Source organism: Gopherus flavomarginatus, chromosome 1 (assembly GCF_025201925.1).
Source record: "Gopherus flavomarginatus isolate rGopFla2 chromosome 1, rGopFla2.mat.asm, whole genome shotgun sequence".
In the NCBI taxonomy this organism is placed as follows: Eukaryota; Metazoa; Chordata; order Testudines; family Testudinidae; genus Gopherus; species Gopherus flavomarginatus.
Window position 1 is genome coordinate 69377162 of NC_066617.1, and position 144179 is coordinate 69521340.

The 144179-nt window shown below is 44.7% G+C and overlaps 1 protein-coding gene and 1 long non-coding RNA gene across 3 annotated transcripts; both read right to left on the bottom strand.

Annotated features, from left to right (window-relative positions):
- Positions 1-11216: 11216 nt before the first annotated feature.
- Positions 11217-106978, bottom strand: CPM (carboxypeptidase M). The gene is made up of 9 exons (XM_050935421.1): positions 106952-106978; positions 93161-93317; positions 49438-49535; positions 31700-31872; positions 28180-28364; positions 27756-27926; positions 24200-24352; positions 13709-13857; positions 11217-11450 (listed from the first exon to the last, which is right to left on the bottom strand). Exons 1-9 carry the CDS (start codon positions 106976-106978, stop codon positions 11217-11219), a joined length of 1347 nt encoding a protein of 448 aa, XP_050791378.1.
- LOC127042718 (uncharacterized) lies at positions 65826-67649 on the bottom strand. Of its 2 annotated transcripts, none has more exons than XR_007772019.1 (3): positions 66752-67649; positions 66332-66532; positions 65826-65885 (listed from the first exon to the last, which is right to left on the bottom strand). It is a non-coding gene; the product is annotated as an uncharacterized LOC127042718 (long non-coding RNA). The 2 variants fall into 2 exon arrangements; XR_007772018.1 differs by lacking the exon at positions 65826-65885 and adding an exon at positions 65900-66108.
- Positions 106979-144179: the final 37201 nt, after the last annotated feature.

Sequence of the window (144179 nt, forward strand, 5' to 3'; positions counted from 1 at the left end):
TTTTTAACTTTGGAGCAGGTCACTGCAATGTTATACAGTGTAGAATCTTACAACTTTACATACAATGTTACCACACGCATTTTACCAGGACAATAATGTTCAGCAGATTATGTCCAAATATCTCACTTTTTTTACCAAATGTATCCTATTCTTTTAAAAAGGATGAACATGGGGGTAGAGTCTGTCACTCTGCTATACTGCTTTCACATGTAGGCACACTCAGACTATCCCACCAGGCCAAATGTTTTAATACATAGACTCATGAGACAAGGTGAGGGGTATTCTTGCTACTACTTACACCAATCTGCATGTTGTTATCAAAAGGATCTATATATATATATATGTATGTATATATATATATATATGTATGTATATATATATATATATGTATGTATATATATATATATATGTATGTATATATATATATATATATGTATGTATATATATATATATATATGTATGTATATATATATATATATATGTATGTTTGAATAAATGACTGTGTACTCATGACAGTAAATGTTTATAACTGCATGTGTGATATTTAGTACACTTTTTTGTGATCCTTCACCTCATCTGGTGCAGAATGATACAAGGTGTGGATATTTGGATGATCACATGGTGAATTATAACTGCAGGGATATTTGTGTATTTATGTAAACAGAAAATACTGCATGTCTTTATGCAACGATTCCAAACCTCGTTCATTCCCTGATTTGGAGAGAGAGACACTTTCCTCATTGGCAGTTGTCTATTTGTGCTTAGAAGGATTGATTTAACACAGCTCACCAGAAATAAAGCCCCCAGTCCACAACACTCCTGAAGCTAAAATCTTGGATGTTTAAAAATTGTGGCAAAGAAAGGATATATTTTTTTTAAATGAAAATCCCAGAGATTTTGCTGATCTCTTCATAACTGAGTAACAAATATATAGTTATATAGAAAAATTGGAGAGGGGGGGCAACCTGTCTACTCAGTTACTACTTCTAAGTGTATACTGTTTTACTTTAATAGCACTGACGCTATAAAAATTCCAAGTGATTGAATTTTTGTAGTATATTGTAAATGTTAATATTTATTAACAGTACTTTAGAAATCTGGTATATTTACCCTTGGTCTTTGTAAATATTGCCCTTACCTTAAAAAGTGGTTTTGGTTTTGGTTTGGTTTTAAGGACAACTTTGTTTGCAAACTGAATTATATCTGGTGGATTAAATAAATCCTGAAAATATTTGCTCAATCCTGCAGTTTTTCTGCATGCAGAATTCCTTTGGTCTTTGAGAATGTATATGGATTACAGGATTGGGCCCTTGCTCATTCAAAATAAGACCACACTGCATTGTAGTGATTTCAAACAGCTCTGCAATATTGACACCACTCATAGGTTCATCAATATTTTAATGGCTCAAAATATTAAAATATTTTGAGAGGATTTGTAATAGCAAATATTAATAGTATCTGTCAGTGGCCATTAAATTAAATAGCATTTAAAAAGTGCACGTACCTTTTAAAAGAAACAAATCTTTTCAATGCTGGAAAAAATATGTAGGATATATTTGAATTATTTTAGTGTCCTTTGTATGAAATCACAACTCTCAAGGAACTTAAGGTTTTATTTTCTGTTTATAAAATAGAGCAAATGTAATAAAGAATCATTTGAAATCCCTCCTGACATTTGTTGTCTTTTAATTTTTTTCTTCTTGACTGTATTAATCAAAATGATTTGAAGGATTCAAGGTCAGTATTTTCTTTGTTAGAGAATGAGATCTGTGTTTCCTCATTGCCAGCATATATTTTCTTTTTTCTTAAATTAACTTTTTGTAAATCCATGTATATGCAGCCTTGATCCAAAGTCATTTGAAGTCAGTGGGAAGCTCTTAAGGCTCCTTATTGACTTCAGTGGGCTTTGGACATGTACTACTTATGCCAACTTAGGTGAAAACAATCAGAACTTAATGTCTATGAATACTGCTAACTAAAAGGTTCTGAGCTCCTGCTGCATTACAGATTTGTGGTTTCATACAGTCAGTGATCTTGCTCTGTGTTTACTGGTTTGTAACTCATCTTTCTGTTCTTACACTACCTCAGTCCCTACTATAACATAGAAAAAAAATAATAAATACCTCCTATAGAGAAGCTAACAAATACAGGAAAATTCTTATGGTTAACTTTCAAAGAAGCAAAACTCAGTGAATTGTAATTTGCATGTGCAGAGATATTGTTGTGAATCTCTGTTGTTCTTGACAGTCTTTTTTAATTCACCTTGTAAACTAGATGTGTTTCTAAGTCACTAAAGAATGAGGGAGGTTTTGTGCAGCTCATTTAACACGTGTAGTTTCCTATAGATTGAAAGAAATTGTATAGCATAGTGGATAAAGTGTTTGAAAATGCAATGGTAGTTTGCACTAAGGCTGTACTTTTATTAATATTGTAGTTGGAATTGCATTATTTTTATAACAAATTATATATATCTGTACCTATAATAAACCTGATACAAAACATATCACGAAAAATGTTCTTGTGATTTGATCATTCAAAAGGCCGGTATTCGAGGGGATAAAGACACCTCTGTAAGATCTGAGGGAGATCCATGAGAGAAATCATTACTCAAAAACTTTCTGATTTTGCTGTAGAAAAGGGATGTCTAACAGAACTGGAAGAAAGGAGAGAAGTCGAAGCTATTTAAGAGAATTATTTTAGAGAGAGTATTACTGACATGGGACTATTTCTACCATCTACATGAGAACCATACAGTTAAAACTTTACAGTAGTTGTCTTTAACCATACTGTATTGAAATGTCTGCATTCTGATTTGTTAATGCTTTGCTGTCAGTTCACCTCCGGTGTAAATAACAAACATGGTTGTCCAGCTTCCCATTTTCCCCTAGCTAAAAACATGTTTGATTAAAAATGTTGTTAATAGCTAACTTCTGTGTTTTAAAAAAAAAAAAATTGTGTGCTGATTGATGCCAAAGGCTGAGGGGGGTTAGAGTTTATTCAGCCCAAAATAAAGTGAAACAGAATGTTCTAAAAGTGGACATGGAAATAACCTGATGATTGACATTTTGTGTGCTGAGCACCGATATCCATTATGTATGCAATCCGAAATACAGTAACATTGCTAAGGAATAGTGTAGTAGATAGTGTTTCTGAACTTTATAGAAGGACTTGTGTTGCACTCTATTATGCCACACCCATATAATATATATATAAATAAACCAGTAGAGTGTCTGTGCTGTAGGATATGTTGTGAAATAAACAGCTGTATTATAAGATTGATTATGAATAGTAAAGACATAAAATATGCTCAAAATCAAAGGATCTATTGGAGAGATAACTAAAATCATTACTCACCTTGGAAAAGTTTGATACGCAATAGTAATACTATATACAACATTAGCAAAACATTAAATATTCAGTGGACTAAATGAGCTTTACAATGCTGCAAAATTATTCCATTTCTACAGAACAGAGGAATAAGAAATCAATTCCTAGAGGAATCACATTTTCAGAAAATCGGATTATTGCCTTCTGTCTTCTCAGTGAGCGTGGATTATTTCAGCAGCTTTCTGAAAATAGGAGTTAAGAATTTTTCACTGCCTCCCAGTTTCCTCACATACATTCTTGTTACCGCTTGCCATTCTACTACTGGTTCTTCACGTGCTGGGCCCTGTATGTATTCCATTGTAGGTATGCATGGGCTCCATGCGCCTGAGACCAGGAGAGTCGCTGGGAGTGTCCATTGGTCTGTGCCTGTGCTCTTCCCCTCCTCATGCTCTGAACTAAATGTGTAAGGGGTGTGTGTGTACCAATTGCCTCTACTGTTCCTCTTATCACTGCATGGTTTGAGATGGAACAATCCAGTGTCCTCCAAGTTCTTCCTTGGACTTTACATAGTGTACATACAGTGCTTATTACAGAGTTTTATTTAGTACAGCGAGGCACTGAGGAGTCATATATCCCCTTTGGGGACTCCTTGCCTGTGTCCTGTTGTGGACATTGAATTATGCCCAAGGATACAGGATTCAAAAACTATGTTTCCTGCCTTCAGGCCTTCCCAGTCAGCAACAACCTTCAGAAGTGATGGTACTGCCTTGGAAAAGCACACATCACCAGATGCAGATACTGCTCCTTGCCCAGACACACCCAGCAGGCATGGGAGTTGAGGATCAGAAATCATCTTATGGAGCAGGTGAGACTTCAGTCTGATCTAGGCTGGGCGACTCACCTATACATCAGTCAGAGGTGTTGAGAAGCATGCCTCCTAGCACCGTGGCTTCTTTAACAAGGGTGAGTAGCAAGTAGAGTTGAAGACTCCTGAACACAAGGAAAGCGCACTCTAAAATCTAGAGAGGTCTCCCTTCAAACCCTCCTCTAAGATGAAGATTTCCTCTCCAACTCTCTCTGAGTTGGCTGAATTGTTGCACTCTGGTCACAGATCCCAAAAGAGTCGTGGTGCCAAGTTTCAGGCATGGAAGGCTAAGATTTTGGTTCCAGGACCAGCTTCTACTGCTTCACCATCGGTACAGAGCAAGGAGAAACACTGTGGCTTCCACTACCCTCCGTACCAAAGAAGACAACATTACAAAGAGCCATTTGCACCGGTGGTACTGACATGCTCACATATATAAGCTATGACTTCCAAGACACTTCCTATACCAGCTCCATCAGTACAGGAGACAATCTTCATTCCCTGTCCAGGGAGAGGTATACTACCAGTGAGGATATCATTCTCCTCCCTGATCCATGCACTTCTCATTCTTTTGGAATCTGTTCTCTGTTGGGAGATTTTGATACCATTTGGTACAGAAATACTACTAAGAAAGTAATTGTTCTCCACTGCCATCCAGCACTAGGGATGCTATGACATTGATGGCACCGAGGGTGTCGCCATGAGAACTGGACTCTGTTTTCATCTGAAGCATCTGACATTGAGGAAGGACTATCATTGGTCCCCACCAAGGGAAGTTAGCCTGGCTGCAGGATCCAGAAACTCCTGGCCCCTCCATAACCCTATAGGGTGGCATACCATTGGTACCCTATGCTCTGGGGACCCCCTCAATGGTGTTAAACCCCCAGTAGGTTGGAAGAGAAGCCAGGAAGTAATTTCCCCTCCCTCCTTCCTATAGGTACCCTTGATCTGTATCTGATCACGGGTAGCAATCCCCTTCTCTCATCCCCAAAGGAAGGAAAAAGCACTAGGCAAGTAATGAGTACTAACAACAATATGATTTATTAAAATAACATAGTTAATGCACAAATTGGCATAATGCTAGGACCTCAAAACTATAAGTGGGTCAACAAGATAAACAGATAAAACAGTACATCACCATTTCACAGGGATACCCGGAGGGGAACAGGGATGTCACAACAGGATCGGGACCATGGCTGGTAGAAGAACAGACAAGGACAGTAACCAGGAACAGCGTGGACTGGACAAGGATCAGGAGCACTCTTGGGAACAGGTGAGTTGCTCTTCCTTGATGTTGTTCTGCAGACATTGAGCTGCCTGTGGGACAGACAGCATGCTTCACAGGGTGTTCCAGGCTTTTGTGCTCTCCTGTTACTAGGCAGGCTATTCCCAAGTCACATGACACAATTTTCCCGCTCTTACTGAAAAAGGGCAGCAACTGATGAAGAAGAAGGGGGTCAAACATGGAAGCAAACAACCACTTAAACAAAATGGAAAAACCCCAAAACAAGCCTTACAATGGACCCTTCTCACTGGCCATATTGAGGACCATGGGATCTTTATACACATTAGCCAGAATTGGTACAGTCCTGTATAGAATTACACTATATCCCTCTTCTTCAAGAGAGCAAGCTGAGCTCTCCCAGAGCCCAAGGAAGAGGAGGAATGAGGATTGGATCTATCATCATCATCTCCTGAGAAGGCAGTTGTGCCTAATAATCACAAACCATTCCAGCAGCTATTAAGGAGCATTGATAAGGTGCTTCAGATCCCTGTGGACAAGGTCCAGGAATCGCCACACAATGCCTGGACAGTCTACAGAGTGCAGGGCTAGTAGGGTGGTGCTCTTAGTGTAGTGAATGAGGTTCTCCTAGTACCGGCTAAGATGGCGTGGCACACTCCAGCACCATGTGCACCTACTTCTAAAAGTAGTGAAAGATATATATTTTCTTAGCTAAGGGAGCAGAGTTTTCTGTTCACTCATCCTGTCCCAAACTCCTTCGTGGTGCAAACTGGTGGTAAAAGTGGAGACAACTGCATAGCTGATTTACCCCTTTGGATAAAGAAGCTAACCACCTGGATCTTCTGGGAAGAAAGGTATTCACAATCAACCAGCTTGCAATTCCAAATTTAGTCAATTATCAAGCATTACTGGCAAAGTAGAATTTTGTCAACTATTCCAAGTTTTCAGATTTTTGAGAGATGCTTCCACGGGAAGACACACTTCCAGGCCCTTACTGAAGAAGGTAGGCTGGTGGCCAGATCACCTCCAGGCTGTAGTAGACATGGCCAATGCAGCCTCTAGACTGATGGCAACAAGAATCCTGGCTTCACTTTTCAGGGTTCCCTGTGGAGGTACAGGTCACTGCTGAAGATTTACCCTTTCAAGGGGCAACCTGTTCAGCCAAAAGACTGAATTATTGCATATGTTAAGACTCAAGGTCAAACTTCTGCGCTCAGGGAATATCCCTGAAGTGTTGCTGACCTCTTCACAATTGACTAACAGATATATTTATATGAAGAAGAAAATAAAGCCTAATGTTGTTATTTCTAAGTAAAGCTATGTTTTAATCAAGGGTATTCTTAGTAAAAGTCATGGACAGGTCACAAGCAGTAAACTAAAATTCATGACCCATGACCTGTACTGCACACCCACTTGGATGCTCTGGGGTGGGAGGTGGCCCAGGGGTGCCGCAGGTACTGTGGCTGGGGGGGCAGCCTGAAACCCCCATTGGTGCTGGGAGAGGGCGGTGGCAGTGCACAACCCAGGACCCCACTAGTGCTGGGGAGGAAAGGTGGCTGACAGCTTCGCATGGCTTCCCAAAGCAGCTGGCCTGTCCCGGCAGCCCCTAGGTGGGTGCACTTGGGACTACCACCATTGTAGAACTAGATGTGATCAAGTTCTACTGAACCATACTCTTTCAAAGGCCTTCAGTTTCCAAGGTGGATTGGTTAGGATGGTATGGCCAGTCTGCAGTTCCACATTGGTGGACAGAAAGAAATTGGTCCATATATTTACCTTTGTCCAGAAAAGACAGCTCGCAGGACAATCCCAAAGCATATGGTGTAAGTTGAGTACCTGCTGCATTGCAGCGCCAGCATTTGTCAAACCTGGGTACTCTGGACTTGAAAAGTCTATATGGAATCTAGTGCATTCTCCAAGAAATTTTCTATTGGACCTATCTTAACACTGCTTGCTAGATTTGGGGTTGTATAGTGGAAGAAATCTGATTCCACTCAATGTTGATAAGGGAAACTAATCACTCATCTTCCCATTTCTTTCTAACATTGTCCGTGCTGATTGCCAGTTTGCCTGATAGTTTGGAATACAGACTAGACAATGACTTAAGTAGACAGTGTAACTTTTTCAGGAAGCTCCAAAGTTAAGGATTCTGGGGCTGCAAAGCCATCTGAACCAAATTGGTGTTGCAGAGCATGAAATTATTGCCATTCCTTCTTTGGGTCCAGTTGGAATTTCTTCCTAAGACGAGGAAGGAGCATGAAGGAATCATTTTCAATTATGTGATTAATGCTCAAAATGTCTTTTTTTTTAAATTCAATCAGGCCATAGAGTGCGTCTACATGCAATTAAAATTTTTGAATGACTCCAAACTGAAGTCTCTGAATGTAATAAGGAATGATATTTAAACTGAGGCACAACCAGATACCAAGCTTTCCAAGATGTCAGAATTGTGACCGATTTCTTCTTCGGAAAATTGTAGAAGTCTGATTTTAGAATTTATTCTAGCGGTGGTGGGGCTACAGTTCCTTCCTACATGTACAGCCAGCCTGGAGAGCCTGAGCATTGAAGGGCCAATCATTATGCCATTTGTCTCAAGATTCAGGCTAATATAGTAAAGCCTAAAGTTGGGTAGACTCAAAGCCTCCTGATTTGATAGGCAGTTGCAGTTTTTCCTCAAAGGATATTCTGGGCTTGTTGCCCACACCCCACAAGAAGATCTTACAAATGTTAATTCTGAAAAAAAAAATAGCAGAAGGGTAATTATAAACTGACAAGGAGCTAAGCATAAATAGAAGCATTAGGAGGACATTCATCTTTAATATATTAATCTCTACCCCAAAGGGATAGAGGGAGGGAGGGCCTGCCATCTATGTATATCCAAAACTACTGGTGTGGTAAGAAGATCAAAATTAATTTTGACTCTCTCTTTTATATTACTAGAAAAGCAGACTCCTAAGCCACTGGCTGATTTCCTCCTGTTGCCAGCGAAAAGTTTTGTCTAAGAGGGTGACATTATGCACTTTCTGAGAGATACTGACAGCTTCCAACTTGTGCCAATTAATTTTGTGCCCTGGTGATGAATAAAAGTATATCATCATATTTTTGTCTGTTAGGACCCTATGTCTAATACCTTGGATCCCCTACCGTGCTCTGATTTGTATTGCATGCAGCTCCAAGGCCAAATCAAATAGGAGAGGAGGCGGGGACAACCCTCTCTATTACTGCAGGACTAGAGACTGAAAAGGGGAAATGTAGTTATTGGTTGTAACCTGGGATTGGAGCATGGAAGTCTAACCTAGGAAATGAAAGAGGGACAAAGTCCATATTTTTATAGGATGAAGAAAAAATACCTCCGATTTGCTCTATTGAAAGCTTTTTCCACATCCACCAACAGAACAGCCATCAGTTTTAAGGCATTTTGATAGTAGGACAGCACATCAAGTTGAGTGTCTTCTGACCCTTGTGTCTCTTGTATAAAACCCACCTGGTCCAGGTGTATTATGCTCATTACTTTTTCTAATCATCCAACTAGGATTCTAGACAATATTTTAATATCAGTTGATTATGGATATTAGTAAATAGTTAGCATGTTCATAGGCATCTTTGTCAGGCTTAAAACTGACAGAGATTAGGGCTTCATTCATTGAAGAGAGCAGAGTGCCTCTACCAAAAAGCCTCAGTGTATACTTTGGCCAGTCTGGAAGTCAGAGTGTCTTTGAACTGGGCATAAAATTCACCAGGAAAGCCTTCGAGGCTGGGGCCTTACCCAATTTCATGTTGCACAGGACAGCTATGCGCTCAGAAGTTTGTAAAGGGGAATCAAGCAAAATTTTTTTGTTCTTCTGTTAGCTGGGGGAGTTGCAGGGTTTTTTTTTGGTGTATTCCTCAAGTAATTAATCGTTAGGGGAATTTTCATTTAAATATGAGCATTGGTAGAATTTAGAGAATTGTTCATTAATACTTTTTTGATTGGTGAGTATCTGCCTCTGACGAGTGAACTGAGAGGATGTTAGCTTTCAGTGAATTAGTTTCTCAGTTTTGTTGCTAAATTCCTAGTATGTCTCTCTCACTCTAAACAAAGCAAATTCAGCCTGACATTAACCTTGGCTATTAATTTCATATCTGAGATGGGTCATCTTGGAGTTTATCAGAAGAGGGAGAATCAGCCTGCTTGAGCCTTTACATTACATTCACCAGCTCACCCTGCTTAGCTCTCTCTTTATGAGAGAAGTAGGATATTATTCTTCCCCTTAAGTATGCCTTGAAAGTGTCCAGTGAGATTGCTTAGGAGATCAAATGGTTGTCATTGGTCTCAAAGAAAAATTGTGTTTCTTTTCCACAAAGTTTTTTTTTTTAAATTGTGTCTCTAATAATAAAGAGGAGTTTAACCTTCATCTTCCAGTAGCCCCTATATTTCAGGAGATGAGTAGCCACACCACAGGTGCATGACCAAAGATCATAATAGGTGTTATTTCACTGTTAATGAAATACAAAGCCACCTGATACCAAACAGAATTCACTCTGTGATTATAGAGAATGCAAGGGTGAGAAAAAGGTGTTGTTTCTACCTCTAGGGTTCTGCCGCCTCCATGTGTCCTTTAAGCCCCATTCTTTCGTCTGGGCAATAATGGTCTGCCTCACAGAGGATTAGGAATTGTGGAGTCTGCTCGATCTGTCCAAAAGCAGGTCTAACATTTTGCTGAAGTCCTTTGATATAATCAGATTTCCTAGGGAGGAGTCAATCTCAAAATAATTGATTGAAAAATGAGGAATCATCTTTGTTGTAACACACTTTTTTGTTAACTTTTATGTAACATGGGAGATGCCAGCGTTGTTAATTAAGAGCCTTCCTTCCATGTCTTTATCGGTTGATAGGATTTATGGGTTCAATTTTTTTATTGAACTGAATTAACACCTGCCTAGACTTGGCTGGGTAATTACTAAAAAAGCCTCAGGCTCATTGAGGTGGGGTTCCTGGAGGACTGTTAGATCAGCTTTCAACTTGAAGTGACACTTGTTTTGTTTTTGTTTTGTTTTATAGGGTTATAGTGACCCAAGGACAGAAAGGCACATATGGATTCGGGGATCCCCAGGGTTTACCAAAAAGGGATCATGAAAGGTCTCTACTGAAAGCCTGTTTCACACTGGTCATCGTGATTGTGAGATGTCCGTACAGAGAATATCTGAGGGGTTATGTATCCATGCTGAAAATTATTCTAACTAGGCCTTGTAGTCAAAGGCAGGTCACTCAAAGATAGTGTGCCTTGAGTCATACTTCTCCAGACAGGGAGGTGGGAGACACTTATAACCCTGGTGGACCATTGTGTGTCTTACAACAGAAATCTATAAGCATACTGAGTCAAGTGTTAATGAAGAGCTTACCTGGACTTCAGAAGGCAATTAATGGGAAGAGTTACACTGTGTGGGGGATGACCCTGTTTTCAGGTGAAGATCAAAGGTCTTGGTCTGGTATATCTGGGGTGCAGACAGACACCTGAGCTACCTTCAACTTGTGAAGACAAACCTGCTGCAAGCTTGATCTTGTGAAAGGGGGATGGATTTCAGCATTATTCTGGTATATTTAAACAGTCAAAACATTTATTGATTGTCCAGCCAACATTTTAAAAATATAGTAAACTTGGTTAAAAAAAATCTTAGGTTTCAATTATATAATAATATACACTCTTTTGCAAATACAACTTTTAGCTCTTAAAAAAACACATTTGTGCATTGATGTGCTAGAGATAATGTCTTCAAGTCTCACCTAATTCATTCTTGGCTTTATTTGAAAACTGTATACAAAACAGTCATTAAAGCCAAGAAATGTAAAGTAGGTTTTACTGCTGCTGAAATGCTTTCAAAATCCTGATAAAGAGGTTTGGTAGGGCATGAAGCATCTCCTGCTAGGGTGGAGATCTCTGAGAAAACAAAGTCATATTTCAAAGCACTGAAGTTTTCAGGACCATTTGGTACTAGCAGTGTCTTTAATATTGATCCAGATCCAGGTGCTGTAGCCTAAGGACAAACAGGAAAATGTTCTTACTAGCTTGTTTAACATGTTAGCTCTTGTCATTTTAGTTCAAAATATGTGTAAAGTAAATTATGTGAGTGCTTCTTTGCATCTAATGCAGAGATTGGATGTTGTGCTCCTCCTGTATAAATTAGTTAGGTAGATTGTGAAAGTAAAGATATAGAATGAACATTAAATGAGAAGAGTGAGAAATATTTTACACAAGTTTAAGTCTATTTGCAATAACATTGCCGATAACAGAGGAGAAAACATACTAGGTATCTCTTGGCAATTTTTTCACAGAGAACAAACGGGATTTAGTTAATTTTGCTTTAGCTGGTTTATTGGCTAATGATGAATGAACAATTAACTATTGGATGAGACAAATTATCAAAGCAAAAGAAATGAAGTCTGCATTGAGTGAGCCGAAGTAAGAATATTTTGTTTGATTAAGATGCTAAGGACAAGAATAAGTGCTGGGTAGAACTCAGAATGTGTTTGTCCATATTGGATGGAAATAACCACAGGCAATAATAAATATTACCATGAACTCTGACCACTCAGGATTTCTCCTTGCTGTTTGTTGCATGTATTAACAGTTAGATGGGAGTCTCTGCCTTGCATAGGCCAAACAACTAGAGTCAACAACTGTCATTCACTTTGCTGGCTGTAGGTTGGGAAGTGTATTTATTTCTTTTTTTTAAAATGATATTCTATTCTTCTGAAAAGTGACTGTATAAAAATGGCAGCTTCTTACTCAGTCAGTTCCCTCACAAGGTTTAGAGTCATATCTGTTAACTTAAGTGATATGTTTACTCTTGTAACTCTGCGGAGTCAACACAGCTAAGACTGAGTGAGCAGTGGATTTTATTCTGTCTTGTAACTTAATACACATTTCTGTTAATTTACAATTAGTTAAATCTATGAAACTCTTTTGAAGAGCTGAGTGATGCAGTCAGAGGTCTCAGCTGGCCTGCAAAACCTATCAGTTGTGGTGATGCATTAGAAGGAAAAATCCAGCTTCACTTTCAGATCCCCAATATAAGTTTACAGGGCTGGTTGGTAGAAAAAAAATCTCGTCACTTGTAAACAAACATCTGATGCGAAAATCCACTGAAGCAATAAGTAAGGTTATGACTTAGTCACGGATGTCATGGAATCCATGACTTCTAGTGCCCTCCATGCCTTCAACCTGCAGTGGCTGGGCGCTGCTGAAGGCCTGTCATGTTACTGCCTAGATATTAGGCTTTAGAAAATGCTGATAGTTTGTCCAACTTTGCATTCCTTTTAGAAAATAGGATTTTCTGTACTGATTTTTCTCATTCAAATGTGCAAATATGGCTCTGCATACACAATGAGAAGGTGCCATTTTTTTACAGTCACTTTTCAGAGCAGCACCATGCCTCAACTGGAAACATTGGAAATAGGCAGGTGTAGCTGCATTTTTAAATATTTTTGATGGATACTATTGATGGTTTTTTTTTAATCTTTTTTTTTTTTTTTAGATTTGACAAATTGTCAACCTGTCAAAACACAGAAAGTAAATATCCTTAAATCAAGCTCTAATAATTTTTTAAGCAACATTTTTCTTTCTCTGCCTCTAATTTTGATGATCATTAATGGAAATAGTTTTGTTGGGGTTGTATGTGTATGATGAAATCAACATTTATTGACAACCAATAAAAATCTAGCAAAGAATCCTGTGGCACCTTATAGACTAACAGACGTTTGGAGCATGAGCTTTCGTGAGTGAATACCCACTTCGTCAGATGCATGGCTATAAGGTGCCACAGGATTCTTTGCTGCTTTTACAGATCCAGACTAACACGGCTACCCCTCTGATACTCAATAAAAATCTAATCCTGCTCACCCTAGAAATATGCAACTACTATTTAAAAGGCCTCTGAATGAAAGAGATTTTGTTCTGTCATGCCAGTCCTTGCCATTCCCCCTCCCCTTGTACTGTGTCCACATGAGGCTTTTTGTACTTCTCACCTGCTCACTTTTCAATAAGTAATGGATATTGCTAAATGCGAAATTGATGAATAGTGATTTGATGATATTACCAAGAGGAGAATGGCTGGCTGTTTTCAGCAATTAGGGGAACCCCCTGCCCTGTGTAGACACTGTACATTTATTTTATTAAAACAAAACAAAAATCCAAATCCCAACACCTTAATTTTATAGGATCCTGTCTCTGGCAATTTCAAGAACTCTCTGAACATAATTTAGAAATGAAGGCTTAGCAGAGTAGTCATCTTACATTAAGCACATAGCTTCCAGGCAGGAGGAGAAGATAATATTCTCCATGTTGATTGGTTCTATAAGGACAGATATGTTCCCTTCCTTTGGCTTCAACTATTACATTTGGTATAGGCTGTCCATGCCTGTCAAGAACTTGACCTTTGACACCTATGAGGCAGGGAGAGAGTATGTAAATGTGATTGTTGGTTTCACTTTCCGGTCTGGAAAAGCCAGTTTTTTTGTCATTCATTGCAGCATATGCTTGTTTCATTCATTTTCCTCCCAAAACTAGACACAGAATTCTTAATCATTTACCTTCCATCAAGTTAAAATGCAGCAGTGTCAGCTTTTCCATTTCATTCTCTAAAGATACAATTTCATAGTTTACACTGATGGTGCTGCACCTGTTCTCTACAGAAAAACTTGCTTAAATCTCTTTTATGCCCTTGAATTTATTTACCTAGCTTGAAACAAAACAAAAAAAATTCATTTACCCTGTTAGTGTGGTCAAACATTGCTTCTTGACTAGTGTTTCAAAAAGGCAGAGTAGTATTGTATATTTACTTATATTTTAGTCTTCCCAAATCTTCTAACACACCAGATTTCCAAGAATGAGCAGTTTTGTTAACTGACTTGTCTGCAGCAGTTAGTTGAGACAATATTGATGAAATGTTTTAGCTCAGTTTCTGCTATTTTAGTCAATATATTTAATTAAAAAGGTATAATTTTGGCTCAGTAGCAACCTTGTCACTGTGTAAAGGTTGTGGGTTCAGATCCACTCACCCAACCCCATGTTATTGGTGATTTGTTTTTTACTTATCTTGTTCAATGAAACCCACAGGTTGAGCAATCTTACTCTAAGGTTTAAACAGTGCTGTATTAAATCCAGATTTCATTGTATGTGTGTGTCTTCCAAAAGAATATCTATCTGTTAAAATTAATGAGTAAAGTCTAGCCTATCAACCACCTTTCAATAATCAAGGACCATGGGCAAAAGGCTAATGGGTATCTCTTGCTCCAAATTACTGCAACAATAAATAACATTACCACCATCTGTTACAATAAAAACAACAAAGCCCCAATACAGCAAAGGCTCAGTTTTCCCTTTTGATGTTACATTTTTTTCCTTCTTAGTTACAGGTTAATTTTGATGTTGATCACCTCGGAGTTAGATTTATTGCAATTTCCTTTTATTCTGCTTTAGGACCCATGCAGGCAGCTTCTGCCTCAACCATCCCACTCCTCCCCTGCATCTACCACCACACACACACACACTTCCACTAAAAAACACAACACTGTCATCTGGGACAGATGTTCAATATGAACACTTCTGAAAAATTTGGTTGCCATGAGTCGCTTCCCACCACTCTCTGTTGCTAAGCTCATGCAGATAAATGTATAACCAGTGTTTACCTAGTTTATAAAGCCTTTCCGACATTCATTTTGCCTCCTTGCAAGCTCTAAAGATTATTTTGCCAATAGGGTAACAAGAAGCAGTCAGTCTGTTAAAAGTGCCAAAGAAAAGGCACATAAGTCAGTTCAGAATGCAGAGAATGTGCTATGACAATTAAAGAAAAGGAGACATTAAGTTTTAAAACTGAGAGTTAGAAAATGAACCAAATTTAGCAGTGACATTAGGAATGTAAGCAGGAAAGTATGGTAGCTGACACTGATTTGACAATGTGTGTATAAAATTAATAATTGATACTGATCGTGTATTTTCTAAGGACCAGATTCATTCCAAGTGTAAGCAGGTACATTCCTCTCATTCCCCATATGCAAGTGGAGGAAAGCTATACAGGCATAAGGCACCTTTATAACGTATTCACACTAGGGGTTGTACTGGTATAACTCTTTCAGTAAAATATCATACTCCTAGCCGATTCAGAATCTTAGAAATGCAGGGCTAGAAGGGACCTCGAGAAGTCACCGAGTCCAGCCCCCTGCATTGTGGCAGGACTAAGTAAACCTACACTATCCCTGACAGGTGTTTATCCAAAACCTTCAGGGATGGGGATGTCACAGCCTCCCTTGGAAGCCTATTCCAGAACTTAACTACCCTTATAATTAGGCAAAACTTTCTAATATCTAACCTAAATCTCTCTTGCTGTGAATTAAACCAGTTACTTCCTGGCCTACCTCCAGTGGACACAGAGGATTGATCCCTGGTCTCCATATAGCAGGTCTTAACTTACTTGAAGATCCTTATCATGTTCCCACCTCAGTCATCTCTTTTTAAGACTAAACTTCCCCAAGTTTTTTTAACCTTCCCTCATAGGTCAAGTTTTCAAAACCTTTTATAATTGTTGCTGCTCTCATCTGGACTCTCTTCAGTTTGTCCACATCTTTCCTAAATTGTGGTGTCCAGAACTGGACACACTATTCCAACTGAGGCCTCACCAGTGCCAAGTAGAGTGGGACAATTATGGCCCATGTCTGACATACAACACTCCTGTTAATACCCCCCTAGAATTATATTAATACTTTTTGCAGCTGCATTACATTGTTGACTCATATTCAATTTGTGATCCACCATATCCCCTCGATCTTTTTCAGCAATACAACTGCCTAGTCAGTTATTCCCTATTTTGTAGTTGTGCATTTTTTCTTAAGTGTTGTAATTTGCATTTGTCTTTAATCTTGTTGATTTCAGAGCAATTTTCCAGTTTGTCAAGGTTGTTGTGAATTCTAATCCTGTCCTCCAAAGTGCTTGCAACCCCTCTCAGCTTGGAGCCATCAACACATTTATAAGCATGTTCTCCACGTCATTCATGACAATATTGAATAGTATCTGACAAGGACTGCACCCCGTGGCCTGGGGGCACCCCGTGGCCTATTAGATGGCCTGGATCTTCCCTTTTCCAGTCCCCCAAGTGGGCTGCCCAGCTTCCAGGGACCTGACCTCGGCCACCCGTTACTCCCCCTTGTCTTTGTCCTGCTTCCCAGGCAAAAGGTGTCACCTGGTCGCACTTCGCTCCTGGGTCTCAGGTTATATTTGCGTGGACAGCTGGGCAGCCTCACCTGCCCCGAGGGCCTGAGCAAAAATCACACTCCCAATTCCCACCACCGAAATATTGATGCAGTACACAGGGAAAAGGCAGTACACATAGTATTAGTATAGGACACGTCACACTTTGTAACCCTGTTATCCTCTCGGTGCTTACAAAGTAGTTTAATAATTTGTTCCAATATCTTCCCAGCTATCAAAATTAGGCAGACTGGTCTATAATTTCCTGGGTTCTCTTTGTTGCCCTTTCTAAAGATAGGTACTATGTTTGCCCTTCTCCAGTCCTCCATGAGCTCTTAACAATAATTGTTAATGGTCTGAACTTGCTTCAGCTCAGTCCTTAATTACTCTAGGATGAATTTCATCGAGCTCTGCCAATTTGAATACATCTAATTCATCTAAATATTCTTTAACCTGCTGTTTCCCTATTTTGGCTTGCATGTCCTTCCCCCCCACCAGTATTGTTAATAGTAATTTGTTCAGGGCTGCCCAGAGGATTCTGGGGGCCTGGGGCCCTCAGCAGCGGGCGGCTCCGGTGGACCTCCCGCAGGTGTGCCTGCAGAGGGTCCGCTGGTCCCGCGGCTCCAGCGGAGCATCCGCAGGCACGCCTGCGGGAGGTCCACCGGAGCTGCGGGACCAGTGGACCCTCCGCAGCCACACCTGTGGGAGGTCCACCGGAGCCGCGGGACCGGCAAGCAGCAGGGTACCCCCCGCATGGTGAAATTTCTAGAGCCGGCCCTGTTTGGCGGCGGGGGTCCCTTCTGTTCCGGGACCTGCCGCTGAAGTGCCCCGAAGACCCGCGGTGGGGTCCCCCACCGGCAAATTACCACCGAAGCGGGACCCGCCGCCGAAGTGCAGCTGGCTCTTTGGCAGTAATTCGGTGGCGGGGGCTCCCGCCGCGGGTCTTTGGGGCACTTTGGTGGCGGGTCCCGGAACGGAAGGGTCCCCTGCCACCGAATTACTACCGAAGACCGGGCTGCACTTCGGCGGTGGGTCTTGCTTCGGCGGTAATTCGCTGGCAGAGGGTCCTTCCGCCCCAGAGCAGAAGGACCCCCCGCCGGCGAAGACCGGGAGCGGAAAAAGCTCTGGGACCCGGCCCCGCAAGAGTTTTCCAGGTCCCCCGGAGCGAGTGAAGGACCCTGCTCCCGGGGCCCCGAAAAACTCTTGTGGGGGCCCCTGCGGAGCCTGGGGCCTGCCTTGCCCTCTGGGCGGCCCTGATTGTGTTCAATATCTGGTCACCATTAACCTTCCTAGTGAAGACTGAGTGAAGCATAATAGTCATTAAACAGCTTTCCTGATGTCATCAGTTATTAGCAGGCCTTCCTCACTAAGTAGAGGAGCTACACTTTCCTTTTTCTTTCTCTTGCTCCTACTGTATTTAAAGAACCTCTTCTTATTGCCTTTAATGTTGCTTGCTAGGTGTAATTCGTTTTGTACCTTAGCTTTTCTGATTTTCTCCCTATATACCTATGCTATTCTGTTGTACTGTCCTTTAGCAATTCATCCATGTCTCCACTTTTGCAGGATTCCTTTTTGATTTTCAGGTCATTAAAGAGCTTCTGATAAAGCCATATTGGCCTCTTACTGTTTTATCTGTCCTTCACATGGGGATAGTTTGCAGCTGGGCATTTAATATTGTGTTCTTGAGAAACTACCAGCTGTCCTGAACTCCCCTTTCTCCCTTAGATTTTCTTCCTGTGGGACTTTACCTACCAGTTTTTGAAGTCTGCTTTTTTGAAGTCCGTTCTCATTCTGCTGCTCTCAGTCCTTCCTTGCCTTAGAATTGTGAAATCTGTCATCTCATGATCACTTTCACCCAAATGGCCTTCCCTTTTCAGATTTACAACCAATTCTTCCCTGTTGGCAGGGCCGACGCTACCATTTAGGCGACCTAGGCAATGGCCTAGGGCGCCAGAATTTTGGGGAGGGCGCTATTTTGCCGGGGGGGGGGGCGGTACGCGGGTCCGGTGGACTTACCGCAGTCATGCCTGCGGCAGGTCCACCGGAGCCTTTAGACCAGCGGACCGCCTGCCGGCATCACTGTGGCAGCTCCACTGGAGCCTTTCCAGCAGCGGACTGTCCGCCGGCATGACTGCGGTAGGTCCACTGGACCTGCGGGGGGCGGCAAAATGGCCGTCTGCCTAGGGCGTCAGAAACCCTGGCGCCGCTCCTGCCTGTTGGTCAGTGTAAAATGGCTACCCCCTGGTTACTTCCTCCACTTTCTGAAACAAAAAGTTGTCCCCAATACATTCCAAGAACTTACTGTAAATTTTGTGGTTTGCTGTATTAATTTTCCAACAGATATCTGGGAAGTTAGTCCCCCATTACTACTCCATCTTGTGTTTTGTGTATTTCTGTTATTTGTTCTAGAAATACCTCCTCATCTTGATTTGGTGCTCTATAGTAGACCCCTACCATGACGTAATGCCCATTTTTTCACTTTTTTCTTTACCCAAAGACTTTCAACTGGTCTGACTCTTCCCTCCTTCTGGTCCCCAGAACAGTTATACCAATTGTAATTATGTATGTAGAGTCCCATTTCAGACAGAGATGCAGTATAAAGTAGGGCCATCCAAACTTTTACTCAGCTGAGGGACCATAATAAGAATGGCTGCAGCATTCAATTAGGCAAATTTCAGGCTCTTTCACCTTTAATATGAAAAGCATGGCCAGTGGATAGAACATAAGAACAGCCCTACTAGGTCAGACCAAAGGGCCATCTAGCCCAGTATCCTGTCTTCCAACAGGGGCAGGTGCCCCAAGGGGAATGAACAGAAGAGGTAATCATCAAGTGTCGCACATTCCCAGCTTCTGGCAAACAGAGGCTAGGGACACCATTCCTGCCCATCCTGGCTAGTAGCCATTGATGGACTTATCCTCCATGAATTTATCTTAGTTCTTTTTTGAATCCTGTTATAGTCTGGCATCCTCTGGCAAAGAGTTCCACAGGTTGACTGTGTGCTGTGTGAAGAAATACTTCCTTTTGTTTGTTTTAAACCTGCTCCCTATTAATTTCATTTGGTGCCCCCTAGTTCTTGTGTTATTTACTCATTTACTTTCTCCACACCAGTCATGATTTTATAGCCCTTTACCATGTCCCCCCTTAGTCATCTCTTTTCCAAGATGAAAAGTCCCAGTCTTATTAATCTCTCCTCTTATGGAAGGCGTTCCATACCCCTAATAATTTTTGTTGCCCTTTTCTGAACCTTTTCCAGTTCCAACTGATATTACAAGTCCTAGCCTGCAATGCTTTATTAGCATCTAAAGGCACATCTACATGGCGTTTTTTTGGGAATATGATTTTGCATATAAACTTTGGCAGAATAACAAATCCAAAATAAGCACTTATGCTGAGACTGCTAGTTGCTGCAAGGTATTCTTGCATATAAAATATTCCGACACTGTAGAACCCTATGGGCTTCCCCTCATGTGCCACTGATAAATTATGTAAGGGAAGAAAACCCATTTTGGCCATCTACTACACTGCTTATGTTTTTCCTTGAAAGCAAAATATCTGTAAGCATCTAACTTTTTTTTAAAACTATTCAGAAAGAGAGGATTATTTAGGCTTGTGCTTCTCAATCTTTTTGATACCAGGGAGTGACTTGCTGCCTTCCTAAGCCATATTAGGGCAATCTCAGGGACTGGTGCTGGTCCATAGACCGGTCGTTGAGTAACAATGACTTAGACTATGTCTATACTATGAGCGAGAGGAGTGATTCCCAGCGGGCCTGTGTACACATACTCACACTAGCTTTCATCTGTGTATGTGTACATGAGCAGGGAATCGCACTCCTAGGTCACAGTGTAGATATAGTCTTAGAGTGCAAGGTCTTTGGGGCAGGAACAGTTTTTTGTGTTTATACAATGCCTACCACAATGGGGTCTTGGGCCGTGACTGGGGCTCTAAGGATCTATGACAAGTTTAAAGAGTAGGGTGTATTTCTGCCTGTGAATCCTGACCATTCCCTGCCCTCAGGTTTTCTTTATAACAAATTTTATAAACACGCTAATTCCATAATATGCTATAAAATACATAAGTATGCTTACTAGAAATGTGCACCTACGTTTTCCTTCCAGGATATGGAATCGGGGCCCATATGAGCAGGCTCCTATTTAAGCACTGTATGCCTATGCATTAACCCCTATAAGAAAACTTGAAACAAACTGTTGCACAGGGAAATGTCTCGTGTGTGCGCTGTGGGTTGGTCTCTGTTAAATCACTGCTCGCTTCTGACCTCTTCCATTTAAAAGTTGCTGCCCTCTAGCACTGCCAGCCTTTGCCCACATGGGGGCAGAGTTGCTACATTTCACTTAAAAAAAATCTAATTCCTTCTTCCCCATGCTGCATTTCTCTGAAGTGAAACCCTATAACTGTCTTTAATTACTGAACATCCCAATAGAAACTGCCATCTCTAATCACACACAGCCCACTGTAAATTACCCAGGATTGCCTCATCCTTTGAAGTGTGGGCGTCACTTTTAGGTGCACCACACTGTGCAGAAAACTCATACTAAACCACAGGTCGTAGGTTTAGAAAGAAGTTTAATGAGGGTGAGTTCAGTGACTTCTGTCTTATTCCTGGCTGAGGGAGGGACTGGGAGGGTTCCATTATGGTGACATGAGGCAATACTCCTTGAGTGACGAAGGCTTCTGCTCAGTTAGGGTGACCAGATGTCCTAATTTTATAGGGACAGTCTCAATATTTGAGGCTTTTTCTTATACAGAAGCCTATTACCCCCCACCCCTGTCCCGATTTTTCACGATTGCTGTCTGGTCACCCTATGTTCAGTCCTTGCTGGGCAAGCAGGGCAAATGTTCCTCTCTCTCCCCTTCATACTAGGGAGCATATGAGGAGCATAGGTGGACAGTTTCCTCAAGGGCTAATATCATAAGGCTGAAGTCTGTTGCAATGTTATCAAATCTTGCAATACTTGACATCTTTCTTAGAGACACAGCTTCAAAATTAATGTTTTGTTTTGTTTTTAAATGAAAAGTAAGATTGTAGCCCACATGATTGTGGAGAAAAGCTTGAAAACGTGACCTCAGTACATCCCACTTGCTTAGAAACCAGAAGGCAAAGAAAGAGAATCCAAATTATTATTTTTTTTAAATCTTACTGCATTTAAGCTAATATCTTGGGATTTGGGGGGGGGGAGGGAGGAGATGGGGCATGACTAACGAATAAGGATAAGATTGTTACGGAGGTCACGGAAGTCATGGATTCCATGACTTTCAGAGATCTCGATGACATTTTCTGCTTCAGCCATGGGGTACAGGAGCTGAAGCTGTCAGCCAGTGGGGACCCAGAGCCTTGAGCTGGCTTGGACAGTGGGGGAACCTGGAGCTCCCAGCCGCTGTGAGTGGCGGGGGACACAGAGCTGCCGTTGTGGCAGTGACTGCTGAACCCCTTTTCCCCCCTCACAGCAGGGCTCGGGTGTCATCATCCCCCATCAGCCTCTCCCCTGCCAATTATTTTTAGTAAAAGTAACAGACAGGTCTTGGACTTCTGTGAATTTTTGTTTACTGCTTGTGACCTGTCTGCGGCTTTTACTAAAAACAACCATGGCAACTTCTTAACCTTACTAATGAGTTTTGGCAATACTAGTTGCCAGCTGCTTCTAACTGGCTCCTAGTTCTGACACCTCAGTAAAGCCACAGAGGAGTGGGAGAAGCCATTAATTTCCTAAGTAGTTGAGCCGTGCTCCTTCACCTGTGTGTGTGTTCTCTCCCTGCACCTAGCTACTATAGATTCTAATCTCTTATGCCCAGTATTGGCTGTATGCCCCTCTCCCCCTCAGCATGTGTCTACATCAGAGCTGGACTCCTGTAGATTTTAGATCCCAGCATCTCTCTAACTCCTTTTGCCTCCTGAGCCTGGAGGATGGAGGCAGAGGCTAGGATATTTGTCTGACTCCTCAGAGGACCCTGTTTTGAACACTGCCCACTGGTGTCCACTTCCCAGAGACTGGTTGAACAAAAGTCTCTATTTTAGGTGACTTCAGTTTTGTAGCTGCTCTGCATATAGGAGCACCATAGAGATCAATGGGAAGATCTGTGCAGAGAACAGCTGCAAAAATGGGCCCTCTGTGTGGTCACGGGCTTATGAAGTTTTAATCGATACGTTGAAACCTGGACGGCTGTCAGGCATGAAGAAGGCAGATGAATTCTGCTCTTAATAGCTCCAGGAACCTAAATGAAGCAAACCCACAAAAAGTAAGCCCCACCCTTTTCCCATTTGACACAAATGATATGTTTTGTCAGTCCATTTAAAAAAGCTTTTTCATAAATGTCTCTTAGAATGGCTGCATCTTTCCACAGATTTCTATTTTAATCAATGCTAGTCATTGCTCACTGCCCCAATAGGTGTGAAAGCTGGATGTATGTGCTTTGACTGCTATGTGTCACTACTGTGACCATATCTATCCAACTTGAATAAAGCTAGATACAGTAAAAGCTTTGTTATCCAACAGGTTGGGGGAATCGGGGGTGCTGGTTAGTCAAAAATTCCGGTTAACTGAGTTATACTTACCAATGGAGGGAGGGAGTTTGGGTGCAGGAGAGGTTGTGGGACACAGGCTCTGGGAGAGAGTTTGGGTGTGGGTGAGGCTTGGGGCAGGGGGTTGGGGCATGGGAGGGGTTTTTGGGTATCAGATTCCGGCTGCACTCACCTTGGGCAGCTCCCTGCAAGTGGTGACATGTCCTTGCTGCTCCTAGGTGGAGGTAGGACCAGGGGGCTCTGGGTGCAGGCATTACCTCCGCTGCTCCCATTGGCCATGGCTTCTGGCCAATGGGAGCTGCGGAGCCAGTGCTCGGGGTGAGGCAGGGACAGCACACAGAGACCCCATAGCCATTCCTCTGCCTAGGAGCAGCAGGGACATGTCGCTGCTTCTGGGGAGCCACGCAGAGCCAGGTAGGGAGCCTGGCATCCCTACTGAAGATTTGAACTTGGAGATATCAGAAATGCCAGTTTCTAAAGCTTTCTGTTTGGTAAAGTGCCAGATAACACAGCTTTGACTGTAAATGGGTCTGTTCGCATACACTTAGTTTGGAGATTTCCTCTTTTTTCTCAAACCCCAATCTCAGGTTAAATGGGGTTCACCTACATCACTCAGTTTTTTAAAAAATGTTTGCATTTTTCTTCAGAACCATCTATGAATGAATGCATTCACAATCTAATATTCCAGATGTCCCAGTTGCTTCTGAGCAACATTCTCTGTCTCACTATCCTCCCTTAGCCACCATCATGCTCACAAGATTGTTTCTAAAATGAGGATGGCGCACACAGCTCTCTGCTACATCCGTCTCTTAATTCAGCAAGAATCAAGAAAAAACGGATTTCATATTGAAAGGCAAAGTCCCTTATAGAAGTAGTTCTTTTGGTTCTAGCCTGTTGCTGGAGAGCCTGTTACATGTCCACGTCCATGTTGTTACTGCAGCTGACCCTACAAGCTGTATTGGAAGTTGAGCAGATGAAATTCAAAATACAAAAGCCTACCCACCGAGATGAACTTGTTTAATGTATTCAATCAAAGCAGCTTTGTTGTCATTCCAGAAGTCCTGAAGTTGACTTGCTGGTGGATATTTACAGCATGACAACTCCAATGTAATTTCAAAACATTGTCCCCAGATGTAGTTGTAATCCTGCATCCCACCTAAGAAAAAAAAATTCTTTGATTATTACAGCAAGAGCCACTGAGTAAGACCTAGAAATGGACTAGGAGACTTGCAACTTTTTCTAAACTCTAGCCTTCTTGAAGCATTTCCTTCATTTCCATGATGCAAGGGCAATTCAGTTAGACAAATTACCACAAATTGGGAAGTACAATTGTTTTTTAATCCCATAGTCAGTTAGATTTATGATCCCCCGTGGAAAACCTGCTTACTTAAAAAAGCAACCATCCCAAAGTGCGGTAGAATTACTAGAATGAGGCTATAATAATGGTTGAAAAAGGGCACCCTTTGATTCAAAACCTCTCTTCAACTACTTGTATCTATAAGGGAGACACAAAATTATATTTTGGCACTAAGTTTGTCATGCTCAGTTGTGCCTCAAAATCCTTTTAGTCATTTGAATTATGAATGTGGGGAAAATGTGATTTTTTTTTTACAAGAAAAAAATTGTTCAGGTGTGGGTTTTTTTGGCATGCCGAGAACCAAAGTGAATTGATTTAAACAGGGAGGATACACTATCTTACACATATTTATCTAAGCAATGATTTAGCTTAAAATACATTTATTCAGCATTTTAGTTTTTACACATTTTATTATGTTAGAAAATGGCAAATGATATCTTATTTATTAGATTTATTTATTTTTTGTGTGTGTCAAATTATTTGGATTGAAATGGAATTAAATTAGAAATTCACGAAAACAGCATTTAGATGTTTTTATTAGTTAAATAAAACTTACTGTAAACGTGCTGGACACAAAAGGAAAATATGTATTTTTATCAAAGCATGTTCTGCATTTAAAACTGATTTATTAAACAAAGGAAGTATTATCTGTAGTTCATGAATTGAACTGATTTTTTCTAGTCACTATGTCCTTCAAGATTTTAGAACTAGAAGATCTCACTCTCTCACACTGAATTTTTATTCATAGATTGGAAGAGGAAAATAAGCTTCCATGTTTTTTCAACTCCTAATTGATTTCTTAACTTTGAATTAACTAGCTAATGAACTGAAATACATGAATAAACTGAAATGAAGAAAATATTCTCTACAACTTCAGAAGAGGTTACTGCTGGACTAGCACTACAACAATCTCTGGTTCCAGGTGCTAAGCCAATGGCTTCCACCACTTCAGTGGTTTGACTTTCTTTAAAACTTTGTCAGTAAACAGGTTTGAATATATTTTTTATTTAAATGCTTTAAATAGGTTATAGTAAGTTTGGACTAAACATAGGTTGTCATAATTTCAAATTTAATTTTGTGTGTTTATTTTTAAAAATAAAAGGTATTTAATTTAAATAAAATTCCATTATATATATTTTAATATAATGATTTTTATCCACCTGCTGTAGTACTTTGGTTTTAAAAACCTGGATGTGGCATTTGCAGTATGGAGAACTCTGGGAGGAATGTAGGCTTTGACAAGCTTGGGAGAAGACTGGTTGAGTAGTTGAAAATAGTTTACTAAATACGTGTATAGTGTCACTTTTCGTAATGATTCTAGTACATAGAATGTGGTTATTCAGGTGTGTATATCTGGTTATTTACACATGGATATAAATAGGGGTGTTTTTGTTTCAGTGATTAGACATGAAGATATGTTACGTAAATGTGAAACTGGTTCTTTCATTTTTAAACAAAAGGAGAGAGATTTTTTTATCTCAGCTACACCAGATGAACTCTACCGATAACTGGAGTTACACGTGATTTACACAAGCATAGCACAGATAAGAATTTGGCACAGAGTTCATCATATATGTATGTGCATCTATGTTAATGCATAAAAATTAACCTCTTCCCTCTCATTTTGTGTATTGTAGGGGCGGGGGTGATGGAGCAAGTGCAAATGAAGGAGATGGACTTGTGGTGTTATTTGAATGAGGAAAAGCTGGCCTGACAGCAGAAGGGGAGGGGAAACCTTCGTGGATGCTTGCCAATAGACAGATAGCTGTGCCAGGTGGTTAAGGAGGAGCTCTGAAGAGATGTGACAGATTGACAATGTTCTGCACAAACTTAATTTCATAAAGATAAACTTTACTGCATTAAGTATAATACCTTTCGGTCCACTGTATTAAAAATGCACCTTTATGTACTATTGTGGAATTGTATGGAACTTTGTTAGCCAGAAGACACAATTAATGCAATCTGCATTTAATTGCAATTAATGTAATATGAGGAACTTCAAAGGACCTTTTGGAACAATGCATGCAAAGTGGATTTCCTAGGAAATACCTGGGAGTAAGGGGAATGCAAATGACCCATTGGAATCCATCCCTTTGAATTTATGCCCTTGGCAGAGAAACCAAGTGTCTGCTGATTACCTGCTCCCGGAAACTCCAGATCAAAGATCCCTGAACTGTATAAGGGCTGGCCTAACCGAGTCATGAGTGTGCTTGTTCTGAGCTGAAACTGTGATGAACTTGAAACCGTCAGGAAATCCCTTGGGTGGGGTTCTGAAGGATTGCTCCTGCCAGAGCTCATGGTAGGGTTGAGGTGAACTCTAGTTAATAAATTAGTATGCGTGTAGGTTCTTTTATTGTTTTTGATGTTTTCTCTGTAGTGCTTTTATCTTAATAATAAAATAGGAAGTGCTAGGTGGTTAACTTACAATTGTTACTGATCCCTGTTAGTCTCTGAAGAGAGGCCAAGAGAAGCTTGCTCTGAGTGCTTGTCTTTTACTGATAACAACATGGGAGGGATAGCTCAGTGGTTTGAGCATTGGCCTGCTAAACCCAGGGTTGCGAGTTCAATCCTTGAGGGGGCCATTTAGGGATCTGGGGCAAAAATCTGTCTGGGGATTGGTCCTGCTTTGAGCAGGGGGATGGACTAGATGACCTCCTGAGGTCCCTTCCAACCCTATGATTCTAAGGCAGAGAACTGTTCAGCCTGGAGATTACTTGGTCAGAAGAGAGAGAGATGCACCCGAGAGAGATGCACCCAAGAGAGGTAACAGCCAGGGGAGATGGAAGCCAGAGAGCTGATGTCCTTGCTGGACCACAGACGGGGAGTACGGGTGCAATTGCCCTGAACTGTGACAGGTGCTATGCTGGCTGATGGAGCAGTAAAAGAGCCTGGCTTAAGGGCAGGGAGGAGCTGAAGACCCAGCCAGTGGAAGCTGGCCCATTAACTTGGGTTAGCTAACGTACTGGTACATGCTGGATGATCCACAAAAGCTTGAGTCCTGAAGTGCCCAGATTAGTATGTGCAAACACAATGGATAGCTCAAGTTAATTAACAATCAGCTCACTTGAGTAAAACTTGTGTGGACAAGTCACAGAACTTTCGCTGTCAAGGAATGCAAAGGTGTGTTTTAGCAAGTACATGTTGGAGAATCAAATAAAAGCAGTAGAGATCAGAGAAAATTGGAAAACACTGAAATTTTTACCTTGCAGTTGGTACCAGGCATACCCATTAGTAATGCCATATGGAAAGACTGGTTTATTCCCACATTCATTCCCTTTGTACATGCTGGCATGGTTGGAGGAGTAGGTTTTTGCAAGGTGTATGAAAACATCATCATCTCGTGATCTGCTATAGCCTTGTAAAGAGCCAGTAGCTGTATAATAGAGATGACCACAGTACAAGCCAAGTTAATGTTAAAACACACAAAATATTGTCTTACATAAAAAATATGAAGCCCCCAAACCTACACATCAGTTTGTGTGATCCAGTGAAACTGTACTATCAGTGTATCAGTGAGCTTGTGTAAGTCTGGTGCTTCTCTTCAACACATGAGGCATTTTGTTTTGCTCATACTGAAGCAGGCAGAAAAAACTGGACCCAAATAAGAGACACAGATATTAGCTTACCTGGGTTACCGTTATCAAATGTATAACTGGCAACCAGTGCTCCACCATGCAAGTTAGCTGAAAGAACAAATGTCTCATTTTGTATCCAATTTATCACTGCTTGAGTCTCTGGCTGGATTGTGACATTGTTACTGTTGAAAACATCAGGGAAATTCCTATTCAGATCTTCCCCATTCTTATTGAACCTGTGAAAGAGAAAATACAGTTCTATATTTGTTAATCTGTTGAATCTGAGTAGATTCACAATGCTTTGGATCTGTGTTAGTGACTGTTGGGAACAGAGTTACTGGAACGGTACATGGAAAGAATGAGCATCACAAACTGTGTTTTCACAAATCACGAAATAGTGACTTTATTCTGCATTGTGTATGCTACTAGCCTCTGCCCACAATGGGCAGATTACTGTAGAGTAATTAATATATTTCCAAGTGGAGACATTGGGAGTGATGCTTGAAACATCACACAAAACATAGTAAAATGTAACATTGCATAAGCAAATAAGGGAGTGTATGAAATAAAAGGGTGTGTTTTCCACTTGTTTAGAAAGAAACCATGACTCACACATGACTGCCAGTCATAATGCAGTCATTCCAAGCATGTGGCTACAAAAACTTTATAGATATTCAAAGCATTTTTTCCTCTGACGGTGTTTGAAATTCCAACCTGTGTTCAAGTGCTTATTTCTGCCTTTCTTTTCTCCACTAGGAGGACAGTCTACCCATCTGATTAATATTGAGCTTTGGGTGTTAATTTTTAAAAGTCTCTGTCATGGTACAATTCCCCACTCTAAACCTTAGCGTTCAAAAGATAGAGGAATTCATGCCTGGTACCCTAAGCTAATTACCAGCTTAGAACCTGTAGCGCTGCCACCAACCAGGAATTCCAGTGCCTGGTACACTCTTGTCCCCTCAAAACCTTGCCCGGGGACCCCCAAGATCCAGACCCTCTGGATCTTAACACAAGGAAAGAAAACCCTTTCCCTCACCGTTGCCTCTCCCAGGCTTCCCCTCCCTGGGTTACTCTGGAAGATCACTGTGATTCAAACTCCTTGAATCTTAAACAGAGAGGAAAATGCACCTTTCCCCCTCCTTCTCTCTCTCCCTCCCAGATTCTCCCTGAGACAGAAAGTAATACTGACACAGAGAGAAATTAACCTCTCTCTCCCCCTTCCCTCCTTTCTCCCCACTAATTCCCTGGTGGATCTAGACCCAGGCTCCTGGGGTCTCACCAGAATAAAAAAACAATCAGGTTCTTAAACAAGAAAAGCTTTTAATTAAAGAAGGAAAAACAGTAAAAATTATCTTTGTAAATTTAAAATGGAATAGGTACAGGGTCTTTCAGCTATAGACACTGGGAATACTCTCCCAGCCTAAGTATACAAGTACAAATTAAAATCTTTTCAGCAAAATACCAATTTGAACTCCTTTCAGCCAAATGCACATTTGAACTCCTTCCAACCAAATACACATTTGCTAATAAAGAAAACAAACATAAGCCTAACTCGCTTTATCTACCTTGTACTCACTATTCTGGATCTATAAGAACCTGTATCAGGGAGATTGGAGAGAAACCTGGTTGCACATCTGGTCCCTCTGAGCCCCCCGAGTGAACAACAACCAAAACTAACAGCACAACACAAAAACTTCCCTCCCTCAAGATTTGAAAGTATCCTGTCCTCTGATTGGTCCTCTGGTCAGGTGACAGCCAGGCTTACTGAACTTGTTAACCCTTTACAGTCAAAGAGATATAAAGTACTTCTGTGCTATTAACTTTTCTCATCTGTTTATGACAGTTTCATTAGCTTAGCATCAATCCTTTGGATGCTTCACCCAATGGGAAAAAAAACCCCATCCTCCATTTAAAGATTCTTAGCCCACTTGTTTCAGGAATAAATATCTACCTTATCCAAAAGCAGGGCTTACTCTAGTTCGATAAAGCGCCAAATCCCCTAGGTTGCCAAAGTGACTATGATAGCCACGGCAAAAGACCCAAGAGAACCCAATTCTTAGTTACACAAGTAGTCCTAGTACAATCAGCACAACTACTTGCATGAATATGCAGGATTGAGCACTTTGTTCTTCTCTACCTTCCCAACTTTGTTAATTTGTTCTCTGCCACTTAGCATTTCTCTTCCTTATACTTTTCCATTCTGTCTCTTTTTCCTCTGGCTTTTTAAAATTGTCTACCTTTTTTAGTCTCTGCAGGGTCACCAGCAATAACACTAGAACATATAGGGGTTTGCAAAAGTGGCACAGCGTTTATGTTTTCTTTGGCATCAAATATTTTGCACACACAGAGCCAGCTGCCATTAGTGCAATATCCCTTGAAGCCAGGACCATTTGCACAACCTCATCCACATTACTGAGACTGCTTTTTAATACTGTTTTGTAATTCTGCCTTTTGTTAGCATAGATGGGGCCTAGGGCTTTGTCTTCATTGGGAACTTGACAGTTCTCCTGCCAATGGTCTAGTACCACTGCAGCTATTGTGAACATGGCTGCTAATATTTTTACCCTGTCTTAACTGGATAAAAGCAATATGGACAATGTACAAATGTAAAAATGCTGCGGGCAGTCTATGCTAGCAACATTGGAGCTAGACCAACCGTCAGAGAATTGACAAAAATTCTCAGTGGAGATGTGCTGTAAGAATACAGCCATCATTGCTTTAGAGGAAGCACTACACAGCACCTCCCCACCGATGCAGAGTTCTCTATAGCTGTCTGTTCCATCTTTGCCTAAAATTGGCCCAGAGTAGAAATCAACTGAGACACCGTAAGTGTTCTGCTGTAGGGGTGGGTGGAATAACATGTGCTTTTGTAGTGCATAAAATGTCTAGTTTTAATGTGAATTCTTAAATTTTCTTTCTTGGTGGGGCAGGTGAGAAGTGGAGGCTTCGCCCAGTTTGGCATTTGTATTGTTAAACACTGTATTCATTTATGTCTTCCCCCACCCCCAGCAAACAGATTCATTTTAAGATTTCCATCTTCCACCTCATCTCAAAGAAGGGTTGGGGGCAGAGGGCATTCCGCCTGCCCCTGATTCTGAAAATTTGAGATTCTCAGTTGAAGTTAAGTCCTTGTGACTGTTCTTATTTTTTGGCATCTTGGGGATCCCGAGAAGATGTACTTTGAGTCAGAATCCAGAACAACCCAAGCTTAAAACCACTTAAAACCGATGATCATTCCTCTCTAGTTCAGAGCTGGCATTCTCTCTCTCCTCCCTGTACCCCTAGATCTCCAAGGGCACATGCATGCACATGCTTTCTCTCTCGCACACCCAGTGTCTGACAGCTTTCTTCAAAGCAAAGCCCTGTGTCCCATTTCTTCAAAGCAAAGCCCTGTGGTCTTCTAAAGACTGTGGCCCAAAACATATCCCGAGTGTAGCTTCTAGGCTATTCTATCCACCAAGTATGACCCAGCTGCTTGGCTATCTCTAAATGTTAACAAAACAAACAACAACCTCCCTATTTACTGTCTCCTCTGCCCCCTACTCTACCCTGAAAAAACACATATCCTTACCTTCCTTCTGAGTAATAACAATCATGCGTTGTTGTAGCTTCAAATCCATCCGGGTTCATTGATGGCATGATATGAATCCGTGTGCTATTGATTAGCCTTGTAACAACTGGATCACTCTTATCATTGGTCACCAGGAAGTCTATCAAATGGAGCAGCAGCTCCCTGCCAACTGTCTGTATTGAGAAGAACAGTTTTTATTTTTCAAGTCCACTGTGAAGAAAGGAAGACACTCAACACAGTGCTTATTTGATCTGACAAAGATAATACTGTATGATATAAACATGACACAAAACTATAATTATAAAAGAAATGCACTGTGGTCAACATTATTTTGTTACAATTCTTGGCCTCTAAAAAATTAAATGTAATTTAATAGAAGAGAAAGAAATGAATGTGCAGGGGTCACTTCTAACAAGTGATTTTAAATTCGGATTGACTGGGGTTTCTTCTGTAGTGGGAACTGAACTGTGCCAGCTACAATGATGTTTAAGTAGTATACAGATAGGGATTGTTTGTTTGAGACCCATCTTAGAACTATGCATTGTTGGCACGTTAGAATATTAAAACCATCCTATCAATGCAGGGTTGTCTGTACTAGGGAATTGCACTGTTGCATGGGGCAATATCTTCTTACTAGCCATCTTGTTTGGTTGCACAGCGTGCACCATATCTACACACAACACACTATTCAACCACTGGTGGGCCTGTGGATTTTTGCACTGATCCCACAATCCCTTGGACCTTCCTGGGGCAGGTGCATAATGCCCTTGTCCAGGGGCCCGTTAATTCTGTCGGCAGCGCTGCCTATGGATCTTTGCACTGGGCCCTGTTTATTCTACCACAGAACACTGCTCACCCATATGGATACATAGCTTCCACGCATCACTTGTCGGCTTTCAGCACTGCTACTCGCACATTACAGGCACAGAAAAATCACCACCACAACTGTGGCTTCCAATAGTGGTGTACAGACTTATGTCATACATCAGCATTTGTAAAACTGTCAACATAACAATTTACAATAACTGCTACAGTTCTTACTTAGTCACAAACTTCTACGGAATAAAGGATTCTGGTTTGGGCTAGTTCCTAACCAGCATTTTACACGGGATTTAGAACTATTCATTATGGGATTCTTGAAATATGATGTGATCTTTGCAGCAGTTCATGTATTGCTAGGCATCAAAACACCTAACTTAACTAGTCCCACAAGAGAGGATTTCTTCTAAAAAATAACATGAATGTTAAATATTTTTTTAAAATTCATTTCTTTTACACTTAATCTCTTTAAAAACATAGAGGACCCCAGTAATAGTCACTCATGAGTTTGCCGATTTGTCTTAAACTGTTGGTAATTATCTTCCTTGTCTGGTATATAAACAAAAAACTCTGTTTTATGAATCCAGAAATTAGTAATAACTAAGGCCCTGACCCTGCAACAAACTCCTTAGGGGGAACGCCCAAAATAAGCCAACAGGGCTTTGTTTTGGTGCAGACCTCCATTCTCACAGACAGGGGTGAAAGTAACTTAACGGGGTTGTGTTGCAGGGCGGCCGGGGTCCTGGGCAAGGTGGGGGGTGGTGGCTCTGGGCTCCCAGAAGAGGCGGGGCCTGGGGTGGAAGGGGCAGGGCTGGGGCCAGACTCCCCCAGCTAGCCCTTCAGTGCTGCCTGGCCCGGGGCTCAGATGGTGATTTAAAGGGCCACGGGCAGACGCTCCTGGCACCCCACATCCCATCAGTGGCCCTGCCAGTACAGACGACTGTGTACCGGTGCCCTCTTTCTTAGTGGTACGCTGTACCAGACCAGCTTACTTTCACCTCTGCTCACAGAGCTCATAGCAGGATGAAAGCCAAAAAAGAGAAGAAGGTAAATGCACTTTGTCACATTCCCCTACCCCCTATTCCACAAAATCAACAGTACTTAATAGCCCTCAGTTTTTGTGCAAATTATTTTATTACATGGCTCTGACGTGTAGGAGTAGAATTTAAAAATAAGTTTATCGAAGAAGAGGAAAGTAGATGCTGAATGCTGAGTATTTAACAAAGAGTGGACTTCAAAATACTTTTTTACTGATGTGGCAGGGAAAGCTGTGTGCTTACATTGCAAAGAAAGTGTGGCACTATTCAAAGACTACAACTTAAAACCGGCATTTTGAGAGCAAACATGCATCTACATATAAGAACATGTCTGCCGAAGAGAAAGAAAAGCGCATTAGATGGTTACTCGAATGCAAAAGAGCAAAGTTTTTTCACAAAACTGTCCGCAGCACAAGATGGAATTAGAAGAATGAGCTACATGATTGCACACAATCTCCAAAAACAGCAAACCATTCTCCGAGGGAGAATTTATCAAGGAATGTTTGGTTGACTCTGCTGCGATATTGTGCCCAGACAAGAAAAAGCACTTCGAAAACATTTCATTGTCAAGGTGAACAGTGGTGAGACATAGAAGAAAACTCTGAGAACCTGGACCAACAGTTGAAAAACCAAGGTAAATGATTTCTCATACTTAGCACCAGCACTCAACAAAAGTTATGACATTAGAGACACAGCCCAGTTGTTGATTTTCATTCAAGGTATTACTGCAAATTTTGGACTTACAGAAGAACTAGCATCGATGCAGTCAATGAAAAATATGACCACTGGAAAAGATCTACTGGAGGCAGTAAATAACAGTGTCTCAAAATTGGGATTGGAGCGGAAGAAATTGGTGTGTGACCACTGATGGAAGCCCTAATATGACAGGCAAAAATGTTGAATTGTTGAAAATAATACAAGACCAAGTGACAAAAACAAACTCAGAGCAGAAAATAATTTTTCTACATTGTATTATTCACCAAGAGGTCCTCTGTAAAAGTGTTCTGAAGTTAAGCAAGGTCATGGATACAGTTACAAAATTGGTCAACTTTATTGGAGCATGAACATTAAACCACAGGCAATTTGTCTCTCTGCTAGAAGAGTCCGAGTCAGAGCTCAGGGATGTTCAGTACCATACAAATGTTAGATGGCTTAGGTTGGGGGAAGTTCTGAAAAGAGTGTGGAGTCTGAGAGCAGAGATTGATTTGTTTTTGAAAACGAAAGGCCAAGATGTGGATTTCCTTCAACTGAACGATGTGAACTGGCTCTCTGATTTTGCATTTGCCACTGATGTTATGGGTGACATGAACAAACTGAACTAGAAACTTTAAGGTAAGGGGATTTTTGTTCATGACATGTATTCCCTTGTCAAGTCTTTCATGAAAAAGTTGCTCCTGTTCCCATCAGATTGGAAAAGATGGTTACTCACCTTTGTAACTGTTGTTCTTCGAGATATGTTGCTCATATTCATTCCAATTAGGTGTGCGCGCATCACGTGCACGTTCGTCGGAAGATTTTTACCCTAGCAACACTCAGTGGGTCAGCTGGGTCGCCTCCTGGAGTGGCGCCGTTATGGCGCCGGATATATACCCCTGCCGACCCAATGGCCCTTCAGTTCCTTCTTGCCAGCTACTCCAACAGAGGGGAAGGAGGGCGGGTTTGGAATGGATATGAGCAACACATCTCGAAGAACAACAGTTACAAAGATGAGTAACGTCTTTTCTTCTTCGACTGCTTGCTCATATCGATTCCAATTAGGTGATTCCCAAGCCTTACCTAGGCGGTGGGGTCGGAGATGTTGCAGAATGCAAAACTGCTGAGCCAAATGCTGCATCATCTCTGGACTGTTGAACTAATGCGTAATGTGAGGTAAAGGTGTGAATCGATGACCAGGTAGCTGCTCGACATATTTCCTGGATAGTAACATGGGCCAGGAAGGCTGCAGATGAAGCTTGAGCCCGAGAGGAATGGTCGGTGAGGTGGCTAGCCGGAACATGAGCCAAACCATAGCATGTACGGATGCAGGATGTTACTCAAGATGAAATTCATTGGGATGAGACCGGTAGGCCTTTCATCTAGTCTGCCACAGCTACAAAGAGCTGAGGTGACCTTCGGAAGGGTTTTGTTCTCTCGATATAAAAGGCGAGAGCCCTGCGAATGTCTCGGGTGTGCGGCTGTTGTTCTCGAAGCGATGGGTGCGGCTTCAGGAAAAAGACTGGGAGGAAGATGTTTTGATTGACATGAAAGGCGGACACCACCTTAGGGAGTAAGGAGGGGTGTGGTCGCAGCTCTACCTTGTCCTTATGGATTACCATACACGGGGGGTCCGCAGTCAAGGCCCGAAGCTCAGATACTCGTCTCGCTGAAGTAATAGCGATGAGGAAGGCTGTCTTCCAGGAAAGGTACAACAGCGAGCAGGTGGCCAGTGGTTCGAAAGGAGCACCCATAAGCTTGGCTAGCACCAGGTTGAGATCCCAGGTAGAGGTCGGGCATCTGACTTGAGGGTACGAACTTTCCAATCCCTTGAAGAACCTTGAAACTACGGGGTGAGAGAAGATTGATTGGCCATTTTCCCCTGGGTGGAAGGCGGAGATGGCTGCCAGATGCAGCTTTATGGAAGAGACCGCTAGGCCCTGTTCTTTCAGAGATCAGAGGTAGTCCAGGACAGTAGGAACAGACACCTCCCTGGGGAATGAGCTACACTGAGCACACCAGCAGGAGAAATGCTTCCACTTGGCCAGATATGTCATCCTAGTGGAAGGCTTACTACTGCCCAAGAGCACCTGTTGGACGGAGGCAGAACAACGCAACTCAGACTGGCTCAACCATGCAGCAACCATGCTGTGAGATGAAGAAACTGCAGGTCCGGATGGTGAAGCCTGCCAAATTCCTGTGTTATGAGATCCGGCCAGAGTGGCAGGGGAATCGGGTCTGCCACTGAGAGGTCGAACAACATGGTGTACCAGTGCTGCCTCGGCCACGCTGGAGCAATCAGGATCAGGTGGGCACTGTCCCTGCAGAGCTTGAGTAGGACTCTGTGGACGAGCGGAAATAGTGGGAAGGCATAGAGCAGGTGCCTCTTCCACGGGATCAGGAATGTGTCTGAGACGGAGCCCAGGGAGCATCTCTGGAAGGAGCAGAACACCTGGCATTTCCTGTTCTCTCAGGAGCCAAAGAGGATGTGGGGAAACCCCCATCTCTGGAAAACAGAATGGATGACGTCCGGATGAACTGACCACTTGTGAGATAGGAAGAATCTTCTAAGGTGATCCGCCAGAGTGTTCTGGACTCCTGGGAGAAAAGACGCTACCAAATCGATCGAGTGGGCTATGTAAAAGTCCCAGAGGTGGAAGGCTTCTTGACAGAGGAGGGAGGAGCGTGCTCTGCCCTGCTTGTTTATGTAAAACATGGCCGTTGTGTTGTCCATTAACACTGATACATTACGGCCTTGGAGATGGTCTCCACACCTGGCATGCTAGACGGACCGCTCTCAGCTCCCGCACATTGATGTGTAAGGCCAGCTCTTGAGGCGACCAGAGGCCTTGAATGCAGAGGCCCTCGAGGTGGGCACCCCAACGCAGAGATGATGAGTCCGTGATTAGGGCCATCGAGGGTTGCGGTGGGTGGAATGGCATCCCTGCACAGACTAGAGTGGAGTTTAGCCGCCAGGTTAGGGAGCCCAAAACCTTCCAGGGAATAGTGAGCACCGAGTCCAGGCTGTCTCTGTGTGGTTGGTATATTGATGCAAGCCAGGTTTGAAAGGGATGGAGGCATAGCCTCGTGTGCTTGGTCACAAAGGTGCAGGAGGCCATGTGACCTACTAGGCTGAGGCAAGTGCGCATAGCCATTGTCGGGAAGGTTTGAAGACCTCGAATAATTGAAGCCATTGCTTGAAAACGCGACTGCGGGAGGCAGGCTCTGGCCAGATTGAAGTCCAGAACCGCTCCGATGAAGTCTATTCTCTGCATGGGTGTCAGAGTAGACTTCTCTGTGTTGATCATCAGGCCTAGGCTCCCAAAGAGCTCTTTGATGATGCACAGGTGCTGCGACACTTGTAACTGGGAAGTCCCTCGAATGAGCCAATTGTCGAGATACGGGTAGACGTGTACCCGATGATGCCAGAGGGAGGCGGCGACTACAGCCATGCATTTTGTGAACACACGCAGAGCCGTAGAAAGGCCAAACGGAAGTACAGTGAACTGAAAGTGTTGATGGTTGACCACAAAACGGAGGTACCGTCTGTGTGGTGGGTAAATTGCGATGTGGAAGTATGCATCCTTCATATCGAGGGCGGCATACCGGTCTCCCGGATCCAGGGACAGGATAATGGTCCCCAGGGTTATCATGCGGAACTTCAGCTTTATCATGAAGTTGTTGAGTTCTCGCAGGTCTAGGATCGGTCGTAGACCTCCCTTTGCCTTGAGGATTAGGAAGTAGCGGGAATAAAACCCCTTGCCCCTCATGTCTTTTGGCACCTCCTGTATGGCTCCAAAAGCTAGGAGTGACTGGACCTCTTGTAAGAGGAATTGCTCATGAGAAGGGTTCCTGAAGAAGGATGGGGAGGGAGGTTGGGAAGGCGGGGTTGAAACAAACGAGGTGGTATCCCACTTCCACGGTGCGCAGGACTCAACGATCTTAAGTTAGCTGGGACCAGGCAGGGAGGAATTGGGAGAGGTGGTTGAAAAAGGGAGGAGAAGGATCCGGTAGAGCAACTGGTGGGTCGCTCTCGGGCATCCCATCAAAAGTTCTGCTTGGGCCCTGCTGGTGGTTTAGGGGGCGCCTGATTTTGACTTCCTTGAGGGCCAGACTGTCTCCAACGATTCCCTGTACCACGCCTTCTGCTAAAGTCCTGACGTGGCCTAGGCAGGGCATAAGGGCGGTATGGCTGGGGCCGGAAGGTCCTGCGTTGGGTCACTGGTGTGTGCATACCCAGCGAGCGCATTATAACGCAATTGTCCTTCAGACTTTGCTATCTGGGGTCAGTCTTATCTGAGAACAGGCCCTGGCCTTCGAAGGGCAAATACTGAATAGTTTCTTGTAATTCAGGGGGAAGGCCTGTTACCTGGAGCCAGGAGATACGCCTCATCGTCACTCCTGATACCAGAGTTCTGGCTGCAGAGTCCGCTCCATCCAGAGAGGCCTGGAGGGAGGTTCTTGCTACCTTTTTACCTTCTTCAAGTAGGGCCGTAAATTCTTGATGGGACTCCTGGGGAAGAAGCTCCGTAAACTTCCCCAAGGACACCCACGTGTTAAAGATAATCGACTTAGGAGGGCTTTTTGGTTTGCCACCCTAAATTGAAGGCCCCCGCCGAGTATATTTTGCGGCCTAGGAGGTCCATACGTCTAGCCTCCTGTGACTTAGGAGCCGGGGCTTGCTGGCCATGACGCTCCCTCTCGTTCACCGATTGCATCACTAAAGAGCAAGGAGGTGGGTGAATGCAGAGATATTCATATCCCTTTGAGGGGACCATATATTTTCTCTCTACTACCCTTGCTGTAGGTGGAATCGAGGCTGGGGATTGCCAAATGGTGTCCGCATTAGCCTGTATGGTACAGATAAACGGAAGTGCCACTCTAGTAGGTGCATCAGCTGATAGGATGTCCACGACAGGGTCCTCTATTTCAGGGACCTCCTCCACCTGTAAGTTCATATTCTGAGCCACTCGTCTCAAAAGGTCTTGATGGGCCCTGAGATCAATTAGTGGATGGTCTGAGGAGGGTGTTCCCGCCACCGCCTCGTCAGGTGAGGAGGAGAGGAGGAGAGGCCCAGGACCAGGGGGTCCTGTGGAGGCTCCTGTACTTCAGGAGCGTCATCTGCGTCAGCTGGAACCTGTGTGTCTGCAGATGGTATCGGAGCCTCATCCGTGCCCTTGGGGGGAGGTGGCTTACTGTCCCCTGTGGTACCCGGTGTTCTGACGGGGCCGATCATGGAGCCACTGATGGAGCACCTTGGGCTTGGTGGTATGCCCACGGTGTCCAGAAGGACCAGTGATGAGGCCCTTGCTCGTGGCTCTGGCTCTCTGGAAATATATGGCTGGGGACGTCAGAGTCACACTCCTGAGGAAAGGATGTGCTACCAGCCTGTGATGACACCGATGTGTGTCTCGATGGCCACGGCGGTGCCAATAGGCCTTGGGAGGGAACCACTGTTCTGGATGCTCGATCCCGGGGCAGTACTGGGGAGTGGTACCGGGAGCTATAACGGTACCATGAGCGAGACCGGGACCTTCTACCGTAGCGGTGCCTGGAGGTCGACCGGGATCTCGAGTCCCTTCGTCTGGAGCGACTGCAGGATACACGGTGCCGAGAGCAGTGCCGTGGGTCGGGTCAGTACCGGAAGCATCTGGCTGGCGAACGAGATGTCTAATAGTGCCGCAAGCACGACCGGTACTGCGATGGAGAGCGGTGCTGAGACTGCAAGCGGCGCCGGGAGCGGGAACGGCGTGATAGAGAGCGTCTGTGAGACCGTGATCTTGAACGACGTCTCTCTGTTGGACCAACGGAAGGTGGCCTTACTTGGGCCGGTTTCCTGATGGATTGTATGACTCGCACTGGCGGTGCCTGGGGTTGAGACCATGTTGGCTCCATCATGGTGATGAGCTCTCTTACCGTGCAGAAGGTCTCCGGTGTAGAAGAGACGGCAAGCTCAACCACAGCATGAGCCAGGGAGCTGTCAGGCAACAGACTCAATGGCCCTTGTGGGACCGGAATCGATGGTGCTGCGCTCGGTGGAGCCGCAATCGGCGGTGCCACAGTCGACGGTGCCATGGCAGATGACGGTGCTGGACGAACCGTCTTCGAAGAGCGCTCCTTCTGTGGAGCTGAAGCAGCTGGAGTGCTATGTTTCTCCCTGGGTCTCGGGGACAGGGAGCAGTGCCAAACAGATGTCGGTACCGGTAAGAGTCGGTGCCGGGGCACCTTCTCAGTACCGGAGCGGTCCGGGGTCGAAGGGGCGCTCCTTACAGAAGCAGTCTGTTGGGCGCTCGGTACAGACACTGCAGGATTAAGTGCCGACTCCATGAGGAGCTGTTTCAATCGAAAGTCCCGCTCCTTCTTCGTCCTTGGTTTAAACGACTTGCAGATGCGGCACTTATCGGTAAGGTGGGATTCCCCAAGGCACTTGAGGCAAAAGTCGCGGGGATCCCCTATTGGCATCGGCTTTTGGCATACCGACCACAGTTTGAATCCCGGTGTCTTGGGCATGGGCCCGTACCGGGGTGGAGGAAAGGGGCTAATCTCCAATCCCCCCTTAAACTATATACACTAACTATAAATATAACAACTAATACTAACTATAACTACAAGAACTCGAACTATACACACAATAAACAGCAAAGAACTACAAGTAGCTAGGGACGTGGAGATCAGCAAAGCCGCGCTCCACAGTTCCAACGACCGTCACGGGCGGTAAGAAGGAACTGAAGGGTCGTTGGGTAGGCAGGGGTATATATCCGGCGCCATAATGGCGCCACTCCAGGGGGCGACCCAGCTCACCCACCGAGTGTTGCTAGGGTAAAAATCTTCCAATGAACGTGCACGCGGCGTGCGCACACCTAATTGGAATTGTTATGAGCAAGCACTCGAAGAAGAAACAAGCAGTTCACACACTTCCCCACTTTGCAACGGATTACAATATCTGACCAGAACCTGGAAATAATTTGTTACTGATATGCATGCTGAATTTTCTTGCCACTTTGAGGATTTTAGAATGATAGAAAATGACATGGCTTTGATCTCCTCCCCTTTCACATGTAATATGGTCCGTGGACAACACTCCAAGTGACCTCCAACTTGAGCTTATTGACTTGCAGTGTGATGCATTGCTTGCGGAGCAACTTAACTAGTGTCACTTCCGAGGTTTTACACATCTCTCAATGAACAGAACTTTCTGAAGATCAAGGCTCATCAAAAGATGTTTATACTGTTCGGATCAATTTGTGTCTCCGAGCAGACATTTTCTGTGATGAAATTCAATAAATCAAAGAACAGATCTTGGATCAATTATGACCACCTTGCAGCAGTGCTCCGCATTGCAACAACAGAAATGACATCTGACAACCTCCCTTGTTAATGCCCAGAGACTTTCTTTTTCACACTGAGTTTAATTTCTTCTTTTACACTTAATTTTAATAATGAACATAAGTTGTAAGTAAAAGCTTAGTGTTAGTGTTATTACAAATTTTACAAGTGTTCACAAAACAGTTTGCAATATAAATTGCCTTCTAAGATAAGTTTTGGATAATCATATATTCAGTTAATTGTTATTAAGTGTAATTACTTTGTGTAAACAATATAACGGAGGTCTTTTTACAATAGATGGTAAGGTAATTTCATTCATAGGAAATGTGCAGTCTGTGACGACTTACCAAAATTTGTGGAGTGGGCCCCCTGCGAAAATCATTGCCCTCCCCTGATCTAGAGACTAAGACCAAAGAAATGGTTCCCGCCTCTATAGATGTGCAGGTCCGATGCAAAGAGGCATGTCTGGAAACCCATGATAAGACGCTGAGCATGGAAAGAGAGTACCAGGAGGCTTATGTGGATACCAGTGCGTTAGCTGATGAGCTAGACATGCAGAAAGACCCCCCAAAAGGAGCAGGTAGCAGTCTGATAAAGAAGCGGGTGTTCTGCGGCATGAACACTAAGATCCCATGCACAACAGAGGCTGCAATAATGGCAGTAGCCCCCTCATCTACAGAGTAAACCTCGACAATAAGGGACTGGGGCAAGCTAGAAGAGAAAGCTGCTACTGCTGATCGGAACCAGGCTGAAATCCTGGAATTATGGACACAGGTCACGCAATACTGGCAGAAGCTGGAAGATATCTGCTCTTTATGGGACAGGATTGTAGGGCAAGCAGTAAAACAGGAGTAAGGCTGACCTGCCTCACAGTGGAGAAGGAGACAGGGGAACAGCAGTGCTTTCTGCTGCAAAAGGAACTTACTAAGCTCCAGAACCTGCTCAAGGTCCAGCCAGGATCAAAGTCCAACTCGGCTAAGGAGAAAGAGCTGGAGTTGTGTGGACCAAGGCCACTGCAGAAGGAAGATGATTTGGACAAGGACATATATCTGCCTGCTGAAGCAGAGAGCTGCCAGACTATGGCTCTAAAACCCTAGGATCTTGATGAGGCAGCAGAGCAAGGCCAAAACCAGAAAATCAAAGAACTATACTAAAAAGAAGAGCTCTTCTCAGAGGAAAAAGGAAGCTAAAAATAGTCCTAACATGCTGAATGTTGTCCACACAATAGTGTGGGTATGGAAAGAACTGTTGCTAAGCCAGGTATTAAAAGCAGTGGGCAAAACAATACAGTCCCTGGTCTTTGGAAAACCTGGAAGGGATCTGAACCTGGATAGAGAGATCTTTAACTCTGAAGGATGTACATGCAGATGCATCCAGAAGGACTCCTCTCCAGATCTGGAGGCCACAGTAGAAGAGTTTATTTCTTGGGAAATCCCAGCTTTGTTGATCTGAATGCCTCGCATGTGGTAAATTATGACATGCCACTGAATATGGACAGGGCAACGAGTTGTATGGGCCTGTGGTGCCCGTGCTCCACCAATATGAGAGCACGGCGGACTGGTTCCACCAAAGTTCGGGACCAGGTCTCTCCCCCGGCCCTACATGCTGCCCCCATATGCCTCCCCCAGAGCGTCCCTTCCGGCCTGCCACCCTTGGGAAATTTAAAAGGGCCCCGGGCCCCCGCCGCCACTACTGACAGCGCAGCAGAGCTAAGGTGGCTTCCTGCCCGCCACTCCACTTCCGGGAGCAGCCAGCACGTCCCTGCGGCCCCTGGGGCGGGGAGTGGGCATTTCCATGCACTGCCCCTGCCCCAAGTGCCGATTCTGCCAACTGCGGCCAATGGGAGCTGCAGTGGCCCAAGCAGCGGTGCGCGGAGACCCGTCTGGCCCCACCGTCTGCAGCTGCTGCCAGAGGGGGGTGCGGTAAGCACTGCACCTAAACTTTCTCCCAGAGCCTGCCCCCGCACCTCCTCTTGCACGCCAATCCCCTGGCCCAGCCCAGAGCCCACACCTACTCTGGCACCCCAACCCCCTGCCCCAACCCAGAGCCCACACCCAAACTCCCTCCCAGAGCCCGAACCCACCCTCTCCCACACCCAAACTCCCTCCCAGAGCCTTAGGCAGGTGGAGGGGGGCAAGACTTGGACCTATTCTGGGCACCACCAAAAATTATACAAACCTGCCACTCCTGAATATGGAGGGTTATGTGCAACATACGGGCTACCTACAGAAAGGAGGACCCAGGCTGTGGTAAACTTCATATTTCTCTGAGAGAGATAAGAGTATTGCCCAGGACCTGGTGGACTTCCTAATGTTAGCCAAACAAGATGTTCCCCCTTGGCTGAAGAATATGGCTAAAGAGTAACTAATTCAAACTGGATTCTCCAGAGACCGACAGACAAAGAAACAGCCAACAAGACTGATGGGTGATTTCTGGTAAGCTTTTAGCCTGCATCTAGAAACGTTTATGATTTGTTTTCTCTGTAGAGCTTTTACTTTAAGAATAAATGTGCTTGCTTACAGAGAGCTGTGTGGTACTCATAACTGCTGGCAATGACGCTACCTTAGCCTTTACGGAGAAAATAAAGTGCAGACTTTAGCCTGTTTAGGCAGTCTGGCTTGCTGGGAATATCAGTGTACGCAGGGACCTGCGCTGTCTGCGGGGGAAAAAAACCCAGTCCGGAAGGAGAGAGACTTGTGTCTTCACTCAACAGAGGTAATGGCTGAAGAACCAGGAACCTAGAGTGGGTGTGCTTGGTGTACCACAGACGAGGAATACATGTGCAGTTGCCCTGAACTACAATACCAAGCACTAAATGCTCCAGGTATACTCCACTTCGTTTGCTGAGTTTATACTTGAATGAGCCAGAGCCGGTTTAAAACTTGTATTTGTACAAATACATTTCCTTATTGGATGGTATCCAGCTGTATCTGTGCCAACCTGTTGATATTTGGCACTTGTAACAAAACAGGAGAACTACTGAATATCATGAGCATGCGGTGTCTTCCTCCCTTTTGCCACTGAATGAAATGTCAAAGCCTGTTTCAGAGCTAGTAAGTGCACTAGGTGTTACCAATTAGACCTGTTCTATCCCACACAGTCTCTAGTTATCTTATGAGATGGTTTAGAAGAAGAATAGAGGGAGCTGGGGTGAGAGGAGGAAAGGAGTGGGGAAGTAACTTGAGATTGGTTTAAAGCACTATGTATGTTGTGGAAGAATGTTAATCCTTTGCCTTTTTAAAAATGTCATGTTCTGGTGAATGGACTTCAGAGATTTCCAAAGACAAAAACAATCATAGTGCTACTGACCTTGTTTTTTAGTTACAGTATAAACACTTGTGTGTTATGCTGCTTATTGGCAAAACACATCACATCCAAGTTATTTAACTTAGGCTAGAGTTGAAAGACAGGAATCTAGCAGAAAAGAGTACAGTCCACTCTATAATCAAACACATTCTTTGCAAGCTCTTTTCTCAGCATCTTCCACTTTTTTTCTTTTTTTCATGCAATGGTGCACAGCAGAGACAATCTGCTAGTCAGTTTTCATATGGTTCCTTGAAGCAGTTTCTTGGGGTTTTGTTTTTTCCTGGTGCTCAGCAGGTCACCTTTAGCCAGACTCTTCCTGGGAATTTTGAAGATCTAGATGTGGTTTTCACTTATTTCTATTGTCTAGAGTTAGGAGGCTTCTTAAAATCCCTGGGAAACATCCACATATATAAAGAAGACACTTGTCTAAAAGAAAATCTTGGGACACAAAACACAGGAACTGCAGAGGCAGCTAGACGGAAAGGTTTGCTTTGGCAAGTCTTTTACCTCAATAATACTTGATATTTGAACACAAACAACCAAAATGCAACCCACTTATCCACCAGATTATCTACCTCCTACCTAGAAGCCTTTCTTTAATAATAATTCTTTTCATTACATGGAGGTTAATGTTTTGTGATGTCACAAGAAGCCAACATTATAGATACATTCTTTCACTTAGGCTAGTTCAACACTGATCATGGGCCCAGTTTCTTGCAACAGAAAAAAGATAAAAGATAGCTGTAATTAAAGGAAAAACTATTGTGAGTTGTAATAAGATAATAGGGCAGTGGGAGCTTTCTTCTGAGGCCCAGACAACTTGATAGCTGTAACAAAGTTAGGGGAGCCAACTGTTCAGATTAACTGGTGAATGGGATAGAAATGTCCAAGTAGGTAATACTTAGAAGTTTTAATGAAACTATGGGGGAAGGTGCATACCGCGGTGTAACTGGGATCTCTAGTTTAGTTGTGCAAATGGGGCTTACATCATTAGAGCTGGCTGGAGAACAGCAATTCCACTGCACAGCAATGGTTGAGGTTTCAAAATTTGTTTTTATTCTGCATTGCAACAAAAACAAATCTTTTCAAAGGTGGGAGAGACTCGTGTTCCAGTCCCTGCTTTTCAATGCACTTTTCATTCCAGATCACTCTGGATCAGGCAAAGCAGGACCTTGAATCTGGGCCTCCCACATCCCAGGCCAATACCCTATCACCAACCAGAGAATGAGTCTCTGGCTACGTCTTCACTACCCGCCGTATCGGCAGGTAGCAATCGATTGCTCGGGGATCGATATATCGCGTCTCATCTAGACACGATATATCGATCCCCGAATGCGCTTATATCGATTCCGGAACTCCACCAACCCCAACGGAGTTGCGGAGTCGACATGGGGAGCCGCGGACATCGATCCTGTGCCGTGAGGACGGTAATTCGATCTTAGATACTTTGACTTCAGCTACGTTATTCACGTAGCTGAAGTTGCGTATCTGAGATCGATTTTCCCCCGTAGTGTAGACCAGCCCTCTTACTTAACTTCCTGATGAAAACTTCATAGAAACAGACCAGTCTCCACACAACCTTTTGGCTTTTAAACAGTATATTTTGTCAGAACTTCATTTAATCAAAAATGTTCTGATCAGTTCTAATCTGACCTGAGCTGACAGTGATAAAAAACAATAACTTTAACATTGTTGATCTGAGCTCCATTCAGGCCCAGGGACATGGAGCTATGCCAAATAGAATGAAAATTTGTTCTGGTCTCTAGACACACCAGAGTGGAGAGTATAAAACAAACTATTAGCATGACTTGGTTATGTCTCTATTAAAATAATTTAACCTATTCTAAAAATAACTTTAATGTTCTGATTCTGAAAAACAAACAAATCTATCTGCTCTCCAAAACAGAGGCCACAACATTAAAATGTCAACTCCTCTGTTGGCAACCTTCCAAAACCACAGCATGTTGTGTTTTTCTTCCAGCTGCAGATATGCATGGACTGCACACAACTCAAACACATCACAGATCATTCTTATGAGCAGGGTCTCCACTGTAATACCCAACATTCCAAACAAAATAAGTAGGTCCAATTTTAGCTTTACCTGTCTGAACACTGTCCTTCTAAAACTCTTTGTTGTTGACAACTGGCTCCTCAGGGGGATATACAATACATACCAGGTATGCTATACAGCGGGCAAATGATGAACATACAGCTTCATTGTAATAGTTGCTAGCCTAAATAAATCAAGTCAATGCATGCTGTACATGTAACACAACACTTATTGGCTTTATACATTAAAGGGGAGGTTGAATACCGCACCAGGGGACCAGCTCAGCAGAATTTTAGATTATGTGAATGAACATTCAAAGTCCCTCATGTTTTGCTCTATAGGACTTAGCTTCCTGTACTATAAAATCTGTTTATGGCCAGAGAGGAAAACTAAATGTCAACTTTACACATGTTAATTCCATACACAGAACATGGATCTAAAGGTGATTATGTGTCCCTGGAAAGCAGGAACAGCCCTGTTTCCAGGATCTCTCCCAGCTTCCCAATTGTTTTTTACATATGCACCAGAGTGCTGTTACAGCGTCTTGAGGATTTGATTGAAACTGGTTGTTAGAAGGAGCTGATGGGCAACTGAGCTAATGAACTGTGCAGGTCAAGGACTACTCCCCCACAAACAAGCCTGTCTTAGTATCACTGTTTATCTCTGTCTACTCAGTCAAATGCACATAGTGAGATTCTGAGCAATGCATTGAGCTTAGCTACCCAGTGCCCAAAGAACAAAGTCTGTGCATTCTAACAAGCAATGCAAGAAACTAGTTTAATTAGGGGACATTTGTCATAGGTCAGTGCTGTAATTACCTCCGTAAGCGTTTGGGGGCATTGACTGTTTTTGTTCTCTGTTTGTATGGCACCTAGCACAATGGGGCCTGGTCCGTGATGAGGTCACCTGGCGCTACAATAAATTAATCCACAATATTGTTCTAGCATAGTTTGTGCTATTCTTTAGGAGTAGAAAGCCTGTGCTATATAATCTATATTTCTTTCTAGATTTCAAGAATGTATAACATGGAATTTTGCTGCTATCCTACAGAATTATTGCCAAGAACTCCCTCTCAGATTGGGAGTCTATATCAGTCAGATGTAGTCGATTTTGAGGTAAAATTTAAGGCATCTTTTACATGCCTATTAAATGTAGCTATAGCTTTTGTTTTAAAAAGGGACTTGAGTAAGATATAGATGAAATATTTGAAGAAAGGAGAAATCAGAAAAGTGAAAAAATGAAATCTGTGCTCACAGGTACAGTGGATATTGTACAATGGGATTACAGTAGTAGCCAAAGCAGCAAAGAGTCCTGTGGCACCTTATAGACTAACAGACGTATTGGAGCATGAGCTTTCGTAGGTGAATACCCACTTCGTCGGATGCATGAGTAGTAGCCAATGTATCTTCAATAAAGACATTCTTTCTACAATGCCCTGATGTCTGCAAGTTTCTGTTTTGTATTCATAAACTGTTATCAGCCACATTAGGTGAGGCATTTTAGTGATGGGTACCAATGCAGAGTCTGTCTTCAAAAGTAAGCCAGCTGGCACTAGATAAGGCAATTATCACTCATTTTTGGACTCACTGGGTTGTACTTAATATTACCGATAAGGCTGTAGTACTTTCCTAGAAAGGCTCTTACATTTGAGACTCATTCCAAGTTATGCTAGAGTCTCAGGGCATTATCCAGAAAGGGGACATGTAAAGTTTACTCCATGTCTGCCATCTCAAACAGGTATCAATTGATGCAAGAGGAAGTCTAATGTGCTCTGTGTAAAGTGCTGAACTCTACAACCTTACATTTAGCTTCTGTGGACATTCTGCATGAGGTCCATATACCATACATTGAATGTTTAATGTGCTTTCTCTCTAGCGGACCTTAGAGGTGATCTGTAATGGAGAAAAGAGAATGCTTGTTCTCTTTTTGATATATGAAGGAAGCCTAAATGATTTGTTTTTCCTCAAAAAATAAATGCTTATTTACATTAGAAATTCAGGTATTGTCTGGGGTGGAAAAAGACAGGTGAACTAATGAAAATGGCAGTATCACAGATCCAAGGGAGGGAAAGTTGTGCTATTAAAAGGGAAAGATTTTTAATCTGACTGTTTAAAAGCTTTTTTGGAAGTTTTGTTGACAAATTTTGGAGAAAGGAAGTCTTCTTGTTAAAAATTAATACACATTCCTTCAATTAACTTAAGAGCTCACACAAACACCTGAGACCTTCCAGAGTTCCTCCACCAAACCCAGGAAAGATCAGACTTGAGATTTCTTAGATTGAAGAAAAACAAATAAAATGTAAACATTTCAGGCTTTTTCAAATAGGCACAAAGAGCATAAGCCCATTTCAAGTCCTTTGTAGGTCATCTTTTAGAATTTGGGAGAAACTGGAGGGGTACAGTAAACCCCAATAATTAGTAATATGAGCATAAGCAAAATTCCTTTTAAGACCCCTGGTAAATGTTTTGCTACAAATTACATTGCAAAAATTGAAATTGTAGACGTACCTCATCCCCATGCATATTAGCAATATACTTGAATTCTGGTATGCCAATGGTATGTTGGGTTGGAAACCTTCCCAGAACAAGAACCCACAGGTCTCTACCTTTAAGAAGGGAAGGGAAAAGAAATTTTAAGTGTCAAATGAAAAACTTTTTTTTACAAGCCTACCCTCCGTATAGCATAATATAGTAGTTTTTTTTTAAATAAACTTCAGAACTGTATTTTGTCTTCAAAGCCCAAATTAAAAATGTACGGAAGTATTTTTGTATAATATTCCAGTCTTCAAGCTAGACAGTTATCTAAGATATTCATCTGTGGGGGGAGGGACCCACAAACACACAAGTCTGCTACTAAGCGACAGGAAAACAAAAGAAAACAGCTTCCTCAAGAACAGGCAAAATATTTCAACACCAAGTAAAGTAGGAGCATCAACTTGCAAAATAAAATACAGTAATGAATTGTTGGTGAGACATCTGGAGACACTGGAATAACTATAACAACGTTTCTCTGAGGTAAACAGGGATAAGAAATGAGTCATAAAAATAAAGTTAAACTATAACATATTATCTATAGCAATAGTTTTTGTTGTTGTTGGGTACTGGTCTTGCCACCTTTCCTCATGGGAGGAAATTGCAGGATTAGGCCCTTGATTATCAAATTTAAATTGGCTGCCAAAATGTGATCAGATTTAGGAAGTGAAGTAAGATACTCTGCCACTATTCAAAGCTACCATCTTATCTTTCATTGAAAGGGGAGAGTTAAAGGGAAAAATAGATTTGCTGAAATTAATATTCTGCCTAGCGGACCCTGGAACTACCCACAACCAAAGCACTCATTACTCTGTGTAAAATAAGCTAACGGATGGAGACAAAACTTGTCTTGTACATGAAAATAAATGGACCTAGTAGGTGTCTGTTCTTATTAGCAGCATGCCAAAATTATAAATGTTAAAGAAAAACAGGAAGCCTATACCTACTTTTTAAAAGGATAATATATTGAAACATTACTAATCCGTAGCTATTCCATACAAAGGATTGCACTACAGCAAAAATAAAGGTACATACTAACAGAAAACACTGCCTTATTGGGTGACCAGATGTCCTGATTTTGGAGGCTTTTTCTTATATACGCACCTATTACCCCCCACTCCGTCTCGATTTTTTATACTTGCTATCTGGTCACCTTTCTGCCTTACCTAGTGGATCTGTGGGCCTGCTTTTTCCAATCTTTTTTTAAGCTTGTCAATTTTTTTTAAACCAAAAGCAGACCACATGTAATGGACCACTCTGATGCACATACACATTTAGCCCTAAATCTAACTTCTTCAAAGTGGATTGCATTCAGATATTCGATCAACAAATATTTTTGTGACTAGTAGAGCTTCTGTTTTACCATATTAGAGCCATTTTACATTTGTGAATCTTCAAAACTGGTCTGCATGATTCGTCTGAAGAAATCAAATAAGTTTATTCCATACTTTAAATACTTGGCTGATCAGTCTGTGAGTTCTAATACCAAATACTCTGAGCCAACCATGGGTGATATTCACTTAATACCAAACTGCTTTGCAAACAAAAAGGCTTTGGCAATATTTCAGTATACAATCTCCCCCACTCTCCTCTCCTCTCACTCTCCCCCAAAAAAACCCTCCCCAGCGCAATAAAAAACAAACTAGAATTCACCAAAATTTTTATTTGGCTAGTATCATTCAGCCAGATCTATTTAAGCCCAGTATGTGCCACCCTTACTCGCAGTTAGCAATAATACCTTACCATACAAGTAGTCCCACTGAAGTCAGTGGAACTACCCTCAGAATAAGTAACTAAATGTGAGGAAGAATAGCAGAATCTGATGATTCTTGATAAGAAAGAAAAGAGATAGTAACAGCATGCAAATCTATTATCTATCTGAGGGTTTTATACTGCTGCCCACCATCATAGCACTTGCAGAGTGCTCTGAGACTGACTCCTGATGGTCAGCGCAGGTGACCAAGACTGGCTAGATCTGCCTCTCACTCTAGTCAAGTTCTCAGAAGCCCTCTGCCACATGCCCACCAATAAATTATAGTATCTCAGTGCCTTCTGTGTAAAATCTATAGCAATAGTGAAGTCCCTAGTGGACTTAATGGAGTTTCCAGCACATATCCCTTTTTGTCAAACTCTGCTTGGGGTAGGATGTTTGTTGGGGGAAAGAGAGAAGGGGAGTTAGTAGGGGGTTGGAAATAAAAGTGATGTTTAGATTGTCAGAACCATTTATGATGGAAGGCTTTTGCAAAGAGGAAGGTTTTGCAACATTTCTTAAAGATAGGCAGACTCTGGACTCACTGGATCACCTCTGGAAGACTGTTTCACAGCTGGATCCCCTTGCCAGAGAATGCCTTCTCCTCATCTCTCACATCTTTGTGATCTGCATTGTTCCAGGGAAGCACAGCCCTCATGGTGGTTCATAGTCAAAATTTACCCTTTGATGTAGCTAGGGCTTGACCCATTATTACTCAGCCTAAAATCTAGAAAATCATTATTTGCTATAGGATGCAAAATAAACTTTACATAGCTTTGACACATCCACTTCTGTTCCATACAAAAGTTATTAATGAAACTGTTTATGTTAAAAGGTCACAGGCAGGTTCCACAAGGGAGAAACCCAAAATATGAAATAACTAAACTTTTAAAGCACATCCACTCTCCCAAAACACAAGACAAACTTGCTGTAGTAGAAAGTCTCAAGCCTGGAAACATCATCTCCTGCAAAGGTGCTACTTTTATTCCAAGGTGAAATCCTGGTGCGGAGCAGCATGCAGTCCAGATAACAGGACTAAGCATTCAGCCATGTGCACATGGGACCAAATAATACTTTGAGTGCACAGCGTCAAGGTATTACGGAGTTCTTGACTGGGAACAGCGTAAATTAACAAGCTCATCAAGGCAGGGACTATTCTTTAACAATTGTTGTACAGCATCTAGTACCTGGTAGAGGCCTATAGGAACTACTGTAATCCAAATATTGTTAAACTCTTGGGATTTTTGGTGTTTTCATTAAAATTACAGTGCTTAGAGTTGTGCAATTATGTTAGAATGAGGTTTTTTTTTTAAGTTTATAGCACTCATGATTGTAAAGAATCTAGAAAATGTGAACACCCAAAGGCACAAAAGGCAAAATAAGACCCCACATGTTTTAAAATCTTGTGATTTTAAAGCCAGATTTAGTTCTGTGCATTTGGGATTGGCAATACTGTATTTTCTTATAGCTCTTCATTAAACATTTGTGTTTCCACTACCAAATACAAAGGACTTTGAATTTATCTAAATAATTCCGCTTTGAAATAGGACAGTATTTAAACAGAGACTCATTAGGCTGTTTCAGTAGGAAAAAGGCAAGTGCCTCTTCTGGAGAAGTAGCACCAAATCATTAACTTCACTGAATTTTTGCTTGAATAAAGACTGAAGGATTTTGGTTCTTCATGATTAGTGAAGGGTATGAAAAAAATGGTTACTCAACTTGGTAACTTGTTCTTCGAGATGTGTTGCTCATATCCATTCCAGTTAGGTGTGCGCGCACTATGTGCATGTTCGTCGGAAGATTTTTATGCTAGCAACACTCGGTGGGTCGGCTGGGTCGGCCCCTAAAGTGGCATAGTTATGGCGCCGGATATATACCCCTGCCGACCCAATGGCCCTTCAGTTCCTTCTTGCCGGCTACTCCAACAGAGGGGAAAGAGGGCGGGTTTGGAATGGATATGAGCAACACATCTCGAAGAACAACAGTTACAAAGATGAGTAACCATCTTTTCTTCTTCGACTGCTTGCTCATATCGATTCCAATTAGTTGATTCCCAAGCCTTATCTAGGCGGTGGGGTTGGAGTGAGATGCTGCAGAATGCAAAACTGCTGAGCCAAATGCTGCATCATCTCTGGACTGTTGAACCAATGCGTAATGTGAGGCAAAGGTGTGAATCGATGACCAGATAGCTGCCCGACATATTTCCTGGATGGGAATATGGGCCAGGAAGGCGGCAGATGAAGCTTGAGCCCAAGTAGAATGGGCAGTGAGGTGGCTAGCCGGAACGTGAGCCAAATCATAGCATATACGGATGCAGGATGTTACCCAAGATGAAATTCGTTGGAATGAGACCGGTAGGCTTTTCATCCGGTCTGCCACAGAGCTGAGGTGACCTTCGGAAGGGTTTTGTTCTCTCGATATAAAAGGCGAGAGCCCTGCGAAAGTCTAGGCTGTGCAGCTATTGTTCTCGACACGATGGGTGCGGCTTCGGGACAAAAACTGGGAGGAAGATGTCTTGATTGACATGAAAGGCGGACACCACCTTAGGGAGTAAGGAGGGGTCTGGTTGCAGCTGTATCTTGTCCTTATGGAATACCGTATACAGGGGGTCCGCTGTCAAGGCCCAAAGTAATAGCGACGAGGAAGGCTGTCTTCCAGGAAAGGTACAGCAGCGAGCAGGTGGCCAGTGGTTCGAAAGGAACACCCATAAGCTTGGCTAGCACCAGGTTGAGATCCCAGGTAGGGGTCCGGAGTCTGACTTGAGGGTACAAACATTCCAATCCCTTGAGGAACCTTGAAACTATGGGGTGAGATAAGATTGATTGGCCATTTTCCCTTGGGTGGAAGGCGGAGATGGCTGCCAGATGCAGCTTTATGGAAGAGACTGCTAGGCCCTGTTCTTTCAGGGACCAAAGGTAGTCCAGGACAGTAGGAACGGACACCTGCCTGGGGACTGAGCTACGCTGAGCGCATCAGCAGGGGAAACGCTTCCACTTGGCCAGATATGTCATCCTAGTGGAAGGCTTCCTACTGCCCAGGAGCACCTGTTGGACGGAGGCAGAGCAACGCAACTCAGACTGGCTCAACCATGCAGCAACCATGCTGTGAGATGAAGAGACTGCAGGTCTGGATGGTGAAGCCTGCCAAATTCCTGTGTTATGAGATCCGGCCAGAGTGGCAGGGGAATCGGGTCTGCCACTGAGAGGTCAAACAACATGGTGTACCAGTGCTGCCTCGGCCACACTGGAGCAATCAGGATCAGGTGGGCGCTGTGCCTGCGGAGCTTGAGTAAGACTCTATAGACGAGCGGAAACGGTGGGAAGGCATAGAGTAGGTGCCTCTTCCATGGGATCAGGAATGCATCTGAGAGGGAGCCCAGGGAGCGTCCCTGGAAGGAGCAGAACATCTGGCATTTCCTGTTCTTTCAGGAGGCCAAGGGGTCTATGTGGGGAAACACCCACCTCTGGAAAACAGAATGGATGACGTCTGGATGAATCGACCACTTGTGAGACAGGAAAGATCTGCTGAGGTGATCCGCCAGAGTGTTCTGGACTCCTGGGAGAAAAGACGCTACCAAATCGATCGAGTGGGCTATGCAAAAGTCCCAGAGGTGGAAGGCTTCTTGACAAAGGAGGGAGGAGCGTGCTTCGCCCTGCTTGTTTATGTAAAACATGGCCGTTGTGTTGTCCATGAACACTGATACACTACGGCCTTGGAGATGGTCTCAAAACACCTGGCATGCTAGATAGACCGCTCTCAGCTCTCACACATTGATGTGTAAGGCCAGCTCTGAGGTGACCAGAGGCCTTGACTGCGAAGGCCCTCGAGGTGGGCACTCCAACCCAGAGATGACACGTCCATGGTTAGGCCATCGAGGGTTGCGGTGGGTGGAATGGCATCCGTGCACAGACTAGAGTGGGGTTTAGCCACCAGGTAGGGAGCCCAGAACCTTCCGGGGAATAGTGAGCACTGAGTCCAGGCTGTCTCTGTGTGGTTGGTATACTGAAGCAAGCCAAGTTTGAAAGGGACGGAGGCATAGCCTCGCGTGCTTGGTCACGAAGGTGCAGGAGGCCATGTGACCTATTAGGCTGAGGCAGGTGCACACCAATGTTGTTGGGAAAGACCTTGAATAATTGAAGCCATTGCTTGAAAACGCGACTGCGGGAGGCAGGCTCTGGCCAGATTGGAGTCCAGAACCGCTCCGATGAAGTCTATTCTTTGTGTGGGTGTCAGAGTAGACTTCTCTGTGTTGATCATCAGGCCTAGGCTCCCAAAGAGGCCTTTGATGATGCGCAGCTGCTGCGACACTTGGTATCCCACTTCCACCGTGCGCAGGACCCAACGATCTGAAGTTAGCTGGGACCAGGCAGGGAGGAATTGGGAGAGGCGGTTGAAAAAGGGAGGAGAAGGATCCGGTAGAGCAACTGGTGGGTCGCCCTTGGGCGTCCCATCAAAAGTTCTGCTTGGGCCCTGCTGTTCAGGGGGCACCTGATTTTGACTTCCTTGAGGGCCAGACTGTCTTCAACGATTCCCTCTACCACACCTTCTGTTAAAGTCCTGATGCGGCCTAGGCAGGGAGTAAGGGCAGCGTGGCTGGGGCCGGAAGGACCTGCATTGGGTCACTGGTATGTGCACACTCAGCGAGCGCATTATAACACAATTGTCCTTCAGACTTTGCAATCTAGGGTCAGTCTAATCTGAGAACAGGTCCTGGTCTTCGAAGGGCAAATCCTGAATAGTTTCTTGTAATTCAGGGGGAAGGCTTGATACCTGGAGCCAGGAGATACGCCTCATCGTCACTCCTGAAGCCAGAGTTCTGGCTGCAGAATCTGCTGCATCCAGAGAGGCTTGGAGGGAGGTTCTTGCTACCTTTTTACCTTCCTCAAGTAGGGCCGTAAATTCTTGACAGGACTCCTGGGGAAGAAGCTCCGTAAACTTCCCCAAGGACACCCACATGTTAAAGTTATATCTACTTAGGAGGGCTTGTTGGTTTGCCACCCTAAGTTGAAGGCACCCGGCCAAGTATATTTTGCGGCCTAAGAGGTCCATGCGCCTAGCCTCCTGTGACTTAGGAGCCGGGGCTTGCTGGCCATGACGCTCCCTCTCGTTCACTGATTGCACCACTAAAGAGCAAGGAGGTGGGTGAATGTAGAGATATTCATACCCCTTTGAGGGGACCATATATTTTCTCTCTACTATCCTTGCTGTAGGTGGAATCGAGGCTGGGGATTGCCAAATGGTGTCCGTGTTAGCTTGTATGGTGCGGATAAACGGAAGTGCCACTCTAGTAAGTGCATCAGCCGATAGGATGTCCATGACAGGGTCCTCTATTTCAGGGACCTCCTCCACCTGTAAGTTCATATTCTGAGCCACTCGTCTCAAAAGGTCTTGATAGGCCCTGAGATCAATTGGTGGAGGGCCTGAAGAGGATGTTCCCGCCAGGCGAGGAGGAGGAGAGGCCTGGGACCAGGGGATCCTGTGGAGGCTCCTGTACTTCAGGAGTGTCATCTGCATCAGCTGGAACCTGGGTGTCTGCAGATGGTATCGGAACCTCATCCGTGCCCGTGCGGGGGGCCAGCTTACTGTTACCTCTGGTACCCAGTGTTCTGACGGGGCCGACCGTGGAGCCACTGATGGAGCACCTTGGGCTTGGTGGTATGCCCACGGTGTCCAGAAGGACCAGTGATGAGGTCCTTGCTCGTGGCTCTGGCTCTCTGGAAATATATGGCTGTTGATGTCAGAGTCACGCTCCTGAGGATAGGATGCACTACCAGCCTGTGATGACACCGATGTGTGTCTCGATGGCCACGGCGGTGCCAATAGGCCCTGAGAGGACGCCACAGTTCTGGATGCTCGATCCCGGGGCGGTATTGGGGAGTGGTACCGGGAGCTATAACGGTACCGTGAGCGAGACTGGGACCTTCTATCCTAGCGGTGCCGAGAGGTTGACCGGGATCCCGAGTCCCTTTGTCTGGAGAGACTGCAGGATACACGGTGCCGAGAGCGGTGTCGTGAGTCAGATCGGTACCAGGAGCATCTGGCCGGCGAACGAGATGTCGAATGGTGCCGCGAGTGCGACCAGTACTGCGGTGGAGAGCGGTGCCGGGACTGCAAGCGGCGCCGGGAGTGAGAACAGTGTGATCGAGAGCGTCTGTGAGACCGTGATCTTGAACGACATCTCTCTGTTGGACCAATGGAAGGTGGCCTTTCTCGGGCCGGTTTCCCAATGGATTGTATGATCCGCACCGGCGGTGCCGGGGGTTGAAGCCGGGTCGACTCTGTCATGGCGATGAGCTCCCTTGCCGTGGCGGTCTCCAGTGTAGAAGGGAGGGCAAGCTCAACCACAGCATGAGCCAGGGAGCTGTCAGGCATCAGACTCAACAGCCCTTGTGGAACCGGAATCGACGGTGCCGCGCTCGATGGAGCCGCAATCAGCGGTGCCACAGTCGACGGTGCCGTGGCAGAAGACGGTGCTGGACGAACCATCTTCGAAGAGAGCTCCTTTTGTGGAGCTGAAGCAGCTGGAGTGCTATGTTGCTTCCTGGGTCTCGGGGACAGGGAGTGATGCCGAGCAGATGTCAGTGCTGAGGCTCCCTCTTGGTACCAGAGCGGTCTGGGGCTGACGGGGCGCTCCTTACAGAAGCAGTCTGTTGGGCGCTCGGTATAGATGCTGCAGGATTAAGTGCCGACTCCATGAGGAGCTGTTTCAATTGAAAGTCCCGCTCCTTCTTCGTCCTTGGTTTAAACAACTTGCAGATGCGGCACTTATCGGTAAGGTGGGATCCCCCTAGGCACTTGAGGCAAGAGTCGCCGGGATCCCCTATTGGCATTAGCTTTTGGCATGCCGAGCACGGTGTGAATCCCGGTGCCTTGGGCATGGGCCCGTACCAGGTGGAGGAAAGGGGCTAATCCCGATCCCCCCTTAAACTATATACACTAACTATAAATACAACAACTAATACTAACTACAAGAACTCGAACTATACACACAATAAACAGCAAAGAACTACGAGTAGCTAGGGACGTGGAGATCAGCAAAGCCGCGCTCCACAGTTCCAACGACCGTCATGGGCGGCAAGAGGGAACTGAAGGGCCATTGGTTAGGCAAGGGTATATATCCGGCACCATAATGGCGCCACTCCAGGGGGCGACCCAGCTGACCCACCGAGTGTTGCTAGGGTAAAAATCTTCCAACCAACGTGCACACGGCGCACGCACACCTAATTGGAATCGATATGAGCAAGCACTCGAAGAAGAAGTTTCTTTTGGGAGAGTACTGAAGGGGGAAATTTTTTTTTCCCTCACGTCCATCCTCAAGTTTAAATAAAAACTAAGAAGATGATCTCTTATGGGTATCCATGAGTCTATCTACTCTGAGAGAGAGTTCAGTTGTAAATCCCAAATAGAGGGAGGCCCTTACTCCACACAGCCAAGAGTTAGGAAACTAAAAAGGTATGTCTGCACTACTACAGCACTGCTGCAGCTGTAGTTTAGATGATTCCTACATCAATAGAAGGGATTTTCCCCATTGCTGTAGTTAATCCATCTCAAGGGGTGGTAGTTAGGTTAATGGAAGAACTCTTTATCAACCTAGCTGCACCTACAGTGGGGGTTAAGTCAACCTAACTGTCACACTGGGCATGAAATTTTTCACACCTCTAAGGGATGTAGCTAGGTCATCTAATGTTTAGGTGTAGATGAGGCCTAACTCCCTGAGATAGGTGGGACTTAAGCTCCACCCCTCTCCTCAGCATGTCTTACTGGCTAGCTTCGGCACTAGTGTTTCCCCCCAGGAATTGAAATTAGGGGGAGTGTTTGAATTTATGGGGGGTCAGAGCCGACGAGCGGTGAGACCGTGAGGGTGAAGGTGGGCTCTATGGTACCACAGTAAAAAATGGAAAATGTTTCATGGCCATTTTATTAGATTTAAACTCATGTTTTAAAATCATCACACAAATTAAAGTTGGCTGCTCAAGCCTTCTATGAAGCACCACATTTACAGCCTTTTTGGTTTCTTGTTTTAATTTTGCACAACTCTGTTAATGAACTTCTTGAATGCAGTGCGTTCATCTTTGGTGGCTTCTCGTGTGTCCGGTACTTCCATTCTGTCAACTGATATGCTCATTAGATCATTCACATGATCAGGCAGAAGGCAATTTCTTTCAGAACACAAAATTCAATGAGGCAAACGAACACTCAATTGTAGCTGTTGTGACTGAGAGTAGCAAGAGATGAATTCCTACTTCTTTCATCCCAGGAAACATAGCATAAAGATCAGGTCTAGCCACTAGTGATGATAAAAAAGAAGTTGAAGTCAAATCTTCATTCATTCATCATATGATATTCCACTCTGTGTTCAAATTCTCTATTCTGTCCTGAGCACATGGCAGCCCATTGCTGGTAGTGCCTTACTCCACTCAACCGCCGGTGTTTTATAGGACAGGGACCTATAGAAGCTATGTAGAGGTTGAGCAGAAGCTATAAGTCACCGTTGTAGATTTTTAAGAATCAAGTCTGTGTACTTTTTCAGTTGCCTTAACAAACACTTCTTGTCCTCTTTATTTAAGGATTCAATATAAATGCCTTCATTAATCAACTTCTGGACTGAAGTCTTTGCTTCTACCAGTACTTTTTCAATGGATAGCTCTCTGATCCAAACGTAGCTTCTATTGCTGGATAAAGATCTACTAATGTTGTAGCAGATGCCTGGATGGCATTGTTTAATGACCCAAGTGGTTTCAACAGTAGACTTACAAGAGAGAGAATGGCAATAGTCTTCTGTGAATGTAGTAGCAAAAGTAATCCACCAGCCTCACTACATAGATCCATCCCATCTTGGAAGATACTTTCCAAAGCCAGTAATAATGGCTGGAGTAATTTCAGGACAACAGCCAAGGATTGCTCATGAGAAAGCCAGCGGGTTTTCCCAGGTTGGACTAATTTGAACTTCAGTCCCAGTGTATCTTCTATGTTTTTCAAGATATTCAGTCTTTTTGGACTCTTGCTGAAAAAAGAATATAATGAAGACATTGCATTTATAGCTTTTTTTTTCCAAATGTCTTTTGAAGAGTCTGCAGCTCATACTAGCGCTAGTTGCAGTAGATGGCCTCTGCAGTGTGTATAGGAGAGATAAGGGTTACACTTTTCTCTGAGCAAAGCTTGTACTCCACCATGTCTTCTAGTGAAGTTTGCAGCTCCATCAAATTCACAAGCTGCCATTTATCTGGAGTTCCATTGACAAGAATTTAACTCTAAGATATGGGTTGTCACAGATGCAGCCAATGGGTCTTCTATTACTTGAACATCTAGAAATGCACCTACTGGACTACCACTGACATCAAGATAATGTACACAATGACTTAATACTTGATGCCCATTTGCATCAGTGCATTCATCAGCCATGTATGCATTTCTTTTTTGTGGTGAGAGAGTTCTTCACTTTTTCAGCTGTTGAGTCTTTCACTGTTGCACTGCATGCTTCTAACTGACTGGTTTCTTGCAGAAAGATAGTTTCTTGCAGAAAGATAGCGAGCATTTGCTGGTCTTGTTCGGAACCAGTGTTCAACTTCAGGATGAACAAGTGACAATGCACTTAACATTGGCCTGGAGTTTGTAGTGTGTGTGGTCTCTCTCTTGCTTAAATAGAAAGTATGATGCCACAGCCATGTTTGTTCGCATGAACTTTGTGTCTCCAGCATTCTTAACAGCCTCATTAATGCTTACCAGTGTTGTCCTTGGTCAGTGGAGACTCAGAGTTCAGAGGTCCTTTCACATGAGTTCACCTCCCAGGTGGGGAGCAAGAAGGCACCCTGCTCATTCCTCCAGCTGCTCACTGTTCACTCTGGCCACTGTTGTTCATTGTGCCATGGTTCACTCCATTGTTCTGTTGCCAATGGCCCTGCACAGTCACCTTCTGCTGCCACCTGTCACTGTGACCTCTGCTAGGTGGTCTCATAGACTCATAGGTCAGAAGGGACCAATCTGATCATCTAGTCTGACCTCCTGCACAAGGCAGGCCACAGAACCCCACCCATCCAATTTTATACAACCCCTATCCCAGGACCGAGTTTTTGAAATCCTCAAAAATGGTTTGAAGACCTCAAGCTGCAGAGACACCACCAGCAAGCGACCCGTGCCCCACGCTGCAGGGGAAGGCGAAAAACCTCCAGGGCACCTGCCAATCCGCCCTGGAGGAAAATTCCTTCCCGACCCCAAATATGGCGATCAGCTAAACCCTGAGCATGTGGGCAAGAGTCACCAGCCAGCACCCAAGAAGGAGTTCTCCGCAGCAACTCAGTACCCATCGCATGCAACATCTCCCCGCAGACCATTGGGCAGACCTGTCTGGTGGTAATTCAAGATCAATTGCCCAAATTAACGATCCTATCATAACATCCCCTCCATATACTTATCAAGCTTTGTCTTAAAGCCAGGAAAGTCTTTTGCCCCTACTACTTCTCTCGGAAGGCTATTCCAGAACTTCACTCCCCTAATGGTCAGAAACCTTCGTCTAATTTCAAGCCTAAACTTCCTAATATCCAGTTTATACCCATTCGTCCTCGTGGTTACATTAGTACTAAACTTAAATAATTCCTCTCCCTCCCTAACATTAACCCCCTTGATATATTTATATAGGGCGAGCATATCCCCCCTCAGCCTTCTTTTGGCCAGGCTAAACAAGCCAAGCTCTTTGAGTCTCCTTTCATAAGGCAGTTTTTCCATTCCAAGGATCATCCTCGTAGCCCGTCTCTGAACCTGTTCCAGTTTGAATTCATCCTTCTTGAACATGGGACACCAGAACTGCACACAGTATTCCAGATGGGGTCTCACCAACGCCGTATACAACGGTACTAACACCTCCTTATCCTTGCAGGAAATACCCCGCCTGATGCATCCCAAAATCGCATTTGCTTTTTTAACAGCCGTATCACATTGGCGACTCATAGTCATCCTGCTATCAACCAGTACCCCAAGGTCCTTCTCTTCCTCTGTCGCTTCCAACTGATGCGCCCCCAACGTATATCCAAAATTCTTATTATTAGTTCCTAAATGCATGACCTTACACTTTTCACTATTGTATTTCATCCTATTTCTATTACTCCAGTTTACAAGGTGGTTCAGATCTTCTTGAATAGCATCCCTGTCCTTCTCCGTGTTAGCAATACCCCCCAGCTTCGTGTCATCCGCAAACTTTATTAGCACATTCCCGCTCTTTGTGCCAAGGTCAGTAATAAAAAGGTTAAATAAGATCGGTCCCAAAACCGATCCTTGAGGGACTCCACTGGTGACCTCCTTCCAGTCCGACAGTTCACCTTTCAATACGACCCTCTGGAGTCTCCCCTTTAACCAGTTCCTTATCCACCTTACAACTTTCATATTCACTCCCAGCTTTTCCAATTTAACTAACAGCTCCCCGTGCGGAACCGTGTCGAACGCCTTACTGAAATCTAGGTAAATTATATCTACCGCATTTCCTTTATCTAAGTAATCCGTCACCTTCTCAAAGAAGGAGATCAGATTGGTTTGGCACGATCTACCTTTAGTAAATCCGTGTTGCAATTCGTCACAATTACCATTGACCTCTATGTCCCTAACTACTTTCTCTCTTAAAATTTTTTCCAAGACCTTACATACTACAGACGTCAAGCTAACAGGCCTATAATTACCCGGATCACTCTTTTTCCCTTTCTTAAAAATAGGAACTACATTAGCAATCCTCCAGTCATACGGCACAACACCCGAGATTATCGATCGCTTAAAAATTCTCGCTAACGGACTCGCAATTTCACGCGCCAGTTCCTTTAATATCCTCGGGTGGAGATTGTCCGGGCCCTCCGACTTCGACCCATCGAGCTGTTCAAGTACGGCCTCTACCTCAGTTGCAGTAATATCCACTTCCATATCCACATTCCCGTTTATCATCCCTCCATCATCGCAAGGTTCCTCACTAGTCTTATTAAAAACCGAGGCAAAGTACTTGTTTAGATGTTGGGCCATGCCTAGGTTATCCTTAACCTCCATTCCATCCTCAGTGTATAGCGGCCCCACTTCTTCTTTCTTTGTTTTCTTCTTATTTATGTGGCTGTAGAACCTTTTACTATTGGTTTTGATTCCCTTTGCAAGTTCCAGTTCAATGCGGCTTTTAGCCTTCCTCACTTTATCCCTACATGTTCTGACCTCAGCAAGGTAGCTTTCTTTACTGATCCTGCCTTCCTTCCACTCCCTGTAAGCTTTCCGCTTTTGTCTAATCCCCTCTCTGAGTTGCTTGCTCATCCAGTTTGGCCTGCAACTCCTGCCCATGGTTCTTTTCCCCTTTCTCGGGATGCAGGCTTCCGACAGTCTCCGCAGCTGCGACTTAAAGTAATTCCAGGCCTCCTCCACATTTAAATCCACTAATTCCTCCGTCCAATCCACTTCCCTAACTAATTTCCTTAACTCTTTAAAATTAGCCCTTGAGAAGTCAAAAACCCTAATCGCAGATCTACATTTGTTTATCCTTCCATCTAGTTTGAACTGAATCAGCTCATGATCACTCGAACCAAGGTTGTCCCCTACCACCATTTCTTCTACAAGGTCCTCACTGCTCACCAACACCAAGTCTAAAATGGCATCCCCTCTCGTAGGTGCTTCAACTACTTGATGAAGAAATCCATCCGCTATCACATCCAGAAAAATCTGACCCCTATTATTCGTGCAAGTACTCGTCCTCCAGTCTATATCCGGGAAGTTGAAGTCCCCCATAATCACACATTTCCCCTTTGTGTTTACTTCATTAAAGACATTAAAGAGGTCTCTATCCATATCCCAATCCGATCCTGGCGGTCTGTAGCACACCCCAAGCACTATCTCAGGGGACGCTCTAGTTGCTTTTTTACCCAGCGTGATTTTTGCCCAGACGGACTCCGTCTTATCCATTCCATCGCATCTTATTTCGCTACATTTAATTTCATCATTGATGTACAAGGCTACTCCCCCACCTTTGCCTTTCTTCCTGTCTTTTCTGAACAGCACATAGCCTTCAATACCCGTGCTCCAGTCATGAGTACTATTCCACCAGGTTTCGGTAATCCCTATAATATCCGGCTTCACTTCCTGCACGAGTAACTCCAGTTCCTCCATCTTGTTACCTAGGCTCCTCGCGTTAGTGTACAAACCTTTTAATTTTCGGCATTTGGCGTCAGTGACATTCTTTCCCCCGTCGTGCACAAACTGTCTGCCACCAGCATCACCCGTTACTCTGGTTTCTACTCCACTATTCCTCCTTGGATCAAATCTTGGGGCCGCAAGGGTATCCCCGCTCACTTTGTTTACTTCCCTCTCCAGGTTATGTTCTGGCGTGGAGATCTCCCGAACATTTCCCAACCATCTCCCCCAACTTTCTAGTTTAAAGCCCTCTTGATGAGGTCGGCGAGCCTCCATCCTAGAATCCTATTTCCCTCCTTGCTGAGATGAAGTCCATCCTGAGCAAACAGTCGTCTATCCGTAAACGCGTCCCAGTGACCGTACATCCCAAAGCCGTCCTTATAACACCACTCCCTGAGCCATCTGTTGATCGCCATAATCTTGTCCCTCCTTCGTCGCCCCGCTCTAGGAACCGGCAGAATCCCACTGAAGATCACCTGAGCCTCGATGTCTTTAAGCCTCTTCCCCAGTCTGAAATAGTCCTCCTTGATACAGTCCAGTGAGTAACTAGCCGTATCGTTCGTTCCCACATGAAGGATAATCAACGGATTTTTTCCCGCTCCCGCTAAGATCGTATTCAGGCTCAAGTCCACATCCTGTATCTTAGCCCCCGGCAGACAGCACACTCTTCTGTTCTCCCGATCCGGTCTAGTTACAGGCCTGTCTACTCTTCTCAGTAGAGAGTCTCCAATCACGTAGACTTGCCTTTTCCTGGTGACAATGCGATTCTCCGGTCTATCCCCCACAGCAGCTGGCCGTGATTCCTCCTGATTTGTATTCGACCTCACAATCCTCCTAGGGCTCGTACTTGATGTCGCCTCCACTGACTGCTCCCCTCCATCTGCAGGACTAGCTGCTTGCCTCTTCTTCCTTGCCGTTACTCCTTCAGCAGCCCGCTGTGTTCCATCTTCATTTCCCAACTCAGCAAACCTATTCCTGAGTTCTATTTGTCCATCGCTGGCCCGTCTTATCCTCTGTCTGGTTCTCCTAGTGACATGCTTCCACCGTCCACTTTCCTCACCCAACAGTCCCTCCTCAGAGTCCTTAGGTCCTGCTTCTGTCCGCTCGCCTGAGCTTGTCCCCTGTGCCTCATCATGTCTGTGTTCCATGATCTGCTCAAATCCCCTTCTAAACTCAGCCAGAGTTTCCACTTGCATCTCCAGTCCCCTTACCTTTTCCTCCAGCAGCTCTATCAGACGACACTTCATGCAGATGAAACTCCTTTCAGGTGCTCCCTCTAGGACCATGTACATGCCGCAGCTGCCGCACCCAGTCATCCTCAGTGTGTCTGCACCTGCTGCCTCTGCCTCCATCGTAGCGCTGCAACTCTGTGCCTGGCAATCCACAGCTCACACCGCACCGCAGGCCACCGACCAGCACAGGGCTGCCTCTTCCCTGGTCTGCCTTCCCGGTTCCTCTTCCTTGGTCTGCCCTGCAACCTCCCCCTGGAAACTCCCACTGAAACTCCCCTGTTAGCCGCTCTGTTCGCCGCCTCCTGTGCCGCTGCCTGAGTGCCTGGCTCCTTATATAGGACCCCTAATCAGGTAAGCCCCGCCCCCAACTCAGGGCTCAGCCTCGCTCTCAGCACACAGCCCCTAGCAGCCTGCACACACACTCACTCACACACAAACACCACAAACTACAAAAACCACAAAAACCTGCTCCTCCAACAGCACTACCACTGAAACTCCCCTGTTAGCCGCTCTGTTCGCCGCCTCCTGTGCCGCTGCCTGAGTGCCTGGCTCCTTATATAGGACCCCTAATCAGGTAAGCCCCGCCCCCAACTCAGGGCTCAGCCTCGCTCTCAGCACACAGCCCCTAGCAGCCTGCACACACACTCACTCACACACAAACACCACAAACTACAAAAACCACAAAAACCTGCTCCTCCAACAGCACTCCCACTGAAACTCCCCTGTTAGCCGCTCTGTTCGCCACCTCCTGCGCCGCTGCAGCTGACTGTGCCGCTGCCTGAGTGCCTGGCTCCTTATATAGGACCCCTAATCAGGTAAGCCCCGCCCCCAACTCAGGGCTCAGCCTCGCTCTCAGCACACAGCCCCTAGCAGCCTGCACACACACTCACTCACACACAAACACCACAAACTACAAAAACCACAAAAACCTGCTCCTCCAACAGCACTCCCACTGAAACTCCCCTGTTAGCCGCTCTGTTCGCCGCCTCCTGTGCCGCTGCCTGAGTGCCTGGCTCCTTATATAGGACCCCTAATCAGGTAAGCCCCGCCCCCAACTCAGGGCTCAGCCTCGCTCTCAGCACACAGCCCCTAGCAGCCTGCACACACACTCACTCACACACAAACACCACAAACTACAAAAACCACAAAAACCTGCTCCTCCAACAGCACTCCCACTGAAACTCCCCTGTTAGCCGCTCTGTTCGCCGCCTCCTGCGCCGCTGCAGCTGACTGTGCCGCTGCCTGAGTGCCTGGCTCCTTATATAGGACCCCTAATCAGGTAAGCCCCGCCCCCAACTCAGGGCTCAGCCTCGCTCTCAGCACACAGCCCCTAGCAGCCTGCACACACACTCACTCACACACAAACACCACAAACTACAAAAACCACAAAAACCTGCTCCTCCAACAGCACTCCCACTGAAACTCCCCTGTTAGCCGCTCTGTTCGCCACCTCCTGTGCCGCTGCAGCTGACTGTGCCGCTGCCTGAGTGCCTGGCTCCTTATATAGGACCCCTAATCAGGTAAGCCCCGCCCCCAACTCAGGGCTCAGCCTCGCTCTCAGCACACAGCCCCTAGCAGCCTGCACACACACTCACTCACACACAAACACCACAAACTACAAAAACCACAAAAACCTGCTCCTCCAACAGCACTCCCACTGAAACTCCCCTGTTAGCCGCTCTGTTCGCCGCCTCCTGTGCCGCTGCCTGAGTGCCTGGCTCCTTATATAGGACCCCTAATCAGGTAAGCCCCGCCCCCAACTCAGGGCTCAGCCTCGCTCTCAGCACACAGCCCCTAGCAGCCTGCACACACACTCACTCACACACAACCACCACAAACTACAAAAACCACAAAAACCTGCTCCTCCAACAGCACTCCCACTGAAACTCCCCTGTTAGCCGCTCTGTTCGCCGCCTCCTGTGCCGCTGCAGCTGACTGTGCCGCTGCCTGAGTGCCTGGCTCCTTATATAGGACCCCTAATCAGGTAAGCCCCGCCCCCAACTCAGGGCTCAGCCTCGCTCTCAGCACACAGCCCCTAGCAGCCTGCACACACACTCACTCACACACAACCACCACAAACTACAAAAACCACAAAAACCTGCTCCTCCAACAGCACTCCCACTGAAACTCCCCTGTTAGCCGCTCTGTTCGCCGCCTCCTGTGCCGCTGCCTGAGTGCCTGGCTCCTTATATAGGACCCCTAATCAGGTAAGCCCCGCCCCCAACTCAGGGCTCAGCCTCGCTCTCAGCACACAGCCCCTAGCAGCCTGCACACACACTCACTCACACACAACCACCACAAACTACAAAAACCACAAAAACCTGCTCCTCCAACAGCACTCCCACTGAAACTCCCCTGTTAGCCGCTCTGTTCGCCGCCTCCTGTGCCGCTGCCTGAGTGCCTGGCTCCTTATATAGGACCCCTAATCAGGTAAGCCCCGCCCCCAACTCAGGGCTCAGCCTCGCTCTCAGCACACAGCCCCTAGCTGGGTGGAACCTCTCCTGAGGTTCCACCCAGCTCTCAGTGATTTCAGCTGAGCTCTCAGTGGGAGAACCTTGCTGCTAGTGCAGACTGGGCTGTTTCTTCCACAGAAACACTGTCCCACAGCAGGTCTAAGCACTTAGACCTGATTTCAGCTGCAGTGGTCACTTAACAAAACAAAAGACTATCTATGGAGCCTAATCAGCTCTGTCTTTAAACAGTGGAGAGGGGCAGGTCAAATAGTACTTGTGACTCAGGCAGACCATCAAGCAAAACACCTGTCCCCACCCTCTCTTGATGCCCTCAATCAGCACAGGCTAAGTACAGTTCTACTGCCCTTTACTCATACAATAAGAACAACATTACATTACATTACCCCCTGCCCCACATTAAAGTGATTTGTAACTCAACCCCAGCCAAAATCTATGACTTGGGCAACGCAGGTCTGTTTGCTGGATACCTAGGTAGATTAGGTGTGAATGTAAATACAGTCTGGTCCTGAAGTCTTTTTCCCATAACTCATCACTAGCTGTCAGGGAGAGCTCATTTAGACTTCGCTTCAATAATTTGAAATTATTAGGTTGGACAATCTCCCCAGAATGAATGCTCTGACATTGTCATAAAAAACAGCTGTATAAAGAAGCTAGTCTATATTTATACTTTTCAAATCTATTGTACTTTTTCAGATACACATATTTTATCATACACTGTATATGCTTTTAAAGTGTGTATTAATGTTTCAATTTCAATTCAAATTTGCAAACAATCACTAAACTGGCAACACTGCATATAACTAGTTCACAAAACTAGGGTGGGGGTGGTACGGGCTGGTGTAGGCAAATCCCTGTTCGGCACCTACGCTATTGGCATAGCTGAAGTCAAAGTATCTTAGTTCGACTTGCCACCGTGAGGACGGCCAGGAGAGTGGACCGCGGTGGCTCCCATGTCGACTCTGCTTACTCCTCCTGCTGAGGTGGAGTACAGGCATTGATTCAGGGATCAATTTATCCCGTCTAGATGAGAAGCATTAAATCAATCCCTGATACATCGAACACTACCTGCTGATCCAGTGGGTAGTATAGACGTACCCTAAGAGATCCCAAAAGCTTAGGTTTAGTTCGTCTAAGTCTCAGTCTTTGATCACCAAATCTATACAGTTTGCTGAGTCTAAAACAATATCTTCCCTCCACTTACTTGTAGGAATCTTCAGTTGGAATCCATGCAAACTCTTCCTCTGCTGAAATCACTGCTAGCCAGTCAGCTAACTGATTAACCAATCACTCAGTTAAGTCACACGTGTATAGATGTAAAGAAAACCCTGCTGCAAAATGCTTCAGAATTAGGGACAACAGCTTGTTTTCTGCTCCTGGGCTCAGCTTCTCCCAGCTCACAGGACACGTGGCCCTTGGTAAAGCAGCTGCTCTGACTGCATGTCCTCATGGAGTCTGACCTCAGCAACAAGGAACATACAGTAACTCCTCACTTAAAGTCATCTCGGTTAATGTTGTTTTGTTGTTACATTGCTGATCAATTAGGGAACATGCTCATTTAAAGTTGATCAATGCTCCCTTCTAACATCTTTGTCCACTGCTTGCAGGAAGAGCAGCCCATTGCAGCTAGCTTGGAACCAGGGTGGAACAGTAGCCTCCCCACTAGCCTCCCCATCAGCTTCCAGCTCCCCTAACTTCCCTGTGCTGCAGCCACCCAGCAGGCTATCAATCAGCAGTTCAGCTATCCCTCCCCCCATGCCATGTGCTGCTACTGCCCTCTGCCTTGGAGTTGCTCCCAGAGACTCCTGCTTGTAGGGAAGGAAGGGGGCTAATGTCAGGGTGTCCCCCTCCCACCTACTCCTGCACCTCACTTACCCCTTCTCCATATAGAGCAGGGAAGGGACACAGATGGAGAGAGACAGAGGCCTTGGCTACACTGGTGCTTTACAGCGCTGCAACTTTCTCGCTTAGGGGTGTGAAAAAACACCCTACTGAACAGAGCAAGTTACAGCGCTGTAAAGCGCCAGTGTAAACAGTGCCCCAGCATTGGGAGTGCGGCTCCCAGTGCTGTAAGCTAATCCCCACGGGGAAGTGGAGTACCTGCAGCGCTGGGAGAGCTCTCTCCCAGTGCTGGCACTGCGACCACACTCGCACTTCAAAGCGCTGCCACAGGAACGTTCCCGTGCAGTGCTTTGAAGTTGCAAGTGTATCCATACCCAGAGAGAGCTTGGGGCAGCAGCTGCTGTCTCAACTTCCTGATCCACTTAAAAAGACAATGCACTTAAGAGTGGGTCAGCTTACTTAAAGGGGCAGTGTGCATCTCTCTCTCACTCTCCCACACATAAGATGAGTGTCTGTCTCTGTCTGCTATGCGGTCTTCCCTCCCTCCTGTTTGTGCTGCCTTGATGAAAGGCTACATTAATAAGGTGTTCACTCTTGAGGGCTCAGCCTCAGAGGCTGACATCAAAGGAACTCCCACAAAAGAAGCTGAGGTGCTACAGTCGCTTTGAGGCGGTCACCCCCCCGCCAGATGCTTCAGTTTTAATAGGCCATGAAGGATTATTTGAGGATTTAAGGTGGAGTACTATTAGTAGTAGATAGCAAAGTTGTTATCAAGGAGAAGTTAGGAAAGAATTGCTAAAATGCCTGCATCAGTCATCCAAGATTTCAGAAGTATTAGAGAGAGAGAGAGAGAGAGAGAGCCCACTACAAGATGAATGAGGTAATACCTTTTATTGGACCAACTTCTGTGAAAATGAACTTCTGTGAACTCTTCTTCAGCTAGAGCTGTGATGTATTGACCAGGTACATCACATGACATTCAGAATGCAATACAGATGTGCTTGAATACAGTGACCAGAAAGATCCCATGAAGAAACGTAAGACTTTTAGATCAGCCATCAGATAAAAAAAAAGACATGGGTTTTATTTTTTGTTTCAAGGGAAAAATTTCTTAGTAGTTGTTCACTGTTGTTCTAAACAGCCTGTAGTATTCAGAGAAAATGAGAAGACAGACTAAAAACAGCATTTTCTGACAGACCATTGGAACGTAAGGACCATGTTCTGTTGCCCGTCATATTGGACTTTGCAAAGCATCTGGGAATATATTCGTCACATTCAAGGGCTAGATATCAACAGTGAAAGGGCATGGCAATAGAGGATAAATGACAGTTAAAGTCATGATTTATAAGGTAGTAGAACTGGGGTCGGCAACCTTTGAGAAGTGGTGTGCCAAGTCTTCATTTATTTACTATAATTTAAGTTTTCGTATGTCAGTTATACATTTTACGTTTACAGGGGCTGGCAGATGGAACCCCAGACTGGCAGTGAGGGTGGCAGATGGAACCCCAGGTCGGCAGTGGGCTGAGCCGCTCAGCCCACTGCCAGTCTGGGCTTCTGTCCCCTGGCCTCTGCCAGCCGGGGTCCCAGCCGCCAGCCCCACTCAACCCGCTGCTGGTCTGGGGTTCCGTCCACCCAGGCAGGCAGCAGACTGAGCAGGGCCGGCGGCTGGGATCCCGGCTGGCAGAAGAGTGCCACTTAAATTAGCTGGCGTGTCTTTGGCACGTGTGCCGCAGGTTGCCGACCCTTGTAGTAGAGGCATGCAACAATCTCCATTTTGCTCTGACTTGTATGTTATTCTTTTGCACAGTTGTTTTTAGAAGTGTACTTACTGGCTTCCATTACAGCAAGGAGATATTACAGCTATTCTTGGTTTTGCTGTACTAATTAAATATGAAACAAGTAGCACCACAGAGGCAAAGACAAGTTCCAATATTCAGAGTGTGGCAACAACTCATCTGACAGGAAATTTCAAACAGTTTAATGCATCAGAATTGGTGATACAACCAGATCTCAATAGGTTTATGTTATTTCAAAATAGACCAACACACTTTTGAGTGAAAATTGCTTGCTCTGAGCAGAAAAAGGTTGTTGAAAGGTAAAGACATCGAGACTAGTTGGAAGTCCTATCACCTTTGCAGTCCATAAAACGCTTTGTACAAAACATAGAAGTTCACAGATATGTGCTATAGCTTTGAGATAGTGTCTATCTATGGTTCCCAGATGCAGACAACTTGTTTTATGTCTTATGATGTAAAGAGACTAAACATCTCAGTGACTGATATGCTGCAAATGCCTGTAATAACTGCCACAGTTAAAAGGATAACTGCACCTCTGACCCCTCCTGATCATGAGTGCCCCCCTTCTCAGGTATCAGGCCTCCAGCAGTCATCTTGCTCCAGGTGGAATCATTTGATTCTTCACTCTCAGATGGGGTCTCAGGCTGCAGTCCTCTGGTGCTAATTAGGACTACCTCGCAAGCCTGAGTTATGGTTGGTACCTGCAGTTCTACTCCTTGAGAGCAATGACCAGCAGCCTTCACTGATCAGCAGTGCCGTCCCTACCTATACACAAAGTATGCAGCTGTGTAGGGCACCAGGAAATGTGGGGCACCAAATTTCCTGGTGCCCTGCACAGCTGCATGCTGCTCCAGCCCCAACCCCTGCCCCATGGTCCCTAACCCAGCCACGCCCCGCCCCCACTCCCCTAAGGACTGAAGCAGGGCTGGGCCTGCACTCATGCGTAGCAGGAAGTGCAGCAACCCAGCTCCATCAGTGCTGCTGGTGAGTGCTGGGGGCAGGAGCGGCGCCAGGGTTTTTGGCGCCCTAGGCGGGGGTCCTTCCGCGCTCCGGTCGTTGGCGGTAATTCTGCGGTGGGGGGGTGTCCTTCCGTGCTCCCGGTCTTCGGGGCACTTCGGCGGCGGGTCCCGGAGCAAGTGAAGGACCTGCCGCAGAATTGCCGCTGCTGACCCAGAGTGCGGAAGGACTCCCCGCCGCTGAATTGCCGCCAAGGTCGGCAAAATGCCACCCTCCCAAATCCTGGCGCCCTAGGCGACTGCCTAGGTCGCCTAAATGGAAGCGCCGGCCCTGGCTGGGGGGGGCGGTTCCCCCCTGTCCTCCAAGTCAGCCAGCCCCCCTTGTAGAGGCCTGCTTCTCCCCCCTACACCCCCCCGCATAGAGCCCCAGAAAAGCTAAGGACAGCCCTGCTGATCAGATAGCCTTTCAAAACACAGTACTATTTATTTAGAACCAAAGCATTCCAGATAAAAAGATCTTAAAATATTAAAACTTATGTCTTCTTTAAGGCTTACCATCCCCTGGCAGCGACAACTGCTTCAGATACTCCTGCAGGGGATGTCTGTTCTTGTCAGTGGGTTCTCTGAATGAACAGCTCATCCTTCACTCTCTCCAGAGTTTCTTTTTAACCATTTAGCAACCCTTTATTCTCTTGGTCCCAGTCTTGGCAAGACAGCGTGTGTAACTTTGGCTGGACCTGATTTTATAAGGACAGTCCCGATTTTTGGGTCTTTTTCTTATATAAGCTCCTATTACCCCCCATCCCTTGCCCTGGTTTTTCAGATTTGCTGTCTGGACACCCTACCACTAATAGGTCAGCCATTGTTTTGTAATCACCACCAAGTATGTTTGAGATGCTGCTTATCTAACTTGTGTTGCCTTCCTGCTTGTTTTTCCAACAGCCCCCTATTAAACTAAATACACTCACTGGGGAAACTCCACTAGTTACTGTATATCTATACTGGACTTAAGTCATACAGCATTCATTAAATTATTACACAGCAGCTCCACGTCCACCAGAGTAACATCTTAGGGCTGTCCATTAGGACTCCAAGTAGAGGCAGTCATGTGCTTCAGGGCTACGGTGCATGTCTCAAAGTTCTAAATAGTTTTATGTATTGTATCCTCTGTTTAATTATGAGGTGCCCAGGCCCAGAGTAATCCTGCTCCTTTAGAGTCAGGAATAGCACTGTAAACCCTCAAATATCCACATAGCCAACTTGAATGTTGGCACAAAAGTCAGTTACTATACCTGTACCAAGTATGTCCTTCAAGGCATAAAAGCAGTAAAAATTGCTTGCATCTAGTACAATCTCTGCAATATGATTTTTTTTGTTTCAGATGTATTTTATAACACAACTATCATGTAATACTCCATTCCATCACTAAAAACTGGTTGGTGATAGGAACAGAACACCATAGATACATAGAAAAGGAAAGTTAAGGCTGAACGGGATCTTGTTATGTACAACAAAAAGCCTTGTATCTCTACTGTAATCAGTTTGTTTACTTAGTTCTATTTCTGGGATTGCAAGTTGCTAAGAAAAACCAACAACATACTTTTTACGAGTGAAGAGCTCTTAAATGTACATGTGATGCATCTAACAATACATAGTAGGAGTTCTAATCTATTGCCCTTTTTTGTGAGAAGTGTGAAATTGCTGTGTGATTAGTACAGAAAAATTGCTAAGGGCAAGAGTTACCACCATCTTAATTTTTTTTAATTTACACAGGTTTGTAATTAACTGATCAAATGCTGCCAAGCGAAGACTCATTATATTACAAACAAACGAGTTTTTGGCGTGATCTACACTGGCCAGGGCAACAGGATTAGAATGAGTTTGAGCATAGCACTGCATAATGAGAATTAACAAACAGATTAACATGAAGTTTAATGTTACTTCATGGGTAACACAGGCATGCATCAGCACTGCACTGCACGTCCTGGAATTCTTGGAGCTAAATGAACTAAAACTACAGGTGCCTCAAACATCACAGATCCATGTCAGACAATTTCAGTGCCCTAATGAATAATTAACAAAGCTCTCTGGGAAAGACACTCTTTATTGCCTGTATACAGCCATGCTGTTGGCACTCAACAATATCTAGAACAACCTGTTTTGTTAAAACAGGAAGCACTAAGTTCAAGATATCATCGCGAGTATGTTGGTGTTATGAATTCAGTCACTGTTTAGCCTTATTTAGCAGAATTTTGTGAAAATGACAAGAGATGTTTTTAAATTGGAATTTAAAAAGTCTGATCCATACAAACATAGTCCTAAATAATTAAATGAACCAGAAACAACAACATTTTAATTTGAACAGCTGCTCTCAGATTCTGTCATTGAAATGGGAAACAAGATCTCATATCCTTTAAGGAGTATTCATGACAGTCTTTTAGCAAAGACAACTTGTCTTTAACAATTTCTACAGTAACTAAATTCTAAGCACTATGGCTGCCTATAACAAATGGTATAACACAGCTCTTTGTCACACTCAGAGACACATTCTAGTGTCCTTCGTTTCCCCTTGGTTTTGAGATATCAGTCTGAAGTTAGTGTGTATCAAAGCGAGCTCTGTACTTTAACCTAGTTTTGTGCTGCCAGGATTGGAAAGCACAACTGGCAAAATACTACCACATCCAGTCAATTCTTTATGAATATACAATCTATTGTGGTCTGAACTTGTACCAGGAGTATCCCTGTGACTAGATGAGAGCACATGTGAAAGAATCCATTAGCCATGCTTGAAGTTCCTAGGTGTGTTACCCTAGGATTACCTTATTCAAGTAGATCAATCTCTCTAGACACCCACAGACAAACTAACAGTCATGAATGAATACACAAGTCCTTCAAGGCCCAGTGGGCTGGTGTGGAGGGTTGATGAAAGGATTAGTGAATGACACTATAGCCCAGATTTCTAGAACAGTCGTTCTCAACCAGGGTGTGCATACCCCTGGGGATACGTAGTGGTCTTCCAGGGGGTAAATCAACTCATCTGGATATTTGCCTAGTTTTACAACAGGCTACATAAAAAGTACTAGCTAAATCAGTACAAACTAAAATTTCATACAGACAATGACTTGTTTATATGGCTCTTTATACTATACACTGAAATGTAAGTACAATATTTATATTCCAATTGATTTATAATGATATGGTAAAAATGAGAAAGTCAGCAATTTTTTGGTAGTAGTGTGCTGTGACACTTTTGTATTTTTGTGTCTGATTTGCAAGCAAGTTGTTTTTAAGTGAGGTGAAGCTTGGGGTATGCAAGACAAATCACACTCCTGAAAGGGGTACACTAGGCTGGAAAGGTTGAGAGCCACTGATCTAGAGGCACTGCAACCTGATCTCCCTTTTCAGGAAGGTGATTTTCTCTTCAAAATAACTTCTGGTGCAAATATTTGTGTCCATTACAGACCTGGTTGAGTTCTCCCTGATGGATATTCACCAGGCTGCTCTGGCTGTATCCAAACACTGGATCTACGTGCTTCCACAATCCCCGTAGACCTCAGAAGGCTTCAGCCACAGCCTGTGGCCTCTCAGGCACATGCTCTGTCTGATACCACTTCCAGGGAATGGCACTCCACAGTTCAACTGCCCTAAGCCTCCAAAGACACCCCTCAAGTCACTCAAGAACAAGAACACCATTTCCAGAGCTTGATCCTCACGGGTATTCTGCTTTATAGTTTAACACTTCTTCAGGGATGCGTAGTTGAAGCAAGAACCCAGAGATTTTGCAAAAAGAATTCTAAACCAATCACACTTTACTCATAGAAAAGCCAAGGAACTATATATGGGAAGACAACAAAACCTGCACACAAATCCCTGCCTCAGTTCCCTAACCACTCCCACAGTCCTTTGGGATTTGGTCAGTGTCTGTTCAGAGACTGCAAGATTCTGCCCTGCCATACCCATTCCTCCTGTTCAATCCTGTCTTCTTGTTCTGGTCATTGAGAGACCTTGTCCTTTTATAGTTTCTAGTCCTCTCTGCCAAGTGATATGCCTGGTCAGTCTCAGTTCCTCCATCAGGTGATCTATTGCTTTGTTACAGCCCACTTGGAAGAGCTGGTTTCCTTTGGCAGTGGCCAGCTCTTCTGTCTAGATCAAAGGTAGCATTTAGGGAGGTTTGGGGGGGTTGCAGGGAAGGAGGGGAACTGTTGTCCTCCCTCTCATAAATTTTCTACCATATATGGGTGAAGTTTGCAGCAGGAGGGAAGATGCAGCCATGTTCTGCTGCCATCTGCATCCACTGCCCCGCCCCTACCCCACCCCCACCATGGAGTGCCGCTTGGGACTGAGAGCCTGATCTGCTGTGCAGAGCTGGGCAGGGGCTGATGTCAGAGTGTCCCCCTCACCCCACCCCTTGTGTCCTTGGGTGGGCAGAGCACGCCCCTTGCCCCAGCTCCCAGAGTAGGGTTGCCACGCATCCGGTTTTCAGCCGGAATACCCAGTTAAAAAGGGACCCTGGCAGTTCTGGTCAGCAGTGCTGACTGGGTCGCTAAAAGTCTGGTCAGTGGTGCAGCAGGGCTAAGGCAGGCTCCCTGCCTTCTCTGGCTCCACGCAGCTCCCCAGAAGCAGCCGAATGTCCAGTTCCTAGGTGCAGGGGCAGCCTGAGTGCCGGCTCTGCAGATCCCATTGGCCCAGCCAATGGGAGCTCCAGGGGCGGCACCTGTAAGCATGGGCAATGCACAGATCCCCCTGGCCTCTCAGCCTAAGAGCCGTACATGATGGCCACTTCCAGGAGCCCGTAAGCTCTGACCGGTCAGAGCCTGGACCCCCACCCCCCGCCCCAGCACTGAGCCCCCTTCTGCACCCAAACTCCTTCCCAGAACCTGCACCCCCTCTCACACTCCAAATCCCTCAGTCCCAGCCCTAAGCCCCCTCCTGCACCCCAAGCCCCTCATCCCTGGCCCCACCCCAGAATCTGCACCCCCAACTGGAGTCCTCACCTCCTCACACACCCCAACCCTCTGCCCCAGCCCAGATCCCCCTCATGCACCCTGAATCCCTCATTTCTGACCCCACCCCAGCACCTGCACCCCCAGGCAGAGCCCTCTCCCCAACGCCCTGCCCCAGCCCAGTGAAGATGAGCAAGTGAGCAAGGGACGGGAGGGACTGAGTGAACAGGGGTGGGGCAAGGGTGTTCAGTTTTCTGCAATCAGAAAGTTGGCAACCCTACCTCAGAGCTGCCCTCACTGTGTCACTGAGAGACTGAGTGCATGGTTGGTCCCTCAGCAGCAGCATCCCCGCAGACACAGCCCCACCCTGCATCCTGAGCTATGCCCCTCCTGAGTCCCAGCACACAGGCCCTAGCTACCCCTGCCTGGACACTGGGCTACACCCCTCTCCGGACAGTCCCTCTCTGCAGCCTGAGCTACCCACCCTGCCTGCACCCTGAGTGGGTTTCAAACTTTTTGAGCTGAACTCCCCCTTTGCATTATAATTTTTGTTTGTGCCCCACCCCCCATCTTCAAAAAAAAACTAGTTTTCAGGTGCCTAAATAGCCCCTGGAATCACAGTTAAAGTTGCCTCCCCCAAGTTTGAAATGGCACCCCTGCTTGAATCCACAAAGGGACTTAGGCATTGTGATGCTCAGTGTTGCAACACCTAACTTTTAGGCACTTAGAAAGTAACAGGAAAATCACTGTGATCCACAATACTGGAGGTTAGGTGCCTAGGCTCCACACACAATGAATGGGGAGAGATAGGCACTCTCACACAGAGAGGTGCCTAAGAGTATGTCTCCACTGCAAACAAAGACCTGCCGCAAGAGTCTCAGAGCCCAGGTCAACTGACTCAGGCTTGCGCTATGGGGCTAAAAATAGCAGTGTAGATATTTGGGCTCAGGCTTCCTGGATTTTAGAGCCCAGTCCCACTTGTCTACCCTGCTATTTTTAGCCCCAAAGTGAAAGCCTGAGTCAGTTGACTCACCTAAGCAGTTTCTTGCAGGAATGAGTTAGGCCCCTGCCTCATTCAACACAAAACAGCTGAGGGAGAAGGAAACGGTACCCACCTTATAACTTGTAGCCCAGTGGCTAGAGCATTCAACTGGGAGGTGGAAGACCCAGGTTCAATTTCCCCCCGCCTGAAGAGAAGAAAAGTGGTGAGAGATCCATGTTCAAATCCCTTCTCCCCCTCTGGCACATCCCAGGTGAGTGCTCTAGCCATTGGGCTAAAAAGTTATAAGGTTGGCAGCACAGCCACCTCCTCTTCCTCTGGCCAGATTTTGAATGGACTGTAATCCACCAGGCAGCCTCCGAGCACACCTAATGATCAGGTGTCGCAGGTGAGATAGCCAGTGTTCATCTGCCTATCTCCTGTTAATTGGTGGCTCACTCTGGGGCTTAGGTAGGACACAGGCATCCAGATACTTAGAGACAGCAACAATGTGCAAGCCCAGAATCAGAAACTTAGGAGCTGAGAGAAATTTTACCCTGAAAACTTAGGCAACAAGTGAGCTTGGCCTCTGCAGGGATTGGGGGGAGTTTTGAGCATCGCAGTGAAGCCTAAAACTGGCATTTAGGCCCCCCAAGTACTTTTGTGGATCATAGCTTTTGTCCAAGGGTCAGCCACTCTCCACTGTTAGCCCTCTGCTAGGTCCAATATTTCTCCTGACACTCCCTGTGTGTTTCAGGTGGCTACAATGCCCAGGTGAAGGCACAGAACAGGTTTACAATCAAATTATCCCTCACAAAACAACATAGAGTTTGAAGACAAGCATAGGTACATGCAGACGTACTAATCCATCACAGTTAGCATTTGTATAGATAATCACTCTATTTCCACCCACAAAAAGGAAACTAGCCTTTTGAAAAAATCTAGGCCTCTACTCTGCAGTGACTTGTCAACTTCTGACTCGTGTTACCAAGAATAGCCACCTCAGGAGCATTTGTATTGAGACAGGCAAGATGTGAACGCCCCAGGGCAGCTCCAGGCACCAGAGTAGGAAGCTGGTGCTTGGGGCGGCCAATTCAAAGGGCGGCACTCCGTCTGGTATCGGGGCAGCATGTCCAGGTCTTCAGCAGGAATTTGGCGGCAGGTCCCTCATTCCCTCTCTTCCTTCTTGAGCTGCTGCCGAATTGCTGCCAAAGAGGAAGAGAGGGAGGACCCACCACCAAAGAAGCGGCATGATTGAGCTGCCACCAAAGTGCCACCGCTCGTCTTTTCTTTTTTTTTTTTTTGCCGCTTGGGGCAGCAGAAAAGCTGGAGCCAGCCCTGGAGCTCTCAGGAGAATAGTACAAATTGTAACTATATGTGATGTAATATAATAAAATGGATTCAATTCATGCTCACTGAAAGAGAGACACACATGAATACAGATCTCAGTGGCCTAAACACAGAGCTGGGAATTAACAAGGGAATCCACCTGGAGCAACAGCTTCACTTTTAGCATTCCATAGAGGGAAAACCCTTGTGGCTTTGTGAGCAGTCCAGAGATGGACAGAGGCTTCCGGCAGTGGTCTAGAAAATGCAGCTGTTTTCTTACTCCCATTGCTTGACTGGGTGAGAGAAAGCAGCTGTTCTAGCCATTTGGAGCAGGCACCTCATCGCCCTGATCACTGACTATAAAAACATTGCTCTCCTCTTAAAGGCAAGAGAAATGAAGACAAACAGGAGGATCTGAGACAAAACAATGTGTAGGTACAGATTCTAATTTAGTTTCTGCTCACATACTTTATGTGTCTAAATGGGTGCATGTACATGCTTTATAAAAACCTAATATACAAATAAGATCACTGTCATACAAACAGCTTTTAAAAAAGTGACTACATATTGCTTTCATCCCATTTCCTTCCAGGTATGAAAACAACAACAACAACAAACAGATGGACCTTGTTGTGACCTGAAGGTCAACAAATCTAGGCTCTGGCAGTGTGATGGCTGAAGCTAATTTCACAGTGGAGGACCCTTCACTGAAAACTTCTTCATGATTAAACCAGAGTGTATGTGTTTGTTTTATCTTTGGTGTCTCAGCTGATCTCACATGCTGTGGTGTTGCACAGGGAGAGAGCCAGTCTGAGATAACCAGAACATGATTTTTCTTATAAAGCCCTGCAAAAGTTAACACCATAAATTTCCCATGGATATGAGTTTAAAGGCAGAGCAGATCATGGAGCACTGACCTAATGTGCCCCCAGTGAGGAGTAACACTATCTCATTCTACTCTCACTGAATTATCAGTGTACTTGCTAGGTGTAAGAAGAAGAAATATTGTTCGATGACAGACTTTTTATTTAAGTCAATAGGAACTCCACTATAGCACTCCAGGAAGTGGCACTTTATAAGAGAAAAAGAATTGCCGTGGCCTGTTTGTTCCATGTTGTTAAACCCCAGTTCTTTTACAGACATTACATATTTACTTTCTAGCATCAGTTAAGGATGTTGGCACAAATAAAAATGCATGATACAATAAAAATTATTGGTTTTGAGTTTCACAAGACTTTTGGGGTTGTTAATTTCACCAGCTGTGTTTTGGTTCACAGGTAAGAATTGTACTATCCACTTGCTTTGCCTGCTCATTCTTATCAGCAAACAAGACATAAAAAGCTGTAAGGATCTTGCTTATGGGGGAAAAAGGGCTTTTGTAAGTTTAAAATCCATGGCTTCTCCCAAGCACAGCAGACAGAAGGGGTGGCCTGTCATGCCTGTACATGGATGTAGTTAGGAGATCCACTCCAGGCTTGTTTCTATCTCAAAAAGGGATAATGGGATTTTTCCATATGCTAGTTTTGAATGACTCCATTTTCATGATCTGGATGATTTTTCTTTTTTTTTTAAAGAGCTTGAACTGGTTCAGTCTTGGTCATTTAAAAACTGATAACCTAAATATTTCTATAATAGATGCTGGTTCTACACAAATAGAAGGGTATGGTTTGTTTTTGCCAGGTTAGTTTTTTTCTCTCCCTCATGCTTGAGTGAACAATATTGCTTTTCTATGTTACTATAACAGATGGGCAAAGTGCAGTTTGTGGGCTAAATGCAGATTAGGGAGTACTATATGGCCTGTAGTCACCCTTATCTTCAATACAAAAGGGTGGCTCACCGAGGCTGATTTTGTTTGGATAAAGATAGGCAAGCTGCACCTCCATATTTAGAAGGGAACAATTACAGTCTCCTCTTGTAAGTACCATTTTAAGAGGACATGCTTCCCATTGTAACATTCTAGATAAAGTCATTATCCAGTTTAGATTCACAACTGGAACTGTATGAAAATCTTCCACCAACATTTTAAATTGAAAATGGATTTTTTGGGGGAAAAAACAACAAATGTTGTGGAAAAAAATCCATTTGTCAACAGCCCCCCCAAATCATTTTTTAAAGCTTTCTACACCCTCCCCCCCCATACAAAATGAAAACAAAACTGTTTTACATTTGGGGGAAGAGGAGAGGAATTTCCTAACAAGCTTTACTCATTATGATCACAGGGGACACAAACAACAAAATATAACCTTTATAAATCATGCACATAAAAATTGCAGTCATATTGATAGGCTACAAAGGCCTATAAAACATCATGAAACAATTACAGCCAGGTAACACCCTGTATTTCTCACAATCTGTTATCCTTAGCAGTCCTCAAGTGTCTGAGTCAAGTTATCACAGTCACTGAAATGATTACCAGAGGTAAACTGCTGTATTTTTTCTTCCTACAAATAGGTATAGTAGATATGCATAGGCCCTAGAAAACTACAGATTTCAAATGTAAGATTCAGTCTAATGAAATCCCTCAGTACATTTCAATATTGGTCTAAAAGGTGTATTTTAAAATGTATTCGCTAAAATGTTTTAGCTAACATGTCATAAGAGTCTGGTGAAGACAGGATAAGTTGTGTTTCAACATGGCTTGTAGAGGTGAATTCCAGCCTAGAGCCAATGGTTTTAAAGAGCTAATAAATATATTTAAAAAAAGAACCCAAAACAATCCACCTTTTAGTCTAGTCTAGACAAGCCTTAAAGGTCTTTTTCCTCTGTTTTTAGCTCCTTTCCCCTTCTGCCACACACTGAATACATCACGACAAGATTTCATAAGGCTGTTAATATGTCAAACTCACCTACCCATTTGGTTTTAAAATTAACATTTATGCCTTATCTGGAATCTTGTTAACGTGCACTTTAATGCCACATGCACTGACAAAGACCAGAGCAATGCTAGCTGGGAGGGGAGATAAAGCTAGAGGGAAAGAGGCAGGAAAAAGGGGAAGTACCAGGAGAGCCACTATCCTCAGGGAGAGTGGGCAAAAGTTCAACTAAAACATCATAACAATTTTTAGAATGCTCCACTTTTATGAGGGCCTGATTCAGAGCCCACTGATGTGTAAAATGTTCCATTTAGAACGAACACTGAAAACCTGAATAACTACGTTATCCATGCATCTTGTGTCATGTCTAATTAGTTCTGCGAAATACCAGTTTAAGATCAATTTGGGGGGAAATGTGCTATCAAGGACCAGTAACAGGAGAGAAAAGCCATGTCTGTATTAAGCAGTCAAATGAAACAAGAGAAGATAAGATTCTAATATACAGGAATGTGATTCATACCACGTATCCAAGGGGAAAGATTTGCATCATTTTCTCAGTAGGCATTGTTCCCTGTGGATTTTTTCTTTAAAAAAAAACAAACAAACAAACAGAAAAAACCCCATAAGTCAGTCATAAACTCACTAACAAACTGATCAGTCTTAAAGTTAAAGAGCTGCTTTTATGGGGTACACACATACGGGTAATAGTTGAGATGGCTGTGTGATGAGGAGCTTTCACCAGACACAGCATTTAGCTACTTTTAATAATGGGTGCTATAGAGAAACATTTTTTTGGTTCTGTGTTTGTACAGTGCCTAGCACACTAAGGTCTCGTTCTATGAGTACATCTACACAGCAGCTGCGAGGTGTAATTCCCATCTTGGGTAGATATACACATGTGAGCCTGTGCCTAAAAACAGCAGTGTGGCCACTGTGGCATGGGCAGTGGCTTGGGTTAGCCACCCAAACATATAATCAGGAGGTTGGGCGGGATTGTACTCAAACCACTAGCCTGAGCCACCGCGGCCGGCCATGTAGCTATTTTTATGAGCTAGCTTGAGCAGAAGTAGCGTCCGTTCATCCATTCAAGATGAGAATTACATCTCCCAGCTGCTGTGCAATGTACTTTCAGATTAGGATTCCTAGGTGATACTGTAATACAAATAACTAGACTCTTGTGTCCTGTTTTTTTCTCCTGTTTGATCACTTACTCATTAGATTCAAATACAGTACAGATACAGATGCAATGCTGCAGCTATGCCACTGCACTGTAGTGTAGACACTTGCTACAGAGACCCTCCATCTCTCCCCTCAAAAAGCAGTAGCTAAGTTGATGGAAGAATACTTCCACTGACCTATTAGTGTCTATTACTGGGGCTTCAGTTGACTTAACTACTTCTCTCAGGGGTATTGCAATTTTGTTCATCTTAACTATATTCATACAAAGATTATTTACCTATTATCAAGACCTTGTAAGATCCACAAGTTTGCAACATTTTTAGAGTGATGGCAAAGTAACAATACTAAGGAAAGATATAGGGTTATGCCATTATGATATGTTACCAGGAAAGAAATAAGTTTGTGTTACTTACTACAAACTACTGAACAAACTGGAATATTTTCCCCTCAACATTGGGCCTCAGTTACACTCTGAAAGTCTTCCAAATCTTGTGACTCTGACATAAATTCAGAGTACCTCTATTAAAGTCAAAATGTTACACAGCTGAAACAGATTGACAAGGCCTTGCCATTTGCTCTACTGAGTGGTGGTTACACAAGTCTATAAACTAAGGGCAGTGTCTGGGCCACCTTATTTTTGAAGTGTGAATGATTTCTCTCTTAACAAACTCTCTACTCAAAGAGGCAATTAAAGCAGCGTGGCACTGGAGAGCTACAGGCGCACTCCGCTTTGCAGGAAGTAGAAAGTAACATGGGAACCAACTACAGATTTGGTTTTAATTAAGAAATTATCTTTTTTGTTATATTTATTTATGGAGGTGAATAAAGCAGCAATTACTCTGATTCGCCACTAATAATACGATGCATAATGCAGTAGTGCCTAGGAGCCCCAGTCATGGAACAGGAGCCCATTGTGCTAGACAGTGGACAAATGCATAACAAAAACACTAAACTCTTAGGGTGAGGGACTTAGGCTGTGTCTATACTATGCAGCTTTAGCGACACAGCTGTGCCACTACAGCCAGGCTGCTAAAAGGCACACGGTGAAGCCATTATTTGTTGTCAGGAGAAAGCTCTGATGCCAACAAAAAACTTCCACCCCCAATGAGTGGCATTAGCTTTGTCAGCAGGAGAGTATTCCTGCCGACAAAGTGCTGTTCACACTGGTGCTTGTTGGCAAAACTTGTGTCTTTTGGGACTGTGTGTGTGGGTTTTGTTTTGTTTTTTAAAAACACCTCCGAATAACAAGTTTGTCTTTCACTTGCCAGTGTAGACAAAGCCTAAGTCTCAATCAAGAAACAACAGGCAGAGGAGGGAAGGATAGCTCAGTGGTTTGAGCATTGGCCTGCTAAACCCAGGGTTCTGAGCTCAATCCTTGAGGGGGCCACTTAGGGATCTGGGGCAAAAACTGGTCCTGCTAGTGAAGGCAGGGGGCTGGACTCAATGACCTTTCAAGGTCCCTTCCAGTTTTAGAAGATTGGTATATCTCCATTTATAGATATAATACACATTAGGGGCACCACAATGAAACAGTGTTTTGTTTCTGACTACTTTATATTGCAATCTACAAATGTGTTTAGGTGCTTTTCAAACAAACAAATAGGAAAACACAGTCCCTGCCAAACTACATACACCAAACAATAAATACTACATGTTTCTCAATATTCCTGTCTCATATGAACTTCAGGAGGAAATAAGCTTCCCATCATGCAATGTCTGTCAACTTGTGTCCCCCTTCATGGCTGGCTTAAAAATTAAGTAGAGAAACTGTAGGTCTATTATTGGTGGAGACAGTCAACACTCTCTCAGGTAAAGAATGGTACCAGTATCTCTTAAACAAGCAATTGCATAAGAAGTGAAATCTTGACATAGGTCATCTCTCCAGTCACCACCCTATTCTAACCCATTTTTTTCTGGAAGGTCGTTGATAAAGCAGAGGTAAATCAGTTCCACAAACACCTGCATTCCTGAGATCTACAGCATTTTAAATCTAGAATTAGACCTGGCTATGGCATAAAGACAACCTAAGTCTCATTGGTTGATTTTCTCCTTTTGGTGATGGGTAGGCATCAAGTACCCATGCCAATTTATTTGAATCTATTGGCTACCTTTGATACCATTGATCAAGAGGTTGATGTGTTTTGTTGATGTGTTTGCTGACACTGACAAGGTTAGATAGAGTGGTTCTTTTCTGTTTGACAACACAGACTAGCGTTGGTCCACCACTCTTCTGGCTGCACAGCCTGTATGTGGGATGATAAGTTCTGTCCCGTCAAATCGCTACTGGATGTATGTAAAGCCATTGGCGGGGGGGGGGAGAGAAAATGAGACTACTTGGGCTCTTAGACCATCAATATGCAAAAAGCACTCAGCTTTGTTTCCTTTACATTAGATCCAGATGGTGAAGTATTTTAGCTTTCTAAGTACTTAACTGGGGATTGGGGTTATATGACCAACTCGACAAAATTCATGTTTTCCCCACCTGCTCTGGGTATCTGCTTATTCAACATAATGAGTTTGTCTGCATTGTTAGTAAGGTGAGTTATCTAGGACGCCTACTAGATCCTTAGTTACTTTGTTGGCTCATAAGAAGAAACTGTGGCCAGCCACAGACATGCATACTCTTGATTAAGAGATTATGACCTTTCTTCTCTGATGTGGGTCTTGCCACAGTTATCCATACCTGTGTCACTTTCAGACTGGATTAATGCAATGCACTCTGCTTGGAGAGCTACACTTGAGGACCACACTGAAGTTGCAACCCGTACAGAATATGACTGCCTACTCCTTTATAAGTGTTTCTTGCATGACACTAGTGTACTATAATCTCCACTGACTTCCTGTTCATGTCCAGATGCAATTAATGTTGGTGTTTCCACTATGTACATCTTCTTTAGATCCCACCTCTCCTTGTTTCATGTTGACAGCATATCAGCTGAGATGCCCAACCCTCATATTTAAATGTCTAGGGACTGGGAACAGGGCATTCTCAACCCAGAATTCATTCTTCCCACTGGTCTGTCAGAGCTGCTGTTAGAGATGGGGTAAATGAGGAAGTATCTTTTATTGGACCAACTTCTGTTGGCAGGGAGGTACAAGCTGAAGAAGAGTTCTGTTAGCTCAAAAGCTTGTACCTTCAACCAACAGAAGTTGGTCCAATAAAAGATATTACTTGACCAACCTTGTCTCTCTCATATCGGGGACCAACACAGCTACAACAATATTGCAAAAGAGCTGGTGTTGACTTTTAGGACATGCAGTGAGTCTGCTCTGCTTGCAGAGGGAGGGAATGGGAATTTCATCAATTTCTTTAATTCGGTAGTGTCCTTGATATTGGGACAACTGTTTGATTATCTCTTTAGTGTGGAGGGTTTTTTGTACATATGCTTAGAAGTATATTTTGCAAGTTTAAGATACAATATCTACTTTGGCCATATTATGCATATGAAATGCAGTATTACTGCTTTACACATCTATTTTAAAGAACTGTAATGTGTAACCTTACTAATCAGTCCCTACAGAGAAGATACATTGCTTGTTTAGTCATTATGACCGCAATCATGCGATGATCTCAGTGAGGATGGACACTTCCATCATGTGGAGCTCATTACACAGTGAGGCCTTCATGGGCTGATCAATATTCTGTTTAAGAATGGTGCCTCAATTACAGTTAAATATCCTTCAAATTCCAATAAAAGCTGCAGTACATAATCTTAGGATAAAAGCTATAACTTTGGCTTCTCTCTCTTCAGTCATCCCACCTATACACTAAATCCTTTGTTACCATTCAAGAAAGAGATCTTGGAGTCATTGTGGATAGTTCTCTGAAAACATCCACTCAATGTGCAGCGGCAGTCAAAAAAGTGAACAGAATGCTGGGCATAATTAAGAGGGATAGATAATAAGGCAGAAAATATCATATTGCCTCTATATAAATCCATGGTATGCCCACATCTTGAATACTCTGTGCAGATGTGGCCACCCCATCTCATAAAAAATATATTGGACTTGGAAAAGGTTCAGAAAAGGGCAACAAAAGTGATTAGGGGTATGGAATGGCTGCCATATGAGGAGAGATTTATAAGACTGGGACCTTTCAGCTTGGAAAAGAGACAACTAAGGGGAGCTATGATAGAGGTCTATAAAATCATGACTAGTGTGGAGAAAGTAAATAAGGAAGTGTTATTACTCCTTATCATAACACATGAACTAGAGGACACTAAATGAAATTAATAGAACTCCTTGCCAGAGGATATTGTGAAGGCCAAGACTATAACAGGATGAAAAAAAGAACTAGATAAATTCAGCCAGGATGGGCAGGGATGGTGTCCTTAACCTCTGTTTGCCAGAAGCTGGGAATGGGCAACAGGGGATGGATCACTTGAAATGAACAGAACAGATAATTATCCTCTGGGGCACCTGGCATTGGCCACTGTCAGAAGACAGGATACTGGGCTAAATGGACCTTTGGTCTGACCCAGTATGGCCGTTCTTATGTTCTATATTCTTATCTAAGGATCATATAAGAATATTAATTCAGTGCAACAGTAAGATGGCATAAGTACTGGGTTTCTAAAAATAAATTGTGTAACTATTCAATAAATAAATTCCAGTTAGTAGAAAATATTATCCTGAAAATGAAATGGTGAAGTTATGTATTGATGACTGCCATATACACCTCTACCTCGATATAACGCTGTAATCGGGAGCCAAAAAATCTTACTGCGTTATAGGTGAAACCGCGTAATATTGAACTTGATTTGATCCGCTGGAGCGCACAGCCCCTCCCCTCCAAAGAACTGCTTTACTACATTATATCTGAATTTGTGTTATATCGGGTCGCGTTATATCGGAGTAGAGATGTAATTTGTCAGACAGAATTTTTCCAGTTGCAAGCACTGGAAAATCAGCCTGGGATTTAAAATAACAAACTCTGTTCTTTCTCATTGCCAGTAAAAAAAATTCTGCAATTAGAATTTAGCTGATAAATTTTGTTGATCCAAGAGGCAGAATAGAACCTAGTACTACATAACTTTGGAAAAGTGAGCTAAGTGTGGCAGAAGAATTTGTTTTATTTAAAGTAAACAGACACCAAAGATAATGGGTTAAATTCTCCCCCGAGTTACACCAGTTCCTATTATTAATGGTATTGTAAGTGCAGAAAGAATTTGGCCCATAGAGCAATTAAAATTAGGAAGCTGTCACTTTACAGTCAGAAAGTCATCTGTGTAAATCTTAAGGCCTGATTTTCAGAAGCTCAGCATTCCAAAAATAAGGTCCTCACTGTCCCTATGCATGTATGCATTAAAATAGGGTAATAATAATAAAGTTACATATTCAAACATCATGTCTAAAATAATGCAAAATGCCACATGTGGATCTAAAAATCATAACATCAAGACCAAATTCTCCCCTAACTTAAACCTCATGCAAACCTACTGACGAACACGGCTCCTACTCTGAAAACTGAAGGAAGTGTAAACCAGGGTAGATTTTGCACAGAAGAAGGTAGAATTAACAGTGACTCATGCAGTCTGTGCACCTTCAAAAGATGTTAAATTTATCTAGCCCAGGATCTGAAAGACAGCATGAAAATTATTCCCTTTTCCTCCTCCTCCTATTACCTCAACTCATTTTCCTATTTTTTACTAGATTGGTATAAGGTCTTATTATACATCATTGTACAGAGCTACAAGTTTAGATAGAACTATTAGTAGAGTCCTGCAAATCCATGGATATCCACTTCATATCTGCAGACCATTTTTGCAGATAATGTATTGGATGTGGATACAACCATGCAGGGCTCTGCTCACCAGTAGCACTTGGCCCATGGTGTCCGGCTCGGGCAGCTGGAGGAGCACAGTGTGCTCAGGGACAGCAGCCAGTGGTTGGGCCTTGGTGGAGGCCGGAATTGGGGATTTCCAGCCCCCACTCAACGCACCACTTCCTGTCCAGCAGCTCGGGCCCCTTGGGCTATGCCAGCATCCCCAGCGACCATGGCCTGGTCGGGTGCACTGGCTTCACTCCCGGTCCGCTGACTCCTGGTCAGCAGGGCCCCCCCAGCTGCAGGGATTGGAGCAGGCAGAGCCCCAGCACTCCACCCCTCAGCCCCGCTGTGATGGAACACACACTGCTGCTGCTGTCACTTGTGAGCCCCCAGGGGCAACACCCAATGCAACAACCCTTTTCCCCCTAGCCCTTTTCTCCTTGAGACCCCACCCTTGTGCCACCTCTTATCCTCAATCCTCACCCTTATGCCGCCTCCTCCCTGCAAGACCCACCCTCTGCTCACTCATCTCCGCTCTCCCACTACCTTCGCTAGCCCTTGTGAGATGCCTTGCTGCTGTGGATACACATAAAAGACACCTAGCAGATCATGGGTCAGATGCATATTAATTCTGACAGATGCGGATCCACATTTTTGAATCTGTGCAGGGCTCTATTAGTCATAAGAACGGCCATACTGGGTCAGACCAATGGTCCATCTAGCCCAGTATTCTGTCTTCCGACAGTGGCCAAAGCCAAGTGCTGTTTGTTCCCTCTGAAGAACAGGCAATCAAGTGATCCATCCCCTATTGTCCACTCCCAGTTTCTGGTAAACAGGGATTGTATTGAGCATCTGCGTGAAATCGCACTAGCTCAAGTGGTGAGTAGAAGTAAAGATACAGATAAGATAATTGATAAGAAATGGCACGTAGTAACACTGTTCCTTTAAGTGTAGCTACTGCTCGGGATAGTATCTTTATAATACCAATTCTTCTATTAGTCTTCCATGGACCTTAATGTTACCATAAGTATCTCTTGACCGTTTTCCTTGGGGAAGAGGATTGATGTTTAGTTTTTAAGTTTTCCTCAGGATCCTGGCAGGGATATAATGGGTGATATATATATGTTCCATCTCCCTTGAGAAAAGCTTGAGAAAACTGTATGCCAGAATCCAATGTTGATCCCAGTGATGTTGGGAAAGGGTTAAAGTAAGCTCTAGTTTCATCATTCTGGAAGCCAGTTATCTCTGCTAGTGGTCATGTGGGAAGGTTTCTAACGTTGTTACTGGAAGTGGGATGAGATCCTCTGCTGGCTGCTGAGAATGAAAGGACCTTCTTGCTTTCTCTCCACCCAAATCCCAGATACCACTTCCCCCGACTCCTCCAAATACTTCTGGTAGATGAAAAATGCAATACTGATGTCTTCTCCTGCAGGGTTCCCTATCATCTTCATTTGTCTGCCCCACCCTGCTTTATATGGTATTAATACATTGTTCAGTGCCTATCTACTATTTTCACTGCTCTGCTTAAAGTGCTTCTCTTATCACTTCGCATGATGCAAGTTTAGCAGGCAGAGCAGGGGGCGCTCCTGAGACAACACTTTTGGCTTCCACTTTTCCCATGTGCTTAAGCAAAGCGGGGAAAGGGATGCCAAAATCCTTGGTAATCTTTACTCACTGACAAAGGATCAGTTTGGGGTTTTAAGTCAGTGGGAGCTGTGGGTGATCAGTTCTTCTAAATGAAGGGGTCTGATTTTTCAGATGCCTAAATATTTATTTAGGGGCCATACTTTAGGAACTTAATTTAGAAAAGTTTAGTCTTATGAGTCCAAATTCAACTTCAGTTTTGCCACATAGAAGCCTGTGTGGTCCTGGGATGGCAATGAAGGCAGGATTGGCCCTATAGTTAACAGTGAAGGTCCCTCAAGATAAAAATATTAAAAGTGTATTAACATTACTTGCTGATCAGTTATTTCCTTAAATCAAGAGTGAGTGAGTGGTCTGGCAGTTGCTTTCACAGTTAATACCAATGGTGATTGAGATCTAGCCAAAACAGAAGAGCCTGAACTTTAAAAATCAAATTCTCTTCCAGACAAGTACTGTTTCAGTCAGAAAATGTGAAGGCATACATTTACTTTTATTTTTAACCATACATGAAAGAGCAACTCTAGCTACTATAATTCTTCATGCTAATCTGCCAACAATGATGCAGCTTTATCTAGAACATAATCATAGATTTGATCATTGCTACAATTGCTCTTGCTTAAGCAAAAACAGATTAATCAGGATTATGTGAACAGATGTTTCTCAAGAATGTAATTCCTCATCTCTAACTTTATACCGTATTTCTTAGAATAATTTCATTGTTCCTTGATCAAATGAAAACTACTGTACATAAACTTCTTTTTCAGAACACTTGAGAAGATGTGCATAAATGGACATGCGTGCTAATGTCCTTATTAAACTGAGTTTTTAAATTTCTTTAAATAAAAAAATCCCAGGCACAGCTATGTGTATTTTAGACAGTGCTGAAATCTAAAAAATAAATCAAGCTAATCTATCTACATAAAGCCAGAAGCCTCAGCTGTAACTGGTTATATTTTCCCAAAGAGTTCCAGAGTTGGAGTTAAATGAGGAACACAATAGCGTTGATTTCAGCACCTAAGTACTTTTTACAGTCAGTCTTGTATTTGTTGGACTAGTGGGTGAATCCAGGAAGACTATATATCCTTTAAAGTATCAGAGGGGTATTAGTCTGGATTTGTAAAAGCAGCAAAGAGTCCTGTGGCACCTTATAGACTAACAGACGTATTGAAGCATGAGCTTTTGTGGGTGAATACCCACTTAGTCGGATGCATGGGTATTCATAAATTAGAAAATACACATTACAATATCATTGTTGTAGCTCTGACTGGCTTGGACTTTTAGTAAGTTAGACATCTTACACCCATTTTAAAAATACTGGGATCAGCTCTATTTTTGAAGTTGTAGCCCAGTAACTGTCTAACTTCAGAGCAGTATTTCAAAGGAGAAATTACATCGTGGTTTAATATACACTGTACTAAATGCTGCATTGAGGAAGTTTGCGTCTCTCAAGCTGTAGTAACAATCTACATTTAAACACACACAAATCCCTGAAGGTGCAGATTTAAGTAGACCGATGCTAGGAACTACAGAAATAGAGCAGTCGCCAAGCCCTTTACTTGTATCGCAATCAACTACCTGAGTATGTCAAATATCAAAGCATCTGCTCCCGGGCACAAACTACGGAGTTGAGAATTGTTTAGTGTTTGGCTAGAAGTCAGAAGTCAAGGCGCAGTTAGATCAGGCGTGGGTTGCCCCACTAGCCATTCGTCATAGGTTAATGAATTAACATACGGATAAACATCTTTACACCGTCTGACTTTTTATTCTGGCTGCTCTTCACATACTGTATAAGAGACAGACAGACACACACACACGGGTCTCACTCTGCTCCGGAGCTCGCCCAGCAGCAGCCTACCTGCCACGGACCGCCCGATGCTGCGCAGGGCGGTGATGGAGGGGTGCTGCCAGTGCACCTCCTTCAGGAAGGTCTCCAGCTGCTCGCTGTGGTGATAGCTGAAGTCCAAGCCGGCCACCACCGGGAGCAGGAGCGCCAGGCACAGGCTGCCCGCCCCCTGGAAGCAAACAGAGACTCCGTGTGACACGGGGCACGGAGCCCCGCTCGCCACGGCCCGTGGGCTCCAGGGGCTCAGCGCCTCCTTGTCCCACCGCCCCTCCCACTGCGCCGGGCTGAAGCCGGCCGGTCCCCGTTAGCCCGCCGGGGCCAGGCAAAGCTGGGGAAGGGGCGCAGGGGCTGCCCCGCCCGGGCTGAGAGAGGCGTGTCCCCCCGTTCCCGGCAGCAGCATCCCGGGGGCCGCGCGCCTACCCGCATGGCTCTGGCTCGGAGCAGCGGCGGCGCCCGCACCTCCCGGCGCAAGCTCTGCAGCCTGGGCAGGAGGCGGTGTAACCCCCTCAGGGACCCTGCCCTGCCCGCTGACTGACGCAGGAGCCGTCCAGTCAGGTCCCCGAGGCCCGCCCATCGGGGGGGCGGGGGTGAGAAGGGCTCGGGTCTGTCTGCCCCTCTCCCGCTCTCACTAGCCCCGGGGAAGCCTGAGGCTCTGCGGGAGGCAGCCGGGGGCGTGGACGGTCCCACCTGCTCCAGGAAAGGGGGCGGGGAGCTGAGTCCTCAGCAGAAAGGGTCCCTGCCGTGGCCGCCAGCCTGAAATGCTGAGCGGGGTAATGGGAGGCTCCGGAGCTGGAAACATCCCGCTGATTGCAACGTTCTGACAAGCCCGTGGCTGAGCCTTTTCACGCCAGGGAGCGATCCCCACTAAGTCCCTCTGGGGCGGGAAGGGGGCTGGTGAGAGACACACGAGGTAGAGGGGCAATCGGGGGTGGCTGCTGCCTCAGTTTCTCCAGCTGCAGAAGGTGGATAATACACCTTACTCTGTGACACAGGTGTTTAATATACTTAAAAATATGCAAGGATTTAGTTAAACAGCAAAAAATAATGAAGAGGATTTTTAATGGAAAAATGTGAATGTTGAGGGGGTGAATATAAACCATAAAACTTTAAAATAGAATGTGTATGTGTGTGTGGTGCGTGTACACAAAGTTTTATTACAAGTTACATCTATGAGAAAATAAAAGCGAACACTTGCTAGCTAGTGTAGATAGACACGTCTTACGTATTACTGCATGCATTTTAAAATGTCCTTGAGTCAACATTTGTGTGATGTCAGGTTCTCCTCTTCCCCTTTTGCTTCCCTCTCCCGTAAGAAGCCCTTTTAAAAAGTTACTTGTTTAAGTTTTAACAGTTTATAGATGATCAACCTAGGGATATCTGAAATACAATATTAGCCCGTAGTCCTGCAAAGACTTAAACCTTTAACTTTATACACTGTGAATAGTTCCATTAAACGTGTGTATTTGCCGACTAAAGATAAAATGGCAGGATATTTTTCATTTAAGCCCCTGTTCTGGTGTGGAAGTAGAGAAAGAACTGACAGGGATTTGGGGTTGAACTTGTCCAGGTCCATGTTTGAGATCTACCTAAATGTGCTTTGTTGTTTGTTTAAATTTGAGCAAATTCTTTTCAGCAATTTGAGTTATGTAAGAATGAAAAGTAAACACCATTCTCATTTAAAAAAAAACAAAAACCCATACATCCAGAAACAGAGCTACAGTAAAAATAATTGATGTTTAAAACCTCCAGCTTGATATGGACAAATCCTTCACTGAAGCCTAATTTTGGTGGTAATCATTTATAAAGTTCTGTAAATGTCCAGGGCATTGTACAGCTGTAGGTCAGGGTCCTGCCTGATTCTTTTACAATATAAAGACACAAGTGAAGGAGCGAGGAGAGAACAGAGTATTTGCTGTATGCCAACCCCAACTCTGCAATTACATGGAACAGGCATTCCCATAGGAAGACTTTAAAATACTCTGGTTCACTGGGAGAAGCACTCACACTCCCCATAGCCTGCCAGAATCTTTCCCCCCTTCCCCCCCAAAAAGTGAATTGTGCTCATCATCACTAATCCCAATCATAAAGGAGCACACACATACACAATATCTGGGTGTGGACAAAGGACTGGCCAGTGTGTATGCACACAAAATTCAATTATCAGCTACTGTACATGCTTGCATGGGGGCAAGATGCTGTGCTATAAAAGTCAAGCCAGTGTGCTGCAAGCTATTGTCTGGAAAAATCTCCTTAACAAGTAGCAATAAAAAGTTTATAGTGTACCTAACTCTCATATTGTGTTTCTGAAATACCTTTTTAAAAAAACTGCTTCCGAATTAAACTAAAAATCTAATTAATTAACTTTCCCCCTTCTTGCCTTCCCTCATCCCTTCAATCTTGCAATCAGATTTTTGAAGGCACAGGGGCCATCCAAACAGAATTGAATATAGGAGCAGGGCTGCCTCGCCTTCTAAAGTCAAGCTGCCTTGGTTACCTCTGTCCAGCTCAAGTTGCAATTTACCACTGTTGCTTCCCAGAGGATCTGGTTCATCTGAGATTACTGGAATGGCAAAGGTAGTCAGGGACACCCTGGGGGTTCAGTTTGTTATCTATTTATTATTGTTAACAGTAAATAAAGCCCAGGTACTGGAATACATATTCCTTATGTATATGCCTATGTTTGTAATTTTTGGCTAAAAATTTAGCCCCTTTTAAAATTAATTCATACATCATGTCAGCATGGTCCAGGGATAGGGCACTGTACTAAGTCAGGAATCCTGGGTTTTGTCCCTGACTCTGTCACTGACCTCGGGCCTCTCTTTTCATCTCTCAGTTCTCCATCTATAAAATGGGGATAACATTTGCCCTGTGTACCTTGATTTCAGGGGGAATTAGATGCCTAAATACTTTGGAGGATCTAGGCCGTTAAGCACTACTGATGAAAAGCACTATGTAAGTTTTATATTCTGAAATCTCCTAAATTTTAATTGCAGGGACTACAATTGACTTTAGTTAGCAATATAAAGTTTTACTGCCAATTTTTAATCTGCAGAATGAACCAAACAGTCATGCAAATAACTGGGTTATTACAAGATGACAACGATGACTTGATGCTTCTGATTTCATCTTTAAAATGTTTTTACAAATATTCTACAATTAAGGGACTGATCCTTCGTTCCATCCACTGAAGTCAGTGTGAGTTTTAACATGCCACTTTTAAATGCACAACAAATGCAGGCTCTAACTGCTTTGTTAGACAAATGTAAGTCACATTTTAAGGCCCATTGTATGTTAACAGTGATCAATATAGCCCTGTAAAATATACATATTTTTCCTGTAGGAGTAACAGCATTTCCAACTAAGTGTTTAAAAATCATAAGTCTGATCCCCAAAATCACAGTATTAGCTTTAAAATAATAAGATTTGTTTAATGTTTTTATTTCTCATATGATTTCTGAGCCTTTAGGGTGCACTTGAATCATATTTTCATTTCAGGCTTTTTGCCACAACCATGAGGACTAGAAATGTACTATTTTTTAAATAAAAAAATGAAAACAGATTCTCAACCAATCACATCTCCCCAAGAGCTGGGACTTTAAGAAAAATAGCAAATATTGAAAGATTTACAATAAAATTGCAAGAAATGGCAACAGTGAAAACCAACCCTCAATCTCTCCACGCTGGTGTCAGCAGAGGGAATATGCACAGCACAAGAAACACAGTCTCCCTGCTTTCACTTCCTGTGCCTGGGGCCACTGCAGCCCTCAGGAGCTGGAAGAAGCAATTACAGGGAAAGTCCTGCTCAGCCTCTGCATTCCTGGGATGGACCATGTTCAGCGCATACAGAAAAATCCTCAAAGAATTTGGCTGCCCAACTCCAACAAATCTCTGCTGAACATTTGTTATCTGAGACTTTCCAAAAACTCATCATTTACCCAAATTTGAGTGAATTTTCTCAAGGCACCAGTGTGATTTCTTTTTCCTCTCCACCACCACAACGTCCAGCTAAATTTCAAGTCCCTGCTCCGAAAGCATTGAGGAGCTAGAGCTTCTCGACATGGCAGTTGAAATAATATTTGTTAAAATGGGCAAAACAGTGTATTTCTCCCCCCCCCATTTTCATTCTTGGAAACAAATGACCTATTTTAGCTGAAAATTCTAAACAAACAAAACTAAACTAAACTAAACAAAAAACAGCCTATGGCAGACACCCAGCATGGAAACTTTCAGCCCAAGCACTTAAAGTTTGGCAAAGCTACGAGCAAGTGAAAATGGGATCTTATAGTGGAAAGTATCAGGCAACTTCAACTATATTCAGTGCTACCAACTCTGGCTATAAAACTGAAAAGGACTGAATTGTTTCTACAGAATGAAATACTTTTCCTGTTTGGGACCAAGTGTAATTTGTTTGATTTAGAGAGATGTCGGCCTTAAGATCTATTGCCCCAATATTTTCCACACCTTTTTTAATGATTGTTAAAAGTCTGAGGTTGAAAGAGCCTGACACAGGAAAGTCAACGAACTTGCCAAGAAAAAATTAGGATAGCATCAAGATTTCTTTTAAAACATGCTTCAGAAATTGGGATATGCCAATTGTTTCTTTTAAAAGGCCTCTATCTCGTGACACCTTCCAATGAAAGTAAAATGGCAGTAGCGTAAACCTATCTTTTGTAATTGCCCACTGCCCTGTTCTTGCCAGAATCTGTTTTGCACCAACTTCTGAAGTATCGTGTACTGGTCACTGTCAGAGACCTGATACTAGATTAAATGGACCATTGGTCTGCTCTAGAATGGCAATTCCTACATTTCTATCAGCAGAAAATTCTCTGCTTTGATTAAATAAAAAGCTGTCAAATCTTATAAAAATCATTTTAAACAAGTATTTGTATTGTGCAAATTAGTTTGTTATCAAACATTTAAATTTAAAAAATGAAGATGTAAGACAGCAAAGTTTCTAGTTTCAGGACTGCTTGAAAGATTATCCTAATGGCATGATTCGAGTGAGTGAGGGAGGAAGGCAAATTTCTTCACCCTGTAATGAGTCTAGCTCACAGTAGGTCATAGTTCTATTGACAGTCATAAAAAAAAATAAATCAAAGTACATGATTGAGGTAGAGCACAGATGTAATTACTTAACTTGATTGGAACGATTAAAATCATGTCTGATGTCATGCAGTTGTAACCTTTGGGTAGGCTAGAGTTCACTTCAGTTCCTGTCTCCAAGTGCCTTAAAAATAAAAACAAACCAAAAAAATCCCATAGAAAGTAGCTGGAGACCCAGAGTTCAGTCTCTAAGGATTTTCAGCAAGGATTGCACAGGGTCAACCTCTCCACATTCAAGTCCCAAAAGGAATTTTAAAAAATGAATTTAATTAAATAACTTTATAAAATTTTATGATAAAACAAATGTAATTTTTACAGCATGACATGGCTATTTTATAATCTGCACGTTACCTTCAGTTATACAGAAATAAAAATAATTAAAAACTGAACAGTCCAGTCCCCACAGAAACACAGTGAGAAGAAACAAAGTTCCCAAAAGCTTAGGTTTAGTTCATCTAAGTCTCAGTTTAGAGTCTTTGATCACCAAATCTACACAATCTGCTGAGTCTAAAACATCGTCCCTCCACTTGCTTGTAGGAATCTTCAGTTGGAATCCATGAAGACTCTTCCTCTGCTGAAATCACTGCTAGCCAATCAGCTAACTGATTAACCAATGAGTTAAGTATATAGATTTAAAGAAAACTCTGTTACAAGAAAATACAAAACTGAGAATAGCAAAATATAATGACTCTTTCTCCACTACTACATTTAAAGAAAAGTTGGTGAATCAGACTAGTTGAGACAATTAGACTAGAACAGTTTAGCTAACATCAAAACATTCAAAGCATACAATTAAAATAGAAGTTATTTTTTCCTCCCATGCTTCCCTGTTAAAGTGTTAACAATATCAATAGCCTGCTGCAAAATGTTTCAGAGTTAAGTACAACAATCTGCTTTCTGCGCCTGGGCTCAGCTTCTCCCAACTCACACAGGACACATGGCCTTCTGGAAAGCAGCTGTCCTGGCTCCAGCAACAGAGAACCTATTGGAGAAGACCCAAAACTACCACACCCAATTCCAGAAGCTTCTGCATGTGGAGTGTTTAATCCACCCAACAACAAAGAGCTTCCAGGTCCTGTGGGTCCTCCCCTTAGGCTGGGGGAGTTGAGGAGGAAGAATCCTTCAGCAGTGGGTGGGCTTTTGCCCGCCCACTTCCTGGATCCTAATAGGATCACTCTCCTGTAGCCTTCTGGCTCGACCCTGTCACTATATATATATATATATATATACACAGTACAAAGAGAATAGTGAGTTTTTAAAAGGAATTCTAATCAAAATCGTTAATTTTTCTGAAGGATTGCAGTTATATGGATCACATTAATATAGCGGCACTAATCACATGGCTTTTCTAAATACCATAAACAGTATTTACATAACATTCTTCTCCCTTTGTTTTCCTTAATGCTATGTAATTCTGCAGTCCTGGTGTATGCCAAATTGCCACTGAATTCAATGAGAATTGCATGCATCTAAGAGTTGTATGATTGGACCTTTTCACAAACAAAATATAAATTTTAATACATATTTTTGATTAACAGTTTGTCCCATTACAAATAAACAAATGTAAGAGAATGTAAAGAAAACAACAAAACAAAACAAAATCAATGAGCCAGAAAAAGCTCACTCCTACCTCCCCAGCCACCCCAGTAGGTCTCTTAAAGAGATATCTCCCTATTAGGCACATGTGTTACACAATCCTAGCCTTCTCACCTTTTGAGATTATGCAATCCTTTCATTCACAATTGTGGTACAAGTCATTATTAAGGGCCAGATACTATCTCCACTGTAGTCCATAGATTTTATTGGGAACTAATTTCAGCATTATCACCAGCATTGTAACAGACAATGCATCCTTTATGAAAAAAGCATAAACAGAAAAATTCAGGTGGATACCATGTAGCATTAACAATCATTTGCTGGCATTTGGTGTGTTAAGAGTCCACACAAGGACAAATCTAAGCCTCAGTGAAGACAGCATTTTAGTGTGGGTCTTGCAGGAAGGAAATATTTATGGACTGTGGACCCCCAAAGAGAGAGCAAAACATGTTGTGATATAACAGAATGGGGTGGGCAAACTTTTTGGCCTGAGGGCCTTATCTGGGTATAGAAATTGTATGGTGGGCCATGAGTGATCACAAAATTGGAGGTTGGGGTGCAGGGAGGGGTGAAGGCGCTAGCTGAGGGTGCAGGCTCTGGGGTGGGGCTGGGGATGAGGGGTTTGGGGTATAGGACGGTGCTCCAGGCTGGGACCAAGGGGATCAGAGAGTGGGAGGGGGATCAGGGTGCAGGCAAGGATTTGAGGTGCAGGGGAGGGGTTCAGGGGTGCAGGCTCCGGAGGGTGCTTACCTCAAGTAGCTCTTCGAAGCAGTGGCATGTCTTCACTTTGGCTCCTAAGTGGAGGCATTGCACCAGCCAGGTGGCTCTGTGCACTGCTCCATGCACAGGCGCTGCCCCTGCAGCTGCCATTAGCCATGATTCCCAGCCAACGGGAGCTGTGGGGGCTGCGCTTGGGGCGGGGGCAGCGTGAAGAGCACCCTGGCTGACCCTGCGCATAGGAGACGGAGAAGACACATACCACTGTTTCCGGAAGCTGTGCAGAAAGCCCCTGACCCCATTCCCCAGCTGGAATGCTAGAGCAGGGCGAGCCCCCAACCCCGCTTCTTGTGGGGAGATTGAGGGCCAGATTAAAAGTTCTGAGGGGCCAGAGTTTGCCCACTCCTGTAATAGAGCATTCATGGAAGTGACTATGTTGCCCTTTAGTGACTTATTGTAGCTTACAGAGATAATGAAAATCCTACTGTGATTGACAAGTATTGGATATTCTCCTTCACTAATAATTACTTATATTTCACCACAGGTGACACTTTGCAGACATATAGAAAAGATAGGTCCCTGCACATGAGGCCTAGTCTACACTAAAAAATTAGAGTGGCCCAACTACATTGCTCAGGGGATTGAAAAATCCACACCCCTGAACATATTGACCAGTCTAGACAGCGCTAAATCAAGGGAAGCATTTTTCCGTCTACCTTTCTGCCTTTCAGGGAGATGGATTAACTACAGCCATGGGAGAACCCTTCTCGTCACTGTAAGTGAGTGTCTAGACAGAAGTGTTACAACAGTGCAGCTGCAGCACTGCAAGTGAAGACATAGCTTGTGACTTATTGGATGATTATTCTTTCACTGCAGCAAATGAAGAGCCACTTACAAAGCTCACCTTGAATTTGAAAATTTCCTCTGTCTTGCAATCTTCCCTACAAGACTGTCATGTGATGCATCTCCTGCACCGATCAAAAGCAAGTGAGAAAAAAGTGCAATGACTCATAATGAAGAATTCAAATATTTTCAGTAAAACAAATGATAAACTGTAACAATATTGCACTCCAAGAGAGTGAGGGACAGGCTGTGGGAGAAAATAGTTTTCCGAAGCTGTGGTCCAATTTTTGAAGGATGTCTTTGTACCAGCTTTAGCAGTAAAACTTTCAAATGGATTCATATAATTAATGATATTACAATTGGGAATAATGCTGTATGCTCACAGGCTGCAACTTTCAAGTTCTGTGCATCTGCATGTAACATCAAAGACATGACAACTGGAGTTTTGGTGCGATGAAGAGTCGTGACACAGCTTTCCTAAACTTATAGCTGTTTCAAAGTATGTCTGTGGGTATATCTTCACTGCAAATTAACTTGGGCTCTGATGCATGCATTGCCCCAGCTCCTTTCTTGTACGCACATAAATCCCTCTCACCTGAGTTTAGTGGCTCTTTCAACCCCAGGCTAATTCGTCTGGAGATGTAGGCTACAATTTGAGTGAGGCTTTCACTCAGGGAAGTAACCTGTCATTTTGCAGTGAGGATGTAGGCTAAATCACTCAAGTCCTAATAGTCCTCCAGAGTCTTCCCACAGTTCCCCCTGGATGCCCAGAAGAATTGACAAGTTCACAAACAATTCACTGGGAAAGAATTTTAGAAGCTCAGCTTACTGCAGCACAAAGTATCATGAGATATGCCCCTAGAAGTCCTAGTGATGTAGGTGGGTACGTACAGCACTAGTGAGGACATAGTAACTCTAGTGTCGCTTTGTGGTGTGTCTGCTCACGCCTGCACCATGGCTAACCCAGGTGCTCAGAATTGGGTGTTTATCAATGCAGAGTTAACTCAGATGAAGACATACCAGTAGCATAACTAGGAGGGAAGCAGGGGGAGCAACCGCTTCCCACCAAGCACATTCCCCAAAAGTGGTGCCTTTTTAATTTTTACACTTACCCCAGCCACACCAGGTCTTCGGCAGCAATTTGGCGGTGGGTCCTTCAGCCGCGCTGGGTCCTCGGTGGCAAGACTTGGGTTTTTGTTTTTTTTTTCCCGCTGCTTCAGCGCCTTTTTTGGGAGGTGGGAGCAATCATCATTGAATGAGTGTGTTTCCAGTTGGGTCCCACAGGGATTGGTTCTTGGCCCAATGCTATTTAACATTTTTATCAATGACCTGGAAGAAATCATCATTTGTACAGTTTTCAGCTTACACATAAATATGGGGATTGCTAAATAATGAAGAGGACAGGTCACTGATTAAAGTTATTTGGATTGTTTAGTAAACTGAGTGCAAGCAAACAATATATATTTTAATATGGCTAAATGTAAACATCTAAGAACAAAAAATGTAGGATATGCTTTTAGGATGGTGGACCCTATCCTGGGGAAGCAGTGACTTTGAAAAAGATTTGGGAGTTGTGGTGGATAATCAGTTAAACATGACCTCTGAGTGTGATGCTATAGCCAAAAGAACTAGTGCAATCTTGGGATGCATAAACAGGGGAATCTCAAGTTGAAATAGAGAGGTTATTTTACCTCTGTATTTGACACTCGCGTGGCTACTGCGGGAATACTGTGTCTAGTTCTGGTGCCCAGAATCCAAGAAGGATGTTGATAAAATTGAAGAGGGTTCAGATAAAAGCCATAAGAATGATTAAAGGATTAGAAAACCTGCCTTATAGTGATAGACTTCTCTTTATTAAGCTCAGTAGATAGACTCAAAAAGTTCAATGTGGTGGCTTGATTACAGTCTGTAAGTATCTACATGGGAACAAGATTTAATAATGTACCCTTCAATCTAGAAGACAAAGTCAAAATAACACATTCCAATGGCTGAAAATTAAAGTTAGACAAATTCAGCATGGAAATAAGGTGTACATTTTTTATAGTGAGGGTAACTAACTATTGGAACAATTTACCAAGGGCTATGGTGGATTCTCCATCATAGACCATTTTAAAATCAAGATTGGATTTTTTTTAAAAGATATGCTCTAGAAAGTTCTATGACAGATGTTATACAAGAGGTCAGACTAGATCAGAGGTGGCCAACCTGTGGCTCCGGAGCTGCACGTGGCTCTTCAGAGGTTAATATGCGGCTCCTTGTATAGGCACCGACTCCAGGGGTGAAGCTACAGGTGTCAACTTTCCAGTGCTCACTGTTCAATCCCTGCCTCTGCCACAGGCCCTGCCCCCACTTCACAGCTTACCCCAAGGCCCTGTCCCTTCCTGCCCCCTTCCCCTAGCCTGCCGCACCCTCACTCGTCTCCTCACTCCCCAGAGACTCCTGCGTGAGGCACAGGGAAGGAGAGGAGGCAGTGATGGGTGGGGCAGCTGGCAGGCACGGCAGAGGAGCTGATGGGGGCTGCTGACATAATACTGTGTCTCTTTGGCAATGTACACTGGCAAATTTTGGCTTCTTCTCAGGCACAGGTTGGCCAGCCTTGGACTAGATAAACACAATGGTCTCTTGTAGCCTTGGGATCTAAAATAGTAATGACATAGTGAGAGCCGTTTTTTTGATATGACCAAGTGTTCACAAAGCAGCACAAAAGAATAAAAGAAGGGATAACAGGCTAGATTCTCTGATGCATTCAGGGAGCATAAGGATGCTTGCAATTGGCCAAAACTCACCAGCTGAGACTTCTCTGGCATGAGGGAGTTCTCAGTTGGTGTTATGACACCCTCTCCCCACATCCCAGCATAGGGAACATGCCAGGAGCAGAAGGGGATGTGGTCAGATCACTGTTATTCTCTAGTAATCCCCAGCTACTGGATGGCCTCAAGGTTCTTTACCAGCTGGCACAGTTTAGAGCAGTGGTTTTCAAACTGTGGGTCATGACCCAGTACTGGGTCGTGGAATGTAAGGCACTGGTCTTGGCAGCTCTGGTCAGCACTACTGACTAGGCCATTAAAAGTCCCATCAGTGGTGCTGCCCAGCTAAGGCAGGGTGGTTCCTATCTGTTCGAACACTGTGCTGCACCCTGGAAGTGGCCAGCAGCAGGTCCGGCTCCTAGGTGGGGGGGGCCATGCTACCCCTGCCCCAAGAACTGACTCTGCACTCCCATTGGCTGGAAACTGGCCAATGGGAGATGGGAGGGTGGTGCCTGCAGGTGAGAGCCGCGTGGAGCAGTTTGCGCGCCTCTGCCTAGGAGCCAGACCTGCTGCTGGCCGCTTCCAGGGTGTAGTGCTGTCCGCAGTGCCAGGACAGGCAGAAAGCCTGCCTTAGCACCCCTGCTACACTGTTGATTGGGAGTCACCTGAGGTAAACTTGTGCCCCAATCTCCTGCTCCAGCCCCAAGTCCCCCAAACCTGGAGCTCCCTCCTACACCCAAACCCTCATTCCCAGCCCCACCCCAGAGCCCTGACCCCATCCTGCACCCCAACCCTCTGCCCCAGCTCAGAGCTCCCTCCCACACTCTGAACCCCTTATTCCTGGCCCCACCCCACAGCCCTCACCCCAAGCCTCTGCCCCAGCCCTGAGCCCCTCCCACACCCTAAATCCCTTATCCCCAGCTCTGTTGGGTCACGAGCATCAACAAGTTTCTTCAACTGGGTTGCCAGAAAAAAGTTTGAAAACCACTGGTTTAGAGCAGTCAGGGCTAGAGTTGACTTGGCCCGATTCTGACAAACCTGCCATCTAGCGAACCCTGCATGCAGCAAAAACTGCATACAGTAGAGAAGCTGGGCCGATAAATGGCAATGCTTCACTTAAATTTTATTCTGGAATTGGTTTATGCTGTTCTCTGCAGTGGATTGGTGTATTAATTTGTATTTAGATACTGGTATTCACAGAAGTGTGTTTTAGTTGTTCTCCAAATGTCTTTAAGATAGTATGGTGGCTGCAGTAATGGAATTGCACAGTATTTTATATTTGAATTCTGTTAATTGAATTGGTACATATGCTGAAACACTCATAAATATAGTCTCTCTTGTTTGTGCTGGTCTCCAGCTGTGATGACTATTTAAACTCTTTCAGTATTTAAAAAAACCAAACAAACCTTGAGATCCTCACCTCTTAGTTTGATTGTGCCTCCTCTTTGTTAGCTAGCAGCATTATTGAATGCTAAAAGTGGTGCCTGTATTTCAAAGTAGAACTGTTGAGAAAAATCACTTTTCAATATTTTTGGTTTAAATTTTACAATACAGTTTTTTTTTCTGAGTGGTAGCTGTGTTAGACTGTATCACCAAAAAGAACAAGGAGTACTTGTGGCACCTTAGAGACTAACACATTTATTTGAGCATAAGCTTTCGTGGGCTAAAACCCACTTAATCGGATGTATGCAGTGGAAAATACAGTAGGAAGATATCTAATCTATCTATCTATCTAAGAGAGGTTAACATAAATAGAAAGTGTTAAATAAAATAATGACCAATGCCAGGAGCAACGAATTTATATTTATATAACTATATTTATGAGTGCTTCAGCATATGTACCAATTCAATTAATAGAATTCAAATATAAAATACTGTGCAATTCCATTACTGCAGCCACTATACTATCTTAAAGACATTTGGAGAACAACTAGAACACATTTCTGTGAATACCAATATCTAAATACAAATTAATACACCAATCCACTGCAGAGAACAGCATAAACCAATTCCAGAACAAAATATATATATACACACGCATATGTTTTTTTTCTAGTACTCATAGAAATGGTCAGTAATATTATTTTGTGACTTTCTTGTATTGCACTTAAGTCCTAGCACTTCACTCTTATAAGTATACTCTTGGTCCCTTGAATCATTTTGGGAGTTTTGCCGTGCTTTAAGTAGTTGCTTACCTATAATCAGCTTTTATTTCTTTTTCAGCTACATGGACCAGAAGAAATGTTTTTGTGGGTTGGAATTAGAAGGTTGAATCACATATGGAATTTTTTGAGGTGTAGTAGTTTGATTTATGATGTACAGCAGTGTTTCCCACACTTGGGACGCCACGTGTGTAGGGAAAGCCCCTGGCGGGCGAGGCCCTGTCTGCATGTTCCGCTGATCACAGCTCCCACAGGCCACAATTCGCTGCTCCAGGCCAATGGGAGCTGCTGGAAGCGGCGCAGGCCGAGTCGCTGCTTCCAGCAGCTCCCAATGGCCGGGAGCAACGAATTGTGGCCAGTGGGAGCCTCGATTGGTGGAACCTGAGGATGGGGCAGGTAAACAAATCGGCCCGGCCCGCCAGGGGCTTTCCCTACACAAGTGGCATCCCAAGTTTGGGAAACACTGATGTATAGAATTGCAGGAAAAGATTACCAAATTTTTTTAATAGCTAGATTTGTTGATGCATGAAAGAGAGGTTAACATAAATAGAAAGTGTTAAATAAAATAATGAGCTTCTGGATCAACCACTGGAGTCTGATGGTTAGCTTTTCTGTTGATTAAATTCATAACTTACCTTAGTGCAAATGACAGGTAGCGGCATCTATTAACACTAGATGTATCTTTAAGGGAAGATGTTTCAGACCGTTGGAAAAAGTTGAGAGGAAAGAGGAATCTCAGTGCGCAGTCAGTCCGCTGCTCCTGAACAAATTTTCTCTGACCAAGTCTGCTTTCTTGCCTTTTATTTTCAAGGAAGTTTGCCATTTTTTAATTTTCCTTGGCTTTCTATTGCCAGCTGCACATCAGTATAATTTATTTTGCCTGATTGGGTTTTCTTTAGGGTATTGTGGCCCTAAGAGAAAGAGGGAAAGATGACTGAGAACATTAAAGACTCACTGGACATCAGGCAAGTACCTTTGGTCAGGGCCTTGTGATATGGAGGAAGGAAATCTCAGCTGGGCCTCTGCTGAGGCTGTCTTTACTCTTCCACAGACAGCAAATAAAATAGGGGAGACTCAGAGTACTAGTGAAACTAGTTTGACTGGGCTGGAGATAACTTTGCAAGCTGTGGTTTCCTCAGCAAAAGCCCAGACCCTCTATACTGCAGCTTTTGGAAAATGTTATGATCACACACCCTTACAGTATGAGCTTACTAAAATAGACCTGAAAGTGTTTGGTCTTCATCACTGGCATTGCAGGAAATATAAATTTACGTAAAAAAGTGGAAACTTTACAAAGCAAACTCTGATGCTGCATTTAGTTTGTGGAATTCCACGCAGGATTATAAAACACTGTCCTCCTACAGCATTACGCAGTGAGGGTAGGTGACTCACTTTCTGAAGGTTCCGCATTTGCTTTTTGTTCCATTGTCTCTAACTTCTCGTGTAGACAGTGCTCTCACCAGCTCTTCCATGGGTATGGATTCTTTTATGCTGACATTGTACCATTGATGTTCTTTTTAGGCATTCAGTAAACAAAACAAATAATTTGTGATATCTTTCTGGAACTCTGACAGATTTTTGTGCTCTGGCTCTAAGTACTCAGTGTCATAATTGTTTCTGTCTTCTTCCACTTCACAGACCATCAAGCTTAAGTTCTGTCACAGTTGTTTCTTTTGTTTCAGTAAACAAAACTAATAATTTTGTGATCTCTTTCTGGAACTCTGACAGAACCATCTAGTCACTTGTGCATTCCTCTCCTTGTTTGTGTGCATCCACTGGAGTGGGGCGTTGTCCGTCACAAGGGTGAACCACCGCCCAAGTAGGTAATACTGTAGAATCTCCATGGCCCATTTAACCACTAGGCATTCCTTTTCTACTATGGCATATTGTTGCTCCTTGGGAAGGCACTTCCGACTGGGGTAAAGGATTGGGTGCTTCTCATCCCCCACCATCTGTGAAAAGCATCTGTTTGTAGAATGTATTACGTCTTGAAATCTGGGGCTTTGAGCACTGGATGACTGCAAAGGCTGTCCTCAGGTCTGTGAAAGCTTTTTCCACTGCCTTGGTCCACTTAACTATATCTGGTCCCCGAGCTCTTTTTGGGTCCATCAGAGGCGCTGCCCTCGTCATGAAGTGATGAGTAACTACCCTACTATCCCTAAGAACAGTCTGACCTGCTTTTTGTGGATTGGTCAGGGCTATTCCTGTATTGCCTTAACTTTGTTCCATTGGGGTTTCACCAGGCCCCTTCCAAGTACATACCTGAGGTATCTGGCCTCCGCTAGCCCCATTGCACATTTGGATGGGTTAGCGGTGACGACGGCATGTCTAAGAGCATGTAGTACCGCTTCCACTTTCCCCAGGTGTGTCTCCCAGTCAGGGCTATGAATTACTATGTCATCTAAATAGGCAGCAGCATGCTTGGCATGGGGTTGAAGTATTCTGTCCATCAACCACTGGAAAGTCGCGGTGGCCCCATGGAGCCTGAAAAGGAGGACAGTATATTGGAAGAGGTGGTCAGGTGTAGAGAAAGTGTTTTTTTCCTTGGCGTCCTGAGCCGGGGGATCTGCCAGTAGCCCTTTGTCAGTCCAAGGTGGTCAAGCATTGGACCTTGCCTAACTGATCCACCAGCTCATCAATATGTGATTGGGTAGGCATCGAATTGGGATACCTTGTTTAACTTCTGGAATTCATTACAAAACCTCAGGGTGCCGTCAGGCTTGAGGACCAAGACAATAGGGCTGGACCACTGGCTTCTGGATTCTTCAATCATCCTGAGTTCCAGCATCTTCTTTATTTCCACCCTAATTTCTTCGCTTTTTGCCTCTGGTATGCAATATGGTTTTATTGTCACCCTTGCTCCAGGACAGGTGATGATGTGGTGTTGGATAGCGGCGTATGGCCTCGTTGTGTGGAGAACATGTCATGGTTACACTGGATCATCTCAACAACTTCTGTTGGTTGTTCTGGGGCTAATTTGGGGGATATCCTTACTGACCTCGTGGGTCATCTGCCTGGGGTAGAGCCAGCAGGATGGTCAGGCATGTCTCCCAGTCGAGCCAGGGTTTCAGTAAGTTCACGTGAGATCTGTTCTGGCCTTCGGCAGCCTGGCTGCTTCACCTTATAATTCACCTCCCCTATGGCTTCCACAATCTCATAGGGTCCACACCAGCTGGCCAGGAGCTTGCTTTGGGTTGTTGGTACCAGCATCAGCTTCCGTTCTCCTGGTTGAAGTTTCTATGTTTTTGCCCAAGGGTTGTAGTAGGTTTGCTGGGCCTCTTGTGCTTTATCCAAATGTTTTTGTACTATGAGGGTCACTTGGGCTATTTGTTCTCTCATCTGGGCCACGTGTGCGATGATGTTCTTCCTCAGTTGGGTTGTTCCTCCCATTCCTCCTTGACGATGTCTAATATGCCACGTGGGTAGTGTCTGTACAGTAGGTCAAAGGGGGAAAATTCACTAGATGCCTGGGGAACTTCTCGTATTGCAAACATCAGGTATGGGAGGAGGGTACACCAGTCTTTTCTGTCTTCATCCACCACCTTTTTGATCATGCTCTTGAGAATGCAGTTAAACCACTCGACTAGACCATCTGTTTGGGGACGATAGACCAAGGTCCGCAAAGCTTGGATGTGGAGCAGGGTACGTAAGTCTTTCATTACTCTTGACATGAAGAGAGTCTCTTGGTCTCTCAGGATCTGCTCTTGGGGTGCAGAGGGCCCCACTAGTTGCCCGGGAAGGTGGTAGAGGAGGGAAGCGGGGAAGGGGTCTGGGTTTGCTCCTCACTCTGAGCCCAGCCCCTTTCAACCCCCTTTATGGCTTCCCAGGGCCTTGTGCCCCCTCACCCCCGCTGTGGCTGTGGCTTGGCAGGGGCTGCAGTGGGAGCCGTGCTCCCTTGTCCCACAGCTGGGTCAACTCTTGAGCAGGGGCTGTGTGCCCCCCAGGGCTGTGCCCCCTGCTGCAGCCACTGGAGTTGGACTGTGCCCTCCTCCATAGCAGGGGACTGGTCCTGTCAGTCTCCCCCTGCCATAAGACTCCATTACTCCCTCCTACCTAGCCCTGCCCCTGGAAAAATTAGTTGTGTAATCCAAAGAAAAACTTGCTGTGAAGTTCCACCAAATTATGCATGATAGGCCTTTTTGCAGACAACTGAGCAAACAGTGTTCTTAGGAAAGTCCTGTCAATGAGCAGTGTACATCACTCTAGGATGGTGCTATAAAGTGAACTCTCTCATTTTGGGAGGGAAATAGAGGAAGAGCATTTGAAACATAGAAATCTATTCATTTGCCAGTCAGTAGTCTGGAAGCAAATATTTAGCACTGAAGTAAAGCAGTATGTGGCTTATTTCACCTCATAAGGTGGTGATATCTTTGGCCTGGTCTACACTACGCGTTTATACCGAATTTAGCAGCGTTAAACCGATTTAACACTGCACCTGTCCACACAACAAAGTCCTTTATATCGATATAAAGGGCTCTTAAAACCAATTTCTGTATTCCTCCCCGACAAGGGGAGTAGCACTGAAATCGGTATTGCCATGTCAGATTAGGGTTAGTGTGGCCGCAATTCGATGGTATTGTCCTCCGGGAGCTATCCCACAGTGCACCATTGTGACCGCTCTGGAAAGCCATCTGAACTTGGATGCACTGGCCAGGTAGACAGGAAAAGCACTGCGAACTTTTGAATTTCATTTCCTGTTTGGCCAGCGTGGAGAGCTCACCAGCACAGGTGACCACGCAGAGCTCATCAGCACAGGTAACAATGCAGTCTCCTGAGAATTGAAAAAGAGCTCCAGCATGGACTGCACGGGAGGTACTGGATCTGATCGCTGTATGCGGAGAGGATTCTGTGCTTACAAAACTCCGTTCCAAAAGACGAAATGAAAAAACATTTGAAAAAATTTCCAAGGCCATAATGCAGAGAGGCCACACCAGGGACTCAATACAATCCCGTGTGAAAGTTAAGGAGCTCAGACAAGCCTACCAGAAAACCAAAAAAGCAAACGGAAGGCCTGATGCAGGGCCAAAAACATGCCGCTTCTACGCTGAGCTGCATGCAATTCTAGGGGGGTCCACCACCACTACCCCACCCCTGTCCGTGGATTCCGAGGTGGGGGTGGTAATCTCAGCCATGCCTGAGGATTCTGCGGACGGGGAAGATGAGGAGGAGAAAGAGGAGAACGAGCTTGTAGAGAGCACACAGCACTCCAATCTCCCCAACAGCCAGGAGCTTTTTCTCACCCTGACTGAATTACCCTCCCAGCCCTCCCAAGCCACTATCCCACACAATGAAGCCATGGAAGGGACCTCTGGTGAGTGTGCCTTTGTAGATATAAAATATGGCTTAAAAGCAAGCGTTTTTTAATGATTAATTTGCCCTGAGGACTTGGCATGCATTCGCGGCCAGTAAAGTTACTGGAAAAGTCTGTTAACATGTCTGGGGATGGAGCGGAAATCCTCCAGGGACATCTCCATGAAGCTCTCCTTGAGGTACACCAAAAGCCTTTGCAGGTTTCTGGGCAGGGCACCCTTATTCCGTCCTCCATTGTCATAAACAGATAGTTAAGGGTTAATGCCTCTTTTACCTGTAAAGGGTTAACAAGCTCAGTAAACCTGGCTGACACCTGACCAGAAGACCAATAAGGGGACAAGATACTTTCAGATCTTGGTGGAGGGAAGTCTTTGTTTGTGCTCTTTGTTTTGGGTGTTGTCCGCTCTTGGGACTAAGAGGGACCAGATGTCAGTCCAGGCTCTCTAAATCTTTCTGAATCAGTCTCTCATGTTTCAAAATTGTAAGTAACAGCCAGGCAAGGCGGATTAGTTTTATTTTTGTTTTCTCAACTTGTAAATGTCCCTTATTTGCTGAGATGATTTTACCTCTGCTTGCTATAACTTTGAACCTAAGGCTAGAGGGGGTTCCTCTGGGCTATATGAATCTGATTACCCTGTAAAGTATTTTCCATACTGATTTTACAGAGATGATTTTTTAACTTTTCTTTCTTTAATTAAAAGCTTTCTTTTTAAGAACCTGATTGATTTTTCCTTGTTTTAAGATCCAAGGGGATTGGATCTGGACTCACCAGGGATTGGTGGGGGGAAAGGAGGGGGGATGGTTAATTTCTCCTTGTTTTAAGATCCAAGGGGTTTGGATCTGTGTTCACCAGGGAATTGGTGAAGCCTCTCAAGGCTGCCCAGGGAGGGAAAGGTTTTTTGGGTGGGGGGGACAAGAAGTGCTCCAGACACTAAAATTTCTGGATAGTGGCAGAGTTACCAGATCTAAGCCAGTAATTAAGCTTAGAGGTGTCCATGCAGGTCCCCACATTTGTACCCTAAAGTTCAGAGTGGGGAAGGAACCTTGACATCCATGGTAGGACACTTGACCACGCCATGCATGTAGCAAGTAATCTGGTATCATTGCATGACAAAGCCTAGCTGCGTATGGTCTAGTGTTTGCTGGCATTCAAGCAACATCCGTTCTTTATCTCACTGTGTCATCCTCAGGAGAGTGATATCGTTCATGGTAACCTGGTTGAAATTCAGGAATTTAATTAAGGGTACAGAGATGGTTGGGCTGTTTGCCTGTGGCTTAAAAGAAATCCTTCCCTACATTTAGCCAAGCGGGGGGTGGGGGAGTGGGGGGAGAGGTGACTGTCACTGAGATTTTTTGTGTTTGGCTAGCTGGGATCTTCCCTGCTACCAGCCACACAGTGGAGGGTGTCTAGCAGCGATCTTCCATGATACCAGACACGCGGTGGGAGCAAGGGTAAAGCGATCATCCCAGAGAATTGAATGGGGTCAGTTCTGGTGCTGCACATTAACAAGAAAGAAGCAACACTCAATGGGCTTTGCTTGCTATTTGGGAAAGGAGGGCGCTGGATATATGAAGGCTGCAGAAGCCGAAAGACAATGGCTTACCATGGCCGCATGCAAGCCGAATTCTGCTGCCCAAACCTGTGTCTGTGATCTCTAACACTCAATATTAAGATGCAAAATGTGACCTTGTAGCGAGATCACATGTGCTATGTAAGGTGAATAGTATTGTTCACCGTGAAAGAGTTTAACCATTGTTCTGTAAAATGTATCTTTTTAAACACTTCTCTCCCTTTTTTCCCTCCTTCCTGCAGCTGCAAATTTTTCAAGTCGCCCTCCTCCGTCTCAAAGGCTATCTCAGATAAGGCGGCAGAAAAAAAAGTCGCGAGATAAATGTTCTCGGAAATCATGGAAGTGACCCACAATGAAAGAGCTCATCTGAATGATTGGAAGGACGTGGTATCAAAGTACAGGAAAGATGCCAGTGAACATGAGGAGAGGAGGGACCAATGTGAGGAGAGGAGGAACGCTCGAGATGAGAGGTGGCGGTAGGAAGATCAGAGGAGGCATGATGCAATGCTGGGGCTGCTGCGTGATCAAATGGACATGCTCTGGCATCTTGCGGAGCTTCAGGAACAGCTGCAGGATCACAGAGTGCCACTGCAGCCCCTGTATAACCACCCTCCCCCCTCACCATGTTCCTTAGCCTCCTCACCCACCAGACGACTAAGAACGCGTGGGGGGAGGCTCCGTGCACCCTCCCATTCCACCCCAGTGGACAGCCCAACCCAAAGGCTGTCATTATTTTGAAATTTTTTTAGTGGCCTTTTCCTTCCCTCCTATTCTCCTCCCAAACTGCACCTGGGCTACCTGGTCAGTTCTCTCCCTCTTTTTATAACTAATTAATAAAGAATACATCTTTTTAAAAGAAAGTAACTTTATTTCCTTAGGAAGCAAGCGGTAATTGGGTGGCTTACAGGGAATGAGTCAGTCAAGGGGGGGGGGAGTGTTTCATCAAGGAGAAGCAAACACAACAGTCACACCGTACCCTGGCCCATGATGAAACTGGTTTTCAAAGCTTCTCTGATGCGCACCACTTCCTGGTGTGCTCTTCTAATTGCCCTGGTGTCTGGCTGCACGTAATCAGCGGCCAGGTGATTTGCCTCAGCCTCCCACCCCGCCATAAAGGTCTCCCCCTTACTCTCACGGAGATTGTGGAGCACACAGCAAGCATCAATAACAATGGGGACATTGGTTTGACTGAGGTCTGAGTGAGTCAGTAATGTGCACCAGCGCGCCTTTAAACGGCCAAATGTACATTCTACCACCATTCTGCACTTGCTCAGCCTATAGTTGAACAACTCCTGACTATTGTCCAGGCTGCCTGTGTATGGCTTCATGAGCCATGGCATCAAGGGGTAGGCTGGGTCCCCCAGGATAACTACAGGCATTTCAACATCCCCAACTGTTATTTTCTGGTCTGGGAAGTAATTCCCTTGCTGCAGCCGTTTAAACAGAGACACTAGCATTGTGAACCCTTCTTGGCCATCCCACGTGGATGTTGGTGAAACATCCCTTGTGATCCACCAGTGCTTGCAGCACCGTGGAAAAGTACCCCTTCTAGTTTATGTACTGGGTGCCCTGGTGCTCCGGTGCTAAGATAGGGATATGTGTTCCATCTATCACCCCACTACAGTTAGGGAATCCCATTGCAGCAAAGCCATCCCCTATGACCTGCACATTTCCCAGAGTCACAACCTTTCGTAGCAGCAGCTTAGTGATTGCTTTGGCTACTTGCATCACAGCAGCCCCCACAGTAGATTTGCCCACTCCAACTGACTGATTCCCAACTGACCGGTACCTGTCTGGCGTTGCAAGCGTCCAGAGGGCTATCGCCACTCATTTCTCCACTGTGAGGGCTGCTCTCATCTTGGTATTCTGGTGTTTCAGGGCAGGGGAAAGCAAGTCACAAAGTTCCATGAAAGTGCCCTTACGCATGCGAAAGTTCTCAGCCACTGGGAATAGTCCCACACCTGAACACTATGCGGTCCCACCAGTCTGTGCTTGTTTCCCGGGCCCATAATCGGCGTTCAATGGCTAGAACCTGCCCCATTACCAGCATGATCTCCAAAGCGCAGGGGCCCGCGGTTTGAGAGAATTCTGTGTCCATGTCCTCATCACTCTCATCGCCGCGCTGCCATAGTTGCCTTCTCCTCGACTGGTTTTGCAGGTCCTAGTTCAACACTGACTGCACGAGAATGCGCCAGGTGTTTACAACATCCATGATTGCTGTCTTGAGCTGAACAGGGTCCATGCTCGCTATGCTATAGCGTCTGCACAGTTCACCCAGGGAAAAAGGTGCGAAACGGTTGTCTGCTACTTGTATAGAGGGAGGGGTGAGGCTGTACCCAGAACCACCCGCAACAATGTTTTTTGCCCCATCAGGCACTGGGATCTCAACCCAGAATTCCAATGGGCAGGAGAGACTGCGGGAACTATGGGATAGCTACCCATAGTGCAATGCTCCGGAAATCGACACTAGACTCGATACATGGACGCACACCACTGAATTAATGTGCTTAGTGTGGCCATAGGCACCGTACTTTATACAATCTGTTTTAAAAAACCGGTTTCTGTAAAATTGGAATAATCCCCTAGTTTAGTCATACCCTTTGATTAGATAGTTTGCACTGTATAATTTATAGCCTCTCTTTATCTAAATCATATGGCCACGTCAGCGGTGAGTAGATCCAAGTACGTGGGCTTCAGCTACATTATTCATGTAGCTGACGTTGCGTAACTTAGATCGATTTCCTCTACCCTCCAGTGTTGACTAGGGCTCAGTGGAGCAATTCAGAGACTGCAGCAGTCCATGAGCACTTTGAGCTGGAGAGAGAAGGCCCAAGTTAGCCTTAATTATGTCTTGTTTCATTTAATTATTTGTGTGGTTAACCGTTTCTAATGCTTCTGGTTTTCTAAAGATCACTGCTTGATGTGGCTGAATTCTTCTTTTTTTATAACTTGGCTTTTTCACATGCCACATGTTTTGAAGTAGATCAGTATGCGTCTAGGTAGGGCCATTGTCTGAGACTGATGCTGTAAATTGGCATAGAAACTGACTTCAATTTGGGTCATGTAGGGCCGAGCACATTGTCGGCATTTAACACATTATAATATTTTGGACTAACATCTCTGCTATGTTAGGGAAGTTTTGTGCCACTTTGCTCATGCAAAGCTGCCTTAAAGCCGACCACTGGATTATTAATCCTGCACAGGGTAATTCTTAGTTGGTGCAGAACTGCCACAGTGCCTGCTGTGACACTTCTCTCCCACTTGCTAGCACAGAGGGTGTGGCTGTGACTCCAGTATACCTGGCTCATCTCTGGAATGGTTTTTTAAAACCAGCATAAATTAGAGAAGCCTTAAGGTTTACATCAGGAACCAGAATGGGCCCAGGATGGGGGAGCACAAAGGTGGATACCTCCTGTCCTAAGATGTATGGAGTGCTCCTCAGCATCAGCCTGGGAACTGGACACATTTGTCTTGGGCGTGTAATAACCTTAGCCCCAGATTTGGACCTTAGCGTCCAAAATATGGGGGTTAGCATGAAAACCTCCAAGCTTAGTTACCAGCTTGGACCTGGTACCTGCTGCCACCACCCAAAATATTAGAGTGTTTTGGGGCACTCTGGTCCCTCTGAAAAACCTTCCCTGGGGACCCCAAGACCCAAATCCCTTGAGTCTCACAACAAAGGGAAATAATCCTTTTTCCCTTCCCCCCTCCAGGTGCTCCTGGAGAGATACACAGACACCAGCTCTGTGAATCCAAACAGAGTGAATCTCCCTCTCTGTTCCCAATCCTGGAAACAAAAAGTACTTTCCTATTCCCCCAGAGGGAATGCAACATCAGGCTAGCAATCCAACACACAGATCTCCCCGATTCCTTCCTCCCACCAATTCCCTGGTGAGTACAGACTCAATTTCCCTGAAGTAAAGAAAAACTCCAACAGGTCTTAAAAGAAAGCTTTATATAAAAAGAAAGAAAAATAAGTACAAATGTTCTCTCTGTATTTAGATGATACAACACAGGGTCAATTGCTTAAAAGAATATTGAATAAACAGCCTTATTCCAAAAGAATACAAATCAAAGCACTCCAGCACTTATATTCATGCAAATACCAAAGAAAAGAAACCATATAACTTACTATCTGATCTCTTTGTCCTTACACTTGGAAACAGAAGACTAGAAAATAGAACTACTTCTCCAAAGCTCAGAGAAAGCAGGCAGCCAGAAAACAAAGACCTTAGACACTCAATTCCCTCCACCCAAAGTTGAAAAAATCCGGTTTCCTGATTGGTCCTCTGGTCAGGTGCTTCAGGTGAAAGAGACATTAACCCTTAGCTATCTGTTTATGACACGCCCCCCAAATTGCAGACAGTGGGGAAGCTCACTGGCGGCGATTTCCTTCTAGAACTTGAAAATAAACAGATTAATACAACACATACACCTTTACATATACTCCTAAGTATATAACTAACAGACTTATACATTTTAAGAACACTTTTTAACTACTGAATTCTGGGAAACTCTCACGGGAGAGTGCATCAGCAACTTTATTAGAAGCTCCTGTGATGTGTTGAATTTGAAAATCAAAATCTTGGAGAGCTAAACTCCAACGAAGAAGTTTCTTGTTGTTCCCCTTGGCAGTATGAAGCCACTTTAGTGCAGCATGGTTGCTGAGAAACACGACAGGATGGAAGTTGTGATCTGTTGCTTCCTGCATGAGCACTGCTCCTATACCACGCTCAGATGCATCTGTGGTTACTAGGAATGGCTTGTCAAAATCCGGGGCCCTGAGCACAGGGTCAGACATGAGCGTTGCCTTAAGTTGGGTAAAGGCCTTTTGACACTCATCAGTCCACTTAACTGCATTTGGCTGGGTCTTTTTGGTCAGGTCGGTCAGTGGGGCAGCGATTTGGCTGTAGTGGGGTACAAATCGCCTGTAGTATCCGGCCAAGCCTAAGAAGGATTGGACCTGCTTTTTGGACCGTGGGACAGGCCACTTTTGGATAGCATCCACCTTGGCCTGTAGGGGGTTTATGGTTCCTCGACCCACCTGGTGCCCCAGGTAAGTCACTCTGTTTTGGCCTATTTGACACTTTTTGGCCTTAACAGTTAGTCCTGCCTGCCTGATGCGCTCAAAGACCTTTTCCAGGTGTAGTAGGTGTTCGGGCCAGGAGTCTGAAAAAATGGCCACATCATCGAGGTAGGCAACTGCAAATTCTCCCAGTCCAGCTAGTAGACCATCTACCAGCCTTTGGAAGGTGGCGGGTGCATTACGAAGGCCGAAAGGAAGGACATTGAATTCATACACCCCCGCATGGGTGACGAATGCTGACCTCTCCTTGGCAGGTTCATCTAGCGGTACTTGCCAGTACCCCTTGGTTAAGTCTATTGTAGAGATGAACTGGGCACGTCCCAACTTCTCCAATAGCTCATCGGTACGTGGCATTGGATAGTTGTCCGGACGAGTTACAGCATTTAGCTTACGGTAGTCCACGCAAAAGCGTATTTCCCCATCTGGTTTGGGTACCAGAACCACTGGAGATGCCCATGCACTGGTAGATGAGCGGATTATACCCATCTGTAGCATGTTTTGGATCTCCCGTTCTATAGCAGCTTGGGCATGAGGAGACACTCGGTAGGGTGGGGTTCTGATTGGGTGAGCATTACCTGTATCAATGGAGTGGTATGCCCGTTCAGTCCGTCCTGGGGTGGCTGAGAACAATGGGGCGAAGCTAGTGCACAGCTCCTTGATTTGCTGCCGCTGCAGACGTTCCAGGGTGGTTGAGAGGTTCACCTCTTCCACGCCACCGTCTTTTTTCCCGTCGTAGTAGACACCGTCAGGCCACTCAGCATCATCTCCCTGGACTGTAAACTGACAAACCTGTAAGTCTCTGGAATAGAAAGGCTTGAGAGAATTAACATGGTACACTTTAGGCTTTAGTGAGGAATTGGGAAATGCTATGAGGTAGTTTACAGCTCCCAGGCGCTCTTGGACCGTGAAGGGCCCTTCCCATGATGCTTCCATCTTATGGGCCTGTTGCGCCTTCAAGACCATAACCTGGTCTCCTACCTTGAAGGACCGATCTCTGGCATGTCTGTCATACCAGGCCTTTTGTTCTTCTTGAGCATCCTTTAGATTCTCTCTAGCAAGGGCTAAAGAGTGTCGGAGGGTGCTTTGTAGGTTGCTTACAAAGTCCAGAATGTTAGTTCCTGGAGAAGGCGTAAACCCCTCCCATTGCTGCTTTACCAACTGTAATGGCCCCTTAACCTCGTGACCATACACAAGTTCAAATGGTGAAAACCCTAAACTGGGATGTGGTACAGCCCTGTAGGCAAACAGCAACTGCTGCAACACTAGGTCCCAATTATTGGAGAATTCGTTGATGAATTTTCGTATCATGGCCCCCAAAGTTCCATTGAACCTTTCAACCAGGCCATTGGTTTGATGGTGGTACGAGGTGGCAACCAAGTGATTCACCCCATGAGTTTCCCACAGTTTTTCCATGGTCCCTGCCAGGAAATTAGACCCTGAATCTGTAAGGATGTCGGAGGGCCAACCTACCCTGGCAAAGATGTCTGTTAGGGCCAGGCACACAGTGTTAGCCCTGGTGTTGCCTAGAGCTACTGCTTCCGGCCATCGGGTAGCAAAGTCCACTAAAGTCAGTACGTACTGCTTTCCTCTGGGCGTCTTTTTTGGGAAAGGGCCCAGAATATCCACAGCTACTTGCTGAAATGGGACCTCAATTATGGGGAGTGGCTGGAGAGGGGCCTTGACCTGGTCTTGAGGCTTACCCACTCTTTGGCATACCTCACAAGACCGGACATACTTGGCAACGTCCTTGCCCATCCCCTCCCAGTGGAAGGACTTTCCCAACCGGTCCTTGGTTCTGTTCACCCCAGCATGGCCACTGGGATGATCATGGGCTAAGCTTAAGAGCTTCCCCCGGTACTTAGTTGGAACCACCAACTGTTTTTGCGGCTGCCATTCTTCCCGGTGTCCACCAGAAAGAATTTCCTTGTACAAAAGTCCTTGGTCTATAACAAACCGGGATCGATTAGAAGAGCTGAGAGGCGGTGGGGTGCTCCGTGCCGCCGCCCAAGCTTTCTGAAGGCTGTCATCCGCTTCCTGCTCAGTCTGGAACTGTTCCCTTGAGGCTGGGGTCACCAGTTCTTCCTCAGACTGTGGACTTGGGCTTGGTCCCTCTGGAAGCGATGTAGGTGATGGGGTTGTTTCCGTTGCTGGTGAACCGCTCTCCGCTGGTGCACCTGAGGGTATTTCAGGCTCTGGCTGAGCCTTTTGGGTATGGCTGTCTGTTGCTTCTGCCAGTTTTGGCTCGCTGGCGCCCTCTGGCGTTGAGTTTGAAGATGTAGTTGCACTTGCTGGTGCTGGTTGCTGTTCCAGTTCCGGGCCTGGGACTGGAGATGCTGTGGCTGTTTCAGTGGTTGGCATGGAATCCGGGTCCACTACCTCTGTCTGGGTCTCTGGTAACACAGACGGGGCCTCTGTGGACGGTTCAGGAACAGGAATGGGTCTGGAAGCTTGCCTGGTTTGGCTACGTGTAACCATTCCCACTCTCTTGGCCCGCCTCACCTGGTTGGCCAAGTCTTCCCCCAGTAGCATGGGGATAGGATAATTGTCATAGACTGCAAAAGTCCACATTCCTGACCAGCCTTTGTACTGGACAGGCAGTTGAGCTGTAGGCAAGTCTACAGCTTGTGACATGAAGGGGTAAATTGTAACTTTGGCCTTTGGGTTGATGAATTTGGGGTCAACGAAGGATTGGTGGATAGCTGACACTTGTGCCCCCGTGTCTCTCCACGCAGTAACCTTCTTTCCGCCCACTCTCAAATTTTCCCTTCGCTCCAAGGGTATTTGAGAGGCATCCGGGCCTGGGGATCTTTGGTGTGATGGTGGTGTAATGAATTGCACTCGCATGGTGTTCTTGGGACACTTGGCCTTGATATGTCCCAGTTCATTACACTTAAAGCATCTTCCATCTGATGGGTCACTGGGCCGAGGTGAGTTACTGGAGACTGGTGAGGTTGAAGGGTAGGGTATCTGTGGCTTTACTTGGGTGGTATGTGGGGTCTTTGGCTGTCCTCGGTTGTAGGGTTTATGGTCTGTGTGCCCCCTGGGGTAATCGTTCCCCTTGACAGTAGCTTTCTTGCTTTCTGCCAGTTCCATCCATTTGGCTCCAATCTCCCCCGCCTCAGCGATATTCTTGGGGTTTCCATCTTGTATGTACCGTGTGATGTCTTCAGGAACACCATCCAAGAACTGCTCCATTTGTATGAGGAGGTTCAGTTCTTCCAAGGTTTGAATGTTGTTTCCTGTTAGCCAGGCCTCATAGTTTTTTGCAATGTAGTAGGCGTGTTTGGGAAATGACTCCTCTGGTTTCCACTTTTGGTTTCTGAAACGCAGACGGGCATGATCTGGGGTTATCCCCATCCTGTATCTGGCCTTGGTTAGGAAAAGTTTATAGTCATTCATTTGGTGCTTAGGCATTTCAGCTGCCACCTCTGCTAAAGGTCCACTGAGCTGTGACCTCAATTTTACCATGTACTGGTCTTCGGGAATGCTGTACCCAAGACAGGCTCTTTCAAAATTTTCCAAGAAGGCCTCGGTGTCATCACCTGCCTTGTAGGTGGGAAATTTCCTGTGCTGTGGAGCAATATTTGGCGCCGGGTTGTTAGGGTTGGCTGGCACATGCAGCCCAGCTTTTACCAACTCCAGTTCATGTTTTCTCTGTTTTTCCTTCTCTTCATTCTCTTTTTGTTGTTTTTCCATTTCTTTTTGTTGTTTTTCCATTTCTTTTTGGTGTTTTTCCATTTGTTTTTGGTGTTTTTCCATTTCTCGGTGGTGGGCCAACTCTTCTTCTGCTTGTTTCCTTCGGTAGGCTACCTCTTCTTCTTCTAGTTTTCTTTTGTGTGCTGCCTCTTGGCTGCCTGTTCTTTTTGGAAGGCTGCCAGTTTCATGCTTTCTTCCTTTTCTTTCATCTCCATCTCTTTTTGTTTTATTTCCAGTTGCTGTTTGTGTTTTTCCATCTCTCGCCTGTGTTCAGCTTCTTTGATTTGTTCTTCGGCCTCAATTTTTGCCTTAGAAGTCATGGTTCCTGTTTTCTTGGGTTGGGGTGCCCTCCGGTGTTTATCTTTTGAACTGCAGGTTCTGTTGCCTCCTGGAGTCTGCCTAGCAACAGTGCTTTTTTCCTTTTCTCTCTCTAGCTAATGTTCAATGAAGGGAAACCAGAAAAACCACTTTATTTGCATGCCTATAAGTGCTGGTACTTGCCCCCTAATGGGAGGGCTATTGCATGACAAAAGACCCTTAACAGGTTCTTAATGGCTTCTCGCTTAACATGCAAGCCACAAACTGCGAGAGAGAGCAGAAAAAAAAAAATTTTCTTTGGTTCCCTTTTAAAACCAACTGTTTCTCTCTGCTAAAAAGCCCTTAGCAGAGAAAAGAAAAATATAATATTCCTACTGGCTTCTGGATTCTAATCCCACCTCTGCCACCATGTAATAACCTTAGTCCCAGATTTGGACCTTAGCGTCCAAAATATGGGGGTTAGCATGAAAACCTCCAAGCTTAGTTACCAGCTTGGACCTGGTACCTGCTGCCACCACCCAAAATATTAGAGTGTTTTGGGGCACTCTGGTCCCTCTGAAAAACCTTCCCTGGGGACCCCAAGACCCAAATCCCTTGAGTCTCACAACAAAGGGAAATAATCCTTTTTCCCTTCCCCCCTCCAGGTGCTCCTGGAGAGATACACAGACACCAGCTCTGTGAATCCAAACAGAGTGAATCTCCCTCTCTGTTCCCAATCCTGGAAACAAAAAGTACTTTCCTATTCCCCCAGAGGGAATGCAACATCAGGCTAGCAATCCAACACACAGATCTCCCCGATTCCTTCCTCCCACCAATTCCCTGGTGAGTACAGACTCAATTTCCCTGAAGTAAAGAAAAACTCCAACAGGTCTTAAAAGAAAGCTTTATATAAAAAGAAAGAAAAATAAGTACAAATGTTCTCTCTGTATTTAGATGATACAACACAGGGTCAATTGCTTAAAAGAATATTGAATAAACAGCCTTATTCCAAAAGAATACAAATCAAAGCACTCCAGCACTTATATTCATGCAAATACCAAAGAAAAGAAACCATATAACTTACTATCTGATCTCTTTGTCCTTACACTTGGAAACAGAAGACTAGAAAATAAAACTACTTCTCCAAAGCTCAGAGAAAGCAGGCAGCCAGAAAACAAAGACCTTAGACACTCAATTCCCTCCACCCAAAGTTGAAAAAATCCGGTTTCCTGATTGGTCCTCTGGTCAGGTGCTTCAGGTGAAAAAGACATTAACCCTTAGCTATCTGTTTATGACAGGGCGTCAGGCTACTTCTGTCACCATTCAGTATATCCTATTATTATATAACAATATATGTCAGAATAATGTATACAGCTATGTGGAAATAAGATCTTAAAGTGTTTAAAAATAATAATCTGGTTTATGTTAGTTATGTTCTTTGACTGCCTCCCACATAGGAAGCCTGAAAATACACATGAGGAAAAAAATCAACTCCCCAGAGGAGCCTATGCAAAGGAGATCAGAATGAGCTCTGTTTAGCAAATGTGGCAGTAACTTACAAGCAGTCCCTGTTTTAAGGATTTATGTTTGTCCTTTAAATTTCATCTGTTCAATTAATCACTTAAAACTATAACACACATGTTGCATGCAGTGCAAAATTAGGTTACAAGCTATCTCTAGTAAGAGAACACTTATAGTCCAGAGGTGGCCAAATTTACTGACTCTCTGAGCCGCATACAACAATTTTCATTAATTTGAGAGCTGGATGTACCTGCTGGGGTTTCAGCCCTGTGGGACATGCCTGCCAGGGTTCAGGGCTGAAGCACCATGACCCCCCCCCATCTCTGCTGAAAAGAAACTCCTACCCCACCACCCCACTACAAGGCAGAGGTCCTGAGGGCCCCCTCCCCCCCACCTCCCTGGGTCTAGTAGATGGAGAATGGGCAGGAGCATGGGGGGCTCTGCGAGCTGCACTTTAACTATAAAAGAGCTGCATGCAGCTCGCGAGCCATGATTTGGTCACCCCTGCTATAGTCTATATTCTTCAAAAAGTTGTTAATTAGTTTTATAAAAGATAACACAGAGAATTCACCAAATTAGAATAAATAAATATCAACAATCATGTCTGATAATGGTAACTACTAAAGTTTCCCAACCATTTTGGACATCAGAACATGCTTTTTTATAACTTCACCAACAGCTAAATTCCTCTCCCTACCCCCTGTCATGGGTGTGTGTGCAGACCTAGAGCATTTTACTGTTTGTCTATGAACATACTGGTTCATATAAAACAAACATCAAGGATATGACAGAGCTCTGGTACCTTTTACATTGGATCTGCTTTAACACTTATGAACAACCCCTCTTCCCAGCACATAGTCTGAGTGAACTGGCTGTGTACAGGAGAGGTCAGCAGAATTTAGGGATAATAAAGAGGAAAGGAATCTCACTCCCATGGGACATCATGAGAAATGGAACTGCTCCATGGCAGCCTCTGGCCTGCCATAGGAACTATGGCTGTTGCACTCTTCAGTCAGTTTGTGTGAGTAAGGGTTTGGCTACTGCAGTAGTTCTCGCCCGGGGCCCCCTAGGCGGCCTCAAGTAGGTTTCAGGGGGGCCTCCAAGCAGGATCAGCATTAGACTTGCTGGGGCCCAGGGCAGAAAGTTGAAACTCCATTGCATGGGGCTGAAGCCCAGGTCCCTGAGCCCCACCACTCGGGGCTGAAGCTGAAGCCTGAGCAATGTAGCTCTATGGGGGCCGCTGTGGCATGGGGCCCCAGGCAATTGCCCTGCTTGGTATCCCTAACACTGGCCCTGGCTTTTATATGCAGAAAACCACTTACTGTGGCACAGGTGGGCCATGGAGCTTTTATAGCATGTTGCGGAGGCCTCAGAAAGAAAAAGGTTGAGAACCTCTGGGCTCATGGATAGTTACTGATCCCCAACCTGTCCTCAAAACCCTTGCACAGTGGTGTACAGGGAGCCCATTGAAGTCACTCCTCTTCAAAGGCTTTCTACCTCCCTCTGCACCATTTCAGCTGTATTTAGGGCCTTCTTTAGATGTAATTTTAGCCAGAGGATTATTTGGCTCTTAAATACTTTTGTACTTGATATGACCTAATGCAAAGCATTGCATTTCATCATTAGATATAGTCACTCAAAATGTTGCCACAGGGTGTTTTTTGTTGTATTGTTGCAGAACAGGATTTTCTCCAAATAGTGCTTTTTTGTTGGATTAGAGATGCATACTAACTATACAAAATTAGCACTTTCCTTATCCACCATGTCCCATGGATTGTTCCATCTTGCCCTGATATACAACAAACCAGACATTAGTTCCAGTTGGTGAATTACAAATGTGTTTTATTACAGCATAACTCTAGCATAATTGCAGACCTAAAGCCTAAGACTGCAGTTTATCCTCATGGCAGTTGACAGAAATTGTGCAGGATGGGGCCCCTCAGCAGTTCCCAAATGAATGGAAGAAAACTATAATATACACTTTGCCTTTAACCATTTAAAATAATGGGCCAAATGCAAAGATGTAAATACATCTTCATTTAGCCCCAGTATGTAAACTACACTAATGGAGAATCTGAGTCTACAGTTTAGATTGGTTCTTTTAGATTTGAGTCCCTTAGACATCACCTTTGAATTTGACCCTTTGAGTTTAAGGGTGTCTAAGTTGTTATAATTTATCTACTGAGGATGAATTACGGGTGTCACTTTACATTGTGTCATATTGCAAGTCTTCTCCCTTTGCCTTGACACATTTAAACTTATCTATTGTTTTGCTAGCTGAGGGTCACAGTGCTCTGTAAATGTGTAATTTCACCAGCATCACAACAGATTTACACCAGCATATGTAAATTCAGAATTTGGTTCCTGAGTATATGCATGTGTGATTTCTAGCATCTCTTTCTTTTCCTCTTTATACCTAAGTATGGAATTTTGTTCAGAATTCATTCTTCCTATCATATTCTGCAGCAAAATCCCAGTGATTTGCTGCGTCTATCCAAAATCTTCTAAGAAAGTGCACTAGCCAATGGCAAATTGCACACTGGGATACCTACCCATGACACAAGCACTCCTGATGAGTATGTGCAGTGGCAACACAAGGAGCCAATTATGCATGTGCATGAGCAATATACTAACTGCAGCAGATTTATGCTGACTTAACTTGTATCAATCAAAATTTGTAGCGTATACATGATCTTAGTTTCTCCCAGTTAGTCTACTCCACACTCCCCAACTAGACTTTTTCCAGACACACCCTCTCTCCACTTCTTGTCAGAACAATTTCTGTTGGACTCCTCCACTCTGTGTATCATTATTGGTCGTAGGCTGAGTGTTTTGAAATACTGGGATAGGCATTGTTCTAGTATGTTGCACAGTGCTAGGTGTATCAGAAGTAAAACAGAAATTTGTAGTAGTGACATTACAAATGAGGCCTTCATATATAAATTTTATTGTGTTTAGTTAGTACTGTTAGATCATGATTGCTATAGAGGACAGCTCATTTACTTACCAGATCCGTAGTCAGGTGTCACCAGTATTGTTAGATATTTGGCTGCATGTGTGTGTTCTCCCTGTGAGCTGCCCCAGTTCTGCGCAGACAGCTGGCACAGCAGACTTTGCTCAAACTGCCCAATGACCAAAAGATTCGTTAAGGAATGAAGGCACCAAGCCAGGTTTATTGTCAACAAAGCCCACTAATAGCACCTGACAGACTCTATGAGGATATTAAGACAGGTATGCCCGTGACAATAGACTCTTAGACTTTAAGGTCAGAAGGGACCATTATGATCATTTAGTCTGACCTCCTGCACAATGCGGGCCACAGAATCTCATCCACCCACTCCTGTAACAAACCCCTAACCTACGTATGCATCTCAGTGAACGGCAGGAGTTTCCATTTCCCCCTCAGCTGGACCAAGACACTCTCTCAGAGATCCCTCTTTATACCCTGATACAAACAAGTTATGTACTGCCCCACTAACATAGTTAGTTACTGCCCCTTGACATGGCTAGTTATCACCCATCTCATTGTACATATTGATTCTATCAAAATATCTTTATTCATCACACTGTTATTCTGACTTTATCTTTTAGAAGGGGTGAGTGTGTTCCTCTTATCCTTGGGGAATGTTTTTGGTACCATCCTTGATATTGGAATGTTCTGGTACCACTCTTCTGGAATGTGTTTGTATGAATACGCTGTGCCAAGCACTTCTTAGGAATATGTATTTTTGCAATATCAGCCCTGTTCTTGCCAGATACTGTGAACTTGCAAGCAGGCAGGACCTGACATTTGCTCAGAGCCTGACTTTTGCTACCCTTGCTTTCTATCAGCAAAGCATTTGCCCACTATTTTAGTTCAGGCCTTAGGCTACACACCTGGCCTCTAATACAAGGCTCATAGACTCATAGACTCTAGGACTGGAAGGGACCTCGAGAGGTCATCGAGTCCAGTCCCCTGCCCTCATGGCAGGACCAAATACTGTCTAGACCATCCCTAATAGACATTTATCTAACCTGCTCTTAAATATCTCCAGAGATGGAGATTCCACAACTTCCCTAGGCAATCTATTCCAGTGTTTAACTACCCTGACAGTTAAGAACTTTTTCCTAATGTCCAACCTAAATCTCCCTTGCTGCAGTTTAAGCCCCTTGCTTCTTGTTCTATCATTGGAGGCTAAGGTGAACAAGTTTTCTCCCTCCTCCTGATGACACCCTTTTAGATACCTGAAAACTGCTATCATGTCCCCTCTCAGTCTTCTCTTTTCCAAACTAAACAAACCCAATTCCTTCAGCCTTCCTTCATAGGTCATGTTCTCAAGACCTTTAATCATTCTCGTTGCTCTTCTCTGGACCCTCTCCAATTTCTCCACATCTTTCTTGAAATGCTGTGCCCAGAACTGGACACAATACTCCAGTTGAGGCCTAACCAGCGCAGAGTAAAGCGGAAGAATGACTTCTCGTGTCTTGTTTACAACACACCTGTTAATGTATCCCAGAATCATGTTTGCTTTTTTTGCAACAGTATCACACTGTTGACTCATATTAAGCTTGTGGTCTACTATGACCCCTAGATCTCTTTCTGCCATACTCCTTCCTAGACAGTCTCTTCCCATTCTGTATGTGTGAAACTGATTGTTCCTTCCTAGGTGGAGCACTTTGCATTTATCTTTATTGAACTTCATCCTGTTTACCTCAGACCATTTCTCCAATTTGTTCAGATCATTTTGAATTTTGACCCTGTCCTCCAGAGCAGTTGCAATCCCTCCCAGTTTGGTATCGTCCGCAAACTTAATAAGCGTACTTTCTATGCCAACATCTAATCATTGATGAAGATATTGAACAGAACCGGTCCCAAAACAGACCCCTGCGGAACCCCACTTGTTATACCTTTCCAGCAGGATTGGGAGCCATTAACAACTACTCTCTGAGTACGGTTATGTTTCAGGATCTCTTTCTACTACACTCCCTTGGACTGGCTCCTAGCCTAAGCTTGTCTCCTGAGGCTCCTCATCTAATCTCAATATCTACTCCTCCTCCTCCAGCTTCTTGTTCCACTCTTTTTGCAAAGTAAGTCCCATTTCTCCCCTCCCCTACCTGCAGGGGTGGCAGGTTTGTAGAAATTTTGGTGGTGCCTAGAAAGATCAGAGCCTGCCCTCCCCGAACTCCACCCCACACCTGCCTAAGGTTCTGCGAGGGAGTTTGGGTGCCGGGAGGAGGTCTGGGGTGCAGACTGTGGGTTGGGGCAGAGGATTGGGGTGTAGGACGATTGAGAGGTCTGGGGTGCAGGCTCTGGATGGAGTTTGGGTGCTGGGTGCAGATTCCAGGCTGGGGCACAGGGTGGGAGTGCAGGATGGATGGAGAGGTGCAGGCTCTGGGAGGGAGTTTAGGGATGGGAGGGGCTGTGGAAGGAGGGAATACAGGCTCTGGGCTGCGGTGAGGGGTGGGCGTGTAGGAGGGAGTTTCGATGCAGGAGGGGGTGTGTGGGAAGGGGGTGGGGGTGCAGGCTCTGGGAAGGAGTTTGGGTGCTGGGTGCAGGTTCTGGGCTGGGGTACGGGCTGGGGTGCAGGATGGGTGGAGGTGTGCAGGCTCTGGGAGGGAGTGCGGAGGGCTGGGTGCAGGTTCTGGGAGGGAGATTGGGGGCAGGAGAGGGTGTGTGGGAAGAGGTGGGGGTGCAGGATCTGGGACAGAGTTTGGGTGCAGGCTCTGGGACAGAGTTTGGGGGCTGGAGGAGGAGTGTGGGAAGGGGCTGGGGGTACAGGATCTGGGACAGAGTTTGGATGCTGGGTGCAGATTCTGGGCTGGGGTACGGGCTGGGGTGCAGGATGAGTGGAGGTGTGCAGGCTCTGTGAAGGAGTGCTGAGGGCTGGATGCGGGCTCTCGGAGGGAGTTTGGGGCCCGGAGAGGGGGTGTGGGCTCTGGGAGTGGGTGGTGGGTGCTGGGAGTGGGGGAGGAGACTGCCATCACATGTGGCTTCCTTCCTCCCCTGCTGCCCTTCTCCATAGCCTCACTGGGGGTGGGGGATGGGGCTGACCCTTGCCCAGTGTTTGCAGGAGTGGTGGCTGGGAAGGGCAGGGGAGCGGATCACTGGGTCAAACACTCACCAAAGCCTCAGCAGCTGCTCAGGTGAGTGAGGTCCACTCCAGATGTCTCCTGCCGGAAGCCCCTTTGACGTCTGGTGCCGGGGGAGGGGAGGGCTGCCAAGCGTGTGTGTGCCCCCTCCTCCTCCTCCTGAGGTGCAGTAGCAGCAGCAGTTGCCTCAGTCTGATGCCAGCGCTGCTCTTGTGCTGTGCTGTAGCTGCCGGCAATGGAGGCGAGGGAGATCCTTGCCGCTTTTACTCAGGTTGGGGTGCTCCAGGGACCGCTCCAGGCAGGGCCAGGGGAGAGACCCAGCTCCAAACATTGGTGGAGCAGGGCTCCCAGCCCTGAATATTGCTGAAGCCCGAGCACCACAAGAGAATATAACTCGCCACCCCTGCTCACCTGTACCTCAGCAACTTGTGAGATCTGACTCTGCTCTTCCTTTCATCCATTCCTCATGGTGGTTCCTACTCCCAGTCTCTTCGTCCAGTCAGTCCCAGATGCCATCTCCCCCTGTTTCTCACCTGATCTGAATTTTTTGCTTCCAACCATCTGACTCCCTGTTCTCCTCCATTTCCTTCAATGATTCCCAGTTCCAGCCTCCCCTCCATTCAATTTAGACAGCCATTTACGTAAGTGGTTTGAAACGTCCACATTTGTTGATGTTATAACATGACTAAGTGATGCAGGTAATGGGAACATTTCTTTTAAAGCTTAACTTCTGAGGCTGCAATTTAGATATAGACGACACTGATTGTTTCTTTAACATCTTAAATCAGCAGGCATCTGTGGCCTCAAGGTAAGAAACAGAGAGATTTGCCAAAATTAGGCTTAAAACAATTCTTTACATGAAGATCTCATAAGGATCTTACTGTTGATCCTCTGAGGTTTTTCTTTCTTTGTCTTCAATTTCAAAAATGTACAAGAATAAAATTCCTCAGTGGAACTACTACTGGTAACTTCTCTTTTCAACTCCTTTCCTGCTATAGAAAAATATCACCCTAGCTCAGTCATTATTCAACACAGAGCACCAAAAGTAAAGCAGCACAATATAACGTTAAATTCTACCCAGCTGGAACACATCAGAGATTCTGTCAGAAGGAGGAGCATGGGTTAGAAAGTGTCTGAGCTAACTCAGGCTTCACCACCCAAAATTTAGAGGGCAAATCAGGCCTTCCATGACAGGAGTGTTTGAGGGACATTCTTATGATTAGGAGGCATGATCTATAAATTTGTGCAAATATTACTTTGACCCAGCAATGGCATAGCCACCATTCTCAGTGGAGATTATTCTTCTTTGGGTAAGAAATTATCCACACCTGGAAATATGAAGTGGTTTGTACATGGGACAACTGCTAGCCAGAATATACAGTAGGAGTATATGCTGCTTTGGCATTGTTAATAATGCATCCTTTTTTTTTTCTGGCCAGATAACATGGTTCCAGAGTTTGCTCTGTATTGTGCATTTACTGAGCAATCCTATGATTACTTTGCGAAAATAACTTAGATACCTTATTATTTTGCCAGTTGGAAAATGTTATGATGAGATGATTTTTCTAACCATAATTCAACCCTCTAGCTCTGCCTTATGTATGAGGATGATGTCAATACAAAGGTGGTACTGTTCAGGGTGAGCTGCACCTCTGCCTTCTCTGTGTTCATCTGTGGGAATCCATTCCGAGTGACAGAGGCAGTACCTGCACTTCTGTCAATGTGGAATCTTATAACTCACCCCATTTTTAGACTGGGGCTCCAGATTTCAGCTCCCCCTATTTACCCACCATGTTTCCCTAGCAAGCTTAGCTGGGTTTGGTGCTTACCAGAGATTTGCCTTTGAGAGCTGTGAGTGCTATGAAATACAGTGACATTGGACAACTTCCTCAAAACAGGTATGATTTATTTATTCACAGGAATGTAGCAATGAGAGAGAAAGGGGTTGAAACAACTTAAGGGTTATACCCTTATTGTCTTAACTGAAGCTTAGTACTTCCCTCAAGATATAGGCCCATCTTATCTCAGGTACCCCTGCTTCTCAATAGCGGGTTACAGTCTCCTCCTTTGGAAACCCTGCCTCTGTAGTTCCTTTCAGCTTCAAGATAGAGGCCATTTAATCCCTCCCAAACTCTGTTTCATTTTTCCCACTTAGTAGCCTCAGTGGGGCTAGAAATCCATCCAACTTGTAAATCAGCAAGATGGGTGTGGGGCAGGGCCGGTGCTACCATTTAGGCAGCCTAGGCAATCGCCTAGGGCGTCAGGATTATTCAGGGTGCGGCATTTTGCCGGGGGCGGGGGGGTGGCAGGCGGCTCTGGTTGACCTGCCGCAGGCATGCCTGCGGAGGGTCCGCTGGTCCGCAACTCCGGTGGAGCTGCCGCAGTCGTGGCTGCGGATGGTTGGCTGCTCGCGCTGCGGCAGCTCCACCAGAGCCACGGACCAACGGACCCTCCGCAGGAATGACTGTGGCAGCTCCACCGGAGCCGCGAGATCAGTGCAGGGGGCGGCAAAATGGCCGTGCACCTAGGGCGTGAGAAACTCTAGCGCCAGTCCTGGTGTGGGGGGAACTGTATTGTTTAAATACCAGTGATTGGTTATCTGGAACCATTGACTTTGGGCTTGTCTACATGGTGGGAAAATGCAATTTCTAAAGCACAGAAATGTGTTGCGCACTAACTGTCCTGCTGGTGTGAACCAAAAGTTTTATTATAGTGTGCTTTAATGCAGTGCTGTTTTAAATCACTATGCTAAAGCACAGTAGGGAATTTTTAATGCACACCAGCAGGGTCTACATGGACCAGTTAGTGCAAAACATGTTAATGTTCTTTAGAAATCACACCCCCATAAGGTGCATTACCCCAATGTAGACAAGCCATTTAATGCCTTCAGACATGCAATCCCACGTAAGACTGAACCTTTACTTATATTTTAACAAGCAACACCATGTCCAGGAAGCAGATAGGGGAACACATAATAACCACAAAAAATGTTACAGATATTTCCCATATTCTTAACAATCAGTATGTTACTTAGTAATTGAGAAATCCATCATGTATATTACTTACACCACATAACAGTAACTATGAGATCTTTATTCAGTAAGTTACATGTGTGTCAGTTTTAGCTGAAACAAGTAAAATACAATCTATATAATAAAAAATCTAATATTAAAAGTCACAATAGTGGCTTGAGAAAGAAAAAGAGTATTATTATTAATGTCTGTTCAGGGCTGAACTTAATGGGAAATCCAACACTGAAACCTTGTTCTTTTGAATCCATGTTCTGGTGATGGGTTGTGTATGTGTGAATCTATTCAGCAATACTGATTATGTGTCGAAAGCCAAAATATGATGGTGTATGTCTTTGCATAGATTTAATCACTCTAGTATCATACACATACTATAAAATGACAACCCACAATTAAAAAGCATCCACCAAATGCTAGAATAATACAATAGTTCAATTAGTTATGAAAAGAGAAGCACATACTGAAAATTCCATAGAGAAGAGCTCCATAGGATTTTAAAATAAATGATGGCTTAACCCCACCCCACCCCCAACCAGAAACCAACAACAACTCAGATACCACATGGAGCGACAGAGTGCTCTTATTCCATTAATAAATTTGGATTACTTTAATCTCCAGTCTTCCCTTGTTTAAGCATATTTCTGTCATGCCTAAGCTGGCTCACTAGCATTTGAAGAACTTACTGTAGCTAAATGGTTTTCTATCAGTGATGTGACAAAAATTGTATCTGCACTTTAATAGTAAACAGATTCTTGAGACAGAATATCTTTGTCTATGTAGCTCCATCCTGCTAGTCTAAACACTATAATTTCTGTTGGATTCTCCTACCCTCGCTCATTATGGACGTGATGAAAAGCCCATCAAAGTCAATGGAAAAATTTCCATTAGGACTTAATATTTATCCTGGAAGATGATCACTTGGGAAAACAACTGATATTAGCCCCTGACTAAAATTAGCAAAATTCAGGTTTGTCCTGGTCGGTCTGGTATTAGTAAACATTGCAGCTCTTGGTGACAAATACAGTATTAAGATCCATTCAATAATAACTTTCAACAGGAGCCCATTGTAGGTACTTCCTCAGGGCAGGGACTACAGTAAAACAACCAATTTTCATATTAAATTGCAGTATGTCAACACTTTTTATATAATATTTTAAATATTAATAATGACTAATCATTAAGTTTTTTCCAGTACAGATTTAGTAGTGGCAAATCTGTATGGGCAAATATGATTTATGATGCTAAACTGGCTAGATAGGAGTGCAAATGTTTTAAAAACTGATAACATTCAGATTTAAATTGTCCTGTTATCTATAATTTTGCTTCCACAGTTTTCTATCATTTTGATACAACAAAGTGTGATCTAACGTCCTTCACAAACATAGATTTGCAGTAGAGATCTAGATCTTCAGTTTAAATGTTAGAAGAAAAAGAAGGAACTCAGGATTACATTCCATCAACCACATTTCAGCCTCTTCCTGTTTTCAACTCAACATATGACGTTTGCTTTTGGGGTCAGTCTTTTGGCTAAGAAATAGAAAAGATCCATTGTCCTCTTGAATGTTTTTTTTAATTTTGTCTTTGGTGACACTAGTTCTTTGTTAAATAGTTCAGAACAGTGTTCCACTGAGACACCAGACTGACTAAAGTACATTACTGTCAGTATCCTATCAGATTTCTCTTTCGATTTTTATATTGATGTAAGCAGAGTCAAGATGAGCTCTACCCTGACATCTGGTGGTGAATTGTGGTGAGTTGTGGAAAAGAACTTCAGGGGCTGATCTTGTTTGCACAGGCACACCCACCTCACCTAGCAAGAGCCCAAATGATCACTTTGGCTGCTGTGGGATCCCCAGTTTTTCTGTTATTGGGGCAGGAAGAATAAAGTGTTGTTACCCTGATTATATGAATCAAGGACAATGAAACTGTTTTATGACAGAGGTACTCACCATCAACTAAGTAGCATTCACTAGACAAGGGACATGTGTTCCATAACCCAGTGAACTGAGAGAGGCTGGGGACAGGTATTTGTATCTGATGGCATGGGCCCCCTTTGAGGGCCTGAAATACCAATTGCTCTTGCTCTCTCTACTGTGGAATATCAGAGATAATTTTAATTCTATTAGAAGTCCAATTACAGGCTGCTGAGGTGAGGCTGAAACGTTGCTGAGCAGCTGGCGGAGCACAGCAGTTTGTAGGACGACTGGAGTGGCTCGTGGGACAGCTGGTGAAGCAGAGCAGTTTGCAGAGTGGCTGGAGCGGCTCATGGGATGGCTGGTGAAGTGGAGCGGCTCACGGTGAAGGCTGTGGCAGAACCCCATGGAGAGGCGGGGCAGTCGGGCTCAGGCCATGTAAGGTGCCCCTTAATAACGCTCCCCACCCCCCCGGGCTAGGAGGTAAAACTCTGCAGATAAACTTTTGAACTCTGGAGCTGCACTGACCAGGGACAGAGACTTTTGGGTTGTTGGACTTTTGGGTGATTTTTGGGTTGCTGGACTCAAGAGACTTTTGGGGTGTTGGACTTTTGGGACTTTGGGTGATTTTTTGGGTTGCTGGATGAAGACCTTGGGGGGAAAAGGATACTGCCAAACTTACCGGGGGGGGGGGAGGGGGTGGTCTTTTGCTCATGGTTTGTGTTATGAATCCTGTTTATGGTGTTTCCCCAACATAATGCCACATTGTTTCCCTCCTTTATTAAAAGGATTTTGCTACACTCAGACTCTGTGCTTGCGAGAGGGGAAGTATTGCCTCTTCGAGCTGGTTTTGCATTGTGTTATTGAAACGGAACCCCTAGATACTGAACCGGGCCCTTGTTGCTGCCAACTTGGACAGGCAGAAGGGTTACATTAGCTTAGTGTATTATTGCAAAGCCTCTTGTTGTGTGAAATGCAAGCTATGTTTTGCTCAAATTCCTCCTCGTGCTCACAGCAAATTTCAATATATAATTGCTGCAAATGTAGAGGACCACTATTCTATATAAACACAAGCTAATTATCTTTATCTTTACTTTAAAGACCTTTCACTGCCTAGCTTTGCCCTGCCTATCCTCTTATATCCTATTGCTGACCCCTACCTTGCCAATAATGCCAGTTCATTGCCCGCTAGTCCAGTTTTCCCTCAGAAATCTGTATTCTTTTTCTCATGGTATCCTTTAACTCTTTTTTCTTTCTTCACATGTAGTATCTAGTTGTGAACCTGAGAACTGAAATCTATTTGGAGCAGTATAACCAAGACAGAGTGCTTCATCCATTTCTATAAACTGCTCATTTTGTGCCACATTGAGGCAGGATGATATTAGTATAAAAACAGTTTCAACTTTCTTATCAAGTTCAAATCTTTCTTTCACTTGTTTAATGGTATAATCAGGACCGGCGCTAGGGTTTCTCGCACCCTAGGCGCACGGCCATTTCGCCGCCCCCCACGCTGATCTTGCGGCTCCGGTGGAGCTGCCGCAGTCATTCCTGCGGAGGGTCCGTTGGTCCATGGCTCTGGTGGAGCTGCCGCAGGCATGCCTGCGGGCGGTCCACCGGAGCCGCGTGAGCAGCCGACCATCCAGAGGCATGACTGCGGCAGCTCCACCGGAGCCGCGGACCAGCGGACCCTCCGCAGGCATGCCTGCGGCAGGTCAACCGGAGCTGCCTGCCGTCCCCCCCCCGGCAAAATGCCACCCCCTGAATAATCCTGGTGCCCTAGGCGATTGCATAGGCTGCCTAAATGGTAGCGCCGGCCCTGGGTATAATTAACTACTAATTGTTGCCATTTTTCGTATATAGAGGACAAACAGTTCCTGAATGAAGCTGAAATTGAAAAATTACTGAAAGGCCTAGAATGGGAACTTGAATTATAATTGTGGCTATTTTTTTTATGATGATCAGAACATCAGTAATGTCTCATTTGCAGGATCAACAGACTCAATGTTCTGCTTTTCCGTTTCAGTGCACAATATCATTCAGTTGAGTTGCACATTTGAAGAATCCAAAGAAAATTATTTTCTGCACAGTTGAGATGAGCACAAGTCCTCTCTAGCTTGCTACTTAACAAATGTTTACATTTTATTTTAGAAAAAATGGTTTTATTACATCAGTCAATTCACTTGCTCATTCCCTACCACTTCCTTCCACCATACCCATGTTGAATCAGATAAATTATTACATTGATATTTGATAATCACTGATCACCCATTTGCAACATTGACCAACAGCTTTCACATTTACTACAGGTAGAATGAGAAACAGCCCCAGTGAATTCAACATTGTGAAGACTGAAAAAGAAGACAAGTTAGGCAGCTTTACATAGAACCACACTGGGTTTGTCTTCACTAGACTTTACCAATTAATTTGAGGTATCTTTCACATTTATAAAAGCTAATATGGACAACTCCCATGGATTTCTTGCAGGCCAGAAACATTTGTTTCTTACCCTAGATTGACTCGAGGGAAAAATCTGATGCCCTGCCCACCGTCCAGAAGTATCTAGGTTCTAGCAAGTCAAGCCACTCTAGCACATCACAACCCAATGCATTCTCTTCTCTTTGGTATCCATTGTCAGCTGATTTTTATCCACTAGCCACATCTCTCTCCAACTAACAGTAGACTTTGTCATGCTTCTGTAACCTGTTTATTGTCTCCTAATATGTCTAAGAGGCATTATAAGTCCTTTCTTCACAGGAGCAGCTCTAGGCACCAGCAAAGCAAGCACGTGCTTGGGGCAGCCCATTTGCAGGGGTGGTAGGGATCCATCACGGGAGCTGAGAACCTACAGGGGGCCCTGGGAGCTGTAGTTCCTTGGTTAGCTCCCTGCCTGTAGAGCCAGCCCTGGAGCAGGAAAAGAACTACATTTCCCAGCATTCCCTTGGCCACTACCAACAGGAAAGGAAGGGGGAGAGAGTGAGGTAGCTGAGACCTCATGATGCAGCCTGCTGTGAATGGAGAGCTGCACTGTGAAGGGTAGGGATACCATATTTTAACATTCAAAAAATAGGATACTCCATGGGGAGGGAGGGTAATCCTGCCCTGCCACCATCCACTCCCTCTGACTGCCGCCGCCAGAAATCCCAACCCATCCAACCCCCCCCCCCCCAACTCCAGAGATCCTCCAATCACACAAGCTGAAAATTGTTCGACTTTACTGCAATTCTGTAACCATATGGGAACCAATCCCGTCTGTGTTCTGTGCACATCTAAAATTCCTGCTGAATGACATGCCCCGGGAGCGAGTTACCAGTGACCCAGGGTTGCGGTGGAAGGAGGGTGCAGGTGGGGGGGAGAGAGCCCAGGACGGGGGCGGCAGGAGGTGTGTGTGTGTGTGTGTGTGTGTGTGTGTGTGTGTCAATGAGGCGGGGAAGGAGGGAGCCCAGAGCTGGGACGGCACGGTGTGTATGTGTATGGAGGGAGACCCCAGGGCTGGGGCAGCAGGGGGCTGCGGCGAGGAGCGCAGTGCTGGGACACGGGGCAGCCAAAATTTTTTTTGGCTTGGGGCTGCAAAAAACCTAGAGCCAGCCCTGTTTGTTCACTTCCCTTTTAATTTTTTAGGATAATTAATTTTAATTCACAGACTGAAATTGGAGTCTAATGCTTCAGTATAAAAAACTTTGAAATGCAGTTTATGCTCCTGAAAGTATTGCAGAGTGACATAGAATTTTTTAAAAATAAATAAAAGCTGGAAATACTAGAAAAAAATGGGTGAAAAATCCCCCATTGGGCTGGGCTTTCAAGAGGAATAAAACATTCACAATGGGCTTTTCACATTCCTAGCTGAGCGGTTTAATAGACCACATTGGATTTTCTACTTTTTTTTATAATGGGTGTTAAACCAATAATTAAAATCTAATTTTTAAAAAAGTTGTATAATTTTATAGGACACAGTGTATGCAAACATCTCCAAGGCATATTTTTTTCCCAATCCTTTGGGTGTAATTTATTTTTTATTTCGCACACAAAAACAATTTTGTTAATAAAATACAAAAGAGAACACATAATAGTACAGCTATGTAAATAAAAGGGCACATGGGCAATTAGGGTATGTGAAGATTTTTTTAAACAGTTGTAAAGACATTTGTAAAACTGTTCAATCTGTTTATTCAGTAACAGTCACTGTATCTGCTTAGTATGTTAATGCTTGATCGCACATTAAAACTTTAAACTTTTGGCAGTGGATTGAACTAGAAGCTTTGTTGCTTGAGGCTGCTGATACAGAATAAATATTTTTGCAATGTTAATCAACTGGAATGTTCATAGCATACACTATCAATGGGCAATTTTTTGGCCAAAAATAATGAGGTTTTATTTATTTATTTGCAGTGTTCCAGTGGGAAAAAACTTCACCTAAAAATATTTGATTGAAAATGTTTCTTTTAAAGAATATTTTTTTAAAAGTGTCATTTAGCATAATTGTGATTAAATAAAAAGTGTTGCTGCTGAACTCTTATAATGGTGATTTTTTTATTAAAGTAAAGATTACATGTAAAACATTCATACTTTAGTATCTTTGTTTCCATAACTTGGAAGAAAGGGGGAAGAAGCACAGAATATTGATTTGGCTAGAGTGCTCTTTGACTTGAGGCCAGTTCTGATTACCATAGTGATGGAGAGCAGCAGTGGGAGGAAAGGAATTAGGACCTATTATTAAAAGGGGGAAATGACAGATCATGGGAAAGTACACAAAGAACGAAAGCTTTAAGAGAGGACAAAAATTACTTGGGAAAATAATGAAAAGCAGAAGAAGACGAGGAAGAGAGGATCAATTAAGACCTGGTCTACACTAGTCTGTTATTTTGGAATTAGCCTAGTTAATTTAAAAAAAGAAATGATTCCATCCACATGACCAAACTGGCTTTTTAGATTTAAAGGGCTCTTTAATTTGATTTCTGTACTCCACCTTGGCAAGTGGAGTAGTACTTAAATCAAGATCGCAATCCCAGGTTAAAGGTAATGTGGACATAATTCAACGTTATTGGCCTCCTGAGCTATCCCAGAATGCTCCCTTGTGACCGCTCTGGACAACACTCTCAACTCCGATGCACTAGCCAGGTGGACAGGAAAAGCACTGGGAACTTTTGAATTTCATTTCCTGTTTGGTCACCATCAGCATAGTCCACCATCACAGGTGACCATACATAGTCCACCATCACAGGAGATCACGCAGTCCCAAATTCGCAGACAAGCTCCAGCATGGTCCGAATGGGAGGTATTGGATCTCATTGCATGTTGGGGAGATGAATCTGTTATGGCAGAACTACATTCCAAAAAGAGGAACACAAATACGTACGCTAAAGTCTCCAGGGTCATGACGGAAAGAGGCTACTCCAGGGACACAGAGCAGTGTCGTACAAAAATCAAGGAGCTCAGGCAAGCTTACCAAAAAGCCAGGGAGGCAAACAGGCGCTCTTGGTCACAGACCCATACATTCTGCTTTTACAGTGAACTCCATGCAATTATGGGGGATGACGCCACCACTACCTCGAGGATGATGCCACCACTACCCCACCATTGTCTGTGGACACCTGGAAGGGGGGAGTTGCACGGAGTGAGAAGGAAGAGTCACTGGAGGACGAAAAGAAGGAGGACGACGACAGTGTGCAGGTGGCAAGTGGGGAATCCGTTTTCCCCTCTAGCCAGGAACTATGCTTAATGCTGGAGCCAATAGCCTCCCCACACTCCCAGTGCAGACTCCTGGACCATGACCTTGGAGAAGGTACTTCTGGTGAGTGAGAGCCTGATCGGAGCCAGGCGGTGGGGGGCAGAGGGGAAAACCCAGCAGCGCTGGGCTGTTCGCGTATAGTTTAAAGGGTTCATCCCCACTCAGAGTCCCATCGGAGCCACACGGGGGAAGGGGGGTTGGGTATTGTGTGAAGTGATCATCCCAGACAGCCCACAGGCCCTCCTTTCTGGCAAACCCACCAGGCATTGCTTGCTATGGGAAAGGGGTCCCAGCAGTTTGAAAACATTGAAATGAATGTAGAAGAAGCAGAACGCCGCATGCCCCTAGGCTGCCTGCAAGCTGAATTCTGTTGCCCGGCTGTGTGTGATGGCTTACTCATGCCAAAGTGTCCCCTTTGTTCTCTGAAATGTATCTTTTAAAATACTATCCTCCCCTTTTCTCCTCCCAAAGTTGAAAAGTTTCCACGTGGCCCCTATCTACTCTGTCCCAGAGGCTGGTCCAGATTAGAAGGTGAAAAAAACAACTCGGGAAGACATGTTTGCTGAGCTCATGCAGTTCTCCTGCACTGATAGGGCCCAGATGAATGCATGGAGGCAAACGATTGCAGAGCCCCGCAAAGCATTACAGGAACACGAAGAGAGGAGGGACGCGCACGATGACAGCAGGCAGGATGCTATGGTCAAGCTCATGGGGGAGCAAACTGACATGCTCCGCTGTATGGTGGATCTAATGCGGGAATGGCAGAAAGAACACAGACATCTGCTGCAGCCCCTGTATAACCGCCATCCCTCCTCCCCAATTTCCATAGCCTCCTCACCCAAATGCCCAAGACCATGAGGGGGGAGGCTACGGGGACCCACACTCTCAACCCCAGAGGATCGCCCAAGCAGCAGAAAGCTGGCATATGTGAACTTTTGATTTGGTTTCTGGACTTATCCTTCCCTCCTCCTCCATCCCACTAACCCAACCCCCCCCCCCCCGCCGCAGTCTGCCTTCTGATTTCTCTTAATGTGTTGTGCAACAAATAATAAAGAATGGTTTTTAAACAATTTAGACTTTATTTCCTTTCATATATATAGGGGGCGTGTAACTTCAAGAGAAATAAACACAGCTGTTACACCGTACCCTGACCAATCATGAAACTGGCTTTCAAAGCTTCTTTGATGCACAGCACGCCCTCCTGTGCTCTTCTAATCGCCCTGCTGTCTGGCTGTGCGAAATTGGCAGCCAGACGAGTTGCCTCAACCTCCCACCCTGCCATAAAACGTCTCCCCGTTACTTTCACAGATATTGTGGAGCACACAACAAGCAGCAATTACAATTGGAATATTGGTTGTACTGAGATCTAACAGAGTCAGTAAACCACGCCAGCGCACTTTCAAATGTCCAAAAGCACATTCTACCACCATTCTGCACTTGCTCAGCCTATAGTTGACCTGCTCCTTGCTACTGTCCAGTGTGCCTGTGTACGGCTTCATGAGCCATGGCATTAAGGGGCAGGCTGGGTCCCCAAGGATAACTATAGGCATTTCAACATCCCCAACAGTAATTTCCTGGTCTGGGAAGTAAGTCCCTTCCCGCAGCTGTTCAAACAGATCAGAGTTCCTGAAGATGCGAGCATCATGCACCTTTCCTGGTCATCCCAGATTGATGTCAGTGAAATGTCCCTTGTGATCCACCGGTGCTTGCAGCACCACGGAAAAGTACCCCTTGCAGTTTATGTACTGGCTGCTGCAGTGTGCCGGGGCCAAGATAGGGATATGCGCTCTGTCTATCGCCCCACTGCAGTTAGGGAACCCCAGCGCATTAAAGTCATCCACAATGGTCTGCACATTTCCCAAAGTCACTACCCTTGATAGCAGCTGGTCAATGATTGTGTTGGCTACTTGCAGCACTGTAGCCCCTATAGTTGATTTGCCCACTCCAAACTGATTCCCGACTGACCAGTAGCTGTTGGCGTTGCAAGCTCCACAGTGCTATGGCCACTCGCTTATCAACTGTGAGGGCTGCTCTCGTTTTGCTGTCTTTGCGCTTCAGGGCAGGGGACAGCAAGTCACAAAGTTCCATGAAAGTGGCCTTACTCATAAGAAAGTTTTGCAGCCACTGGGAATCATCCCAGACCTGCAACACTATGCGATCCCACCAGTCTGTGCTTGTTTCCTGGGCCCAGAATCAGTGTTCCACAGCATGAACATGGCCCAAGGCCACCATGATCTCCCAATCCCCATATGCCATGCTTCTAGGAATGTCTGTGTCCATGTCTTCATCAGTATAGTAATTGCATTGTTGTTGGTTCCTCCTCTGGTTTTGCAGGTACTGCACATACTACTGCATAATGTGCAAGGTATTTACAATGGTCAAAACTGCAGTGGAGATCTGACCGGGTTCCATGCTTGCTGCGCTATGGCGCCTGCACAGGTAATCCTGGAAAAAGGGCGCAAAACGAGTTGTTCAGTTCAAGATGGCCAATAAAAGGCGGTAAACAGTTGTCTTCTGGAGCTTTCACAGAGTCAGGAAGCTCATTAGAGCTGCAAGAGCGGGAGAGCAGAGTTTGTGGTGGAAATGTGAGCAGAGTTTGTGGCGGAAGCTGTGCGGCTCTGTTCACGATGGCCAAAAAACGGCAGGGACTTACCTTTTGTAGCTTCCACGGGAGCCCAGGATAGACAACGTGGAAAAAGCGGCGGAAGCTTTGCGACTCTGTTCATGGTAGCTCCACCTAAACCAAAGAGGAACCAGACTGCTGGCACTAAACATTAAAAAGGTTGCAGAGCAGTTTTTAAACTAGGAGATGGGGGAAAGCCGACTGCTGCAGAGGAGCATGTGGATCGGACACAGACTTCTCTTAGGGGAGAGTCTGATGATAGGGAATCTCTAGGTTATAGTAAGGAACAGAGGATGGAAGAGGATAATGTAAGGGCCGGATCAGATGATAAACAGTCACATAAAAAAGAATCTGGCACATCAGAAAAGGGCAGACAAATAAACAGGGACAAGTTTTTAAAGTGCTTGTACACTAATGCTAGAAGTCTAAATAATAAGATGGGTGAACTAGAGTGCCCTGTGATAAAGGAGGATATTGATATAATAGGCATCACTGAAACCTGGTGGACTGAGAGCAATCAATGGGACACAATCATTCCGGGGTACAAAATATATCGGAAAGACAGAACAGGTCGTGCAGGGGGAGGAGTGGCACTATATGTGAAAGAAAATGTAGATTCAAATGAAGTAAAAATCTTAAGCGAATCCACATGTTCCATAGAATCGCTATGGATAGAAATTCCATCCCCTTTTAAAAATATAACGTTAGGGATCTATTATCGACCACTTGGCCAGGACAGTAATAGTGATGATGAAATGCTAAGGGAAATTAGAGATGCTATCAAAATTAAGAACCCAATAATAGTGGGGGATTTCAATTATCCCCATATTGATTGGGAACATTTCACTTCAGGACGAAATGCAGTGATAAAATTTCTCGATACTTTAAATGACTGCTTCATGGAGCAGCTGGTACAGGAACCCACAAGGGGAGAGGCAACTCTAGATTTAATTCTGAGTGGAGCGCAGGAGCTGGTCCAAGAGGTAACTATAGCAGGACCGCTTGGAAATAGTGACCATAGTA

Coding starts and splice junctions, on each gene's coding strand:
- CPM (XM_050935421.1), bottom strand. CDS start 106,978: ATGCCGCTACCTGTCATTTGCACTAAG. Junction 93,318..106,951: donor TACCTGTCATTTGCACTAAG/GTAAGTTATGAA, acceptor GTTTGCTTCCAG/GGGGCGGGCAGCCTGTGCCT. Junction 49,536..93,160: donor CATCGGGCGGTCCGTGGCAG/GTAGGCTGCTGC, acceptor CCCTTCTTAAAG/GTAGAGACCTGTGGGTTCTT.